Source organism: Staurois parvus, unplaced genomic scaffold (genome assembly GCF_062004578.1).
Source record: "Staurois parvus isolate SC_StPar_1 unplaced genomic scaffold, SC_StPar_1.0 ptg000149l, whole genome shotgun sequence".
Classification (NCBI taxonomy): domain Eukaryota; kingdom Metazoa; phylum Chordata; class Amphibia; order Anura; family Ranidae; genus Staurois; species Staurois parvus.
This window is the reverse complement of record NW_028317945.1, coordinates 7,426,431-7,570,609: the sequence shown is the minus strand read 5'-3', so window position 1 is coordinate 7,570,609 and position 144,179 is coordinate 7,426,431. Positions and strand designations below refer to the sequence as shown.

The window sequence follows — 144,179 nt, the reverse complement described above, 5'->3', positions numbered from 1 at the left end:
TAGTCAGTTGTGTCAGGAACTGGTGGTTTGAAATCCAGACTAATCCACGCCTGATTCATTTTCACAAACGTGAGTCTCTCCACACTTTGAGTGGACAGTCGTGTCCTCCGCGGAGTTGCAATACCTCCTGCCGCACTAAACACGCGCTCCGATGCCACGCTACTGGCCGGGCATGACAGCCTTTCAAGGGCAAATTCAGCTAGTTGGGGCCAAAGGTCAAGTTTCGTTGCCCAGTAGTCAAGGGGATTGTCTACCTCGGTTGGCAGGGTGCTGTCCAAGCAGGCCTAAGCCTGTTGTTTGAGGTCCTGCTCCAGGTCCACCTGATGCTGCTGCTGCTGCTGCTGCGGCTGGTTAGTAGTTTCCTCACTGCGCTGGTGAAGAAAGCTACTCATCATCGACTGCAGACTGAGGCAGCCGCTGCTGGTGGAGCTGCCACTGCTCCTACCACCCCACCCCTCCCCTGCTGCCATGGCAGCGGAACGCGAGCGCACAGGGCCCACAGTGTCTGAGGATGGACGTTGACGCAGACAGGCAGAGACCAGCTGACTACATAGGTGGTTTTTATAGTACGTTATTTTGGCCTCCCTCTCAGCAGGTGTGAAAAAGGCCACCATTTTTGAACGGTAGCGAGGGTCCAACAAGGTGGACAGCCAAAAGTCATCCCTCTGTCTGATGGTTATTATTCGGCTGTCGCTACGCAAGCAAGCGAGCATGCTATGGGCCATTTGTGCCAAGGAATGCGAGGGACTCCCTGCCTCCATCTCCACAGCATACTGCCACGGTGCGTCTGGGTCCTCTGTCTCCTCTTCCTCCTCCTCTACCAGATGCTCCTGCTCCTCCACTCCTGTCCGCTGAGTGGAAAAACCACCCATTTCACTCAATAATTCCTGAGCACCAATGTCCTCCTCTACCTCCTCCTCTTCTTCCTGTCCTGCCCCCACAGGGGTCATGTGGCGTTGAGATCTGTGCGCCACGTCTACCGCACCCTGACCAGCCATTGTTAACAGCATTTGTTCCAGGACGTGCAACAGAGGAATGACGTCGTTCATCCCATAGTCCTGCCGACTCACGAATAGCGTGGCCTCCTCAAAGGGCCTGAGCAAGCGCAGGTGTCACGCATGAGCTGCCAATGGCTGACATCTAAGTTACACAGGGAGTACCTTTATCCGCTTTTAACATCAGGAAATCTGTGATGGCCTTTTGCTGTTCGTAAAGGCGGTCTAACATATGTAGGGTTGAATTCCACCTTGTTGCAACGTCACAGCATGAGGAGTCGGTACGGGGGCCCATGGCAGATTACGGGCCTGGCAGCAGCTATGGGAGGCCCGTAATCTGCCAGCACCCTATGTCAAGAAATTCAACACACCAGCAGTGTGTGAGGAGACCTGAAAGTGGCACATGGCAGAGTGTGGCGATGGAGACAGCAGCAATGGGAGGCCGTACAGGGACCCATGAGAGACTCTGGACCTGGCAGCAGCATGAGGAGGCGGTATATAGGGGCCTATGGCAGATTAGGGGCCTGGCAGCAGCTATAGGAGGCCCGTAAACTGCCAGCACCCTATGTCAAAAAATTCAACACACCAGCAGTGTGAAGAGACCTGAAAGTGGCACATGGCAGAGTGTGGCGATGGAGACAGCAGCAATGGGAGGCCGTACAGGGACCCATGACAGACTCTGGACTTGGCAGCAGCATGAGGAGGCGGTATATAGGGGCCTATGGCAGATTAGGGGCCTGGCAGCAGCTATAGGAGGCCCGTAATCTGCCAGCACCCTATGTCAAAAAATTCAACACACCAGCAGTGTGAGGAGACCTGAAAGTGGCACATGGCAGAGTGTGGCGATGGAGACAGCAGCAATGGGAGGCCGTACAGGGACCCATGACAGACTCTGGACTTGGCAGCAGCATGAGGAGGCGGTATATAGGGGCCTATGGCAGATTAGGGGCCTGGCAGCAGCTATAGGAGGCCCGTAATCTGCCAGCACCCTATGTCAAAAAATTGAACACACCAGCAGTGTGTGAGGAGACCTGAAAGTGGCACATGGCAGAGTGTGGCGATGGAGACAGCAGCAATGGGAGGCCGTACAGGGACCCATGAGAGACTCTGGACTTGGTAGCAGCATGAGGAGGCGGTATAGGGGCCCATGGCAGATTAGGGGCCTGGCAGCAGCTATGGGAGGCCCGTAATCTGCCAGCACCCTATGTCAAAAAATTCAACACACCAGCAGTGGGAGGAGACCTGAAAGTGGCACATGGCAGAGTGTGGCGATGGAGACAGCAGCAATGGGAGGCCGTACAGGGACCCATGACAGACTCTGGACTTGGCAGCAGCATGAGGAGGCGGTATATAGGGGCCTATGGCAGATTAGGGGCCTGGCAGCAGCTATAGGAGGCCCGTAATCTGCCAGCACCCTATGTCAAAAAATTCAACACACCAGCAGTGTAAGGAGACCTGAAAGTGGCACATGGCAGAGTGTGGCGATGGAGACAGCAGCAATGGGAGGCCGTACAGGGACCCATGAGAGACTCTGGACCTGGCAGCAGCATGAGGAGGCGGTATATAGGGGCCTATGGCAGATTAGGGGCCTGGCAGCAGCTATGGGAGGCCCGTAATCTGCCAGCACCCTATGTCAAAAAATTGAACACACCAGCAGTGTGTGAGGAGACCTGAAAGTGGCACATGGCAGAGTGTGGCGATGGAGACAGCAGCAATGGGAGGCCGTACAGGGACCCATGACAGACTCTGGACTTGGCAGCAGCATGAGGAGGCGGTATATAGGGGCCTATGGCAGATTAGGGGCCTGGCAGCAGCTATAGGAGGCCCGTAATCTGCCAGCACCCTATGTCAAAAAATTCAACACACCAGCAGTGTGAGGAGACCTGAAAGTGGCACATGGCAGAGTGTGGCGATGGAGACAGCAGCAATGGGAGGCCGTACAGGGACCCATGACAGACTCTGGACTTGGCAGCAGCATGAGGAGGCGGTATATAGGGGCCTATGGCAGATTAGGGGCCTGGCAGCAGCTATGGGAGGCCCGTAATCTGCCAGCACCCTATGTCAAAAAATTCAACACACCAGCAGTGTGTGAGGAGACCTGAAAGTGGCACATGGCAGAGTGTGGCGATGGAGACAGCAGCAATGGGAGGCCGTACAGGGACCCATGAGAGACTCTGGACTTGGCAGCAGCATGAGGAGGCGGTATAGGGGCCCATGGCAGATTAGGGGCCTGGCAGCAGCTATGGGAGGCCCGTAATCTGCCAGCACCCTATGTCAAAAAATTCAACACACCAGCAGTGTGAGGAGACCTGAAAGTGGCACATGGCAGAGTGTGGCGATGGAGACAGCAGCAATGGGAGGCCGTACAGGGACCCATGACAGACTCTGGACTTGGCAGCAGCATGAGGAGGCGGTATATAGGGGCCTATGGCAGATTAGGGGCCTGGCAGCAGCTATGGGAGGCCCGTAATCTGCCAGCACCCTATGACAAAAAATGGAACACACCAGCAGTGTGTGAGGAAACCTGAAAGTGGCACATGTTTGAGGCATGATTCATGGCGGATTTAGTCAGTTGTGTCAGGAACTGGTAGTTTGAAATCCAGACTAATCCACGCTTGATTCATTTTCACAAACGTGAGTCTCTCCACACTTTGGGTGGACAGTCGTGTCCTCCGCGGAGTTGCAATACCTCCTGCCGCACTAAACACGCGCTCCGATGCCACGCTACTGGCCGGGCATGACAGCCTTTCAAGGGCAAATTCAGCTAGTTGGGGCCAAAGGTCAAGTTTCGTTGCCCAGTAGTCAAGGGGATTGTCTACCTCGGTTGGCAGGGTGCTGTCCAAGTAGGCCTAAGCCTGTTGTTTGAGGTCCTGCTCCAGGTCCACCTGATGCTGCTGCTGCTGCTGCGGCTGGTTAGTAGTTTCCTCACTGCGCTGGTGAAGAAAGCTACTCATCATCGACTGCAGTCTGAGGCAGCCGCTGCTGGTGGAGCTGCCACTGCTCCTACCACCCCACCCCTCCCCTGCTGCCATGGCAGCGGAACGCGAGCGCACAGGGCCCACAGTGTCTGAGGATGGACGTTGGCGCAGACAGGCAGAGACCAGCTGACTACATAGGTGGTTTTTATAGTACGTTATTTTGGCCTCCCTCTCAGCAGGTGTGAAAAAGGCCACCATTTTTGAACGGTAGCGAGGGTCCAACAAGGTGGACAGCCAAAAGTCATCCCTCTGTCTGATGGTTATTATTCGGCTGTCGCTACACAAGCAAGCGAGCATGCTATGGGCCATTTGTGCCAAGGAATGCGAGGGACTCCCTGCCTCCATCTCCACAGCATACTGCCACGGTGCGTCTGGGTCCTCTGTCTCCTCCTCCTCCTCCTCTACCAGATGCTCCTGCTCCTCCACTCCTGTCCGCTGAGTGGAAAAACCACCCATTTCACTCAATAATTCCTGAGCACAAATGTCCTCCTCTACCTCCTCCTCTTCTTCCTGTCCTGCCCCCACAGGGGTCATGTGGCGTTGAGATCTGTGCGCCACGTCTACCGCACCCTGACCAGCCATTGTTAACAGCATTTGTTCCAGGACGTGCAACAGAGGAATGACGTCATTCATCCCATAGTTCTGCCGACTCACGAATAGCGTGGCCTCCTCAAAGGGCCTGAGCAAGCGCAGGTGTCACGCATGAGCTGCCAATGGCTGACATCTAAGTTACACAGGGAGTACCTTTATCCGCTTGTAACATCAGGAAATCGGTGATGGCCTTTCGCTGTTCGTAAAGGCGGTCTAACATGTGTAGGGTTGAATTCCACCTTGTTGCAACGTCGCAGATCAGGCGATGCTGTGCAATTCCGTTCTGCCGCTGCAGCTCAAGGAGGGTGTGCTTTGCGGTGTAGGAATGGCTGAAATGCATGCAAAGTTTACGTGAAATTTTAAGGATGTCTTGCAGTGGGATGGTGGATTTTAGGAACCGCTTGACAACCAGATTGAACACGTGAGCCATGCATGGCGCATGGCACAACCTTACTTGACGCAGAGCAGACACCATGTTCTTTCCGTTGTCGGTCAACATGGTTCCGATTTTCAGTTTGCGCGGAGACAGCCATCTGTCGATTTCTCTGTTCATTACACTGAGAATTTCCTCCCCTGTGTGACTACGTTCGCCTGGACCTGGCAGCAGCATGAGGAGGCGGTATATAAGGGCCTATGGCAGATTAGGGGCCTGGCAGCAGCTATGGGAGGCCCGTAATCTGCCAGCACCCTATGTCAAAAAATTCAACACACCAGCAGTGTGTGAGGAGACCTGAAAGTGGCACATGGCAGAGTGTGGCGATGGAGACAGCAGCAATGGGAGGCCGTACAGGGACCCATGACAGACTCTGGACCTGGCAGCAGCATGAGGAGGCGGTATATAGGGGCCTATGGCAGATTAGGGGCCTGGCAGCAGCTATGGGAGGCCCGTAATCTGCCAGCACCCTATGTCAAAAAACTGAACACACCAGCAGTGTGTGAGGAGACCTGAAAGTGGCACATGGCAGAGTGTGGCGATGGAGACAGCAGCAATGGGAGGCCGTACAGGGACCCATGACAGACTCTGGACCTGGCAGCAGCATGAGGAGGCGGTATATAGGGGCCTATGGCAGATTAGGGGCCTGGCAGCAGCTATGGGAGGCCCGTAATCTGCCAGCACCCTATGTCAAAAAACTGAACACACCAGCAGTGTGTGAGGAGACCTGAAAGTGGCACATGGCAGAGTGTGGCGATGGAGACAGCAGCAATGGGAGGCCGTACAGGGACCCATGACAGACTCTGGACCTGGCAGCAGCATGAGGAGGCGGTATATAGGGGCCTATGGCAGATTAGGGGCCTGGCAGCAGCTATGGGAGGCCCGTAATCTGCCAGCACCCTATGTCAAAAAACTGAACACACCAGCAGTGTGTGAGGAGACCTGAAAGTGGCACATGGCAGAGTGTGGCGATGGAGACAGCAGCAATGGGAGGCCGTACAGGGACCCATGACAGACTCTGGACCTGGCAGCAACATGAGGAGGCGGTATATAGGGGCCTATGGCAGATTAGGGGCCTGGCAGCAGCTATGGGAGGCCCGTAATCTGCCAGCACCCTATGTCAAAAAACTGAACACACCAGCAGTGTGTGAGGAGACCTGAAAGTGGCACATGGCAGAGTGTGGCGATGGAGACAGCAGCAATGGGAGGCCGTACAGGGACCCATGACAGACTCTGGACCTGGCAGCAGCATGAGGAGGCGGTATATAGGGGCCTATGGCAGATTAGGGACCTGGCAGCAGCTATAGGAGGCCCGTAATCTGCCAGCACCCTATGTCAAAAAACTGAACACACCAGCAGTGTGTGAGGAGACCTGAAAGTGGCACATGGCAGAGTGTGGCGATGGAGACAGCAGCAATGGGAGGCCGTACAGGGACCCATGAGAGACTCTGGACTTGGCAGCAGCATGAGGAGGCGGTATATAGGGGCCCATGGCAGATTAGGGGCCTGGTATCAGCTATGGGAGGCCCGTAATCTGCCAGCACCCTATGTCAAAAAATTCAACACACCAGCAGTGTGTGAGGAGACCTGAAAGTGGCACATGGCAGAGTGTGGCGATGGAGACAACCCACCGACTGTTTTGCTCGCTGCCAAGCTGCCACCCTCTTCTCCTGATGATGCGGAAGCAATAGCCTGATGACGACGAGGCTGCCAAGTGCGATCAGCCTCATCATCATCAATTAGGGTCTCCGCCTCACTACTCGCCCCCTCGGCTGCGTGTGGGTCAGGAGACAGACCTGTCTCTAGACCGGCTACCGAGCCACTCTCCTCGCCACTACTTCTTCGCCTGGCTGCTGAAGAGGCGGATGTCTCCCCCCGTTCCTGACCGCCCTCTGTTAGCTCTTCCTCACTGTACTGGATGACACCGGGAGCACTAGCCTCTGGCTGCGAATAGTGCTGCCTCGACCCCTTCCTCTGCTGCCACGTCTGCTCGCTCCTAAAACATTGCCTCCTCTGCCACTCCTCTGCATGTTGTCTGACATACTCTTTAATTAAACGATTCTGTGTCCCTGAGTAACAATTCTGTGTCCCTGAGTAACGTTTCTGTGGCCCTAAGTAACAGTTCTGTGGCCCTAAGTAACAGTTCTGTGGCCCTCAGTAACAATTCTGTGTCTGTCCCTGAGTAACAATTCTGTGTCCCTCAGTAACAATTCTGTGTCCCTGAGTAACAATTCTGTGTCCCTGAGTAACAATTCTGTGTCCCTGAGTAACAATTCTGTGGCCCTCAGTAACAATTCTGTGTCCCTCAGTAACAATTCTGTGTCCCTGAGTAACAATTCTGTGTCTGTCCCTGAGTAACAATTCTGTGTCTGTCCCTGAGTAACGTTTCTGTGGCCCTAAGTAAAGGTTCTGTGGCCCTCAGTAACAATTCTGTGTCCCTGAGTAACAATTCTGTGTCTGTCCCTGAGTAACAATTCTGTGGCCCTAAGTAACGGTTCTGTGGACCTCAGTAACAATTCTGTGTCCCTGAGTAACAATTCTGTGTCCCTCAGTAACAATTCTGTGTCCCTCACTAACAATTCTGTGTCCCTCAGTAACAATTCTGTGTCTGTCCCTGAGTAACAATTCTGTGTCTGTCCCTGAGTAACGTTTCTGTGGCCCTAAGTAACGGTTCTGTGGCCCTCAGTAACAATTCTGTGTCCCTCAGTAACAATTCTGTGTCTGTCCCTGAGTAACAATTCTGTGTCTGTCCCTGAGTAACAATTCTGTGTCCCTGAGTAACGTTTCTGTGGCCCTAAGTAACAATTCTGTAGCCCTCAGTAACAATTCTGTGTCTGTCCCTGAGTAACAATTCCGTGTCCCTGAGTAACGTTTCTGTGGCCCTAAGTAACAATTCTGTGGCCCTCAGTAACAATTCTGTGTCTGTCCCTGAGTAACAATTCTGTGTCTGTCCCTGAGTAACATTTCTGTGGCCCTAAGTAACGGTTCTGTGGCCCTCAGTAACAATTCTGTGTCTGTCCCTGAGTAACAATTCTGTGTCTGTCCCTGAGTAACGTTTCTGTGGCCCTAAGTAACGGTTCTGTGGCCCTCAGTAACAATTCTGTGTCCCTCAGTAACAATTCTGTGTCTGTCCCTGAGTAACAATTCTGTGTCTGTCCCTGAGTAACGTTTCTGTGGCCCTAAGTAACGGTTCTGTGGCCCTCAGTAACAATTCTGTGTCCCTCAGTAACAATTCTGTGTCTGTCCCTGAGTAACAATTCTGTGTCCCTGAGTAACGTTTCTGTGGCCCTAAGTAACAATTCTGTGGCCCTCAGTAACAATTCTGTGTCTGTCCCTGAGTAACAATTCTGTGTCTGTCCCTGAGTAACAATTCTGTGTCCCTGAGTAACGTTTCTGTGGCCCTAAGTAACAATTCTGTGGCCCTCAGTAACAATTCTGTGTCTGTCCCTGAGTAACAATTCTGTGGCCCTAAGTAACGGTTCTGTGGCCCTCAGTAACAATTCTGTGTCCCTGAGTAACAATTCTGTGGCCCTAAGTAACGGTTCTGTGGCCCTGAGTAACAATTCTGTGTCCCTGAGTAACAATTATGTGGCCCTAAGTAACAGTTCTGTGTCCCTCAGTAACAATTCTGTGTCCCTCAGTAACAATTCTGTGTCTGTCCCTGAGTAACAATTCTGTGGCCCTAAGTAACGGTTCTGTGGCCCTCAGTAACAATTCTGTGTCCCTGAGTAACGTTTCTGTGTCCCTAAGTAACAGTTCTGTGGCCCTCAGTAACAATTCTGTGTCCCTGAGTAACGTTTCTGTGGCCCTAAGTAACAATTCTGTGTCCCTGAGTAACAATTCTGTGGCCCTAAGTAACGGTTCTGTGGCCCTCAGTAACAATTCTGTGTCCCTGAGTAACAATTATGTGGCCCTAAGTAACAGTTCTGTGTCCCTCAGTAACAATTCTGTGTCCCTCAGTAACAATTCTGTGTCTGTCCCTGAGTAACAATTCTGTGGCCCTAAGTAACGGTTCTGTGGCCCTCAGTAACAATTCTGTGGCCCTCAGTAACAATTCTGTGTCTGTCCGAGTAACAATTCTGTGGCCCTAACTAACGTTTCTGTGGCCCTAAGTAACAGTTCTGTGGCCCTCAGTAACAATTCTGTGTCCCTGAGTAACGTTTCTGTGGCCCTAAGTAACAATTCTGTGTCTGTCCCTGAGTAACAATTCTGTGGCCCTAACTAACGTTTCTGTGGCCCTAAGTAACAATTCTCTGGCACTCAGTAACAATTCTGTCTGTCCCTGAGTAACAATTCTGTGGCCCTAACTAATGTTTCTGTGGCCCTAAGTAACAGTTCTGTGGCCCTCAATAACAATTCTGTGTCTGTCCCTGAGTAACAATTCTGTGGCCCTAACTAACGTTTCTGTGGCCCTAAGTAACAATTCTCTGGCACTCAGTAACAATTCTGTCTGTCCCTGAGTAACAATTCTGTGGCCCTAATAACGTTTCTGTGGCCCTAAGTAACAGTTCTGTGGCCCTCAGTAACAATTCTGTGTCTGTCCCTGAGTAACAATTCTGTGGCCCTAACTAACGTTTCTGTGGCCCCAAGTAACAATTCTCTGGTACTCAGTAACAATTCTGTCTGTCCCTGAGTAACAATTCTGTGGCCCTAACTAGCGTTTCTTTGGCCCTAAGTAACGATTCTGTGGCCCTCATTAACAATTCTGTGTCCCTGAGTAATGCTTCTCTGTCCCTAAGTAACGTTTCTCTGTCCCCAAGTAACGTTTCTGTGGCCCTAACTCTGTCCCTAATACAGAGCGGTCTGCCTCTCTTGAATGACTGGAGGCAAATGAAGAATTCTAAAATGGCCGCTATTTATAGCTCGACCATTACACAGTGCTGGCTGCCTGGCTGCTGATTGGCTAATGCGATCACATGTCATTAAGGAATGCATTATGGGTCAGCGCGCCTTGTCTGCGCGCCTTCCCAGACATCCCCGCTCCGTCGCCGCACATGTCCGCCGCCATTTTAGGAAAAATTTCGATTCGCGCGTCCGAAGTAGGCTATTTTTCGGATTCGGCGCGATACGAAAATTTTCCAATATTCGACTCGAATTCCACTTCGCCTACTTCGATTCGCTCATCTCTACTGACAATAACACCCCCATATACTATCAATCCACAAAGTCAAAGGCATTTTCCAGATCTAAAAATACAAGAACACCCCCACTGGATATTTTCTTGAAAATGTGTGAAGACCCTGCAGGGGTTAATATCTATGGCCTTACGAGGTATAAAGACAGTTTGGTCTGAAGAGATGACATGGTGAATTGCTGACATAAGCCAACTAGCTAAAATTTTCGTAAGGACCTTAAGGTCCATAATCAGCAAAGAAATGGGACTGTAGGATGCACACTGGGAGGGGTCTTTTCCCAGCACAATATGGGCCTCGTAAAAGGAGGGGGGAAGGCAACCACACTGAAGGCAATCTTGATATAACCAAAAAAGTTGTGGTCAGAGGAGTTCAACATGTTTTTACCATTCACCAGGAAGTCCATCTGGGCTATGCTTGGCATTTGGAAAGGAGCCTATAGCTGTGGCTATCTCCATCTCCTTAAAGGAGGCATCTAACTGATCACGGGCATCTACTGGCAAAGTAGACAGGTTGAGCTGCTCTATTAAGGTTAATAAATCTTCCTTAGGATAATTTGGTAAACAGGAATAAAGATCCGCATAGAAGGAGACAAAAGTCTGGAGGATGCCATGCTGTGAGGTTATGAGATCACCATAAGGAAAGGAAATACAGGGAATGACAGCTAGGGGCTGGGCATCAACCACCAGGAAAGCCAGTAACTTCCCATTTTTGTCTCCTTGTCCAAAAACATGTTTTATCATTTTACACATAGCAGTATAAGTAAGCTTCTGGTAATGTATATAGAGCTCCCACCTAATCAACCAACGAATCAAGAAAGTTTTTCTTGCAGGAGATTCGGCAAACTCATTTAAAAAAATCCACTACAGCCAAACATAGCACTGAACCCACTGAAGTATATGGAAACCAAATCTTATTTTTTTTCTGGCCTCTTTCAAGGCAAAATTTACAAGCTTTTGGTAAAATAAGGTACTGCCATAGGGAATATGAATCAATGCAAAAAATAGTTTTATATAGCATTAAAGATACATAACTACCTCCAGGGGCGGACTGACAACTTATTGGGCCCCTGGGCAATAGGGGATCATGGGGCCCCTGTGTCCTTGCCCACACTCAAAAAAAGCCTATAGAAAGGTACCAGGGGCATTTCATGGGGACCCCTACTGACCCCGGGCCCTCGGGCAGTCTGCCCCTGAATATCCCTTAAAGTGGTGGTAAACTCTTGTGTGCCATTTTTACCTACTGTACAGATGGCCGAAGCTCATGAATCCGGAACGGAGACCAGGTGAAGATGGAAGCCCTGTCAGCGGTGCCACTGGAGGGCTTCATATGATAAGTATTCATAATGTACTAGCATGCGATGCATACTAGCACATTATGATATACCTTGCAGAGATACCTTGCAGAGGAAAATCTTTTTTTTTTTTAAATGTGTAGACTTTACTACCACTTTAAAGTGGTTGTAAACCCTTACCTATACCCAGTGAAGTGACTGGCCTCAGGAAACACACAGAGATGAAACAAATACTCCTACATAAATTGTACCTGTTTACCTGCAACCTCTACTCTTCTCTACAGCTATTCAAAGTTGAGAATTTAGGATGCTTTCACTTTGATCAGTTTTTGTTCTGTTTTTGCATTACAAAAAAGGAAGAAAACCGCATGACCATTAAATCTAATGGAACTCTTCACACTGGTCAGTTGTGAGTTTGTTGCGTTTTTCTCCAAGCTGCATTTTCAATGCATGTTTGGTATGGTAAAAAAAACGCAGCAAAAACGCTGCACCCTATTGAAATGAACACAAGGCATAAACGCATCAAAAATGCACCTATGGTTGCATTTTTGGTGCTTTTTTTGAGTCACACCTTCTATCACAGGTGCAAAATGCGGTAAAAATGCAGCAAAAATGCATCTGCAGTTTTTCTGCGTTTTTGCAATGGAGTAGTGTGAAGGTACCCTAAGGCCCCTTGCACACTGCAGCTTGAAAAAGCTCGGTACAGCTTTTTTTTTTTTTTACTTATCTAAAATCCAGCCCATTGTTTACAATTGGGTTTGCCTTATGTAGAGATGTGCTGGTTGCTTTAAATCTTAAACAGCAGTTGCAAAGCTTTTTTTTTTTCTCTTTGTGAGTGACAGACAGGAAAAGCAGGACTGTGCTCTAACTGGTTGTTGCTACAGCGGAGAAGGATCCACCCATAGCAGCACCGTTGCAGCTGAACGTATGATTGGCTGTGGGGGAAAGGAGAGAGAAAAAAAAGGAAGAAGAAGCACATGTGGATAGGCAGACATTTTCAGGGGACCGCGTGGAGCAAGAGCTCCTGGTGTAAAGTCCCAGAGTCTCACTCTCTGTGCTGCTAGAGCCCATGGGCTGGGCTGGGAGTGAGTAGCAGAGGAGTTGTTGCAGGAGGACAGTGTGCAAATCAAGGATTGTCCTGCCTGACACTCAGGATTACAGCCACTTAAGCGCATGTGTCTCTCAAAGTCTGGAGCTGCTGAAAGAGAGAGGATTTCTACTGCTGTCTAATGCTATCTAGAGGACAATCCAGAAACAGTGAGTACTCTGTGATGAAAGGGGATTTTGATATTGCAGCATTTGCTGTTCATCTCTGGAGAAAGGTCATGAGAAAGCCTGCTCTCTAATTCTCAGAGTGACACAGATCTTGGAAAGCCCAAGCTGCTCAGAATTAGCTATTCCTGCTGCTGATTGATGAGAGAACTCTGTCTCTGTATATTACTGGTTTGTCTCCTCAAGACTTGTGCTGTGGTTGAAGAGTGTGTTTAGTTCCAAGTCCCCACAGAAGCTTGCTGCTCTGAATATACTGAGCAAGTGTCAGTATATCAGGATTTCACCTGTATGGTGAAGACTTTGTTGAAGTGTTATTCTTTTCTATTGCAATGTTCACTGGAAGATTTTGTTTAAAGGAGACTGTGCTATCCTGCTACCCCTGGATTACAAATACTCTCCCATGCAGAGAGTGAGCGCTCTTCCATTGATTAAAGGGCCCCAACGTTGAGAGACTTTAAGTTTCATCCCACTGGCCAGTGGTTAGGTAGGACATTTCTGCTCTAGATAGTACTGCTATAGCAAATGTCAATAAGCTGCTAAATCTCATTAACAGTTATTGTTTCATGTGTCAATGTCAACCTAGTCAGTGTGATACTAATCAGTTTTGGAGTCTTTGGCGAGTGAATTGTGACTTCTTACTAACTGTGTTATGCAAAGTGGTATCTGTGTTTTATGTACATTACCTGTGTTTAAATCAGCTAGTTCTTTTTCAGGGTTTGTTTTCTTCAATAAAACGCATATAAAAAATTTTCAAAGTGTCGGGGTATAATCGGAGGTGTCACCAGATTCAGGTGAGAGCTGAACCTATATATATGTAGCCAAGTTCCATCCAAGGGTGTGCTACACTTATACTAAAGGGGGCTTTCAGATTCCCATATGTTCTCCCATCCCCACAGACCCCCACTTACCCTTCCAATGTTGAGGCTATGTGGTCTGGTATCTTATGGCACAGTTCAAATCATTGCCCAGGCAACATGCTTGGATAAGAGTCTTGTATTTATTTTAAGGGGGGAGGAGCACCCATTTTTTTTCCTAAAGGGACAATATAATTTTTTTGTAAACAATGTGTATTGCTTCCTTAAGAACAAAACCTTAGTGATGCCTAGCGATCTGCCACCACAATGCTGCCCCACCAATACTCCCATCAAAACAACAGCTCTGTGGCTCAGATAGAATGTAAACAAAGTGGCGGGGATCCTAGGTGACTCCCTTGACCAAATATTGTCTTGAAGGCAGAAATGTTATAATTGGTAGTGATACAGTTGCTAAATGACAGACTTACGATTACATCAACTGGAGGTTCAGATTGATGAACTGGTCAGATTAGGCCAGCTTGTTAACCTGTTCACTGAATTGCAAATAGACTGGGTTCAGGTTGAACTCATGTTCAACCCCAACCTGAAGTCTATCCTTAAAAGATACAAAAGTTTTGGGAGATCCCTCCAAATCATTGAATTCAGGTGTTCCAATCACCTCCATGGCCACAGGTGTATAAAATCAAGCACCTAGGCATGCAGATTGCATCTACAAACATTTGTGAAAGAATGGGTTGCTCTCAGTGAATTCAGGTGTGGTACTGTGATAGGTTGCCACCTGTGCAATAAGTCCATCTGTGGAATTTCCTTACTACTAAATATTCCACAGTCAACTGTTAGTGGTATTATAACAAAGTGGAAGCAACTGGGAACAACAGCAACTCAGCCACAAAGTGGTAGGCCACGTAAAATGACAGAGCGGGGTCAGCGCATGCTAAAGCACACAGTGCACAGAAGTCACCAACTGTCTGCAGAGTCAATAGCTAAAGACCTCCAAACTTCATGTGGCCTTTAGATTTGCACAACAACAGTGCATAGAGAGCTTCATAGAATGGGTTTCCATGGCCGAGCAGCTGCATCCAAGCCTTACATCACCAAGTGCAATGCAAAGTGTCGGATGCAGTTGTGTAAAGCACGCCGCCACTGGACTCTAGAGCAGTGGAGATATGTTCTCTGGAGTGATGAATCATTTCTCTGTCTAGTAATCCAGTGGACGTGTCTAGGTTTGGCGGTTGCCAGGAGAATGGTACTGTTATGATCCGCCAGGTGGTGCCTCCGGCTGCCCACTTGATAGACCTACCCAGAGCGTGGAGTCTAAGTCCCGGTTTGTGCTTTCACCAGGGCCCTTGATGGTGGGGATGGACTTGTAACAGACCAGGGCCAGGTCACGACCTCTGAGCAGGCCCACCAGTGGCAGAGGGAACCTCGGGGGATGTATGTAGGTACCGGGAGAGCCAGATGTGAGGAGGACGGCGGGACCTAGCAGGATGGGTCACGAGCAGTGGTCCCGTGGGGTAAGCGGGGTACAGAATCGGCAGGCGAAGAGTAGTCAGGTCACACGCAGGGTCAGCAGGATAAGTCAATCCGCAGATTGGTCAAAACAAGCCGGGGGTCAGGAGAGGAGAAGGCAGAGTAGTCAGGGCAATCCAGGTCAAACACAGGAGAAGGCAGCGTAGTCAGGACAATCCGGGTCAAAGCACAGGAGAAGGCAGCGTAGTCAGGACAATCCGGGTCAAAGCACAGGAGAAGGAAGCGTAGTCAGGGCAATCAGGGTCAATATGCAGGTACAGGAACTCAGGATCACAGATAGACCGTGTGGCAATCTGTGACAGTGCAGGGCATCTTTAAATATTACGCCCTGCACTGTCATTGGCCGTCCAGGACGCGCCCGCGGGCTGTCATTGGCCGCCCGAGGCGTGCCCGCGGCTCCTACTGCGCATGCGCATCATCCTGTCAGCTGCGGCCTGCCGGGATCTGGTGCTTGTGTCCCGGCGTGAGCCGCCGCTAGTGCGCGTGCGCCAGGGGAGGCGCCGCACTGATCCCTGACAGGTACTTGCCTGACTGCATTGTGCCAAGTGTAAAGTTTGGTGGTGGGGGGTAATCCCCCACCACCAAACTTTACACTTGACACAATGCAGAGCTTGTTTTTCAGGGGTTGGGCTTGGCTCCTTAGTTCCAGTGAAGGGAACTCTTAAGGCGTCAGCATACCAAGACATTTTGGACTATTTCATGCTCCCAACTTTGTGTGAACAGTTTTGGAATGGCCCCTTCCTGTTTTAAAATGACTGCGCACCAGTGCACAAAGCAAAGGCCATAAAGACATGGATGAGCAAGTTTGGGGTGAAGGACCTTGATTTGCTTGCACAGAGTCCTGACCTCAACCTGATAGAACACCTTTGGGATGAATTAGAGTGGGAACTGCAAGCCAGGCCTTTTCGTCTGACATCAGTGGCTGACCTCCCAAATGCGCTTCTGGAAGAATGGTAAAACGTCCCTTTAGACACATTCCTAAACCTTGTGGACAGCCTTCCCAGAAGAACTGAAGCTGCTATAGCTACAAAGGGTGGGCTAATTCAATATTGAACCCCACAGACTAAGACTGGGATGCCATTAAAGTTGTGCGTGTAAAGGCAGGTGTCCCAATACTTTTGGCAATATAGTGTACAAGAGAATGTGTCACAAAACATTACTGCTATGACCCTTACTCTGGCCACACACTGATTAAAATTTGGTCAGTCCGAATTTCAATCAATGTCTGACTCCATCACACGTTGGAAAAATTTCCAGCAATCAGTCACTGATCAGTGTATTTTGATAGAAGCAGGTGCCTGTGTCAGAATACAATGTCATCTCCTAGATTGTAAGCTCGAAAGAGCAGGGCCCTCGAACCCCTCGTGTATCACATTGTATTGGTATTGTTCTGTCACATGTTCTGTCCCCCTTTGTAATGACAGCGCTGAGCGAACTATTGGCGCTTTATAAATACTGTATAATAATAATAATAATAATAATAAGGAAGGGGGAATCTGGGATCTGAGTAAGGGTGTGTAACGCCCTTTAGTTTAGCTAGATAGGTTTTATTCTTTTTTTTTTTTTAGCATAGAGTAGCAGTCTGTGAGTGAGGCAGGAGTTCACCTCAGGACAGACTAAGGAGGTTCTAAGATCAGAGCCCTCCCACTTCTCCAGAAACCGGAGAGCTTTCTGGACTAGGGATGGAGGATGGGAGGAAGCTTGGATTTGCATGCTTAATGGACCATGGCCAATTCCCTGGCAGGTGGCTGGACATGGTAAGCAAGGTAATCTTTAAGAATCACAGAGCCTGGGAGTGGAAAGGAGCAGTGTTGGGTGAAAGATGGAGTAAGAGTCTGGGAAGGGACCCAGGGAAGGGGCCTACCTACAGGCAGATGCTGGAGAAGAGGATCTCCACTGTACCACCATCTTCAAGGGAGGGTATCCTGAGTAGCAAGGAAGGAGACAGCCTAGAGAAAGGCCTGAAGGCACCGACCCATTAAGCTATTAGGAAGGACAGTGTTTGTACTCCTATACCCCTGGGTCACATAAGGGGAGAGGGCAGTCAGATGGAAAACTCAACTAGCTTCTCATCTGGGGCTGCTGTGCTAAATTGGCAGTTTTTGGGCCCCCTTGCCCAGGGAATACACTCAGTACAGCTGCGTGAAGAGGAAGATTCAACTGGGGTCTGAGGAGGTACACCAGAGAGCTGGAATGCTCTCAGAGGACAGACTATTTTGTCCATATCTGTACATAGTTGCTAAGGAGTTTGTCCACAAGTTTGCAGTTCCCATGGGCATCTCATACAGCCCTCAACCCTGTCAGTTATCAACCCCTTAATAAAAATCACAAAACCAAGCTCAAGGACTATTTACTGACTCTGTATGCAATGTGTGAAAGAAAATGCATGTTGCCTGGCTCTGCAGAGCTGTACAGGGACCCAAAACTCATTGACTCCTAAAAGGAATAGTGGTAAAGGTGAAAAATCAACTAACCATGTATGGCCAGCCTTAGAAATAGGCTCCAGAGATGCAGGAAGAATGTACAGATAAACCAATAGATGGCAATATTTGTGTTCTATAGCACCAACCAAGGTTCTCAGCACACGTACCTTAGAGTGGAGTTTCTGAAAAGTTCAGTGAAGATTTCTGCTTGGCATAGCCTATTGGTATCAAAGTTTAAAATGTATTCAGATCATCAATATTGTATAATACGAAAAAGAACTAGAGTAATTCTTTTCTAATCATTAACAAATGAATTGATTGGAAGAATTTAAATTGTAAGGCAAAGGCAAACTTTTATTTTTCTTTAATAACCACTTGCCTACCGGGCACTTTTACCCCCTTTCTGCCCAGGCTAATTTTCAGTTTTCAGCGCTGTTGCATTCTGAATGACAATTGCGCAGTCATGCAACACTGTACCCAAACACAATTTTTATCTTTTTTTTAGACATATAGAGATTTCTTTTGGTGATATTTAATCATGACTGGGTTTTTTATTTTTTGCTAAACAAACTAAAAATCCCTGAAAATTTGGAATAAAAAACATTTTTTTCTTAGTTTGTGTTATAAGATTTTGTAAATAAGTAATTTTTCTTCTTCACTGATGTGTGCTAATGAGGCTGCAGTGATGGGCACTGATAGGCTGCACTGATGGACACTGATAGGAGGCACTGATGAGGAGGCACTGATGGGCATTGACAGGCATCACTGGTGGGCATTGATAGGCATCACTGATGGGCACTGAAAGGCAGCACTCGTATATGGCACTGATAGGTGGCACTGACTGGTACTGATAGGCGGCACTGATTGGAACTGTTAGGTGGCACTGATGGCCACTGATAGGCAGCACTGACAGGCCCTGATAGGCAGCACTGGCTGGCACTGATAGGTGCCACTGATTGGTGGCACTTATAGGTGTCACTGACTGGCACTGTAAGGCAGCTCTGATGGGCACTGATATGTGACATTGATGTGCACTGATAGGCACTGATATGTGGAATTGATGTGCACTGATGGGAACTGGTATGTGGCATTGATGGGCACTGACAGGTGGCATTGATGGGCACTGACAGGTGGCACTGATGGGGCTACACTGATCAGCAGGGCACTGATCATCAGTGCCCTTATGATCAGTGTAGATGTCCCCTTTGAGGAATGCCGCTTACCGGTTCTCTTCTTCTCATGTGCTGTCAGAGTGAGGAGAGGACTGCCAATAACTGGCATTTCCTGTTTAAATTTGATCAGCTGTGATTGGCAGATGTGATGTGATTGTGATGACAGAGCCTGTGTCATTGGCTCTTCACTGTGATCAGTGATCTGATGTGTCCCAGGGACACAGCGGGTCCCCAATTACCGTGGGCGCTCATGCACAGTTAGAGTGGGAGGACATCATATGACATCCTCCTAGAACACGAGAGCCGCCGCTCACCCATCATTTACTTATATGGCAAGTGGGAGACGGTTAAATAAAGTGGGGAAGGGTTAGACCCTCTGCTATTTATTTTTTTTGTCCGTGTCCCCACTGAGAAGTATTACCCCTCTATTTGTACCGTTGGCCACCGTCATCAAAACAAAAAAGTGAGGGAAAATCCTACATTTTAGTGTTGTCAAGTGAGCAAGCTCTGAGAGTAAATGAGGACAAATGTTCTGGTGACAACTAAGATGGGGATATCCCCAATTGGGGAGGTTTCCTCTCATTTCCTGTTATGTCTCCAAGACAGGAAGGTAAGGCAAATCTTAGAAGGAAACATATATCAAAAATATTCAGATAGGGGGGATAGAACCATTCAAAACGAGTAGAAAAAGTTTCGGATATTACATGCACTTTTATTCCCAACTCGAGACAATAGACACAAGAAACCCTCCACCTGCGATTCACTATTCTTTAAAACACTCCAAAGGAGTTTTTCACTTATCTGAATTTGTCATCGTATGACCCTTGGCAGCACCATTGCTGGGAATGAAAAACAGTAGTCCATTGTTGAAGTCCATCTGCACCAGTTTTATTGTCGTTTTTCTTTGTGTCATTATCATTGTGTTGTGGTCTTCAGGACCCTGAAAATTAACAGCCAATAGGAAGTGTCCTTGTCACCCAAAGAAATACCATGTACTTTATAACCCAGAAGACAGTTGATCTCAAAATTATAAATGTGCAAATATCATGGAGTATGAGATGTGACAATTTAAGCGCTTCGGTGCCACCCAAAAGCAGAAATACTGCTACAGGGCGGCACGGGTGCGCAAAATCACGTATATATACGTGAGTTTGCAGTTCCAGTGTTAGGGATCCGGGTATGACCAGAAATGTGTGGGAACACAGGCATAGTCAGGGCTGGAGAGGTGGAATGGTCAGGCAGGACGTTAGGTACTGTACAGGGCGCGGGGTCTAAGTCTTAATCTGCTTATTCACCAGGGCTCCTGATGGTGGGGACGGACTTGGAGCAGACTGAGAGCAGGTCGCGACCCCTGAGTACGTCCGGCAATGGTAAAGAGCGTCATCAAAGGAGCCTGACGTGAAGAGGCTGGCAGACCTGGTAACAGGGACAGATCCGTGTGGGATGGATGGATCGTCTGGGTAGCGTCAGGCGTACTCAGGCAGGCCAGGTCAGCAACGTGCGGGAAGCGAGGTACCGGAGGAGCAGGCAGAGAATAGTCAGGGTCACAAGCCGGGTTCAGTAACTCACGGGCAGCACGGTACAGAGGATCAGGCAGAAGGATGGTCAGGCAAGCCAGGGGTTAAACAGGAGTTGGTCAGCAGAGGTCAGGATCAAAGCAGGGTCAGCAACTAGGCAGATAGGCAGGAACACAGGATACCAAGTACAGGGGCTCATGGGAAACAATACACCAAGGCCCTGACTGCAGGTCTGGCCATTCCTTAAATAGACCTCCTGCTATCAGCCTCAGGTGATGGCTGACTGCAGGAGTGAGCTTCTGGTTGCTGAGAGCACCCGCTGGCCAGCCCTGGTACTGCAGCCCACACGGCAAGTGAGTCCCACCACCAGTGGTGAATCCATTCCTGACATCCAGGTAGGGGGCATGCGCACGCCCTACCTGCACCACCATTCGTGGCCTCGGCTGTCAATCACCGGGTCCCGGCCAGTGATTCCCCACCAGCACCCGGTGATCTCCAAGGATTTCTGCCGGGGGGAGAGACCTGTATGTAAACAATACAGATCTCTCCCCTGTCAGCTCCTGCACACTGCTGTGTATGGGTCTGCATAGCAGAGCCATACACAGCAGTGTGCTTACAGTGAAACACACACACGGCCCACATTATAAAACCGCATACAGCACACAGTTAACACTTTGATTGCCCCACATGTTAACCCCTTCCTGCCCAGTGCTATTAATACAGTGTCAGTGCTTTTTATTAGCACGGATCACTGTATTAGTGTCACTGGGGATGTCAGTGACACCAAGTTAGTTCCCCCCAGTGTCAGAATACCCACTGCAGTCCCGCTATAAGTCGCTGATCGCCGACATTGCTAGTAAAAAAAAAAATTAAAACAAATTCCAGTATATATACTGCCAGTTTTAAACAAAATAACTTTCACGTAAATCAAGTAATTTACACATATTGGGATTTTTTATAGCAAAGACATGTAGCAGAATACATTTTGGCCTAAATTTATGAAGAAATTTGATTTTTTTTATTTTTTTACTGGACATGCTTAATAGCAAAAAAGTAAAAAATAAAGAGTTTTTTTCAAAATTGTCAGTCTTTTTTTGTTTATACTGCAAAAAATAAAAACTGCACAGGCAATCAAATACCATTAAAAGAAAGTTCTATTTGTGGAGTAAAAAGGACGTAAATTTCATTTAGGTGAAGCGTTGCATGACCACACAATTGTCAGTTAAAGTAACGCAGCACAGTATCGCAAAAAATGGCCTGGTCAGGAAGGGGTGTAAATCCTCTGGAGGGCAAGTGGTTAATATAATGGACTGTAATAAAAAATGTTTTCTTACCTATATACTAGTGGCTGTTGTACCCTTCAAAGTAGTCCCCTTGTGTAGCAATGCACTTTTCTAAATATTTGTGCCACTGCAAGAAGCATTCCTGGAATATGTTTTCCGGAACGCTGCGCAATATCTTTGTGGCGGCAAGCTGAATATCCGGAATGTCATCAAATCTATGTCCTTTTAAGGCATTTTTTTATTTTGGAAGTGGCTAAATGTCACAGGTTTCTAAGTCAGGGAAATATGCATACGCATGGTGGAGAATCCACTTGTCAGCCCAGAATTCAGGTCTTTTCTTCTGAACAGATTCCCATAACCTTCTCAGAATTTCCAAGTAACAATGTTCGTTGACTGTTGTACCATGTGTTGCAAAAACTGCGCAAAACACAGTGAAGTAAGCAGTTCAACCATTTTGTAGGCACCTCCATCTTGGTACGGAGTATATATTGTGTCTCTCATTTCTCATTCTCCTTCCCCCTCCCTTCCTGAGAGGCACAGTGACAGATGTGTGTGTGTTAAAAGTGTCACTGGCAGGTAGAGCAGCAGGGGGCCCAGGGCTACAAAGCCCCCCAGGAGAGACAGAGACTAGCTGCCCAAGGACATGTGTAATTTCTCACTTCGTAACCTAGATAAGGCAGCTTTTCCCAGGAGTTGAGGAGATTGTAACCACATAAGACCTAGCAGCTTAGGTGTCAGGGACCATCGCGACGCATGGGTCTGCACATGCGTAGGTGTCTGTCAAGACATGCAGGCAGCAGGGCACTAGGACCCAGGCGCACCTGTCACCTGTGACGGTGCTGGGCAGGCACTAGGACCTAGGCTGCGCCTGTCAGGTGCAGGGCGGGCTACTTAAACCAGCCCTGCACAGACACAAGTTGCCGTATGGTCTGATTTTGTTCCTGTGTTCCTGTATTCCCGTTGTTTGAGTTTCGTTGCTGACCTGCCTGGACCTGACCCCTGCTGACTTCTCCTGCTCTGACCCCTGGCTAAGTTTGACCTCTCCTTTGGATATTCCTACCTGATCTGAACTACTGGTACCGACCCCGGCAAGTGACCTGACTATTCTTCTGCCTGCTGCCTTGTACTACGCTGACCCCTCTGTTACCGACCTGGCCTGTTTGACCACGCTATTGCTCAGCCATCCATCCGACCCGCACGGATTAACTGCTACTCTCCAGACCTGTCTGCCTCTTCACGTCAGGCTCTCTACCTGTCATTACCTCTGGTGATTCCTCTACCTCAGGTGGGTGTACTCAGGGGCCGCGACCTGGTCACTGTCTGCTCCAAGCCCATCCCCACCATCAGGGGCTCTGGTGAACTGGGGCTTAGACTCCGCATCCTGGGGAATCCTGTCCTGTGGACTGCTAGAGTACACCAGGTGGTCCTTAACATTAGGTGACAGAATTAAATGAGCATTCCTCAGGTCAGTTTGTCCCCTATGTTTCATATCATGGATTATGAAGATGTTGGTTCTAATTCAGAGTTCGCCCGACGATCCCTCCCTAAACAGAGTATTGGTCAGTTACTCAGAGCCACCCCCTTGCTGGGGGACTTTAAAACACAGGCTAGCAGGCCTAAAAAGTGAAGTTGAAGACTTCTTCCATTTTTTCCATCGTAACAGTGGGAGATCAAAGCACCATTCTGCTCTGCAACTTGGATCTGCTTACATCAAAGGCTTAAATGGCAAGTAACTTAACCCTTTAACTTCCTTCCTATTATCTCTCTGCTGTGCTATGGTTCTTTGTGTGTGTGTATATATATATATATATATATATATCTTAGTTACATATTTTTCTGTAAATATTTTATTGCATCTGTTTGACTCTTTTAGTAATAAATCTTTCTCTCTGAAAGTGTTAAACTGTTTCTAAAGCGTTTAATTGCAATTTATGAATTCCTGCCTCTAAAGAGACGCTACTGTGTTTACTTAATCCTCTGCCCAATTGGCCTGCGGTGACCGTATTGGACAGACGACTTTTCAACCATTACAGTGTATATGTGATAAAGAGAGTTTCCCCTTTCTCTGTCCAAAAAGGGGTGGTGGCAGTGAAGGGTTAGTTGCGTAATTAACCCGACCCAGTAACAATCGCTCAGGTTGATGGCACATGGATCGGTTGACCATTAGCTGGAAAATCACTGTGTAGGGTGCAGCTGGGTGTGGCATTGTTACGCACGTCACATCGCGGTTTTAGATCGGCCTGTCCTTCGGTCACGAATTTGGTGAGAAGGTCTGGGGTCTGACGCCGCGATCGTGACACCATGTTCTATGAACTCATAGTGAACTATACCTTTGGGATTAAAAAAAACACAACAGCATGGATTTGAACTGAAAATGAGGTATGCCTGCTTTCTTTGGGTAAGGTGTGTGACGATTGCGGCATCAGACCCCAGCCCTTCTCACCAAACTCGTGACCGAAGGACTAGCCAATCTAAAACCGCGCTGTCACGTGCGTAACAATGCCACGCCCAGCTGCACTCTGCACAAAGTTTTTCCAGCTAATGGATCACAATCTGTGTATCGGCAGCCTCGGAGCGATTGTTACTGGGTCAGGATAATTACGCAATTAACCCTTCACACTGCCACCACCTCCTTTTTGTACAGAGAAAGAGGAAACTCTGCAATATCAGCAATAACACTATGTTTGCATAAGCATCGGTATACCACTGTCACCGCAGGCAGAGATATACCGAAGTGTAAAACACACGCACAGTAGCGCTCTTCAGAGGCAGGGGTTCTTAGTTTGCATTAAAGAGCTTTAGAAACAGTTCAACACTTTCAGAAAGTAAGATTTATTACTAAAAGGTCAAACGGGTGCAATAAAAATATTTACAGAAAAAGATATAGCCTATATATATATACACAAAGAGCAATAGCACAGCAAAGAGATAACAGAAAGACGTTAAGAGGGATAAAGTACTTGCCGTCAGCCTTGGTTTAAGCGGATCAGGTTTCAGAGCCGAAAGGATGCCTTATCTCCCAAAGTTAGTTCTGATGTTAAAAAGGAGAATCTTCAACTTCGCTCAACTCAGCTTAGCTCAGCTTTTTCTTGGAACTCAGCAGGATGTCTCCTTAAAGCAGAGAACCAATCGCCTCATTTGGGGAGGGAGGTGTGTAGGCGGGGACCCAAGTAGATTAATACGTAGAATCATTGGCTGAATGTCTACATATGAAATATGACATACCTGTTGTGATGGTTAAGGAGATATCATTTTCTGCTTTCCTGTATATGACAGGGCGTGTCGACGACTATCAAGAGTCCAATGGCAGAGTGGCAGAGCAGAAGCATCTTCAATTGAAGGCCATACACAGGCCTAGGTTTAAAAGTCCCTCACAGTTAATTCCAATAACGAACTCTACTCCTCCGTGCAATCTACTTACGAGACCCTGGGCAGGTCTGGGTCCAATTTGTGGTAGAGACTGGTTTTGTTCAGCCATGCTTGAGCGAGTAATAACAGGTCTGTGCTGCCCTTTGGTGTCTGGCTTAATGCGCACAACACTGAACGTCCCAGCGTTTGTCAACGATTTGCCGTTAAGTGATGCAAACCCGCTGTACCACGTTCATGAGGAGCCGGTACAGGGGGCCATGAATCAGTATGGACCTGGCAGCAGCGTGAGCAGACAACAGAGGCACATGGCGCAGGGTGGCGGTGTAGGCAGCATTATTCTGAAGCCATACACAGGCCTCGGTTAAAAAGCGGAAGCCATCAGCAGCGTGAGCAGACGACAGAGACACATGGCGCAGGGTGGCGGTGGAGGCAGCAGCAATGGAAGGCCATACAGCACCCTATCACAAAATGGAACCCACCAACAGTGTAAGGAGACCTGAAAGTGGCACATGGCAGAGTCTGGCGATGAAGTCAGCAGCAATGGGAGGCCGTACAGGGACCCATGACACACTCTGGACCTGGCAGCAGCAAGAGGAGGCGGTACAGGGGCCCATGGCAGAGTGGCGAAGCGTAAGCAGCTTAAATTGAAGGCCATACAGAGGCCTATGTTAAAAAGTCCCCCCAGCAGCAGCGTGGGGAGACGACTATTAGTCATCTCCCCACGCTGCTGCTGGGGGGACTTTTTAACATAGGCCTCTATATGGCCTTCAATTTTAGCTGCTTACGCTCCGCCACTCTGCCATGGGCCCCTGTACCGCCTCCTCATGCTGCTGCCAGGCCCGTAATCTGCCATGGGCCCCCGTACCGACTCCTCATGCTGCTGCCAGGCCCGTAATCTGTCATGGGCCCCTGTACCGCCTCCTCATGCTGCTGCCAGGTCCAGAGTGTGTCATGGGTCCCTGTACGGCCTCCCATTGCTGCTGTCTCCATCGCCAAACTCTGCCATGTGCCACTTTCAGGTCTCCTCACACTGCTGGTGGGTTCCATTTTGTCATAGGGTGCTGTATGGCCTCCCATTGCTGCTGCCTCCACCGCCACCCTGCGCCATGTGCCTGTCGTCTGCTCACGCTGCTGACGGCTTCCGCTTTTTAACCGAGGCCTGTGTTTGGCTTCCGAATACTGCTGCATCCACCGCCACCCTGCGCCATGTGCCTCTGTCGTCTGCTCACGCTGCTGACGGCTTCCGCTTTTTAACCTAGTCCTGTGTATGTCTTCCGAATACTGCTGCCTCCACCGCCACCCTGCGCCATGTGCCACTTTCAGGTCTCCTTACACTGTTGGTGGGTTCCATTTTGTGATAGGGTGCTGTATGGCCTTCCATTGCTGCTGCCTCCACCGCCACCCTGCGCCATGTGCCTCTGTCGTCTGCTCACGCTGCTGACGGCTTCCGCTTTTTAAACGAGGCCTGTGTTTGGCTTCCGAATACTGCTGCATCCACCGCCACCCTGCGCCATGTGTCTCTGTCGTCTGCTCACGCTGCTGACGGCTTCCGCTTTTTAACCTAGGCCTGTGTATGGCTTCCGAATACTGCTGCCTCCACCGCCACCCTGCGCCATGTGCCTCTGTCGTCTGCTCACGCTGCTGACGGCTTCCGCTTTTTAAACTAGTCCTGTGTATGTCTTCCGAATACTGTTGCCTCCACCGCCACCCTGCGCCATGTGCCACTTTCAGGTCTCCTTACACTGTTGGTGGGTTCCATTTTGTGATAGGGTGCTGTATGGCCTTCCATTGCTGCTGCCTCCACCGCCACCCTGCGCCATGTGCCTCTGTCGTCTGCTCACGCTGCTGACGGCTGCCGCTCTTTAACCGAGGCCTGTGTTTGGCTTCCGAATACTGCTGCATCCACCGCCACCCTGTGCCATGTGTCTCTGTTGCCTGCTCACGCTGCTGACGGCTTCCGCTTTTTAACCTAGGCCTGTGTATGGCTTCCGAATACTGCTGCCTCCACCGCCACCCTGCGCCATGTGTCTCTGTCGTCTGCTCACGCTGCTGACGGCTTCCGCTTTTTAACCTAGGCCTGTGTATGGCTTCCGAATACTGCTGCCTCCACCGCCACCCTGCGCCATGTGCCTCTGTCGTCTGCTCACGCTGCTGACAGCTTCCGCTTTTTAAACTAGTCCTGTGTATGTCTTCCGAATACTGCTGCCTCCACCGCCACCCTGCGCCATGTGCCACTTTCAGGTCTCCTTACACTGTTGGTGGGTTCCATTTTGTGATAGGGTGCTGTATGGCCTTCCATTGCTGCGGCCTCCACCGCCACCCTGCGCCATGTGCCTCTGTCGTCTGCTCACGCTGCTGACGGCTTCCGCTCTTTAACCGAGGCCTGTGTTTGGCTTCCGAATACTGCTGCCTCCACCGCCACCCTGCGCCATGTGTCTCTGTCGTCTGCTCACGCTGCTGACGGCTTCCGCTTTTTAACCTAGGCCTGTGTATGGCTTACGAATACTGCTGCCTCCACCGCCACCCTGCGCCATGTGCCTCTGTCGTCTGCTCACGCTGCTGACAGCTTCCGCTTTTTAAACTAGTCCTGTGTATGTCTTCCGAATACTGCTGCCTCCACCGCCACCCTGCGCCATGTGCCACTTTCAGGTCTCCTCACACTGTTGGTGGGTTCCATTTTGTGATAGGGTGCTGTATGGCCTTCCATTGCTGCTGCCTCCACCGCCACCCTGCGCCATGTGCCTCTGTCGTCTGCTCACGCTGCTGACGGCTTCCGCTTTTTAACCGAGGCCTGTGTTTGGCTTCCGAATAGTGCTGCATCCACCGCCACCCTGCGCCATGTGTCTCTGTCGTCTGCTCACGCTGCTGACGGCTTCCGCTTTTTAACCGAGGCCTGTGTTTGGCTTCCGAATACTGCTGCATCCACCGCCCGCCCACTGCTGCTGCCAGGCCCGTAATCTGTCATGGGCCCCTGTACCGCCTCCTCATGCTGCTGCCAGGTCCAGAGTGTGTCATGGGTCCCTGTACGGCCTCCCATTGCTGCTGTCTCCATCGCCACACTCTGCCATGTGCCACTTTCAGGTCTCCTCACACTGCTGGTGGGTTCCATTTTGTCATAGGGTGCTGTATGGCCTCCCATTGCTGCTGCCTCCACCGCCACACTGTGGCTCCACACTCTGGTTTTGGCCCCGTGACTGCCCAAATGAGTGAAGTGTGCGGTGATTCTAAGATCGACGGCACTCATCTGCATGTCATACTGACTGACAGTATTAGTTCTCTTCCCCAGCAGACTCCAAGGGCATTTAAATTAAAGGTACAGTGTTCTGCACTAATATAAAGGCTCTCTGAAGCCTAGAAACACCCTTTTTATAAGTTAAATTCGCAGCGAATATATTCGCCTCGAATCAAATTTATTCCGCGAATTCGGCGAATCAGCCGAATCGAATTTTTGAATAATTCGCTCATCTCTAGTGATAATATTACTTCTTTATTAACATAGCAGGCAAGTATGCTACTTATTAGGCTAATCGTTTTAGTAGGGAATTTAATCACATTCCACATTGTCCTACAACATTAAAGTACCTCCTGTAACCTCCAAGATTGACTCACTGTCCAATGACATTGGACTTATCCGTCATGATCTGGAGAAATATTGCTCTTGGCTTACTGAGGCAGAATCTCGTCTATCCCAGATGGAGAATACGGCCCAGACAGACTCTAGAGAGACCAAAGCTCTTCAGCGGCATGAAAAGGTGCTCCAAGAAAAAACTATTGGTATGGAAAATAGGTTTTGCCAGAACAACCTTATAGGCCTTTCAGAGAGGGCTGAGGGCACAAAACCTGTGGAGTTTGCTGAGCAATTTCTACCCAAACTACTAAGCCTCAAAGATCTCCCATCTACATTTGTGGTGGAGCAGGCCCACTGGGTCCCCCCTTCCCCACCACCTCCTGGTGCTCCCCGGAGGCTCTTTCTGATTAAACTCCTAAACTACTGGACTGGGATATACTGCTGTCGGCCACAAGGAATTCATCAGATCTATTATTTGAAATGCCTAGATCTCTCTATATCCCAATTACTCTTCTGAAGTACAGCAGCGTCAGTGCTCCTTTACTGAGATTCGCAAGTGCCTCCATGAGCATGACCTGAAGTACAGCCTCCTACACCCAAGCAGGCTCTGGATCCTAGATGGTGGTACCATCTGTTACTTTGACACACTTGCCATAGTGGACACCTGGATGGTAGCCTAAAGCTAGAGAGAAAGAGACCCTGACTTTACAGTCAGTCAATACTTCTGCAGTGTTCAGCTAAGAGGTCAGCTAGATGTCCTCATTGTGAATAGTTTTGATTTTTGGAGTATTCTACTAAATTCCCCATCCCTATCCCCAGTTCTACAATAAACTCCAAAAACAAACATCACCTAGACTGGTCATTGAAAACAACGAGCTGAAGTGTGTGTGAGTGCATTTAGCTGTGGAAATACACTGTGTCTGGCTGCAGAGTGAAGAAAGGGGAAATCAGGGCAACAAACAAGCGGCTCCTGCAGGTAGTAGGGGCAACACCTACTTGCCACTGCCCAGTCATATTGCTCCCTTATATTTGTTGTTAGAGAAGTTAATTTGAAAAAAACTGTTCATGGGAGACATTGATGCCATCCTCTCACAATCCCTGGATAGGCTGGTCCCTCCAGCAACATTTAACTTGGACCTGGTCACCTTGGTGCAGGCAGCTAATTTTACTGAGGTATGGCATTGGCTTCATCCCCATGACAGAGCCTACTCCTCTTATTCTTCAACCTTTAAAACTGCCTCTCGTACAGATCTAACATTGATAAATCCTGCTCTCATGAGTGATATACAGGAAGCTTGTTATCTCCCTGCTGGAATGTCAGACCATAGTCCCCTTAAATTGACAATTTGTGCACTGCGGCCCTGTAATGGCTCCCTTTGGAGGCGTCAGCCCAAGTGGATCCACCATACTGTCTCTCAAGACCATATTCCTTCTAGCCTACAAAAATATTGGGAAATTAATGCTGTGTCAGCTTCTCTTGCTGTGGTCTAGGATGCCTTTAAGGCCAATAGTAGAGAGCTACTGTATATATCTCTGTTATCTCTGCCATTAAGTCAGATCAATCCGCTCTCACATTTGAGTTGCAGACCAAAATAATAGATGTTAATATTCAATACTCCTCCTCTCCCACTACTGATAATTTTGATTCCCACTCCTTGGCTCGCCTAGATTCCTTTCCCAATTCTCCCATCTAAATTTAATTTGCTGCCACATTATTACTACAGATACCTTCAGGTTTTCCATGCCTTCAGAAGTAAATTTCCAGGTCAACGAGTATCCATTTCTTATTTCGAGTTAGAGGCTATCCTTCAAGTACCAGATCTGGAGAAACCTACATCGACACTGTATCGTTACCTCTTAGTGGCGGGAAACCCTCTTTACAACAGAAAAGAGCTTCTCCCTTTTCTCCATTAGTCTCTGCCAGAGATAAATTAATGCAATTTAAAATTTTTAAAATTTTAAATTTTGGCTTATTTTTCTCCATACTGGCTTCACAAGATGAACCCCTCACTCCCTTCAGCCTGCTTGCGCTGTTCGTATTACACAGGTGAATTCTGATATATTTTTTGGTCCTGCTCTACTATTGTGCCGTATTGGCTGTAGGTGCTACAAATTATTGGAAATACAGGGCAAATTAGTACCCCTTGACCCGAAATATTGTTTGCGGCCGATGGAAATATTGGATCACGCAGTGGCTGTTTTTTTATGCCCATAAAGCAATTACAGTATGCTGGAAGCAAGCCTCTCCTCCCATGACAAGTTTCTGGAAGCGCTTGGTAAACTCCAACCTGTCTTTATACCAAACCACCTACACTAATAAAGGTGCCCCCATAAATTAAAAAAAATATGATCTAGCTGGCTAGACAACGCCTTCACCGCTACCATGGTGGACGATAGAGTGGCTTAGAAGTGTATGTAGTCTTTTTGCTGTGTCTTCTTCTACTTATAAATAGTCCCTTCATTTGTTCTGAATTTAATTGTGACTACTGAAGTCAAGTGATTTCCCCTTCCTCCTGGGGTTTAGTTTTAGTTTGTATTTACTTGTGTTCTGTTGGGCCAATGCCCTTCCCCTGCATGGGCATTATTTGCACTTTTTTGTGTGTATTATTTTTTTTAAATCAATAAAACAATAAAAAAAAAATAGACAACGTTGTCTAATTCACATGGCCAACTTCTGTTGGACAGGGAGCTGTACGCTGGGCCAAAAGTTGATTTTCAGCCCATGTGTACTCAGCTTTAAGCTCTATTAGATGCATGCTGATTTTTGGCTATATATGGCTATTGTTTGTCTTTTCACAGTCTGTTTATACACTGCTCCAAAAAAAAATTAAAGGAACACTTTTTAATCAGAGTATAGCATCACGTCAATTACTCCTGGGATATTGATCTGGTCAGTTAAGTAGCAGAGGGGGTTGGTAATCAGTTTCATCTGCTTTGGTGTTAATGAAATTACCAACAGGTGCACTACATGGGCAACAATGAGATGACCCCCAAAACAAAAATGGTTTTACGGGTGGAGGTCACTGACATTTTTTCCCTACTTGCTGATTGTTTTTCACTAGTTTTGCTTTTGGCTAGGGTCAGTGTCACTACTGGTAGCATGGGGCGATACCTGGACCCTATAGAGGTTGCACAAGCAGTCTAACTCTTCCAGCATGACACATCAATACATGCCATTGCCAGAAGGTTTGCTGTCTCCCAGCAAAGTCTCAAGAGCATGGAGGAGATTCCAGGAGACAGGCAGTTACTCTAGGAGAGCTGGAAAGGGTCGTAGAAGGTCCTAAACCCATCAGCAGGACCGGTATCTGTGTAAGGGATCTGGGTATGACCAGAAATGTGTGGACTGACACAGGGAAGTAGCAGGCTTCAGGAACACAGGCGTAGTCAGGCTGGAGAGGTGGAATGGTCAGGCAGGCCGTAAGGTACTGTCAGGCACTGCCTGGCGGGATCTCTAGTGACCCACAGAACAGGATTCCCCAGGGCGCGGAGTCTAAGCCCTAGTCTGCCTTTTCACCAGAGCCCCTGATGGTGGGGATGGACTTGGCGCAGGACTGAGACCAGGTCACGGCCCCTGAGTTCACCCAACTGTGGTAGAGGGGTCCGCCGAGGGTATGTACCGGGGGAAAGCCTGATGTGAAGGGGCTGGCAGGTTTGGACAGTACTGACTGGATCCGTGTGGGATGGATGGATCGTCTGGGTAGCGTCAGGCATAGTCAGGCAGGCCAGGTCAGCAACGTGCGGGCAGTGAGGTACCGGAGGAGCAGGCAGGGAATAGTCATGGTCACGAGCTGGGTTCAGTAACTCACGGGCAGCACAGTACAGAGGATCAGGCAGAAGGATGGTTAGGCAAGCCAGGGGTTCAACAGGAGACGGTCAGCAGAGGTCAGCATCAAAGCAGGGTCAGCAACTAGGCAGGAACACAGGATACCAGGTACAGGGGCTCATGGGAAACATACATCAAGGCACTGATCACAGGCCTGGTCATTCCTTAAATACACCTCCTGCAATCAGCCCCAGGTGTTGGCTGACTGCAGGAGTGAGCTTCTGGCTGCTTAGAGCACCCGCTGGTCAGCCCTGGTACTGCAGCCCACACGGCAGGTGAGTCCCACCACCAGTGCTGAGTCCATTCCTGACAGTACCCCCCCTCAAGGAGCGGCCTCAGGACGCTCCAAACAGTCCTTAGTGGGCAAAATGTTCCACCGCCTGGGTCAGGTAACTGGCTGGATATCTTACTGCCGGAGTCAACCGGCTGGCTGGGTTTCCTGCTGGCAGACTTCTCTTTATGTAGGGGAACCCAGGAAGGCAGGTCGCTGGACACAGGATTTCCCGTAGCAGGCTGGGAATCAGTTATTGGCCAGTTTAGCTGGACATCAGGGGCTGGCACATCAGGCTGCGCAGCAGACAGAGGCACATCGGGCTGCGCAACGGGCAGAGGCACGTCAGGCTGGGCAGCGGGCAGAGGCACGACAGCGGGCACCGAGTCATCTGGCACGACAGCGGGCACCGAGTCATCTGGCACGACAGCGGGCACCGAGTCATCTAGCAGAACCACGGGCACCGGGTAACCAAGCTCGACAGCGGGCACCGAGTCATCTGGCACGACAGCGGGCACCTAGTCACCGGGCAAGTCAGCGGGCACCGAGTCACCGGGCAAGTCAGCGGGCACCGGGTCACCAAGCTCAACAGCAGGCACCGAGTCATCTTGCAGAACAGCGGGCACCGAGTCATCTGGCAGAACAGCGGGCAATGAGTCATCTGGCAGAACAGCGGGCAATGAGTCATCTGGCAGAACAGCGGGAACGAGTCATCTGGCAGAACAGCGGGCACCGAGTCATCTGGCAGAACAGCGGGCAATGAGTCATCTGGCAGAACAGCGGGCACCGAGTCATCTGGCAGAACAGCGGGCACCGAGTCATCTGGCAGAACAGCGGGCACAGAGTCATCTGGCAGAACAGCGGGCAATGAGTCATCTGGCAGAACAGTGGGCAACGAGTCATCTGGTAGAACAGTGGGCAACGAGTCATCTGGCAGAACAGCGGGCAACGAGTCATCTGGTAGAACAGTGGGCACCGGATCACCAAGCTCAACAGCGGGCAACGAGTCATCTGGCAGAACAGCGGGCAACGAGTCATCTGGCAGAACAGCGGGCACCGGGTCACCAAGCTCAACAGCGGGCAACGAGTCATCTAGCAGAACAGCGGGCAAGGAGTCATCTGGCAGAACAGCGGGCACCGAGTCATCTGGCAGAACAGCGGGCACCGAGTCATCTGACAGAACAGCGGGCACCGAGTCATCTGGCACGACAGCGGGCACTGAGTCGTCTGGCATGACAGTGGGCACCGGGTCACCAAGCTCAACAGCGGGCACCGAGTCATCTGGCAGAACAGCGGGCACCGAGTCATCTGGCAGAACAGTGGGGAACGAGTCATCTGGCAGAACAGTGGGCAACGAGTCATCTGGCAGAACAGCGGGCAACGAGTCATCTGGCAGAACAGCGGGCACCGAGTCATCTGGCAGAACAGCGGGCACCGAGTCATCTGGCAGAACAGCGGGCACCGAGTCATCTGGCAGAACAGCGGGCAACGAGTCATCTGGCAGAACAGCGGGCACCGAGTCATCTGCCAGAACAGCGGGCACCGGGTCACCAAGCTCAACACTTGGCAACGAGTCATCCAACAGAACAGCGGGCAACGAGTCATCTGGCAGAACAGGGGGCACCGGGTCACCAAGCTCAACAGCGGGCAACGAGTCATCTGGCAGAACAGTGGGCAACGAGTCAGCTGGCAGAACAGCGGGCACCGAGTCATCTGGCAGAACAGCGGGCACCGAGTCATCCGGCAGAACAGCGGGCACCGGGTCACCAAGCTCAACAGCGGGCAACGAGTCATCTGGCAGAACAGCGGGCAACGAGTCATCTGGCAGAACAGCGGGCAACGAGTCATCTGGCACGACAGCGGGCACCGAGTCATCTGGCACGACAGCGGGCACCGAGTCATCTGGCACGACAGCGGGCACCGAGTCATCGGGCTGGATCGGGTCATCAGGCCGGGTAGGATCATCCGGCTGGGTAGCGTACACTGGGTCATCGGGCATCCGTGCATCAGGCTGAACAGAAGGCAGGTTCTCAGACCGCAGGCTGACTGGTTTGGATACTGGCAGGATGGTACTGGTTGGAAAGAATTTTCGCTTCTTCCTGGTTTTAGTTACTGAAGCACTGTAAGTAAACGCAGGTCTGTAAACAGATGGAGCAGCTGCAGACAGAGAAGAGCTGGAGGATGGAACAGAGGAAGGAGCAGTTGCTACAGAGGGCTTCTTTACAAGATTAAATGCAGGATAGGTGCAGCGAGTGGGAACAGGGTACTGACATGTGGTTGATAGCAGGGTATACTGGGCTGGAACTGGAGGTGCTGTCGGGAATGCAGGAATAGAGCTTTGCAGAAATAGATTAGAAGCAGGACTGGGTTGTTGCAAGCTGACTGAGGCTGGGGGTAACAAACCTGACCATATCTGTAATACCGGTTGAACAAAACTCAGCTTACACATAGCCTGTCTGACCAAAGACTGCACTGCGTTTATGCAATCCACAAGCACATGTGATGGACAAGCTGCATAATGCTCATGGAAGCAATCTGGATCATCCTCCAACAACCATACCAGTGATTCCACTTGATCTGCACTAAATGGGGGAAAAAAGTCATCCCTGCTTTCAGGAGTACTGGATAGAGCCAACTCAGCACAAACCTGGATCAATGGTTGTACCTCAGAAAACTCCATGCCCCGATCCACTAGTGAATGAGCAACCCGCATGCACTCTAGCAGCTGATCCCTGGCATACTTCTTCAGAATCTGATAGCCGTATACTCTGTCTTCCAAGACTAGCAGAGACAAGTACTCAACCTCCTTAGGATGTATCCTCCACAAACAACAAGCTAAGATGGCTTCCCTGTGTGGCCACTTCTGGTCAGGATTGGCCTTGGTGTTCTGTTAGGGATCCGGGTATGACCAGAAATGTGTGGACTGACACAGGGAAGTAGCAGGCTTCAGGAACACAGGCGTAGTCAGGCTGGAGAGGTGGAATGGTCAGGCAGGCCGTAAGGTACTGTCAGGCACAGCCCGGCGGGATCTCTAGTGACCCACAGAACAGGATTCCCCAGGGCGCGGAGTCTAAGCCCTAGTCTGCCTTTTCACCAGAGCCCCTGATGGTGGGGATGGACTTGGCGCAGGACTGAGACCAGGTCACGGCCCCTGAGTGCACCCAACTGTGGTAGAGGGGTCCGCCGAGGGTATGTACCGGGGGAAAGCCTGATGTGAAGGGGCTGGCAGGTTTGGACAGTAGTGACTGGATCCGTGTGGGATGGATGGATCGTCTGGGTAGCGTCAAGCGTAGTCAGGCAGGCCAGGTCAGCAACGTGCGGACAGTGAGGTACCGGAGGAGCAGGCATAGAATAGTCAGGGTCACAAGCTGGGTTCAGTAACTCACGGGCAGCACGGTACAGAGGATCAGGCAGAAGGATGGTCAGGCAAGCCAGGGGTTCAACAGGAGACGGTCAGCAGAGGTCAGCATCAAAGCAGGGTCAGCAACTAGGCAGGAACACAGGATACCAGGTACAGGGGCTCATGGGAAACATACACCAAGGCACTGATCACAGGCCTGGTCATTCCTTAAATACACCTCCTGCAATCAGCCCCAGGTGTTGGCTGACTGCAGGAGTGAGCTTCTGGCTGCTGAGAGCACCCACTGCTCAGCCCAGGTACTGCAGCCCACACGGCAGGTGAGTCCCACCACCAGTGCTGAGTCCATTCCTGACAATCTGCTCCTTTGTGCAAGGAGGAACAGGATGAGCACTGCCAGAGCCCTACATAATGACCTCCAGCAGGCCACTGGTGTGAATGTCTCTGACCAAACAATCGGAAACAGACTTCATGAGGGTGACCTGAGGGCCCGACGTCTTCTAGTGGGCCCTGTGCTCACTGCCCGGCACCATAGAGCTCGATTGGCATTTGCTATTGAATACCAGAATTAGCAGGTCTGCCACTGGCGCCCTGTGCTTTTCACAGATGAGATCAGGTTCACCATGTGACAGACGTGAAAGGGTCTGGAGAAGCCATGGAGAATGTTATGCTGCCTGTAACATTGTTCATTGTTTGGTGATGGGTCAGTGATGGTCTGGGGAGGCATATCCATGGAGGGACACACAGACCTCAACAGGCTAGACAATGGAACCCTGACTGCCATTAGGTATCGGGATAAAATCCTTGGACCCATTGTCAGACTTTACACTGGTGCAGTGGGTCCTGGGTTCCTCCTGGTGCATGATAATGTCCAGCCTCGTGGCGAGTGTATGCAGGTAGTTCCTGGAGGATGAAGGAAGTGATACCATTGAATGGCCCCAAGCTCACCTGACCTAAATTGAATAGAACACCTCTGGGATATCATGTCTCGGTCCATCCAACGCTGCCAGGTTGCACCTCAGACTGTCCAGGAGCTCAGTGATGCCCTGTTCTAGATATGGGGGCAAACACCTCAGGACACCATCCATCGCCTCACTAGGTGTATGCCCTGACGTTGTCAGGCGTGCATACAAACACCAGCAAACACAAATGCTCCTGTGCTTGGGGATGGACTCGATGCAGGCTACAACCACATTAAGAATGTCCTGGAACATGCACACCTTGCTGCCCTCAAATGGACCGGGGAAATCCAAATATACTGAATGAGGAAAGACAAAACAGAGGGCGCACAGGCCTAGTGCATTACCATAAAAAATGTTTACTAAAAAATAAAGTATGTGTTGTACTCACAAACGACAATATAGTCAAGGCACATCATAAAGAACAGCTGGGTCAACACCGCGCTGAGTAACAGTCCGCAATAGGGAGTTTAGACATCCAAAAGGCTAACGCATTTCAAGGACTTGCCTCTTCCTCAGAGGGCTCTGAGGAAGAGGCAAGTTCTTGAAACGTGTCAGCCTTTTGGATGTCCAAACTCCCTATTGCGGACTGTTACTCAGCGCGGTGTTGACCCAGCTGTTCTTTATGATGTGCCTTGACTATATTGTCGTTTGTGAGTACAACACATACTTTATTTTTTATTAAACATTTTTTATGGTAATGCACTAGGCCTGTGCGCCCTCTGTTTTGTCTTTCCTCATTATGTGCATACAAACATGTGGGGGCCATGCAAACTACTGAGTACCATTTTGAGTTGCTGCAATGAAATTTCAGCAAAATGGACTAGCCTGCTGCATAATTTGTTCACTTTGATTTTCGGGTGTCTTTGAATTCAGTCCTCTGTAGGTTGATAATTTTAATTTCCATCAAATGATGGGGCATTCTTACGTTCCTAATACATTACCCAGTTCATATCAGTATAGATATCCAGCATGATATTTTTCCTTATTGAGATCTTATGTGTTTTCAAAGAGTTGCTTTAATTTTTTTGAGTAGTGTATATGTTAATGTGCAGTTTATATAACTGGGTGGTTACATCAAGGTGGTGACTACAAGAGTATAGCACAGTGAATAATTCAAAGCCATCTTTAGGCTCGTATAGTAAGGCAATTGATTATATACTAAGACCTCTGTAGCGTCACTGTGACTTCTGGACACATGTCCATGTGAATTAGACAATGTTGTCTATTTTTAATGGTGTGGTGAAGGGTATTGATTCTGTTTTTTTCAGTGTGTACTATATTTTGATACTTTGAATACTTTGTAAAATTGAAATAAACATTTTTGATGTTTTTGCATTAAAAGTCACATGTGTCACTTTGAGCAACTTCTTTTATGAACAAAGTTGTCTATACCTTGGTCTGCTGTAAATGTTTTCAATCCCAATAATACCTTACAGCAGAAGCAGCAGCAACAGAATACTAACTGCTGATAACTGTAGCACCCTCTAGTGTGCTACTAAAATAGTGTAGTGTATTGTAGGTAAAATCATTGTGTATGACTCATGGTAACTGTGTGAGTCTGTGATTGAGGTCAGATTATTGCAGGTCAGATAGATGACTTAACAGGCTGTGATTCTATCCTCCTCCTGACTCTGGAGGTCAGTAAGCAGGAAGGGATGGAGACCTAGTCTTCATGTGTATGGGAGTGTGGCCAATCCCAGATTTGGAGGCCCTGGTAGAGTGGTGGACTGGCCTAAATATATGGGAGAGTAAGGCTGACAGAGGAATTGGGTGGAAGATGGAGTACTGAGGAGGATGTTGGTGCCTGGGAGGGGTCCCCTAGGTCTAGGGGGATGGCCTCCATGCTGGGCTCAGTAGGATACATTCAGCAGTGAGGTGTGAATGGGATCAAGACCCGGCACAGCAGGGAGCAAAGACGACAGAGTGAGTACAGAACTCTCTGGGATCTACAAAACTGCGTAGCAAGCTTTTTTAAGGTCAGTGCTGGGCTCAATTCTTTATCCTTCTCCCAGAAGATTTTCTGAGCAGCCAGGAGGGCTGGTGGTTGCAGCAGGCTGTGGAACTGGGAGCAACTCTGCAGGGGAAGAGAAGATATCTCTGCATGTAGTTCTGAGAAGCTAAGCTGATTTTTGAGGGGCTGCTAGTTCCTCGTGTAACGACTGACGGCTTTCAAGAAAAGAACAGTCCAGGATCTGCCTTTATACATTGGAAGGAAGTTGTCCCCCCCTCCCGTTCATTGATTCAAGCCAACTGGGCATACCATAATCCCTATTTTCCTATCCAAGTTATTTCCCATAATAACATAACAAAACCAAGCCCACGGACTGGTCACTGTCTCTTGCATGCAAGTTTGTGTGAGAAATAACTATTGCCTGGCTGTGCAGAGAGAGTTTAGGGATACCCACAACATAGCAGCTGTACTGTAAGGTAATCCCAGTGAGACGATTGGCGAATAGAAGTGCGCATAAACAAAAAAATGTGCGATCGCGCACACACACTCACACGTGCACACGCACGGCTAGGTTTGGCGTCAGACGGACTATTTAAAAGGTGCCTCTGCCTTTGCTGAGTGCTGACTGGTCTTCAGCTGTCCCCCATTTCCTGCTCGTTCCTCTGTGATTTCCTTGTTGCTAACCTGGCTTATTCCTGACCTGACCCTTTTTTTTTTTTTTAATTTAAATATTTATTGGTTTTTCATGTTATTACAAAAAATTTCATAAAAAGAAACACAATACATTTAAGTAGTCTTAACATTTCTATTTTACCCCTTCTAATAACTCTTTTCTTTCCCTCCCCTCCCCCCCCCCCCCATTCCCCTCCTCCCTCTCCCTCCCTCCCCTCTGCAAGTTTTCCAGTCTCACGAGGCCCAATCACTTTAAATAACTTCCTAATTTAAGATTTTCTATATTTCTCTTTCACTTTTGATTTTTCCCATTTTTCCCATCTCGAATAGTATGTTCCCAGCCTATCTTCCTGCATATAGTAAGATTTTTCCATTTTACTGATCTGATTTACTCTATTGATCCAGTCTTCCTCCTTCGGCACCTCTGTTTTCTGCCAGAACTTGGGTATCAACCCTTTTGCAGCATTTAAATAATACCATACGCCTGATTCTTTATATTTATTTACTGTTATCTCAACATTATGTAGAAGACACATCGTTGGGTCTAACCCTATGTCATTTCCAGTTATTATTTCTATCAATTTAACTATTGTTTTCCAAAAAGCCTGAATTTTCGGACATTGCCACCACATGTGAAACACCGTGCCTATCTCTCCACATCCTCTCCAACACATTTTTGAATTCTCCCCACTCATCCTGTGCTCAATACTCGGTGTAATGTGCCATCGTGTCAAACATTTATAATTAACCTCCACTTCTCTCATACTAACGTTCTCATGTGTCAATCTAAATATCTTTTTCTGTTGATCCTCATCTAACACCACCTCCATATCTCTTTCCCACTTCGTTATAAAAATTAACTTTGTGTCTGTGTCTAATTCTGTGAGTATTCTATAAATTTTAGCAATACCATGTTTCCCATCTCTACGTGTTTCTAACAACCTTTCAAACATATTCCACTCCTTCTTTAATCTCAAGGGTTTTGGTAATTTCCCAATAAAGCATTTTAGTTGGTGATATTTCCACTCATCTATTCTAATAAAAATATCTCCCTTCTTCTCTTTAAGTTCTTTAAATGATCTCAATTTCCCCTCTACCAGTACATCTCTCAGTTGGACATCTTCCCTCTCAAACCATCTCCTTGATATCTCATCCTTTCCTGGAGGGAAATAATCAGTATTTGCAAGAGGCATATAGAGTTGAATTCCCATTTCATATTTTTGTGTAGATTATCCCATACCCTTAGAACATTTAAAGTGTAATTACTTGTGTTTTCATTAATTTTTCTAAAATGTGCTGGAATCCATATCATATTACTCAAACTAATCCCACTCAGTGCATTTTCAATTTTTACCCAACTCTTCCCCTTCTGGTTAAATGTCCAATCATAAATTCTTGCTAAAATTACTGCTTTATAATATCTCTTGACGTCGGGTAGTCCCATTCCCCCTTTTTCTTTAGTCCTGCTCAGTATTTCATATGATATTCTTGGTTTTTTATTCCTCCAAATATATCTTGTTAACATTTTTTTTATTATCTTAAAAAAAGCCTCTGGGAGTTTGATCGGAACCATTTGGAATCTATACAGTATTTTAGGTATAATTACCATTTTAACTAGGTTTATACGTCCTATCCATGATGGGTTTCCTCCTAATATTTTCAATTCTTCCTTGATCTCATTTATTAAGGAAATATAGTTTAATCTATACAGTTGTTTGTAAGAGATAGCAAGTTTTATCCCTAGGTATTTTAAATCTTTTTCTCTCCATATAAAGGGGAATTCTTTTTGTAACTTTTCCTTTTCACTCTTTAATATATTGATGTTCAGGATCTCTGTTTTTGTTGGATTAATTTTTAAGTTTGATAGTTCCCCATACTCCTTCAAAAATTTCATTATATTTGGTAATGTTATTCGGGGGTTACCTACATAGAATAATAGGTCATCTGCATAGGCCGCTACTTTGTGTTCTATATTTTCGATCTGGATTCCCTTTACCGCACCACTATTCCTTATCATTGACAACAAAGGTTCCAATGACAAAACATATAGCAGGGGGGACAGAGGACAGCCCTGTCTTGTTCCATTGAACATCCCTATGGATTCTGATCTCTCTCCATTTACCGTAATAATTGCGGTGGGCTCCCTGTATAATTTACCTATCCACTCACGCATTCTCTCTCCAATCCCCAGCACTTCTAAGTTGTCCATCATGAAGCCCCAATCCACTCTATCGAACGCCTTTTCGGCATCAATCGACAGCAGCACCACCAGGGCTTTTCCTTTTCTACTTTTCTGGATTAGCATCAGAGTTCTCAACCCGTTGTCCCTACCCTCTCTCCCTGGGACAAAGCCCACCTGATCTCCATGGATCCATTCTGGCATTAGATCTTTCAGCCTATTTGCTAGCACCTTTGCGTACAGCTTAGTATCGATGTTCAATAATGAAATTGGTCTATAACTAGAGCACTGAGAGGGGTCTTTTCCTTCCTTATGAATGAGTACAACATGGGCCTGAAGAGATTCTCTTCTACTCTCCATCCCTCCTCCCAGATCGTTCATATACTTCTTTAGCTTAGGTAACAATATTTCACTATATTTTTTATAGTAATTAACTGTGTACCCATCCGGTCCTGGACTTTTTCCACCCCCCGTACTTCTTATTGCTGCTTTTATTTCATCTTGGGAAATTTCCACATCTAGGGAGTTCAGTTGTATTTCACTTAACTTTGGTAATCCTGCGTTTTTTAAATAGGTCTTCCTTTTCTCTTTGATATCCTCTCCATTTTCTTTTGACGAGCTTTGGGGGCTAATATTATATAACTTTCTATAGTACTCCGTAAATACTTTAATAATCTCTTTGGTTGAATATACCAACTCCCCCTTCGGATTTTTTATCTTTTCTATATAATTTCTATTTTTCTTTTTATTCAAAGCTCTCATTAAATATTTTCCTGGTCTATCTCCCCATCTATATTTTTCACTTAGTACCTTATTATATACTCTTTTCCTCTCCTCTTCCATCAGTCGCTCTAGCTCATCTTTTTTATCTATTAACTTCTGTTTTGTTTCTCTTGTTATTTTCTTCTTTTGTATCTGCTCCAAATCCATGATTTCTTTTAGGAGCCCACTGACCCTCTCTCTTCTTTCTCTTTTTTTCCTTGCTCCCATCGCAATCAGGATTCCTCTTATATATACCTTGTGACTTTCCCATACTGTAGCTGTCGATACTTCCCCTGTCTCATTCTCTTTAAAATATACTTTAATCTCTTCCCCAATCTTCTGAGCTATATCCTCGTAAAAAGAAGGGCCTCATTTAATCTCCATCCTAGGCCTCCCGTCCACCGTTTCCCCCATCCCATTTTCATTATGACAGGGGTATGATCTGAGAATGTACTCATCTCTATTTCTATTTTAACCAACGGTTCTATAAGTTGATGATCTATTAGGATATAGTCCAGTCTCGAGTATGTCTCATGTGCATTGGAGAAGAAGGTATAGTCTCTGTCTTTCATATGCATTATTCTCCAGGTGTCCACCAGTTGGTACTCGTGGATCGCTTTTTTCAAAGCTCTCAGAGACCTATCACCTTCTCTCTGTACAGGGGAGGTTGTATCTTTTTGTGGGTCCATGCAGAGATTAAAATCTCCTGCTACTATCAAACGCCCTCTTTTAAAGTCCATCAATTTTTTCAGCAGACCCTTCAAATAGCTCTCCGGTTTTTTATTAGGGCAATATATATTGGCTAACGTACACTCTATTCCCTGTAATTTACCCTTCAAGAACAGGAATCTCCCCTCCGGATCGGTCTTTCTATCTTCCACCTCAAATCTGATGTTCTTTGCCAACCCTATTGCCACCCCTTTTGCTCTTTTAATTGGAGAGTCACCATAATACCATGTTGGATAATATTTAGATTTTAATTTCACATTTGACTTTATCTCGAAATGTGTTTCCTGTAAAAATACCACTGATGCTGCCCTATGGTGTAACTCTTTAAACAACTTAAATCTTTTCCCAGGGCAGTTCAACCCATTCACATTATATGTTATAACCTGAATTTCTTCCATCCTTCTTAATTCTGTCTATCTCTCCTCTAACTCGCCTCCTCCTTGTGCAGAGTGTTGACCCTAAAACCCCTCCCCCCGCCGTCTTCTTTCTAACGATGTCCCTCCTCCCCTCTCCCGATAAACCCCTTACCCCCTCTCCCTTCCCTCCCCATGTCCCCCCCTCCCCCCCCTCCCCAGCTCCACCCCGCAGAATATTAACCCCCCTACCCTTCCCCCCCATCCCTTCCTCCCTTCCCCACCCTTTTTTAGGCTTAAAATTTGCCTACTAATCATTTGTGGACTAGAACCCACTTTTTATTTGATACCTTGGGGTTGAGCTCTGTCCACATACAACTCCTCTTCACCCACCTACCCTCCTCCCTCTATGCATCTAATTCAAAATTTTTCTAAAGACCCCTTGTGGCAAAAACTGTGTTCCTAAAAAACAACCATAAAGAAAATGACGTAGAGAAGCACAAGAGGACAAAGAGGGGCATGGGAGGAGAGAGAGAGAGAGGGGAGAGAAATCAAAAGAACTCTCCCTCCCTCCCCCAACTACCACTCCCCTCCCCCTATGTCCCCCATATCTCCCCTCTCCTCATCCCACCCTGGGGTCTGTATTCTTTGTAATTCAAGTCTATCGCAAAAATCCCTTAAATCCTCAGGAGATTTCAGCATGGCTGTGAGTCCATTTTTCCATCCAATTAAGCTCGCCTGAGCTCCCCATCTGTATCGCACATTCTGTTTTTTCATCTGTTCTGTCAGGGGTTTTAAGGTTCTCTTTTTCCATAATGTCTCTGGTGCTAAATCTGCAAAAATCTGGACATTTATTTCTTCATATTTAATACTTGTTCTTCCCTTTATTTTTTTCCATATCTCTTCTTTGTCGTTCAGCCTATGAAATTGGACGATTAAATCTCTTGGTCTTTTTCCACCATTGTTTTGCTGAGTTTTTCCTGCTCTAAATATCCCGTCCAGTTTATACGTTTCTGACATAGGTCTGTCCATTATGGAATTTAAGATTTTACTCACTAACCCTTTCAAATCCTCCCTCTGTGAACTCTCTGGGATTCCTCGTAACCTGAGATTTTTCCTTCTATCCCTATTTTCTAGAGCCTCCATTTTATGGCGCAGTTTTTTTTGGTCTTTTTTAATTTCCAATGTCCATTTCTTAAGGTCTAAAATATCCTGAGCATGATTTTTAAGTTTGCCCTCTGTTTCCTCCACTCTGCATAATAATTGCCCAAGATCGTTCCTTATTGCTGTTATTTCATGCTTTATTGAGTTTTCCAGACTTTTAAACATTTCTCCCATTTCTTTCTTATTCGGCACTTGTAATTCTCTTTCCATTTTTCTCTCTTCCATGTTTCCTGATATATATTGACTACTACTGTTGATTCCTAAGGATAGTCTAGGACTTTTTTCCAGGTTAGCCTCCCATTCACTCTTTTCACTTGTTCCCAGGGGTCTTTCTGGGGTCATGTTTCCCTGAAGCGTATACTTTTTAATTGAGCCAGACTGGGCTCCCTTAGCCCCACTTCCTTTTACACTTTTATTCTTCATATCTTCTGGCCCTTTTCAGGATTCCATTGAAGAACTTCGCTATTCAAACTGGGGGACCAGATTTAAAATGTCCTCTTGAATTTTAATTTACATTTCTAGGTGCCCTTAGTTTTAAATTAATCTTCCGCTTTGTTGTTTTAATCTTCCTAGAAGCCCCCCTTGGAACCCCCTTTCTCCACTTCACTCGATGCTCCTTAATATCCAGCCCAGCATTATACTCTTTTTCAGAGTCGCACTCACTCACCCTCCTCTCTCTGTATTTTTCCTGTCAGACTCTCCAGCTGCTGTCATCCATCTCTCCAGATTTTTTCTTCTTTCTTTGGGGGGGTTCCTCTGTGTATCTCCTGTAAGCTGTTTTTTCTCTGCTACCAAGAACCTTTGCATCACAAAGCACCAAAGTGGGATTCATTATTTCACTGCTTCAGAATGAACCCCAATCCTGGGCACACCACCTTCGTGAGCAACATGATTCGGCTCTAACTTCTGTGGACTCTTTTTTTTCTCAGCGATGTCACAACTTTACGCTGATCCCTTCCGTCATCAGACTGCAGAATCTATGCTTAGCAAGCTACAGCAGGGCCAAAGGCCTATAGAGGAATATGTCACTGAGTCCCGTATATGGAGTTCTGACACTCAATGGAACGAGTCTGCTCTCCGCCATCAGTTTCGCCTTGGTCTCTCTAACATCTTGAAAGATGAGCTTGCCCGAGTTGGGGTACCAACCAGGCTTGAGGACCGGATTAACCTTGCCATTCAAATCGACCAACGGATCCGGGAAAGGCGGGATGAAATAACTAGCAGGGGTGTCTTGATCTGCTCAGAAATGGAGACTCCTGTCTCCTCACCCACTGCTGCCACATTAGACATACTCCCCAGCAAAAGAGGGCATCGTAATTCTCCTAGAAGGAGCTTTTGTAGACCACCGTTATCCACTGCTGAACGTCTTCGATGACAAAACTCCAACCTTTGCCTCTACTGTGGTGATGCGGGTCACTATGTACTGACATGTCCAGTGAGACCTCATAAGCCTTCTCCTTATGATGCACCCCCAAGGAAGGAGTCAAACGCACCTCTCCTTCCATCTTCACTTACAACTTGCTGAAAGAACTATTACTGTTCTAGCAATTATAGACTCTGGTGCCTGTAGCTGCTTCATGGATTCGACCTTCGCTAATCAAAACAATATCCCTCTCCGTAATAAGACACAAAGATTTTTGGTTCATCTGGCTGATGGCTCTGGTATCAGTTCCAGCCCAGTGACACAAGAGACTATGCCAATTTTCTGCCACTCCTCCTCAGGACATCAGGAATTTCTATGTCTGGATGTCATAACCTCACCAATGTTTCCAGTCATTCTTGGCATGCCCTGGCTAACGGCACACAACTCATCCATTGATTGGCTTTCCGGGGCGATCTTCTTCCCTTCCGAATACTGTCAGAACCATTGCATCCCAAAGGAATCACGCGCAGTGTCTCCTCTTCTTAGTATCCATCCTAATTCAGAGATGATGAAACTTGTCCCTGCCGTTTACCATGACTACTTGAATGTATTCAACAAGAGTGACAATGCTCTTCCCCCGCACCGGCCCTACGATTGTCCTATTGAACTTCTGCCCGGTGCTGAAATTCCTTTTGGGCGAATTTACCCCCTCTCTGAATTGGAACTAGAGGTCCTCCGGAGTTATATAGATGAAAGCCTAGAAAAAAGGTTTATTCGGCCCTCTACATCACCAGCGGGAGCTGGCATCTTCTTTGTCGAAAAGAAAGATCATACTCTTAGACCATGTGTGGACTATTGTGATCTGAATAAGATAACAGTCAAGAACCGCTATCCTCTTCCCCTGATTCCCGAATTGTTCCAAAGGCTACAAGGGGCATGTGTCTTTTCAAAATTAGATCTGAGAGGTGCATACAATTTAGTCAGAATTCGTGAAGGGGATGAATGGAAGATGACCTTTCAGCATTTTGAATACCTGGTGATGCCATTTGGCTTCTGTAATGCCCCAGCAACATTCCAACATTTCATTAACGATATATTCCGGGACTATCTTGATCTATTTATCATCGTTTACTTGGATGACATCCTAGTCTTTTCCAGCTCAATTGAACGACACTGGAATCATGTAAAGAAGATACTGGGTAGATTACTCCAACATCACCTCTATGCAAAAGCTGAAAAGTGTGAATTTGAGAAACAGACTATTCAGTTCTTCGGACTTGTGATTACTCCCGATGGCATTGCTATGGATCCCCAAAAGGTGACCTCTGTATTAGAATGGCCCATTCCAAGAGACAGGAAAGTGGTACAACGCTTCGTGGGATTTGCCAATTTCTATAGGAAATTCATTAAGAACTTTTCAGAATCATTGCACTAGTCACGCAGTTAACCAGGCAACATGTTGCTTTCAAATGGACTCCCGAGGCTCAAGCGTTTGAACAATTAAAGACCTTATTCACCTCTGCTCCTATCCTGAAGCACCTAGATCCTGCCTTAGCTTATGTCCTTGAAGTAGACGCTTCTGAAGATGCTGTTGGAGCTATATTGTCGCAATGACAGGGACTCAAATCCCTCCTTCACCCTATTGCCTTCTTCTCTAGAAAGTTAAGCTTCCCTGAATGGAACTAAGATGTGGGAGACAGAGAGCTGTTAGCCATCAAGGTGACCTTTGTGGAATGGCACTACTTGCTGGAGGGAGCCTCCCACCCTATCCTCATCTTTACGGATCCAAGAACCTAGAGTACTTGAGAACTTCAAAATGCCTAAGGCCATGGCAGGCAAGATGGGCACTGTTCTTCTCCCGCTTTGTGTTTCACTTGACATACCGTCCAGGATCAAAGAACGGCAAGCCCGATGCGCTCTAATGCATGTTTCATGACCCAATTGTACCATCCAAACCTGACATGATCCTGCCAGCTAAAAAGTTTTTACTCCTACAAACAGATCTTGTACACAAACAAAAGAAGTAGTTGATGATCATCCACCCCCCTTGGAAATGCATCTTCAGCTAAGAGATGGTCTGTATCTTCACAAAGAACAGATTTATATACCAGAACAACTCAGAACTCTCATTTTTAAAAGATGTCATGATCATCCTTTAGCTGGTCACTTCGGGATCCACAAGACCTCAGATTTGGTCTCCCGTTCCTTCTGTTGGCCAAACTTAATGAAGGATTGTAAGAACTACGTTAGATCTTGCTCAGTATGTCTCCGAAACAAGTCTGATAAAGCCAAAACCTGGGGCCTGTTGGAATCTCTGCCAGTACCTGAAAAGCCATGGAGTATGATTTCTCTGGATTTTATTGTAGAGCTTCCCCCATCTGACGGGTTCACCACCATGAATAAAAAGAAACAGCAGTGAGCGCTAATCCTGAAAGCGGCTAGGCACTCTAAGCAACCAATATACTTAAAAGCAATAACATAAAAATAGTGCAGCGCTGAAAATAATGACAAAATGACAAAAAGGTAGTCCACTAAAAGTCTATGACATATAAACGTATCCAGTGTCTGATGTGGATTCAGAATAGGTGATCCGTGTGGAAATGGCTGGAAAACGCACTCACCAGAAGTAAGACACATAAACGCAGTGTGTATATAAGACTCAAGGATCTTCAATCCAGAGGGAAGTAAAGCTGATCCAGTTACAGGAATGGTGAATCCCTCCTCCGCAGATGCAGCAACCGATCTTCCTTAACACGATTAGATGTAGAATTCCAAGACCAAGGTTCTGCAAGCAAAAGCTCCTCATGGGAGTTTTAGGGAAGGACACCCATAGTGAAGTAGGTAATAAAAGGCAGCTTTATTCACAATAATGATATCCAATTCAAAGCAGGCAGGTATCATACAGATGTGTCAGCACGACAACTAACCCTGATACTTTGAATAGTGGCCGCCGGGCCTCCACGTGGCACCGGCGGCGTAGCGTCTCGACGTCCAGGCTCCTCCTTACGCGTTACGTGCGCACGCACATCTTCAGAGGTATGGAACCATTGACGTGTGGACGCGAATGGGCGCATATATATAGGCATAATGACGCATGCGCAGTAGCGTGTACGCAATGCGCAAAACCCAAGGCGCATGCGCGTGGCTCCGTCTTCCATTGTAATGGAGCTCGGAGACGCCAGGTGGAAGGGCGAAATGCCCTATTGTTGACAGATAAATGTCAAACAGAAGTCAAGTCCAACACCGGTGTAAATACACCTAATAAAACAATCCGATAGGATCTATGTAAAATATGCAAAGAGGCGCGATAGCGCCAATGTGTTGAACTATTCCCAATTAGATATTATCTAGGTAAATGCATACATGCGTCATTATAACTTAAAATTAATCAACGTTCAGTAAAAACATCATATACATAAAAATCAAGGAAGAAGTTCCTAAAACATAAAATAAAATAACAATGAGAAGGCTGCAGAACTAAATCTGCACCAACCTGAGTAAAAAATGCAAATCATTAAGAAATCATGAAAAGTGCTAAAGTGGAAACGCATGTGAAACGGTCAAGCCATGCGTCCATAACCATGCGTCTAAAACATGGAAAAATGGGGTGAAATTACATCATCCATTGGCAATAAAGCAGTTAAGATCTAGATCTATATTAAGCCCCGCTGGGTGGGAAGTCCCCAATTCGAAAATATGCTTCGTCTCCAGCTGGGAAACTGCTCTCACTCTGTGTGTACCTCTCCAGTGAGGGGTGACTGAGTCGATCCCCACAAACTTGAGTGATGTGGGATCTCTATGGTGAAAGCGTCTATAATGTAGAGACAGAGAATGGTCTCTATAACCTTTTCTGATATTGGCAATGTGTTCCCGAAGGCGATCTCTGAGCCTCCTGGTGGTCCGGCCAATATATTGCTTGGAGCACGGGCATTCAAGTAGGTATACTACAAATTTGCTGTCACAACTAATAAATTTGTCTATTTCATATGTCTTGTGTGTTTGACTGGAATTGTAAGAAAAGATTTTCTTCTTTCTAATTCCATTGCACTTACAAGCAATGCACCTATTACAGGGGTAAAAACCCTTCATGTTAAATAATGTGAGTGGTTGGGCAGGGGGGTTAATAATATTAGGAGATATTCTATCTCTGAGAGTGGCTGGTCTCCGAAAAATTACTTCAGGTGTCTCAGGAAGTATGTCCTTCAGAACTGGATCTGATTTTAATATATTCCAATTCCTCCTGATGATATGTTTAACCGCTCTATGTTGGACAGAGAAGGTAGTGATGAACGGACAAAAAATGTCATTCATTTTCTTGGAATTGGTACCCAGGAGTTCTTCCTGGTTAATATGGGTAATATCTAAGATGGTGTTATCAATCGATACCCCATTGTAGCCCTTCTCCAAAAAACGTTTTTTTAAAATGTCGGCTTGTACCTGAAAGTCTGAGGTATTAGTACAATTCCTTCTCAATCTTAGCAATTGTCCTTTAGGGATGTTAGCAAGCCAGCTGGGGTGGTGGCAACTGTCCAAAGGAATATAACTATTCCGATCGGATGACTTGAAAAATGTTTTGGTGATAATTTTATTATCTACCCTCATCAGGGTGAGGTCTAAAAAACTAACTTCTTCGTGACTGAAGTTGTAAGTGAGTCTAATGTTTTGATTGTTGTAATTCAGGGTTGTGAAGAAGTTATTTAGTGATTGTGTATCCCCGTTCCACAACAAGAGAATATCATCAATGTATCTCCTATAGAAGGCCAATTCTGGCCAGTCCCTGGAATATATAATCTCTTCCTCCCAAAAGGACATAAATAAATTGGCGAGACTGGGGGCGAATTTCGCCCCCATAGCCACACCCTTTATTTGTAAATAATATCTGCCATCAAACCACATGTAGTTCTTAACCATTGCAAATTCAAGTAGTTCTATGATGAAATCTATATGGGTGGAACTGAGAGGGCTCTGCTGTCTTAGGTAGCATTCTGCAGCTCGCATTCCATCTGCATGGTTAATGTTACTATACAGTGACTCAACGTCTGCCGTAACCAATATAGTAGATGGAGTGATGACTGCGTCTTTAATGGCATTTAGGACCTGTTTAGTGTCCTTGAGATATGAGGGGGTGTGGACTACTAGCGGCTGTAAGTAGTGGTCTATATATTGCCCGATCTTAGAGCAAAGGGAATTGATCCCGCTGACAATTGGCCTTCCTGGGGGTCTCAGAGGGTCCTTATGAATCTTTGGTAAGATATATAGGATTGGTATCTTAGGTGCCTTGGGACAAAGAAAGTCCCTTTCTTTTTTGTCAATAATATCTCTCTCAAAGCCTGTCTTAATGATAGTTTTCAGAGCATTCTTAAAGGCCGTTGTAGGGTTATAATTAAGGGGAAGGTATGTGGAGGTATCTTTCAAGATGTTATATACTTCCTCCATGTAATCCTGTTTATTAAGGACTACTATTCCTCCACCCTTATCCGCAGGGCGGATGACCAAGTCATTTTTCTCTAGCAATGATTTAGTTGCACATTTGAGGCTTGCATCTGCATAAACTTTTTTAATCTGTAGTTTCTGTAAGTCTCTTAGGGTTTGATCTCTAAAGAGACCCACTGCAGAATTAGTTTGTGGTGGAGGGTTAAATGTGGATGCATTACTGAGGTTAGAGGAATTAATATTTCTAATCCTAGTCACGTCCTTAGCAATGGGATTAGTTTGGAAATGTCTCTTTATGGACAATTTCCTGGCGAACTTGTGTACGTCTATAAACGTCTCAAATTTGTTAAGGGATCTAGCCGGTGCGTACTTTAGTCCTTTATCAAGGAGCTTCAGTTCATTATCTGAAAGGGTTATGGTACTAAGGTTAAAGATACCTTTCCCGATTAGACCTTCCTCCTTTTTTGCGGATCTATGTACTCTTCTTCCTCCTCTCTTTCCTCTTGGTCTGCACTCCTTTTTCTTATCCTGCCTGATCCTAAAAAACGTTGTTCCTGGTTATTATAGTAGTGGTAATCATTAGTATCGTGGACCCTAGGAGTTACTGGAGGGTAGTAGTTAGGAGCAGGGTTTCTTGGGGGATTATAAGGTTTTTTGTATGGTTTTTTAGAATTCTTTTTGTGATTTCTAGGGGAGGGGTAATATCCTCTATCGTTGGATTGTATCTCAGGTCCCTTACGGTAATATCCCCCTTGTTGAGATGGTCTAGCGGGGCTATATTGGTAATTCCTTTCTGGAGGATATGGTTGGTTATAATTTTGCGGCGTCCGGTAGTTATTAGGGTGCCACCTAGAGTCTCTGAAACCCACATTCATGTCAGGTAGGGTGGATAATGGTTCAAACCTATTAGAGGTTTTGATCTGATAATCATTCCTATTGTTATTAACATTCCTATTCTTGTTTTTGTTAGAATTTTTCCCTTTTGGAAAAGATGGTTTAGGAATGGGGGGTTTTGGGGACCTAGGTGCAGGTGCTGTGACTGGTATCTGCATGGCTTCTTGGGGGTCCTCTTGCCATTTAAAAATCATGTTAGACTGGTAATCATTTAGATCACGTTGATACTTTTTTCTCTTTTTATTCTTTTGTTCATTTTCAATATACTCCAGGTGTTTCTTTAATTTGTTAGACTCAGAGGTATATTCCTCATTATTTTTATAGGGGATTAACCTTTCCCTGACTAAGTTAATTTCTTTGTCTAACATGGCCAGTTTCTTTTTCTTCCTGGCAATGATGAACTTCAGCAGATCAATACCAGCTAGATTAAAATACTGGTGCCATTCTGCCACTGCTGCAGTATCATCAGAATCAGGAGTAATATTCCATCTAAGGGCTCTCGGGACCATTTGCTCTCCAATGTATCTTTCTAAGAAGGAGACGTCCCATAGAGTTTTGACCTCAGTGGTGGTAAGATTATTAAGATGTAAAAAAATACCCTTAAGGTCATTTGATACATGAGTATGGGTGAAAAAATCAATAGGTATGGCCGCTCTTGAGGCTCTGACATCAAAGATGTCACCCATCCTTATAAGGAAAGCAGCTACAAACTAAAAAAGGTAATAAGCAATGAATAAAAAGAAACAGCAGTGAGCGCTAATCCTGAAAGCGGCTAGGCACTCTAAGCAACCAATATACTTAAAAGCAATAACATAAAAATAGTGCAGCGCTGAAAATAATGACAAAATGACAAAAAGGTAGTCCACTAAAAGTCTATGACATATAAACGTATCCAGTGTCTGATGTGGATTCAGAATAGGTGATCCGTGTGGAAATGGCTGGAAAACGCACTCACCAGAAGTAAGACACATAAACGCAGTGTGTATATAAGACTCAAGGATCTTCAATCCAGAGGGAAGTAAAGCTGATCCAGTTACAGGAATGGTGAATCCCTCCTCCGCAGATGCAGCAACCGATCTTCCTTAACACGATTAGATGTAGAATTCCAAGACCAAGGTTCTGCAAGCAAAAGCTCCTCATGGGAGTTTTAGGGAAGGACACCCATAGTGAAGTAGGTAATAAAAGGCAGCTTTATTCACAATAATGATATCCAATTCAAAGCAGGCAGGTATCATACAGATGTGTCAGCACGACAACTAACCCTGATACTTTGAATAGTGGCCGCCGGGCCTCCACGTGGCACCGGCGGCGTAGCGTCTCGACGTCCTGGAGGAGCCTGGACGTCGAGACGCTACGCCGCCGGTGCCACGTGGAGGCCCGGCGGCCACTATTCAAAGTATCAGGGTTAGTTGTCGTGCTGACACATCTGTATGATACCTGCCTGCTTTGAATTGGATATCATTATTGTGAATAAAGCTGCCTTTTATTACCTACTTCACTATGGGTGTCCTTCCCTAAAACTCCCATGAGGAGCTTTTGCTTGCAGAACCTTGGTCTTGGAATTCTACATCTAATCGTGTTAAGGAAGATCGGTTGCTGCATCTGCGGAGGAGGGATTCACCATTCCTGTAACTGGATCAGCTTTACTTCCCTCTGGATTGAAGATCCTTGAGTCTTATATACACACTGCGTTTATGTGTCTTACTTCTGGTGAGTGCGTTTTCCAGCCATTTCCACACGGATCACCTATTCTGAATCCACATCAGACACTGGATACGTTTATATGTCATAGACTTTTAGTGGACTACCTTTTTGTCATTTTGTCATTATTTTCAGCGCTGCACTATTTTTATGTTATTGCTTTTAAGTATATTGGTTGCTTAGAGTGCCTAGCCGCTTTCAGGATTAGCGCTCACTGCTGTTTCTTTTTATTCATTGCTTATTACCTTTTTTAGTTTGTAGCTGCTTTCCTTATAAGGATGGGTGACATCTTTGATGTCAGAGCCTCAAGAGCGGCCATACCTATTGATTTTTTCACCCATACTCATGTATCAAATGACCTTAAGGGTATTTTTTTACATCTTAATAATCTTACCACCACTGAGGTCAAAACTCTATGGGACGTCTCCTTCTTAGAAAGATACATTGGAGAGCAAATGGTCCCGAGAGCCCTTAGATGGAATATTACTCCTGATTCTGATGATACTGCAGCAGTGGCAGAATGGCACCAGTATTTTAATCTAGCTGGTATTGATCTGCTGAAGTTCATCATTGCCAGGAAGAAAAAGAAACTGGCCATGTTAGACAAAGAAATTAACTTAGTCAGGGAAAGGTTAATCCCCTATAAAAATAATGAGGAATATACCTCTGAGTCTAACAAATTAAAGAAACACCTGGAGTATATTGAAAATGAACAAAAGAATAAAAAGAGAAAAAAGTATCAACGTGATCTAAATGATTACCAGTCTAACATGATTTTTAAATGGCAAGAGGACCCCCAAGAAGCCATGCAGATACCAGTCACAGCACCTGCACCTAGGTCCCCAAAACCCCCCATTCCTAAACCATCTTTTCCAAAAGGGAAAAATTCTAACAAAAACAAGAATAGGAATGTTAATAACAATAGGAATGATTATCAGATCAAAACCTCTAATAGGTTTGAACCATTATCCACCCTACCTGACATGAATGTGGGTTTCAGAGACTCTAGGTGGCACCCTAATAACTACCGGACGCCGCAAAATTATAACCAACCATATCCTCCAGAAAGGAATTACCAATATAGCCCCGCTAGACCATCTCAACAAGGGGGATATTACCGTAAGGGACCTGAGATACAATCCAACGATAGAGGATATTACCCCTCCCCTAGAAATCACAAAAAGAATTCTAAAAAACCATACAAAAAACCTTATAATCCCCCAAGAAACCCTGCTCCTAACTACTACCCTCCAGTAACTCCTAGGGTCCACGATACTAATGATTACCACTACTATAATAACCAGGAACAACGTTTTTTAGGATCAGGCAGGATAAGAAAAAGGAGTGCAGACCAAGAGGAAAGAGAGGAGGAAGAAGAGTACATAGATCCGCAAAAAAGGAGGAAGGTCTAATCGGGAAAGGTATCTTTAACCTTAGTACCATAACCCTTTCAGATAATGAACTGAAGCTCCTTGATAAAGGACTAAAGTACGCACCGGCTAGATCCCTTAACAAATTTGAGACGTTTATAGACGTACACAAGTTCGCCAGGAAATTGTCCATAAAGAGACATTTCCAAACTAATCCCATTGCTAAGGACGTGACTAGGATTAGAAATATTAATTCCTCTAACCTCAGTAATGCATCCACATTTAACCCTCCACCACAAACTAATTCTGCAGTGGGTCTCTTTAGAGATCAAACCCTAAGAGACTTACAGAAACTACAGATTAAAAAAGTTTATGCAGATGCAAGCCTCAAATGTGCAACTAAATCATTGCTAGAGAAAAATGACTTGGTCATCCGCCCTGCGGATAAGGGTGGAGGAATAGTAGTCCTTAATAAACAGGATTACATGGAGGAAGTATATAACATCTTGAAAGATACCTCCACATACCTTCCCCTTAATTATAACCCTACAACGGCCTTTAAGAATGCTCTGAAAACTATCATTAAGACAGGCTTTGAGAGAGATATTATTGACAAAAAAGAAAGGGACTTTCTTTGTCCCAAGGCACCTAAGATACCAATCCTATATATCTTACCAAAGATTCATAAGGACCCTCTGAGACCCCCAGGAAGGCCAATTGTCAGCGGGATCAATTCCCTTTGCTCTAAGATCGGGCAATATATAGACCACTACTTACAGCCGCTAGTAGTCCACACCCCCTCATATCTCAAGGACACTAAACAGGTCCTAAATGCCATTAAAGACGCAGTCATCACTCCATCTACTATATTGGTTACGGCAGACGTTGAGTCACTGTATAGTAACATTAACCATGCAGATGGAATGCGAGCTGCAGAATGCTACCTAAGACAGCAGAGCCCTCTCAGTTCCACCCATATAGATTTCATCATAGAACTACTTGAATTTGCAATGGTTAAGAACTACATGTGGTTTGATGGCAGATATTATTTACAAATAAAGGGTGTGGCTATGGGGGCGAAATTCGCCCCCAGTCTCGCCAATTTATTTATGTCCTTTTGGGAGGAAGAGATTATATATTCCAGGGACTGGCCAGAATTGGCCTTCTATAGGAGATACATTGATGATATTCTCTTGTTGTGGAACGGGGATACACAATCACTAAATAACTTCTTCACAACCCTGAATTACAACAATCAAAACATTAGACTCACTTACAACTTCAGTCACGAAGAAGTTAGTTTTTTAGACCTCACCCTGATGAGGGTAGATAATAAAATTATCACCAAAACATTTTTCAAGTCATCCGATCGGAATAGTTATATTCCTTTGGACAGTTGCCACCACCCCAGCTGGCTTGCTAACATCCCTAAAGGACAATTGCTAAGATTGAGAAGGAATTGTACTAATACCTCAGACTTTCAGGTACAAGCCGACATTTTAAAAAAACGTTTTTTGGAGAAGGGCTACAATGGGGTATCGATTGATAACACCATCTTAGATATTACCCATATTAACCGGGAAGAACTCCTGGGTACCAATTCCAAGAAAATGAATGACATTTTTTGTCCGTTCATCACTACCTTCTCTGTCCAACATAGAGCGGTTAAACATATCATCAGGAGGAATTGGAATATATTAAAATCAGATCCAGTTCTGAAGGACATACTTCCTGAGACACCTGAAGTAATTTTTCGGAGACCAGCCACTCTCAGAGATAGAATATCTCCTAATATTATTAACCCCCCTGCCCAACCACTCACATTATTTAACATGAAGGGTTTTTACCCCTGTAATAGGTGCATTGCTTGTAAGTGCAATGGAATTAGAAAGAAGAAAATCTTTTCTTACAATTCCAGTCAAACACACAAGACATATGAAATAGACAAATTTATTAGTTGTGACAGCAAATTTGTAGTATACCTACTTGAATGCCCGTGCTCCAAGCAATATATTGGCCGGACCACCAGGAGGCTCAGAGATCGCCTTCGGGAACACATTGCCAATATCAGAAAAGGTTATAGAGACCATTCTCTGTCTCTACATTATAGACGCTTTCACCATAGAGATCCCACATCACTCAAGTTTGTGGGGATCGACTCAGTCACCCCTCACTGGAGAGGTACACACAGAGTGAGAGCAGTTTCCCAGCTGGAGACGAAGCATATTTTCGAATTGGGGACTTCCCACCCAGCGGGGCTTAATATAGATCTAGATCTTAACTGCTTTATTGCCAATGGATGATGTAATTTCACCCCATTTTTCCATGTTTTAGACGCATGGTTATGGACGCATGGCTTGACCGTTTCACATGCGTTTCCACTTTAGCACTTTTCATGATTTCTTAATGATTTGCATTTTTTACTCAGGTTGGTGCAGATTTAGTTCTGCAGCCTTCTCATTGTTATTTTATTTTATGTTTTAGGAACTTCTTCCTTGATTTTTATGTATATGATGTTTTTACTGAACGTTGATTAATTTTAAGTTATAATGACGCATGTATGCATTTACCTAGTTAATATCTAATTGGGAATAGTTCAACACATTGGCGCTATCGCGCCTCTTTGCATATTTTACATAGATCCTATCGGATTGTTTTATTAGGTGTATTTACACCGGTGTTGGACTTGACTTCTGTTTGACATTTATCTGTCAACAATAGGGCATTTCGCCCTTCCACCTGGCGTCTCCGAGCTCCATTACAATGGAAGACGGAGCCACGCGCATGCGCCTTGGGTTTTGCGCATTGCGTACACGCTACTGCGCATGCGTCATTATGCCTATATATATGCGCCCATTCGCGTCCACACGTCAATGGTTCCATACCTCTGAAGATGTGCGTGCGCACGTAACGCGTAAGGAGGAGCCTGGACGTCGAGACGCTACGCCGCCGGTGCCACGTGGAGGCCCGGCGGCCACTATTCAAAGTATCAGGGTTAGTTGTCGTGCTGACACATCTGTATGATACCTGCCTGCTTTGAATTGGATATCATTATTGTGAATAAAGCTGCCTTTTATTACCTACTTCACTATGGGTGTCCTTCCCTAAAACTCCCATGAGGAGCTTTTGCTTGCAGAACCTTGGTCTTGGAATTCTACATCTAATCGTGTTAAGGAAGATCGGTTGCTGCATCTGCGGAGGAGGGATTCACCATTCCTGTAACTGGATCAGCTTTACTTCCCTCTGGATTGAAGATCCTTGAGTCTTATATACACACTGCGTTTATGTGTCTTACTTCTGGTGAGTGCGTTTTCCAGCCATTTCCACACGGATCACCTATTCTGAATCCACATCAGACACTGGGTTCACCACCATCTTTGTTGTGATTAATCATCTGTCAAAAATGGCCCACTTCATTCCCCTGAGAGGGACTCCTTCTGCTGCTGAGACTGCTTCTGCTTTTATTAATGAAATAGTGAGATTACATGGTGTTCCTAGCAATATCATTTCCGATCGGGGAGCGCAGTTCACTTCTAAGTTCTGGAAAGCTCTGTGTGAGGCACTAGAGAATGAACTTCACTTTTCTTATGCGTATCATCCGCAAACAAATGGACAAACTGAGAGGACAAACCAGACACTTGAACAATACTTATGATGTTTCTCATTTTATTCACAGGATGACTGGGTGTCTCTCCTTCCATTAGCTGAATTTGCATACAACAATTTCATCCACTCTGCTACCAAACAGTCCCCTTTTTACTGCAACTATGGATACCATCCTTCCTTCCTCCCTGAAATGCTGGTGGAACCCACTGTCCTGGCAGTACAAGAAAGGTTGGATTTCCTCAGTAGGAATGGCCAAATGCTACAAAAAACTATTTTAGAGGTTCCAGCAAGTAAAAAAAAAAATTTTCACAGAAAAAGCAGGGGGAATCTAAATCTGAAACCAGGAGATAAAGTCTGGTTATCTACTACAAATCTGAAATTGAGCTGTCCTTCAAAGAAGCTTGGTCCGAGGTACCTGGGACCATTTACAATTAAGAGAAGGATTAACCCTGTGGCTTTTGAATTAATGCTACCAAAGAATATGAAGATCCTTCCGGTATTCCATGTCTCCCTATTAAAACCAACAATACCAAGTTTATTTCCGGGTCGAGATCCGGAAACTCCTGCTCCACTGCTGGTCGAATGTAATGAAGAATATGAGGTGGAGGCTATCCTGGATTGTAGAAAGAGGGGTGGTCAGACCCAGTTCCTCATCAAGTGGAAAGGCTATGGTCCAGAGGATAATTCCTGGGAACCATCTGCTAATGTTCATGCTTCATGATTAGTTCGAGCTTACCTTCATCGTCATCCTGAAAAACAAGCTTTAGTAGGCATCCGGAGGCTGCCCCTAAGGGGGGGCAATGTAAGGGAATCCTGGTGAGACGATTGGCGACTAGAAGTGCGCATGCACACTGAAATGCGCGATCGCGCACACGCTAGGTGAAGATTGGCACCAGACAGACTATTTAAAAGGTGCCTCTGCCTGTGCTGAGTGCTGACTGGTCGTCAGCTGTTCCCTGTTTCCTGCTCGCTCCTGTGTGATTTCCTTGTTGCTGACCAGGCTTGTTCCTGACCTGACTTGATTACTCTGCTGCTTGATACTTGTTCCTGACCTCGGCTCTGCTCCTGACTTTGGCTTGCTTATGATTTGGTACCTCGCTGTCTGCCCGTTGATGACCCCGGCTATTCCTATGACATTGCTCCTGTCTCCCCATCCCAGCTTCCTGCCTTGCTCTGGTGCACACCTGGTGAACTACCATACCAGCTCTGCATATCACTACTGTTCCTGAATCAGAGGTTCATCAGTCTTCCAAAGTCTCCAGCTGCCAGAGCTGCAATCAGGTACGTTACAGCTACACTGAGAACACATCATCAGAAATAGGCATACAAGATAATAAATTGAAAAATAGAGAAAAGACAGCCTAGAAGGAGCAAGGCAGACATGAGACAGAGACTGAGTGCCAACCACCTAAGCAAGACTACATAATATCATAGACTAATCAACAAGGAAAAATTCTGGCAATGAAAATCCTTAGATTTTAATACTAAAGGTAATGTTTTACTAGCGTCTGGAGAGCTAAGTAAGGGTGATATCAAAAAGACCTTATGTTTGTTCTTGTACTCAGTCTAATGCTTTAGAATTCAATCTCACTCCTAAAATATTCAACCATGCACTGTTGAAAAATCTGGATTCCGGAAATACACATACACAAATTACACACATGTATATGTGTAACTTTGTATAATATTTACATTTAAGATACATGCATTGATACTCATAATTATTAGCTATATTTTGTAAATGTACTTATGTACTTGTATGTAGCACCAGCCACATGGGAATGCGATTATAATTGAGCCTGTAACACAAGTAATGACCACAAGGGGGCTCCTCCCTTTTTTCACACTAGCTTATTTGTTCACATACATATCATACATTGCAGATAACATATAATAAAAGTACTCCTCGCATAAAAAATCTTGCAAATCAGGACATTTTTACATCTGTGAAAACATTGCTTTTAATGTATGACTGAAATTGTCAGCATAATTCAATATTTATAATATAACATTGGCTATAGATGCAAAAAATGTTGGACTGGCATCATATAGTATTTTATGACCATCTGCAAATACATTGTAACAAAGAAATACAAACAAGAAAACTGTCCAATTTGTAAAAAAAAAGTATGCATGAGAGATAGTAATAAGCCAAGTCGCCAAAGCAGTGTCTTCATTGTATAGGCTAATGTAGCACCCTCTAAGTTAGGCTGTTAGGTAAATCTCATTTTTGGCTCCTTTGTAATGGGTGGAGTGGTTGTTGAAAGTTTTGGTCTGATCAGGGTTACAAGACTAAGAGTTTGATTGCTTCCCCCTGCCTCTGAAAGAAGCTTCCAGAGCATAGGGATGAAGATTCAAATAATCAGCTGAATATTTATCATGCTATGGCCAATCCCTGAAAGGGAGTACCCAGAAGGTGGCTGGGAAAGTGATAAATAGACAGAAGGCTTGAGCAGATGGTTCTTCCTCATCAGGGAGAGTTCTAGTACTCCCGGGGCTGCCCCTAGGAAAAGAATCATTGCGGCAAGAGGCCACTGTTTGAGCCTCAGCAGTTGCTGGGCTGAGGGCCTGAGGAGAATTACTGAAAAAGTATACCTGCTGAAGCACACTGTTTCAGAGTCCTGGTCAGGAGAGAGATTTGTTACCTCCCTCACTAAGAATCTACCTGTGGAGCCTGGGTGGCAGACAGCTCCTAGGACACTGTGAGTAAAGATCTTACTGGGGACTGATAGTTGAGCAAAAGCAGAAGGGACTCAGCAGGCAGAGATTACCCTTTGGCCTGTAGCTGTGGGGCCCTAGATCCAACAACCATTCCCTACTACCTCCAGAAAAGCTGCTATTGAGAGACTAGAGAAGTTTGCCTACCTGTTGCTGTTGCTAATTGTTTTGGAGTATCCCATGACCCTAAACCCCTCTCCTGTTTATTGTTTCCTCAGCAGTAAATCCTGAAAAGACAGCCCCTAGATCAAGCTTCAATTGTGCGTGTGCTGGTGTGATTGGTGGCCTCTGTACCACTTTGGAAGAACCTGTCTGTTTCCAGTGGCCCCTTCAGAGGTAAGCACTACATTTACATTTACCCAGAATTTATATTTTTTAAAACTATATTGTTCAAAAGAAAAACAAGGCAGTGTATCATGGTACGCATACAGTGTCATGCTGTCAATTCAACAGATGCCTGATTAACCCCATGATCTGTTCAACAGCAATAAAATATTGTTCTTTACCATCTATAACAAAATATTTAAAATTTAGCACATGTTATGTAGACATATTTAGTAGACACGTATGTAGGCATATTTTCTTTTTAAAAGGTAAAGGCGTTCCCTGTGCTCTTGTGTAAACTGAAGTATACAATCAAACAACCTACAATAATAACAAAGAACAAGCACACCCATAAATTTGTTCATACTAATTTTATATTGAAGCCAGAAAGAGATTTTATATATATATATACACGGGTCAGGCGTTAGTTTATGCCCTCCCACCTAATACTGAGTGGGGATGTGCACAACTGAAAAATTCGTGTCATTTCATTTTGGATTAGTTTGTTAATAATTATGTTTTGTCATATTCTGTTAGAATGATTCGTTTTCAGAATTGTGTACATTATGTTAGAATTATTCATTTTCAGAATTCGTTTTGTATATTCAGATTTGTTTCATATTTGCATTATTTTCAAATCGAATCAAAATTCAAATTTGAAATTCAAAATTTGACTTTTGAAAGACAGCTATATTCGTTCTATTCTACTCTATTCTAGTCTTTTATTTATTATTCTATTTTTTTATTTTCAATTCTATTCTATTATTTTATTTTCTATTCTGTTATATTCTAGTCTGTTCTTTTTTATTCTATTCTATTAAATTCTATTCAGTTTTATTATATTATATTCTATTCCATTCTTTTTTATTCTATTCTATACTGTTTTATTCCATTGTATTCTATTTTTTTTATAAAGCAAGTAAGAGTCATCATCTTATTTCACTTTTCTACCTTACTGTATTTATTGCAATATGTTTTCATTTCGAATTCTAATTCATTTGTTAATTCAAATTCATTTTCAAATTTGAATTCGGATCATTCATTTCATTGTAAGTTATTTCAGATTTGTTGAAAATCTTAACTATTGTGATTCAGAAACTCAGATATATCCGAATCTCCCAATAACAAAAATTTTATTTAAATTTTGAATTGGACATTGATATTGAGTAGGTCCTAATTTTTCCACCAAAACAGTCCTGACCCATCAAGGCTTGGATACCATGACACCTCTGAAGGTATGCTGTTGTATATGCCACGTCATATGCGTCCTCACATGCCCGTGTAAGCTCCTATATGCAAACGCATAGGGGAGCATAGAAGACTTATAAGAGATGGATGCGATAAGCATAGTGTCCCCAGGCACTTTTTGCAATCCCATCAAAATATCTTCTGTCTTCTTGAGGTCTTAGCAATCGAACATATTCCAAAAGGTACATTCACTGACAATGAAAGACTAGCCCGTTTATGTAAGAGATGTTCTGGATCTACAAATTAGGTTCTATGACCCCCAATGGTCTCAATGAGGATCTTGAAATCCATAGCATTATTTAACAAGTATGACTTCTAGTCCCCGGAACTGGGATCCTCCAGTAGGTTTTTTTTTTTTTTTATGGTTATGTACCGACTTTTTTTTTATACAGTATTGTCTTCTTTTAACACTTGTTTTTTAATCTTCACTGTTACCATGTATATATTCTGTTTACTCAATTACGAATACATGTTATTACGCATCTATTGCATTTATTTGATTACGAACATATGAGCTACCTAATTTGATACCTGTATTGATTTTACTATATTCCTTTTAGCCATACCTTTTATACAGTCATTTTCATATGCCAAGCTTTCACTTCTCCCCACCCCCTTCTTTGTCCATATACCCATAATTACCTCACTATACACGCAATTTTTGACATAGCTTCCATGAACCAGTGATGTCATTTTTAACTTAGAGTTCTTCCACAAGAATAGTCTTTTTTTCTTTTTTTTTATTGTTGTATTACCCTTATTCTGCCAAAGATAAAAGTATATCATGCTTTCCAATATTGTTCTTATACATATCACTTTTTATAATTTGCAATTTGTACCTTTAAATTTGTATTCAGCATTGCTTCAGGACGAGCCGTCCGCTCTGATTGGCGCCCCATCCCCTGCTAATTACACTCAGCCAGCCTTCCCTTTAATGGTCTTCTATATAATGGCATCCAGACAGGGTTACCAGAGACTTGACAAAGCGCAACTGTGCGAAACATGTCGTCTTGGCAACACTACATATGCTCCCAGCTGAAGCCAATGCCGGACACTGCCTTCGCTTGCCATGGTGACACCACCCAGGACGCTGGTACGCTGACACCATGTGATTTGAAGCCGACAGGAGCATTCTCTGATCTCAGCTCCCCTCAGAGTGGACGGGCCGTCCATTGGAGTCACACTGTCCACTTCAGGCTGGTCAATTTTATTATATTTGTTACTTTGTCTCACCCAATAAAGATGCACCTTCACTAAGGTGCTTGTCTGAGAGCATTTTCCACAGTGCCTATTTTTTCCAGTTCTGTTGTATATGGCACAAGACCACCAATAGCAGATCTTTTAAGTCCTGTAAGCTGTGAGGTGGGGCCTCCATGGATTGGACTTGTGTTTCCAGCACATTCCATAGATGCACGATTGGATAGAGATCTGGAGAATTTGTAGACCAAGGCAACACCTCAAACTCATTGTTATGTTCCTTAAACCATTCTTGAGTCACCTGTTCTATGCTCCAGCACCTGGTCTTCCCCTCCATGTGTGGCTGCTTGCTTCTGGATTTTGCCAGTACTGCAGCCAATCACAGAGGGTGCGCTGTCTTAAAGAGCTAGCTGACGTGCAAGCATGCGTTTGACCTGTGAGCATGCGAGCAACAAAGCCAAACACTACCCAGCTGGACCCATGTGAACACTAGTGACTTCTTTGTGATCAAGTGTCTCCAAGCACTGTCACAGTAACCCTAACATTCACTAGTGCCATTTGTTTCTCTTTAAGTTTATTACTTTTTAAGCTGTTATTTTATATTTAGATTGTATTTCACATTGTACTATATACATGCAACTTTCTCTTTTACAAATAAAATAAGAATTCTCAGAGCACTGTGGATGGGCCAAAGAGACAATAGAGCAGACACCTTCTGCTTTGAGGTCCCTTTTGATTGAAACCTCATGCTGTCATACAGCATAAAGCATGAGTTACTGCAATGTGCCATCATTTTGTGTGTAAATGTTAGCTTTGAGTTCTGTAAACAACAGGCTTTTTTAACCACTTGACCTCCAGAAGGTTTTACTCCCGTCATGATCAGGGCTTTTTTTGCTACTTTAACTGGCAATTGCTTAGTCATGCATCACTGTACCCAAATTAAATTTATATAATTTTTTTTCACACAAATAGAGCTTTCTCTTGGTGGTGTTAGATCACCACAGTGTTTTCTAATTTTTTATTATATAAATGAAAAAAAACAATACTTTCTACTTTCTGTTATAAAATATCCAATAAAAAAATAATTTCTTCAAAAATGTATGCCAAAATGTATTCTTCTACATGTCCTTGGTAAAAAAGAATCCCAATAAGTGTATGATTATTGGTCTTTGTGAAAGCATCTTCAAGCTATGTCATAAAAACTCGAATTTAAGCAACTTTGATGGTATATTGATAATGGCGGTGATTAGCGACTTATAGTGGGACTGTGATAGAGTGGCGGGCAATCTGGCACTAACAGACCCTCTCTGGGAGGTACAATAACTGACACTGACATCAATGGTGACACTAATACAGAAATCAGATATAATACTGTACACTATCACTGTACTAATGACACTGGGTTGGAAGGAGTTAACATTAAGGGGCAATAAAGGGGTTAACTACTTTGCAGGTAGATGAAACAGCCAGCTCGCTGCTCTGTGTTTGTAGACACAGGAACTCTGTGCTGTGCTGTGATTGGACACAGCTGACCAGCAGGTCTTAGCCATAAATCATTGGCTGATGCCTGCTGACAAATTACGCTGTGTCCAACGACAGCCGGGTCATCTGGGGGCATGTGCATGTGCACCCTAAACCTGGAAGCATGATGGAAACCTTTAATGACAAAAGGAGAAAAATGATCTGTACAAAGCTTTGCTGCAGGTGGAAAACTTAGAAGCTATGGGAATGCAAAAGCCAATCACCACACATTTGAGTAGTGTGGTGATACTGGAAGAAAGCAAAGAAGGGGCACACTCTCCTCGTGCATTACCGTGATAAAAAGGAATTTGTTTAAAAAAGTGTATACTCACAAACTAAGATTCATAAAATAATCTAGGAACCAATGTGACAGTCCGAGCAACTGGTAGTCTGGCAACAAGGTATGCTAACGCGTTTCGGGAGACGTACTCCCTTCTTCAGAGCTAGTGGTACTTTAAAGTGAAACTTATTTGTATCTGAGCACCACAAACTGACAACACTATTTGAATCCATTTTAAATTTCAAAACAAACTCAATCATCCATTCATGTCTCCATGCTTTATTTTTTGGGAAATCACTTTAAAAAACACCACCCTAGTATTTCTATCTACAGCCATCTTGAGTAAGGGCAGATGATTCATGTAGCATTCACTTCCTGAAATCCACTTACCCTTAGCTCAGAGATAAAGGCAGAAGGGTGTGCTCACTTGAGAAAGCTCCTTCTTCCCTCCTCCATTGAAAGGAACAAAATAGTTCATGAAGATTCCTGGGATGTATGACATCATTTTGACCTAAGCCAAAAATCAAGAAGCAACAGAAGAAATGTAAAAAAAATGAAAACAAGTAAATATAATATACATTCCCCCCGGGGGGGGGGGATATTTGTACCAGATCTGAAGGGTCTAACATGGACTTTGGGGGCTCTCATGCTATATATTTTGCATGGTGTTCCAACTCAAAATGTATACCAGATCCAAGGTATATAGTATTGATTTTGTAAGGAATCTCATGTATTTTTTATTTTTTTTGCATGGGGCACCCAAGACTCTATACTAGATTCACAGAGTCTGGTAATGACTTTGGGGGGACCTCATGCCATTTTTTGTTGTGGTTCCCCGTTCCCTTCACTGCCTAACTAATTTCAGCTCCCTGTCATCATCCTAAACATTGAAGGACCCGCAGTCCTGCATGTACACGGACTGCCTACAACCCAGCAATGTTGAACAGTGAAGGAAAGAGAAGACTGCCAGGGGAGTGAGGAAAAAGTTAAGTACATTACCTTAATTATCATCACCTAGGCAACATGAGCAGGTAACCCTTGAATAGGTAGGAGGACACACTATAATGTTTAATGTTTTTCAGTTCAGCTTTAAGATCAACCCAAATGCTCCACCTGCTAGCTAGAAAACAAAGATTATTATTCAATATTTCAATGTATATTGCTACATTTTTTATGTCCTTATATGTCCTTACCATAATAATTTAAGAAAATATGTATATTCAGAACCACTATACAATACTTTTACGATTGCCCAGTGGTGCCCCAAATCTTTTGTAATCCTAGCACAGCCCCAACTGTCAGATTGCAAAAACAAATTTTCATAACATAATGTTATTGTTACTCTTGACTGCCTAATGTTTCCAATTATATAAAGATAATCAGCCCAATGACTAGCAAATATAAATACAGACCAGAGAACATCTGATCTGTAAGGGCTTGTCTGTATAGAGAATAAATCCACATAATTAAGATTCTATTTGATAAGCATAGCTGCCCTAGTATATGAAAAGATATTGAGCAACCTGTGAATAAGTTATTGAGCCCAGCCCAGGCGTCCTCTTTCACCTGTTTATTTGCCAGTGAATAAAGATCCTAGAAATGATAATGAACATAATTATTGTGACTGGAATAAACTGTATATATGTAAAAGCACTGAACTAACAGACTCATGTGTGTCTTTTCCTCTCTTATAAGTTTGATAGATAAGTTTGGTGGGTCAGTGAATGTTTAGTAACCACATAGTTAGAGTTATCATTATATTTTTTTCCTACAAATCAATATTTATTGAGGCTTTTACAAATCATGCATACTTGCTCTTCTATATTGTATTAAATGCAGAGCTTTGTAGATTATCTATTTAACCAATTCCCATCCGCCCTTAAGCAGAAATACTGCTACAGGGTGGCACAGGTGCGCAAAATCACATATATATACGTGATTTTGCATTTCTGGGTAAGGGGCACTGCTTGTGCGCCCTAACCGTGCCACCATTCGTGGCCACGGCTGTTAATCACCGGGTCCCAGCCGGTAATTACTCACCAACGCCCAGTGATTTCCAACGATCACCGACAGGGAGGAGGACTGTTTTGTTTACTAACAGTCTTCCTCCCTGTCGGCTCGGGCACGCTGCTCTGGATGGCTGTGCACAGCACAGCCATCCAGAGCAGTGTGCTTACAGTGAAGTACCAACACACCGCCCCCTAGTAAAACACTCCCTTAACATAGTTAACCCTTTGATCGCCCCTCATGTTAATCCCTTCCTGCCCAGTGCCATTAGCACAGTGTCAGTGCTTTTTTTTACACTGATCACTGTATTGGTGTCACTGGGGATGTCAGTGACAACAAGTCAGTTCCCCCTCCAGTGTCAGACTGTCTTCCACAGTCCCACTATAAGTCACTGATCGCCACCATTACTAGTAGAAAAAAATAAGCAAAAAAAATTCCAGTATCAATACTACCATTTGTAAATGCTATAACTTTTATGTAAACCAATTAATTTACATGTGTTGGGATTTTTTTTTAGCAAAGACGTAGCAGAATACATTTTGGCCTAAATTTATGATGAAATGTTATTTGTAAAAATTTTTTACTTGACATGTTTAATAGCAAAAAGTCAAAAACATAGTTTTTTTTCTCAAAACTGTTGGTCTATTTTTTTTATAGCGCAAAAAATAAAAAACGCACAGGCAATCAAATACCACCAAAAGAAAGCTAAGTTCGTGTGAAAAAAAGGACATAAATTTTATTTGGGTGCAACGTTGCATGACTGCGCAATTGTCAGTTAAAATAAAGCAGCGCTGTAATGCAAAAAATGACCTGGTCTGGATGGGGGGTAAATCCTCTGGAGGGCAAGTGGTTAAAAGAGAATTTGGGAATACCAAAAAAACAGTCATACTTACCTAGGTGGATGCAGCATCAGTCCGAAGCTGCATTAGTCCCCTGCCACCTCAAAGACCTAGAACTGATCGATAAAAGACCATTGATTACTCGGTCTTCAGTGAGCATCAAGCTGGTGAATGTGTCACCAGCTCTCTGTTCTGCCCTTTAAGCTCTTACTGGAATGCCAGACTGTGGAGGGAGACGCAGACTCATGCTGGCTGAGCCACCTGCCAGTCATGACATCTCAGTGGAGTCCATCACAGATAATGTCCAGGTTCTGGACACTCTCTGTGACATCAACCAACAGCTATATGCTGGGTGTCCAGTGCGCCCCTGTGCCTTTAAGGAGGAGTGGGTTCCCTCCAGATTCACCTGCCCTCAGTCTATCCATTATTATGCATGTGCTCCTACTATGGAGGCTCTCAAAATGTATAGAGTCAGGACTGCAGAAAATACCGGAGTGCAATGAAAGATGCTCTGCAGATTACGCATGTATTTGCAAATGTGTGCAAACTAAATCCCTGTTTTTAACGTAAACTGTTAGACAAGATAATGTGGTTGGTTGCAGGCTGGTTGGTAAGTTGAGCTGGGAATTTTTCTTTGTGTTGTTTGACAGTGGACTTTAGCCCGCTGTCAGCAGAGAATGGGTCACAGGAGTGCAGAATGAAGTGTACGCCTGTGACCAGCAGTGCACGCCTGTGACCTACTTATACCTACAGTATCAGTAGGGTCAAAAGAACTTTGGCCCTGCTTCTCCTTTAGCTGAGCAAACACTCATTTTGCAGTTACACTGTCTACCTTCTCAATAACTGTTGAGATATCAGCCACACAAGGAGTGCATTGTTTCCAAATGTAAGCCAGTTTATAGCGTTGCAATGTGAGAAGGAGCAGTAAGTACAATCATTGTGGGAGTTTAGGTTTCCCCTGAAGAGATGATTTTTCAGGGATCACCTAAAGGTGGATAGAGTAGGATATAGCCAGAGAGATTAAGGTAGGGGGTTCCAGAGAGAGGTCCTGCAGATGGGAGGAGGTGACAAGGGAGTTTTGGGAGGAGTGATGAGGACAGCTTTTAAGATCCACTGATCTTGAAAGAAGAAGATTGAAACAAGATTGGTGTTGTAGCTTGGGGCAGAGTTACAGATGGCTTTGTATGTTTGTATTTTGAATTTTCATTAAATCGCTCTATTTAATTTCTTAAAGGCCTGAACTGCTGGATACATTACTCCTAATCACCGAGTTCAAAGTAGAATAGCCTTCTATGCACTTACAATGATATTTTCAGAAGCTCAAGAGGTTTTGTAAAGATATTGGTTCCAGTTCATCATTTTAAACTGTTAGGAAACTTGATACATTTTTCAGATAGTACATCCACGATTCCTCCTTTTCAAACTCAAGCCGTTAGCTCCTTATAGGTCTAATATTTTAAAAACAGAGATCCTTTGAAGACAGTTGAATGATTTTGAGATTAACTGCTTAGGGTACATTTTTTTTTGCCATTTGTTTAATCCTCAGTAATTAACACAGGGACAGAATCTGCTTGTACATGCTCATGATTTTTATTGCTTTCATTTATTCTTACAAGGTCAGGGTTTTGGGGACAGCAGTATCTCCTGCAGCTGTATTAGTGCACTTGTAACAAAAAAAATTGATTACTATCTGTATTTTTTTATTTTGTTTGAACTAAAAGAGCAGTATTAAACTCAAAAATAAATTTTTATTTTAGGTTCTTTTTCTCCACATTGCATTTACCTCCTCCTTTACCCTAAGTTCACAGCTAAGCGTTTTCTGCAGTGTTTTGCAGAAACGCAGTCCATTTTACAGTCCATTTAACATAATTTCCTATAGGACATGTTCACATCTGCGCATTTTCACCGGTGCGTTTTTTAGAAAGGGTCAGGGACTTTTTTTAACGCAAAAAGTTGCGTTTTTGTTTCTATAGACTTCAATGGAAGCAAGACATATTTTTAAAAAAAATGTAAAAAAAAAACCTCCAAAAAAATGCATCAAAAATGTAGGTGCAAAAACGCAATGCAGAAATGGCTCAAAGGCAACCTGCATAGGTGCGAACCTAGCCTTAGTACATAATGACATTACTGTTTGGAACTCGTCACTATACGTTTTGTCACTGGTTGACTTTTTCAGGAATCAAGGAGGAGTGAATTTAAGCAATTTTTGACCAACTTTAGTTAACCCCTAAGGGTAAAACAAATCTGAGGTAAAACAAAACAAATGCACAATTCTGCAATGTTGATATGTGTTAGTAAAACCGTACATATCATCACAACCACTTTGTACATCCAGGTGAATTATACCTTGTTTTTTCAGGACAAATTGGGCTTTCATTTGGTGGTAAATGGTAATGGATAGCTCATGATTTTTTTTTTTTATTATCAAATTAAAACTGGTAAAAATAGTAAAAAAAAAATCATTGTTTTTATTTAGCTGTGTGTTTCTTGTTACAACCATAACCTACCACCAAAGAACAACCCAAAATAAATTCTCCAGCTCTTGACGATCGCAGTGATACCATATATGTGTATGTTATTTGTTGTTTGTACCCGTAGTATAGCCCAGAAACAATAGTGCGCATTTTGTTTTTGTCTCAGAAAACATGGCCGCCGCGGGACATTGAATGTCCTGTATGATATCCGCTGTGTTCTGGTCGATGCCGTATCAGTAGATTTGTGTTGCTGGTCCGTCTGAGTGTTCGGTTTGGATCGAAGAAGTCAGTGTCTGTGTGAGTGAGGGGTGAACCCTTCAGGATTCTATCACGTGGTCCTGGAAGGCGGGCACTGCTGTGTGTATGGTACCCGGACACTGGCAGCATGGCTCCGAGGTGAGAAAGTGGATGAAAGAGACTTCTTTAGAGTCTGTGCTCCTGGTAAAGGGGACAGTCATAGCCTGCCCTTCTAGTCAGGAGAATCCTAGTCATGTTTAACCTCCCTAGCGGTATGATTATTTCATATTTTTGGTGCTGAAAGCGGTACAATTATTTTGCATGGAAATATGTAGTTTTTTTATTGTAGGCTGTAATTTTTAGGAATAACTCACTGAAATCTGTCTGAACAAGATTCTAAATCATACATTTAATTCAATAATATAATCAAACCAAAAACACTGAAATGTGAAATAGAGCGCCAAGTTCGCACATTACTGAGCAAAGTCGCAGAATCGTTTTCAGTGTTTGATGACGAATTTCTCCACGAATCATTATCACTCCATTCTGCAAGTGGTTCTAATTTACTATCGCTGTTCTCTAGCCGGTCTAAAACCGCTTTTGACCTAAAGGGACACTTTTTGGACGCCATGGACTTTTCTAAGTTTCCAGGCAGAAAGAACAATCAAAATGCAGACAGGGGACAGGACAAAGCACTAGGGACAAAATGTATGTAAAATAGGTTGAAACAGCAATGTTTTACCATGTAAAATCATTTTGAAAAAAATTAAATTTTTTTAAAATTTTCAAATCTCCCGCCGCCAGCGGCGGCGCCTGTACGTCCCGACGTCACAGGGACCGGAACACAGGAGGCGGATGCCGGCATCAGCCGGAGGAGATGGCCGGGGACACTGCAGGGGACACATCGTGGGAGCGAAGGACAAGGTAAGTGCTGCAGGGACTCCCTATACAGCGCTGTATGGTAAGCCCGAGTGTAGCTCGGGGTTACCGCTTTTGGTACTGACATTTTACCCCGAGCTACACTCGGGAATACCGTTAGGGAGGTTAAGGAGGACAGAGCCATGCTTAATGAATGAGTGAGCAGAGTACGGGAACAGGGGTAAGAGGGGTTATCTCTTACATGTGCATATTGATTTTGCATCTGGTGAGTGCGCAGTCTATTATTGGTTTGGATATCACCACCTTTTGAATTTACTATAGAGATCTCTGCGATTCTCTCAGCACTCAACCCACTGGGATATTGTGGACTGGGCACTCACAACCATTATTGATTAGTCACGACACAGTGACTTGTGTGGACTATATCTGTTGCACTTTATTGTATTTTGCGCCATAGTATGTTATATATTACATTAATTGTGCACATTGAGACACTGGTTTTAAGCATTCCAGCACTTTATTCATTGATGTTTGTTTTATGCATTATTTATGATTCCCCAGCGCTGCACCCTCTGCATATATATTTGATTTGAGGTTGTTTGGTACCTTTTGGTGTACAGCGGCTATAACGACTTTTAGCGCTCACTTACCCATTACCTGATTATCACAGCCATCATGTGACCCGGAATCGGGAGACCTGGGTCCCGATCGTTAGAACGGGACCCGGGGCTCTCAGTGACACCACGATCTTTGTGCTGGGAGCGCGCCGAGCGGTGCGCTCCCAGCACAAAGACAGGTACGCAAATATGCGGCCCCACGGAAAAAAGCCCAGTTCCGGGAGGCCACATAATTGTGTGATATCGGCGTCAAGGGGTTAAAGCAGAACTAAACCCTCCTAGCACAAGCAAATGTGACAGTTATCAATAATTGTGTGCCTTGACTGTAACTGTATTGAGAAAATGTTAAATTGATGGGTTTCGTCCTGCTTTAACTGCTCACATGAGTCTGGTGAGTTTGTTTCTGTTGGCGGAAAGGTTCCATTTGCCTATAAATTACTGTATAGTATCTGAATTGCATTGTGCTATTTTGTAAGTTTTAACTATCTCTTATTATTTTAGGATATTTTCACAACTGCTAGTATGATAATTTGAAAAAGTGTTTTATTTACTCACAGTGCAAATTGGGTTTTAATTTAGTGCAGATGAAACAGTCAACCTTCCAGCAAAATTGTTTGTCTGTAAAGCTATGGATCACTAAGGCTCATATACGTCAGCATGTCACAGAAAATATAGCTGTATGTGATGTGTAAAATGCTAAGATTTTCTTGATAAAATTTTGGATTTTCTGCTAAAAATATTTTAACATATTAAACGCTGCTGAGTCTTATAGTGGTCTGTTCGTAATGCTTCATGAGAAAATAATATAATAATGTTGTAATGTCACACCTTTATAATTAGCTGTTGTAATTTGTATTTTCAAGTTCAACAGTCAGCAAATTATTCCAGCCATCTCCCTGTGAAGTTTTTTACAGTTGTTCCAATTCCTGCCTATGCCATCAGCCTGTATTCTCTGAACAAAGACCTCTTTTAAACCCCAAGGATGTTCACTCACTTATGGCACTGTATTGTCACTTCCTCCTCACATTGTTTGTCTGGTGTCAGTAGAACACACTTGTGAAGTAGGCAGGGTACACATACAGAATGTTTTATAAATGTATAGCACTACCCCCTTAATAATAGCTGAGTTTTTTGGTCCCCTTATAGTCCTGCACAGCCAGGCAACACGCATTTTTCTTCCACAATTGCACTCAGAGTCAGTAAACAGTCCTTGATATTGGTGTAATATTTTATTAAGGGGTAATGAACTTGGATGGAGTAAGGGGTGTATGGGATGTCCAAGGAACAGTGAATTGTGGACAAACTCCTTAGCAACTATGTACAAGTTTTTACAAGCTCTTGTCAGAGAGCTCTCCAGCCTTTCCTGGTGTACCACCCCAGACCCCAGATAATCTTCTTATCCAGCTGCCTGAGGGAATCCCTGGGCAAGGAAATCCAGTGCCTGCACTTTAAGATGAAATAGTCCCAGGTAAGGAGCTAATCAGGTTTCCCACCAGGTAGCTCTTTTTGTCTTAACAGGCCCAGGGGGGTGTATGAGTACTCACTCTCTGCCTCTGTCCTGTAAGCTGATTTAGGTAGGTGGCTGCCTTGACGTCTTCCACTGGGCTGGCTCCTTTCTTGGCTCTACAGGTGGTCCTCACTCTGGGGGCCGGTGAGGCTGAGCAATGCTCCTTTCCAGATTCCTGTGTGTAGGCAGGCCTTATCCCACTGTGCCCCCTCCCAGGCTCCTGCATCTCAGCTTTCCTCACATTTTCCACCCAAACTTTCCTGCTGCTGAGCAGGCTCAGTCATACCTAAAGGCTGCTCTGGTCCCATGCCATGGAGATTGACCAGAGTCCCTTGAGTATGCAGACCAGCCCCTCCTCACCCCTGCCCACTGCTTCTAGAATCTTCTCTAAGATTCTAGAGCGGGGGGGGGGGTATCAAGGAACTGATCTGCAGAGCCTCTGCAGAGCTTGCTCAGGAATGGCAGCAGGCAGGTGTGAGTGCATCTACATGCACAGTGAGGCAAATACTTTTGGAGGATGGCCTGGTGTCAAGAAGGGCAGCAAAGAAGCGCACTACTTTCCAGGAAAAACATCAGGGCCAGACTGAAATTCTACAAAAGTTACAGGATTGGACTGCTGAAGACTGGAGTAAAGTCATATTTCTGATGGATATTGAATCCCCTTTGTGATTGTTTGGGGCATCCAGAAAAACCTTGTCAGGAGTAGAGAAGGTGAGCACTACCATCAGTCCTGTGTCATGCCAACAGTAAACCATCGTGAGACCATTCATGTGTGGGGTTGCTTCTGCTCATTCACAATTATTTTTAAGAACACAGCCATGAATAAAGAATGGTACAGCAACATCCTTTGACCATCCAAGAACAGTTTGTTGATGAACAATGCCTTTTCCAGCTTGATGGAGCACCTAGCAATAAGGCAAAAGTGATAACTAAGTGGCTTGGGGAACAAATCATTGAAATTTTGGGTCTATGGCCAGGAAACTCCCCTAGTCCTTAATCCCATTGAGAACGTGTGGTGAATTTTCAAGAGGCGGGTGAACAGACTCCCCCCTCCCAAATTCTGACAAACTCCAAGTATTGATTATACAAGAATGGGCTGCTATCAGTCAGGATGTGGCCCAGAAGTTGATTAACAGCATGCCAGGGCAAATTGCACAGATCTTGAAAAAGAAGGTTCAACACTGCAAACATTGACTCTTTGCATAAATTTAATGTGATTGTCAATAAAAGCCTTTGACACTTATGAAATGCAGGTAATTAATTATACTTCAGTATACCATAGTAACAACTGACAAAAAGATCTAAAACACTGAAGCAGCAGACTTTGTGAAATTTAATATTTGTGTCATTCTCAAAAGTTTTGGCCAGGGCTGTAAAGATGAACTTAGGCTTAAAGTATTATAATGGTTAAAGCAATATTAACCCCAAAACAAAAATATTATATATTGCAGTTTACCAATCACTTCCCGCCAGCTGTATGCATATATACTTACTCTCAGCGGGTTGGCTTTAACTCTGAGTGGTTGCATATACTGTATGTTTCCTTATGTAAGCACATTACAGTCCATACCTCCGGAGACAAACCCCTGTGAAAAGGGCCTGAAATTGACCAATTCATTCAAGCCGGGGGGGGGGGGGGGGAGTAGCATGCAAATAGAAAGGTATGGAGAAATAAGCTTACATCATGAGCCACTTTTCTGTCCATGTATCCTGCCCACTTGGTGCTTTGTTATCCTGTTTTATACTGCATATGATGCTGCATTAATACCATATTTAGAGAATGTATATCCTCCATTACTCTGTATACTTGATACCTCTCAAGTCTGTGTCATTTTTGGCTTTAATTCCTGTATAATTCTTTGCACAGCTTATTGTATGCATGTTTTATATAATGTAAATTGGTGATGGGCATGGCTTGTTTTTTTGCTGCCTCTCTGGCTGAGGGATCAGTTGGGTTTCAAACCCGGGTGCCTGGGTCCTTTTTTGGCACCCGGCACGCAGGGGCTGCACCATGGGGTCTTCTCTTGCCCTGTGAGTGCAGCTGTGCATGGCCACCATGTCCTGGGGTTCTGGCTTTTGCCATTCTCCTTTGGTTTGGTGGCCGTACTCATTTCCTCAGCATATCGACAGTTCGCTGATGCGTGATGTCACTCCACATGACATGGCGTGGTGATGCCACGCACTGACACACCGGGGGGTGGAGTCCTGCATTACTCCTTGATGAGGCAGCGTGGGATCAGCATTTGGGCATCATTTTCCCTCTTTGGCTTCCTCATTTGCAGGCTAATTATCACTATTGTGTCATTGGATGGACCTCTCAATGAGGTTCCTATATATTTGAGGTCCCGCTCACCCGTTTTGATACTCCTTGTCCATAGGCACCAGTGTGGACTCTCCCAGACTGTGGTATGGTGCTGTTTTCCATGGTGAGCAGTAGGTAGACTTTGATACCCAATAGGAGGCTTTTTTTCCCCGTGGAAGTTAGAATTCTATTTAATCTTACTCTCTTTTGGTTTAATGGTACAGGTACTGATTGGCTTCTTCATTAATGTTGCCTTTAAAGACTTATATGGTCTGACTTGGATACATATTTGTGGAAACCCATGTCTGCACATCCCTTGACTCTTCTGTGTAGATGCAAATATTTTCTTATTGGGGAACACCGAGATGCTGGCAAATACAATGGTGGGTGTATCCCAGGCAGGGGCATATCTACTGTGAGTCAAACAAGGCTTTTGCCTAGGGTGGCAATTTTTAGGGGGGCGGCACTGCCCCCCTGGAAGAAGGGACCTTTTGGGCAGTGGCGGGCAGGGCCACCAGCAGAGGTGTCGCACCGGTACCCTTGCAGTGGCCCGGACAGCAGGAGGATCGATGCGGGAGAGGGCAGTTGCAGAGTGATGCTCCTGTACCTCTCCCTACAGCAGCTGACGAGCCGGGACCAGAGGACAGCCTGGAGCAGTGAGAGGAGAAGTGTCGGAGAGGAATAAGCCTGGAGGAGGTGAGCTGTGCTGTGTTCTGTGGGATCTCCCTGCCTCCCTTCCCACATTCCCACAGTGACAGATCATATGGGACTGCACACACCTCCTCTGCCCGGAGATCAGCAGCCCTTGGAGAAGGTGTGTGTGCAGCCCCATACGATGTGAGAAATTATGAAATTGTGAGAGAAAGGGAAGAGACAGAGAAGAGAGATAGAGAAGTGTAAGAGAGAGAGAGGGAAGTGAGAGAGAGAGAAAGAGAGGGGGGACAGATGAGGGAGAGAGAGAAGAGAGAGGGGGAAGAGAGAGAGAGGGGCGAGAGAGAGAGAGGGAAGAGTGAGAGAGGGAAGAGAGAGAGAGGCAGGGGGAAGAGAGACAGAGAGGGAAGAGACAGAGGGAAGAGATATAGAGAGGGAAGGAAGAGACAGAGAGGGAAGAGAGACAGAGAGGGAAGAGACAGAGGGAAGAGAGAGGGGGGAAGAGAGAGAGAGAGAGGGGGGGAGAGAGAGGGAGAGGGGGGAAGAAGGGAGAGAGAGGGAGAGGGAGAGAGGGGGGAGGGAGGGGGAAGGGGGGGAGAGGGAGGGAAGAGAGAGGGAAGGAAGATAGAGAGGGGAGAGGAAGAGAGAGAGAGAGAGGGAGAGAGAGGGGGGAGAGACAGAGGGAAGAGAGAGAGAGGGACGAGAGACAGACAGGGAAGAGAGACAGAAGAGAGAGAGAGGGAAGGGAGATAGAGAGGGGAGAGACAGAGAGTGAAGAGAGACAGAGGTGTTCTGTTAGTCGATCCTGCTCAGATGCTCACACACTGTAGTTAACAGGAGACATTTTATTAGGTGCTTCTAGCTGCCATTATACATGTGTCTGCCCTAGAACTACAACCAAAGAGAGGCAATAACACAGTTGTACCAGTATCTAAGTAGTGAGACCCCTAGAGGCCATACACAGCATATAACATATTGCTACATCCTTTCTCTTTTAAATAAAAGAACAATGAAATATAACAAACACAAAATGGTGAAGTAGAACATAGCTATAAATTAGATATAATCCTTGAGGTGAGCCGGCTTTCTGATTGTTCTGCCAGCTCGCGTAACATATGAGGTTTCTTCTGATTCTGGCAATCTATTTTCTGGGACTGTCTCTCTCTGCCTAGAGACCTCCCTATGCTCCTCAGCAGTTCCTGTTTCTTTGTTGCTGGTATTCATAGTCTCATCGCTTTGAGTGTCCATATACTGTTCCCAGGGCCCTGTATCATCTCCTTCTTGTGTTTTTCTCAGATGTCTCCGATTTCTCCTCCATCTTCTTCCTTCCTCTGTTATAATTTCATAGGACAGTGGTCCCAATTTCTGTACAACCTTCGCTTTTTTCCAGTGTTTGTCATATTTCCCTATTGGCTGAATCCGTACATTGTCATTGCTCTGGAGAACAGGCAGATCTTTTGCAGATTTATTATAATAGAAAGCTTGCCTATCTTGATTCTTCGTTAGTTTGGCTTTAACATTGCCCACAAGCTTTGGCTTTAGTAGTTGACCTGCAGTTGGTAGGAGAGTCCTTGTACGTCTACTCATAAGCCGCTGTGCTGGACTGGTGTCTAGGCCTTGTGTGGGTGTGTTTCTGTGGTCCAGTATAGACAGGTATATCTCTGTACCTGCCTGTTTCGCCTTTTGCATGAGTCTTTTGGCTGTTTTTACTGCTGACTCGGCTTTACCATTACTCTGCAGATATCCAGGAGATGATGTCTGGTGCTCAAATTCCCACCTCTCCCTGAATTTTTTGAATTCTTCCGATGTAAATTGAGCGGCGTTGTCAGAGAACACAATATCCGGAATGCCATATCTGGCAAAATGGGCCTTGAGTTTTTTAATTACTGTTTTGGCCCTTGTGTCCTGTAAGTAGTCTATCTCCCAGAAGTTGGAAAAATAGTCCACAGTTACCAGATATTCCTTGTCGTTCCACGTGAACAGATCTGTTCCTACTTTTGACCATGGTCTGTTTGGAATTGTATGTGGTTGCAATGTCTCTTTCGGTTGCTTATCATTGCACGATGCACATATTTCACACTGTGCTATAAAGTTTTTTATGTGGTCATTCATTCCAGGCCAATAAACATATTCTCGTGCACGACGTAGACATCCTTCTACACCTAAGTGAGTCGAGTGCAATCTTTCTATAATGTCTCTTCTAAGTGATTGTGGTATGACAGCTCTTTCTCCTTTAAAGATGATTCCATGCTGCACAGAGAGTTCATCTCTTATGTGAAAAAATGGAGAAACCTCCATTGGAGCATGCTGCTTGTGTTTTGGCCATCCCTTCAAGATGACAGTCGATAGGATCTGTAGAGTTTTATCTTCCGCTGTGCAGGTCTGTATTTGTTTCAGTCTGTCTTTTGAGACAGACAGATATTCACACATATTGATGCTTTCAATGTCTTTTTCTTCTTCATTTGTGATGGGTAAGTAAGCTCTGCTTAGGGCATCTGCAATCAGTAAATCCTTCCCTGGACAGTAACAAATGTTAAAATCATATTTCTGAAGCCTTAACAGCATACGCTGCAGTCTTTTTGGGGCATTCAGTAGTGGCTTCTTTGTAATACTTTCTAAAGGCTTGTGATCAGAATGCACCACCACTTGTTGACCGTAGGTGTACTGGTGAAATTTCTCTAACCCAAATACTACCGCTAGTAGTTCCTTCTCGATTTGAGCATATCCTTGCTCTGTTAGAGTTAACGCTCTGCTTGCATATGTGATTGGCTGTTTATCCTGCATTAGTGTGGCTCCAAGGCCGGTTTCTGAGGCATCACATTGTACTACCACTGCTTGATCTGGATCAAAATATTTTAGCGTTGCTGCGTCTGCAATAGCATTTTTCACTGACTGAAAAGCAGTTTCATGGCTTTCTGTCCATTCCCAGAGTACGTCTTTGTGAGTTAGCTGTCTCAGTGGCTCACACATGTCTGATAAATGCTTGCAAAATTTGGAAAGATAATTCACCATGCCCAGGAATCGTTGTACTCCACGTATATCTGTAGGTGTCGGCATGTCCTGTATCGCCCTCACCTTCTCTGGATCGACTTTAACACCATTTGAGGTAAGAAGATGTCCAATATATGGTACTTCTGTCATTTTTAGTTTGAATTTTTCCAGGTTCAGTTTGATTTGTTTTTTTCTACATCTGTCTAAGAATTGTATCATCTTTTTATCGTGATCCTTTGTTGCGGATTCTAGATCATCACCTTCCCCAACTATTAGTATATCGTCTGCTATTATTTTTACTCCAGACAGTCCTTCCAAAGCTTGCATCAATTTTTGTTGGAACACTTCTGGAGCTGGGCTTACTCCCATTGGCATTCTAAGCCACTTATAGCGTCCAAATGGGGAAGAAAATGCTGTTAATAAACTTGATTCTTTATCCAGTTCCACGTGCCAGAACCCATTTTTCACATCACATACCGAAAATATTTTAGCCTTTGATAGCTCTGGTAGAATATCTTCTATTGTTGGCATTGGATAGTGATTTCTTTTAAGGGCCTTGTTCAGTGGCTTAGGATCAATGCATATTCTTAACTTGCCTGATGGTTTTTTCACTATCACCAAACTGCTTATCCAGTCTGTGCTTTCCTGTACTGGTGCTATCATACCTCTGCTGTGCAAATCCTGCAGTTCCTCTTTAAGCGGTTGCATTAAGGCTACAGGTACTCTTCTTGTAGGCAGTCTGGTAGGCTGTATTGTGTGATCAATTTCTAGTTTGTATTTACCTTCCAGGCACCCATCACCTTCAAATAAATCAGCATACTCTGTTTTTATGTGGTGAAAATCCAAAATGTATTCTGCCTTTTGTGTTGGATTTTGAGTATTGTCAGAAACTTCCAGAGCCATGATGTTATGGGACTGCACCTTTATTAAGTCCATAGCCTAAACTGCTTTAACTCCCAGCAAAGGAATGTAATCGTCCTCCTGCAACACAGTAAACTCCACTCTGTAGCTCTTTCTGTTACGTGGATTTCTTAATTTTAGCTTGCATGTTCCCATGGGTTTCAGAACACTTTTGTTGTACATGACCAGTACCTTATCAGTGGGCTCAATGGGAACCTGTTTGTTAAGCAGAGTAAATGGAATGACATTGCAACTTGCTCCACAATCCAGCTGAAATCTTATGGGCTGTTCATCCACCATAAATATGGCAAAGAGCTGCTTTGCATCATTGGCTACTGGCTGTTTGACTACATTGACGTTCTCTGTTGCAGACTGCAGCTGCAGCCATGTGATGCCCTCTGTGCTGTCCTCGTCTGTGTCCTGGGTCACTGCGTGGACTTGTCTGTACTGTTTGCTGGTTTTGAATCTGCACACAGCTGAAAAGTGGTTCATCTTGCCACAAGTCCTGCAGGACTCCCCATACGCTGGACATTTCTCTTTGTCTCTTTCATGTCTTTTGCCACAGTATTTACACTGGACTGAGCTCACAGGGAGCCTGGACCTTGCTCTGCCTTTCACAGATACTGCATGTACTGAGGCATCACTGGTGCCCTCCATCATCTTCAGCCTGTCTTTAGTCAGCTCTGCAGCCCTGCAGATTTGTATACATTTCTCCAGCGCCAGCTCTTCCTCCCTCAGTAATCTTTCTCTGAGGTGAGAGTCTCTGATGCCACACACTATCCTGTCTCGGATAAGGGAGTCCCTGATGTCCCCAAATCCACAGGTTGCAGCCAGTCTCCTCAGCTCTGTCACATATCTGTCCACACTGTCCCCAATCTCCTGATTCCTTGAGAAGAACTTGTATCTCTCCACCGTCTCATTCTTTTTGGGGTCACAGTGCTTATCAAATGCTTGCAGTATGTCTGTCAGTGCCATGCTGTCTGTGAGCAGGGTCTCGGCTAGTTCTCTGCCTTTTTCCCCAATCAAGTAATAAAACAGCTTTACTTCCCTCTGCTCATCTCTGGGTGCCACTGTCAGGTCCACATACAGAGTAAACTCTTCCTTCCAGTGTCTCCATGTCTGTGAGAGATTGGAAGAAGTGACATCCAGTCTCTGAGGGGGTTTCAGGCCACTCTCCATAGTGCAGTCTGATAGGGACTCTGTACTTACAGTTGCTGATTCTCTGTACAGTTCCAGTGTCACACAATCTGTATTTGTAGACAGAAGACTTGCTATTCAGAGGTTCAGTGCCCAGCTGCCACCATGTTCTGTTAGTCGATCCTGCTCAGATGCTCACACACTGTAGTTAACAGGAGACATTTTATTAGGTGCTTCTAGCTGCCATTATACATGTGTCTGCCCTAGAACTACAACCAAAGAGAGGCAATAACACAGTTGTACCAGTATCTAAGTAGTGAGACCCCTAGAGGCCATACACAGCATATAACATATTGCTACAAGAGGGAAGAGAGACAGAGAGGGAAGGAAGAGACAGAGAGGGAAGAGAGAGAGAGGGAAGAGAGACAGAGGGAAGAGATATAGAGAGGGAAGGAAGAGACAGAGAGGGAAGAGAGACAGAGGGAAGAGAGACAGAGGGAAGAGATATAGAGAGGGAAGGAAGAGACAGAGAGGGCAGAGAGACAGAGAGGGCAGAGAGACAGAGAGGGAAGAGAGAGATAGGGGAAGAGGGAGAGAGAGGGAACAGAGGGAGAGATAGGGAAAAAGAGAGATAGAGGGAGAGCGAGAAGGAGAAAGAAAGAGGGAGGGGAGAGAGAGAGAATCATATATACATACACACTTTTATCTTGCTCTCTCATTGAGGGGGGGGGCTCTAAATTTTTGTGTTGCCTATGGCAGCACAAAATTTAAATACACCACTGACCCTAGGGGTCATGTCTTATGGCCTTTTTTCTCCACTATGTATATTTTTTTTCTATGGAGATGTTTTTCACTACTCAGTTCCTCTTTTGCAGTGATCTGGGTGGCCCTTGTATTCCATTGAGGGTGGTCACCTTTGTACAGAGTTTTGTTATTCCTGAGGAAGGAGTAAAACTACTCTGAAATGCGTTGGATCTTTGCAAAATTATCTCTGTAACCAATCAGGATTATTGTCAAGCTATTTCTGTATCCCAATGTAATCCCAATCATTCTTTGCAAATGGTGTGCTATGCCATAAATTTTGTATGTGTAGAAATATTGATGAAAAGAAAGATTTCACCATTTTAGTGTATACATTCATCCCATTTCAGGGGGTCCCCCTCATATTCTTAGGCAATTTTTTAGGGATGTTGGCTATTTATCAGGAACTCCATTTTTCTCCTTTTTATTTCTTTAATTTCACCTGGTGATCCATCCAGTACCACACTTTGTATCTTACAGTGTCCCACTCCACTGGAAGAGCAAAGGAGACACCTTTGGACAGCAGTATTGTCAGTTCAGGCGGAGGGTAGTGTAAGTCGAACTAACAAAATTTAGATGGACTTGGCTAACAAATAAAGCTGAACTTTATAAGTAGTTATAGCAATAGTTTTTTTCATTTTGGGATAATGGTTTTACATAAATAAAAGCTAACCATTGTAAGCACTGCGAACTTCTAACTGCCACTTTTGCTGAACAGTTTGGTCTGGTAAGTTGAAAACTAATAAAAGCTATGGTCAGATCACGAGGTAAAAATAAGGGAAAATACTGTATGTTAAAAAAGGAAACAAATGCAGCTACCGGATGTAAGAATTGGTAAGCTGCAATATAATACATTTTCGGTTTTGGATTTAATACATCTTTAAATGTATTCTTATGAAAGTTGTTCACCAGTAAGCACACAAAGTAATTCTTGTTATAAAGAAATTGTGCCATCTGACAAAAGAACATGACAGCCAATTCCACTTACTCAGCAGTTTAGAGATAATATTATTATTATTATTAATATAATATAAAAATATTCATAGCCGTTAAGTAGCTAGGAACAGCTTGTACCAAATTAACTCGTCTCCACCTCCCTGCACCCTCCTTGCTTGCTCAACACCTTAGCAATGTAGTTCATCATCATTTCCACCTACTATATCTCAAATAAATATCCAAAAAGAAAAGAGAGTTCACTGAGTCCCTAGTTTGTATTAACAATGACCAAATGTTTGTAGAAAAAATTCCAAATGTAAATACAATATAATCATTTCAAAATGATATACAAACTGGATATATTGCTATGATATACAAAGTAACTTGACACCACTGGACGTCTTTTGCCCTATTCCTGGGCAGATAAAAAAATAATTGGGGTTTATTTACTAAAGACAAATAGGCTGTTTACTTTGCAAGGGAATTTTCCTCAAAGCTTAGTGAATGAGGTGAAGCACTTCCAATCAGTTGCAGTCAAAATGCCTTTTTTTTTTCCTTGCATGTGATTGGATATTCATTGCAAAGTGAAAGTTCACCGCAATCACTGAGCTCTTCGTAAAGTTCCCTTACAAAGTGAGCAGCCTTTTTTCCTTTAGTAAATCAACTCCATAGATAAGGAAAATGTACTTATGGTAGGAAATGACTATGTACCCCTCAGGTGGCCATGTGTAACACAGATGTGTACAAGAATATTTTATGGGGTGTCAAAGGATAAACTTCCTTCTTCCCATGAACAAGTTCTTTGACATTTGGGATTTGTAGTTGTTACACAGAGATTACATATGTGAATAGTTGTTATTGCAGATCTTATAGTTTAGGATGCAACCCAAGAACTAGACATTAGTCGTAACACAAAAGAGCAGTTTATTTCCTAGCACTGGAGAAAAACAATATAAAAGGACCTAAAGATATAGGGGTAATTCGTTAAAGCCCTAATGACATTTTTCTGACAGTATGGACCCTTTAAAAGGTTTTGTGCTATTTTTAAAAAGCCCTGTCACCCATTTTGGTAGCTTTACTGACACATGCTGCAGATCCAGGTAGTTCTAAATAATGCCACTTTTACAAAGTAAACCTATCACTGTACTAAGTTAAAATATAATCACCTCCAGTTCTTAGATAGCTAAACTAGGGGCAATTAAATTGGCCATAAAGGTAACACATTTTTAACCTTAATAGTTTCCCTGCATTAAGGTAAAAAAAAGTCCCAATAGGGCTATTGCCCCTCACCTCCCTAAACACTTACCTGAGTCCTGTATCGACCCAGTTGTGTGCCCATATTCACCAGTGCTGGTTGTGTCTCCCCACCCTCACAGGCACAGAGACAGCAGATGGAACCATTGGTTCCTGCTGCTGTCAATCAATTTCTGTGAGGAGGGAGTGGGAGCAGAGGTGGGGTTGAGTTGCGTTGTGTGCGTGTTTGTGGACGCACGCAGCATGTCTCAGGAGCAAGCCCCCAGATGTGCAACCATAGGAAGCAAATTCTTATGGTGGCACACAGAGAAGAGGCGGAGCCAAGAACACTGGCAGGAACCCCAGAAGTGGAGGTTCGGGGCTATTCTGTTCAATACCATTGTGCAAAGCAGATACGTATAACATGTTTAGTATTTTAATTAAAAAAAAAAAAAGTTATTCCATTAAAACCACCTTCAGACCAACAATTAAAGGGCATACAGAGACAGACAGAGGGCCCTTCTCTGTATTATGTGTAGCAGGTGGCATGTTTGATATATATCCTCCCCATCTGTCACTGGTTGTTAAGGATGCAGTTGGCTTTAGGGCCAGTTCACACCACAAAAACACACTACAGATGCATTCCAGATGCATTTTGCTGTGTTCCAATACAGTTCTGTGCAGAAAATAACACAGCACGTTCTATTTTTTTTTGCACGGGAATGGCAGGGTCTTTTGCAGGACCCACATGGGATTGCAAAGAGGGCTAAGTATCTCTCTCGCCTCTTCCCACTCTTTTGCAGGTTGCTATTGGCAATTTAAGAAATGAATCTGCATGGCAACAGGAACTGATTGGCCATTTTTGGCTGTCTGCAGCCCGTGCTTTTTGCCCCTATAAAAGCCGCCACTCACACACTGCTGCAGCTGCAGAAGGACAGGACTGTGGCTTAAACCCACCCTCCCATCCCACATCATTGATATTGTCATGGTGCCTATTTAGATGGGATTTAGCCATCCAGTTTATCTGGATGAACGTTGTGCCTGAATTTTGGTTTATTGCTGATGGTTTATCCAAAGAGGGCTATATATATACAGTAACTATACGTTAGCTGATTTGTTTAATTGAGGTCATCCTTTAACCAGCTGCCGACCGCAGATAGCCGAATGACAGCTTCACTGCGGCCGGCCAGTTCTGGGTGGACATCATATGACGTCCTCCCAGAACGCGCTCTCCTGCGCGCCCCAGGGGGCGCGCACCTGGCGATCTCCGTGATCGCTGTGTCCTACAGACACAGCTGATCACGTGATGTGGTAAAAGGCCAATCACAGCGGCCTTTTACCACGTGATCAGCGGTGTTCAATGACACGCTGATCAGAGGGAAATGCAAGTGCCGGTTCTCGGCTGCACTTTCCTCACGCTGTCAGATCGTGAGGAAAGTACTGCCGAGAACCGGCAGTTGTCAGAGCGAGGATCGGCACCGATCATCAGGGCACTGATGATCAGTGCCCTGATGATCGGTGCCCAGCAGTGCCACCCGCAAGTTCCGCCCAGCAGTGCGCCCACTAGCTCCACCCACCCGTGCCCAGCAGTGCACCCACCTGTGCCCAGCAGTGCACCCACCTGTGCCACTCTGCAGTGCCACCTACCTGTGCCCAGAAGTGCCACCTACATGTGCCCAGCAGTGCCACCCACCTGTGCCCACCCACCAGTGCTGCCCAGCAGTGCCACCCACCAGTGCAGCCCAGCAGTGCTGCCAGTCAGTGCCCAGGGGTTGTGCCAGTCAGTGCCATCTATCAGTACCCATAATCAGTGTTACCTATCAGTGCCGCCTATCAGTGCTGCATATTAGTGCCGCCTATCCGTGACCCCTAATTAGTGCTGTCTACCAGTGCCGCCTATCCGTGCCACCTCATTAGTACTGCCTATCAGTGCCCTTTAGTGCTGCCTATCAGTGCCCATCAGTGCTGCCTCATCAACGCACATCAGTGAAGGAGAAAAAATGCCTGTTTGAAAAATTTTATAAAAGAAACAAATAAACTTTTTTTTTTTTCAAATTTTTTTATTTATAGCGCAAAAAGTATAGCGCCCAGTGGCGATTAAATACCACCAAAAGAAAGCTCTATTTGTGAGAAAAAAATGATCAAAATTTCATATGGGTACAATGTTGCATGACTGCGCAATTGTCAATCAAAGTGCGGCAGCGCTGGAAGCTGAAAATTGGCCTGGTAAAGAAGGGGGTATAAGTGCCTGGTAGGCAAGTGGTTAAAGAGCACAATGGTCAAATATTTTCCAATAAAGGTGTAATTTTGAAATTCTATTTGTATTGTGTCTTTACTGAAATTGACTGCAGTGGTGTGAACTAGGGCCAGTGGAATACATGGAAAACACAGTTCATGCATTTTTGATGCAGAAAAAAAAGCACTGGACTGCATCTGGTTTCAACCAAATCTTAAAGCGGAACCAAATCCATTGATTTAGTGGTTTCAAAAAACAGTTACATTCCCAGCATGCCGGGATTGCTGTCACATTTAAAACACAATATTAGTGGAGTGCTATACTATAAAGTCAATAAAAATAAACAAACATATTATTAAAGCGTTAATAAACATGAACGAGTGATGGATCCTTCAAGGATCTATGTAACGTGAAAACAAGTGATAAAGTGCAAATAATACCTGGTCCCAACAAAAGGGGACCTAAATATAGTGCCAAAACACACCGAATCCTAAATCAGGATAAATAAAGTGACACAGTGGGTGACAAACAAGAAATATCTGAAAAATGATTAGTGCTGAGACTCCCCATAAATATATTAAAAAAATAATAATAATAAAAATAATAAATGCATAAAAAACACCAACAATAAATTCATAAAGTCCAAAAATGAATGTGCAAAAAATATTTTTGTGCAACAATGCAAGAAAATGTGCTTCAAACTTCCACTTCTGGTGCTTGTAGTGCTTGTGCAACACTCAGGAGTTTAATGTACAGGAGTTTACCCATAGCATGGTGGCATCTCCAACACAAATCAGAAATGTTGGAATCGAAGCGGTGAAGCAGGGACGGAACCCTATACCATGTAGAGTATATTTTAAAGTTATTTTCTTGTGTGGATACACATATAGACCCTTTGTGAATGTTTTCATATATGTGGTTCCAGTCTTCAGGTGAAAGTTGGACTTGTAGGTCAGCGCTCCAGGCCTTGCAAGCTTTCCTAGTTGAGAGGTCACTGGTGTGTGCGAGACATGTATAAAGCAGGGATATAACATGTCTCTGGGGAGAGCCCGTTGAGCAAAGTTTCTCAAAGGGGGTAAGATGTCTAGTATATTCTTTTAGATGGGGTGAGCTGTGGATAAAGTGGTGGAGTTGTCTGTACATCCACGGCATTAAGGTTAGGGTAGGCCATTTATTCATAAGGAGGTCTCTGGATAAGAGCAATTCGTCTTTGAAAAGGTGGTGCAGACTCACGCCTTCTGTGAGGCCAGATCCCGCAAGAAAGGCATGTGACATACCAGGGGGGAAGTCTGGGTTCAATCTGACAGGAGTGAGTGGGCCAGGGGTAGATGAGAACGTTGTATGCTTGCTGATCTGATGGAAACAGGACAAAGTAGGGCCTATGAGGATGTGTTCCTTGAGTTCAGATGGAAGGTGCGAGTTTAGCAGCCAAGGGGAGGTGGCGAACGGGGTCTCCGAAAAAGCAGCCTCCAATTCCACTCAGGCTTTGCGAGCATGGTTCGTGGACCAATCCACTATTCGAGCCATTTGACAAGCTTTGTAATATCGGGAGATGTCAGGTAGCCCTATACCTTCACACGTTTTGGGCATGGTTAGTTGGTCAAAACCAATTCTGGGGCGTTTATTACTCCATAGAAACGAGGTACATAATGTTTTGTAGGACTTGAAGGAGTTCGGCAATTTGATTGGAATGGTTTGTAGGAGGTATAAAAGTCTTGGGAGTACATTCATCTTTATGATAGCTGCTCTGCCAAACCAAGAGAAAAATGGCTTATCCCATGTTTGCAGATCTTTGGTAATGTTACGCAGAATGGGTAGAAAGTTTTTTGCGTAAAGTTCTGCGAGATGGGTAGGCAATTGAATTCCTAAATAGGTGATGGCTTCTGACTGCCACATGAAGGGGAAGTTAGATTTCGCTTGTCTAATCGCATCCTGGGATAGGGAAACATTGAGTGCTTGGGACTTATTGAAGTTTATTTTAAAATTGGCCAGATACTGAAACAGCTTGAAATCTTGTAATAGGTTAGGTAGTGTAATGTGTGGATGCGTCAAGAAGAGTAGGATGTCATCAGCGAAGGCTGCTATTTTGTGTGTTTTGTCATTTATAGAAATCCCTTTAATATTGTCATTCTGTTTAATGCAATTCATGAATGGTTCCAAGGTAGGAATAAATAGGAGGGGGGATAATGGACAGCCCTGTCTGGTCCCATTACTTATGGAAAAAGCTTCTGAGAGAAGGTCATTGACTTTCACTTTAGCAGTCGGCGCCGTGTATAGCGACATGATAAAGTTCAGAAGACGGGGGGGTATCCGGAGGCCAACCAGAACTGCTTCCATGTAGTCCCATGCCAATCTGTTAAAGTCCTTTTTGGCGTCTAAAGAAAGGAAGAAACCAGGTTGTTTCTTCTGAGTTAACCAATGGTGTATGTTGATCGCCCTGATCGTGTTACCTCTAGCCTCTCTACCGGGGACGAACCCCACCTGGTCAGTTGAGATAATAAGATCTATGATATTCAGTAAGTGATTGGCCAATATCTTGGCGAAGATCTTTAGATCGACGTTCAGTAGGGATATCGGGCGGTAGTTTGCTGGTAATGTCTGGTCTTTATTTTCTTTAGGGATTAATGTGATATGGGCTTCAGAGAGAAAGCGCATGGGTTGTCCTGGAGTGTCTAGTAAGTTGAAAGCTCTTAGAAATGGGTGTGCTAGGATGTCAATGAACGATTTGTAGTATGTGGTAGTAAGTCCATCAGGTCCCGGGCTTTTGCCAGGTTTTAATTGTGCAATGGCCTGTTGCAATTCTTCCAGCGTCAAAACACCATCTAACTCTTTTGCTTGTGATTGGGAAATAGGTTCAGGGAGGAATTGAGCAAGAAAAGATTGGATAATGATCTTACGTGGTCTATCATCCCCTGATGGTTTGGGCGGTAAAGGTAGGTTATACAGGGAGGTATAAAATTTTTCGAATTCAGCTGCGATATCCATGGAGGTGGTAAGTGAGTGACCTTCTTTAGAGTGAAGTTGAGAGATGGTACGCAACGCTTTTTTAGATTGCAAGGCCCGGGCTAAAAACTTGCCACACTTATTTCCATGCTAGTAAAAAAGTTTTTGCGTTAAGATGTAGTTCCGGTTTGTCTTCATTTCCACTATGTCTCGGAGTTGTTTGCGGGCTAGGTCAAGTTTGTTTGCAGAATCGGCCTCCTTGGAGTGCTTATGCAAACACTCCAGTGTACGAACTTTATGGAGTATGGATATAAAAGACACTTGAGCCATATGTTTCCGAGAGGCAGATATGGAAAGCAAGAGTCCACAAATCACACATTTGTGTGCTTCCCATTGAGTGAGGGGGGATGTTTCCGGGGACGAATTTTCCTTAAAGTAATTGGTTAGGGATTTGCACATTTGAGTAATAACGGATGAATCAGTAAGGAGAAAAGAATCTAATCTCCGTGTTTTAGATGTAGGAGGGGCATCAGGAAGTTGTAAAGTCATCGTAATCAAGTGGTGGTCAGAAAGAATCATTGGTTCGATGGAGGCAGATTTCAAGGAGTGTAAGTCTTTTTGCGAAAGAAAGAGATAGTCAATTCTGGAATGATATTTGTGTGGTGCTGAGAAAAAGGTGTAATCTTTATCAGAGGGATGTAGGATACGCCATGTATCATGGAGGAGAAGATCATTCAATTCAATTTTAATCTGTTTAAGCGCTCGGTATGGTTGTGATGAGGCGCCTGTCGATGTATCTACTAAAGGATTCAGTGCTACATTAAAATCACCCCCAAGTATCAAGAGACCAGATTGGAATGCTGCTAGAGTTTTGGAGATTTTACGAAAAAAACTCACTTGAGCTGTATTTGGACTATAGATGTTTGCCAAAGTGAGTGGTTTATTGTGTAGAGTGCCTTTAAGGAAAAGGAATCTTCCCTCCGGATCCTCGAGAGATTTGGTAACCATGAGCGGGAGTGTTTTGAAGATCAAGGTGGATACTCCTTTTGCTTTTACCTCAGTGTTAACTGAATGATAAGCTGTTGGATAATTGGCGTTGGCAAACCTAGGGATGTGATCAGCACGAAAATGAGTTTCTTGGATGAAAAGCACGTCTGCACGTAAACTTAAACGTAAAGGTGATGTGGAGTAGAGACTGAGGGGAAGGGGGAAGGGCAGTAGTGCATTATAACTGCGTTATCCCATTTGTAGATACATACATCTGGATGCGTGTGAGTGAATAGGGGGGGACAATATAGTCCAGAAAAGGGTCCAAAGATCACATAGGTAATTAAGACTTGTGGATAAACCTAATGGGCAAAGTATGTGCTTAGGCACGGCATAATGCTATCTCAGCCATATCACAGAACCGTGATGTCAAACATAAACTCACAGATATCAGGCTCCATCCAGAATTGTCCGTGGGTCATCAAATGTCCCTGGTGGGCAATTCAGGAAGGCCTCAGTATACCAAGACAAAAGGTCACAATTGCCTGACCTGTCCTATCTGAGAAAATCATCTGCAAAGTTTGTTAAGATTCAGTGACGCATACATAAAATCAGGAAAATAAGCATTCTGTAGCCCTGGATCTCACCATCGCAGCATGCTCTGGTCTTGGTCGAGGTCACCAGCATGGTGCGAGAGGTCACCAACGATCGATCCCACAGACTTAAAAGTCAGAGAGAATTAACTACGGCTCTGTGGACACCGCTACCACGCAGCCCGCAAAAAGCAAAAGCCATCATAATCCCGGTGTCCACAAACAGAATCGGTGTACACATGTAATGAGTAGATATTGTATCTGAGAGTGAGGACAGTCTAATATAATACACATACAGTGATGCCTTGTCTCAAGTTGGTTAGAATTACCTTCGGAGGTGAAAATGAATCAGGATTCGAAGAGGAAGTATTTGAAATAGAAGCTCAGCTTTAAGGGTAGCCATTAAATGAATAAGCGGAAACGCACTGCTGAGAAAAGAGGGGGGAACAAAAAAGTGTCAGTCATGACGTGCCTTACGGTGCGCAGGAGAGACTGGAGGATTGTCCCCAATGTAGAGCCGTCGGCTTGCGGGAGAGGATGAGTTGCGATGGGACAATCTACGTCACCTGGTTCCTCCATTGTGACCCGCTGAGTGTGCCTCCATTGGTTCTTCTTCTTCCTGGGATGTTAGGTGGGGTTCAGCTGACCAATTGGGTATGTCCACTCTAGGAATGTCAAGGGCCTCACAAAACAACACCACATCCCCTGGGAATCTCAGGAGCGCTGATCTCCCCATGTGTGTTGCTGAGAGGCCAAATGGGAATCTCCAGCGGTAAGCAATACCCCTTGAGCGTAGTAGATCCAATAAAGGATGCAAGTCCTTTCTACGTTGCAAGGTAAGGTGTGATAAATCTTGAAAAAATTTAATGTCTGCTCCATTAAAGAACACACGATTGCACTCCCTTGCTCTACGCAGTATTTCTTCTTTAAGACGGAAATCGACTAAGCAGCAAATTATGTCTCTTGGGGAATCAGTCTACCTCTAGGGTGTAACGCCCTATGGAGGCGCTCAAACTCAATAGGAGACTCTTGCGGCCTTTCCAGCAGATCATTGAAGATGGTTAAGAGCGTTTGGGTGAATTAGCCTGATTCGATTGTTTCAGGGACACCGCGTACCCTTAAGTTGTGACGTCGCCCCCTGTTGTCCAGTTCTTCCACAATCCAACTCTCTTAGATGCATAGTATGCATATCTACCAGTGTGCGTATATCGTGAATGGCAAAGTCATGTGTGATTACTTTATCCTCCACCTCTTCAAGCCTTTGGGCTACCGCCTGCATGTCGATGTGCAAATCTGCTATCGCAGCAGAGAGGGTCTCTTTAATATCTGATGCAACCGCTTTCAAGTCCTCTATAGTAAGAGGTGAGGTGGCAAGATGACAGGCTGTGGTTGTTGTGGATGGATTTCCGGATTGCGAATGAGGCGTTTTGTTAAGCGACTGTGTCGGAGAAACAGGAGCAGAGGTCTCAGCGTGTTCAGGTGTCTGAGAACGGAATAACTCTGGAATGCTGCGATTTGTGGGACTGTCTGGCCGAAGTGGGGATCTGGAGCGTGGGGTAGCAGGTCTCCTATCTGTTTTCCCCATAGTAGCTGTGTCTCTCCTTGATAGCATCAAAACATTCACCTCCTTGCGTCAGGGCTCCCATAACTAAGCCATCATGTTTTCGGACCCAGGCTGGGCCCCTCAGTACTTATAAACTTATGCGTAACTCTGTAGGACAATCGGGGGCTGTAATGAAGGCCTCAGATTGCATGTTTAGGTCAGAGAGGGTAGAATCTGGTATTCGAGCAGATCCCTTAAAGAATTGCTTCCCTGGACTCTCAGGGTGGATGCAGGGGGCCCTTCTGTACTCTCCAGGTGAAGGGCTGCAGGGATTAATGACGTTGTGTGCCCTCCGGAGGCTCAGTGAGGCCTATATTAACATGGGCACCACGAGGCCCTTAGTATGTATTATGTCCCTTGGCCCAATGGAGGCTTAGTGAGGCCTATGAATGTATGGGTGCCTCAAGGCCTTTATGACAGGCCTAATCCCCTACTCTGACTGGAGGGGTTCAGAATTCTCAACAGATTCCGCCCATTCAGTTTCAGAAATCCTCGGCTGCTGTGCTCTGTATGACAGCTGCAGTAGCAGGAGGGAACTCAACTTCACTAAGGATGGAAGGTCCATATGGACATTTTAGCCTCATTGTGCTTTCACACAAGGTGCCTGCCCCAAATACATGTAATTGTAGCCTGCAATAATAATTATCGTGCAGAGGCAAGTCAGAATTTAGAGCATAGTAGACATTATTTATGAATTTCCCTTAGTCACCGGTCACACGGCTGTGAATTAAAATCATGTGATTTGTGTGCAATTTCTGAAGACTTTATTGCTACTTGTGAAGATTTTTTATTTATTTCATGTACTTATATATTGCTGTCACTTTATTCAGTGCTTTACATATACACTGTACATTCACATCAGTCCCTTACTCACATTCATACAGGTGAAACTCGAAAAATTAGAATATCGTTCAAAAGTTCATTTATTTCCGTAATGCAACTTAAAAGGTGAAACTAATATATGAGATAGACTCATTACATGCAAAGCAAGATAGTTCAAGCCGTGATTTGTCATAAGTGTGATGATTATGGCTTACAGCTCATGTAAACCCCAAATCCACAATCTCAGAAAATTAGAATATTACATGCAATCAATAAAACAAGGATTGTACATAGAACAATATCGGACCTCTGAAAAGTATAGGCACGCATATGTACTCAGTACTTGGTTTGGGCCCCTTTTTCAGCAATTACTGCCTCAATGCGGCGTGGCATGGAAGCTATCAGCCTGTGGCACTGCTGAGGTGTTATGGAAGACCAGGATGCTTCAATAGCAGCCTTCAACTCTTCTGCATTGTTCGGTCTCATGTCTCTCATCTTTCTCTTGGCAATGCCCCATAGATTATCTATGGGGTTCAGGTCAGGCGAGTTTGTTGGCCAATCAAGCACAGTAATCCCACGGTCATTGAACCAGGTTTTGGTGCTTTTGGCAGTGTGGGCAGGTGCCAAGTCCTTCTGGAAAATGAAGTCAGCATCCCCATAAAGCTCGTCTGCAGAAGGAAGCAAGAAGTGCTCCAAAATCTCCTGGTAGACGGCTGCATTAACCCTGGACTTAATGAAGCACAGTGGACCAACACTGAGCAACAGACCAGGTCTGTTTTTCTTTAGCCCAGGTAAGACACTTCTGACGTTGTTTGTTGTTCAGGAGCGGCTTGACGAGAGGAATACGACATTTGAAGCCCATGTCCAGGATCCATCTGTGTGTGGTGGCTCCTGACTCCAGCCTCAGTCCACTCCTTGTTAAAGTCCCCAACACTTTTGAAAGGCCTTTTCCTGACAATCCTCTCTAGGCTGCGCTCATCCCTGTTGCTTGTGCCCCTTATTCTTCCACACTTTTCCCTTCCACATAACTTTCTATTAATGTGCTTTGATACAGCACATCAAGGGAAGCCTTACTGTGTGGGAGCCGTTATGCCAGAGCTATTGAGCTTTTTTTTAAATCTTCCTTCATCTGACTACACTTTCAAGTCTAAAAGTTCCCAGCACCTCTTTGAGTATGTTGTTCTGGAGTCCATTTAGTTTATTAAAGCACTGTCTATCATAAACAATTGCCATATTTTTTCTCGCAGAAATACAGTTTGCATCTTAGTGCTGCTGGTCTCTTTCAGACTACTTAATGGTTAAGTTTGCCTTTACATAATTAATTAGAAATGCACATATTTTTGCACTCACATTGCCTACAGCTCTGCTGCCCATACTTCTGTATGGGCTGTCATTTTCAGAGCTGTAGGCAATGTGGATGAACTATGAGCGTGCTGATGAGCGTGCTGATTAGCGTGCCCACAGTTCATTCTACAAATCTGTCTGCTATGGTGGCGGGGAGTGGGGGGGCTTGTAATATTTTAATTTACAGGAATCTGTGAATGAATGAAGTGGCTATGTGGGCAGAGCCTTGCACAGCCGTACTATTATTAATAAGTTACAGCTGATGCAGCAAGAAGAACCCCCGCCAGCTGTCATACTGAGGGGGGGATTGTTGGGAGGGGGTAGAAGCTGGAACATGTTCCATGTTGCAAAGGTGAACTTATCCTTTAAAGTGCTTGTAAAGGCTCCAAGTGTTTTACCTTCATGCATAGAAGAAAACCTATGTGCAGCAGCCCCCCCCCCAGTCCCCTAATACTTACCTGAGCCTGATCCAGATCCCGATCCAGCAGTGTACATGAGAGCAGCGGCTCTTTGGTGTCTCTCCCTCCTCATTGCCATCTCACAGCCATTGGCTCCTGCTACTGTCATTCACAGCCAGTGAGCCAATGTGGAGAGAGCGGGGAGCAGGGCCGAGCCATGCTCTCTGTCTGAATGGACAGACAGAGCAGTGGCTCAGAAACAAGCCTGCTCGATTACCCCCCTAGCACTCTGCTTGCTGTGGAGGCACTAGGCAGGAAGGGGGGGGCCAGGAGTGCCATCGGGGGATTGAAGAAGAGGAGGATCCAGGCTGTTCTTTGCCAAATAACTGCATAGAGCAGGTAAGTATGACATGTTTGTTATTGTAAAAAAAATATGCCTTTAATATCACACTCTCTGACCACATGTATTCACTCCAGAAATGACTGCACATCATTTATCTGGCTGGTTTCCCGATAGTGACAATAGTCGAACAGTAGTAGCACAATGTGTGTTAGAATAGCCTCCCATAACAAGGTGACATTGCAGAAACACATTTCAAAGATGGGACCAGAGCACTGCCACCCTATAACAAGAAGTACATTAACAATGACCTTCATGGTAGGATCAGCAGGTATTCTTTTAATGAAAGCTACAGGTTTGAAAAGATTAATTAAACTATATTATCATTATTATACGATATTTTAGCAACTGGGAAAAAATTACTTTAAGGGTACAATTAAAGTGGTGTTAAACTCAAAACAAAAATGTATTATTCTGAAGCTTACCAATTCTTAGAGGTGGGGGCTGCATTAGTTTTCTTAAGGCTTTTTTTTTCTTTTTCACCTAGTGATCTGGTCAGTAAGTCTGTTAGTTTTCAAGTTCCTTAGCATGACCAAACTGTCCAGTAGTCAGAGGGTTACACTAGCCCTGAAGAAGCCACTAATTAACATGGGTCCTCTCTTGCTGGCCTCGACCTTCCCAAATACCTCAGCCATTCTGGCACACCAGGCTGAATACTCGAACACACAATTTCACAGAGAAATCACTGACAGTGACATTAATACCCAGATATAATGCTATTTTTAAAAAATGCAAGCACCAGACCACTTAGTAAAACAAACTAGAGTAAATATATTGTCAAAAAATAAAGTACAATAGGTAAAGGCAGACAGAAATAAGGGGTGAAATGAATAACAATAGTAGTGATGCACTTAAATTACAGGATAATTACAAGTAACAGGGCATAGGTTTTCCCAATCAGCTTAAACTGTAACAGTGTCATAAGAGCAGCCAGAAATGGATAGTAGAAACTCTGGAGTGACTTTGCTAGGCTCAAATCTGCCTGCAGGGCTTCAGTGTTCCCGGAAGATGAAAAATTGCTAAAGTCTATGTAAATACTATGAACAAAAATCTTCATTAACAAGGAAAAAATAGTTATTTCTGCCAGCGTGGTTGGGGCCCTTTCAGTGGTGAACTTATAGTGATGCTAAATGGCTTCCAGATACTCCCAGTTCAAGAAGGTGAGAACTTGAGGAAGAACTTGAACAAAGATTAACAGTAATGGAAAGGGCAAGCAACAAGTGCAGGGAGGGGTTAAGTGGACCTGAGATAATAGGTAATCCAGGACACGTGATGTGGCACTGTTTAGTGGTAAGCAACATGGGTACAGTATTGTCTAAGGAATTGGATGGCTAGAGCCTTGCTTTATTTTTTGATGCAGAGTGTTTAGTGGGTTGGCAACCCTCTCACCAATCCTGCACTTCAGCTATGGGTATGGATGGTGGAAGGGTCCCTTATGGATTGATGGCTTGACTCCGTTCTTTATGGCTGTAGATGCAGGTGAAGACTGGCAAACCTGCTCTGTGTGGCTGATGATGATGCTGCTCTGGCCGCACTGCAAGGCAAGTGCCTGGGGACTCAGCCCTCTAGCCTGGATGTGCACTTCCTTCCCCGGTATGGCACCAAGTTCCCCCCTCTAACTGGATCTTGGCTGAGAGGATCATACTGGCAGAAGTACTTACTCCTGGGTGCAAGAGCCACAAAATTTCCCTGTCAGTACAGTAAAAATAAACTACTTTCATCCTCCTGAGTCTCAGAGTCTATGTAGATTTTTAGTTCACAAAGTCAATTCCTGCATTATAGAGATGCCATTTTGGATTCCAATGATCCCTAATGTTCTGCATTACAGAGATCGCTTTTGCTAGCACTCCTGCTCCCTGTTTGGTCCTTTGCTCTGCTGCCAGAAAGGGAAGGGTGAGCTGGGGGAAGAAGCCATAGCACAGCCAACATGAGAAGCAGATTTTACACAGGCTGCCTCGGCTCCAAGCATAAGAATGTATAGAGTGGAGTAGGGGAAAGCAAGAACTGTCTGATTTTTATGTTTGTCTGTAACCCTGTTGAAGATTTCCTCTTACGTCCTTTATGGTAAAACCATTGTCATAAAGATGTGAAATAAGGATCAATCTCCTAAACGGAGACCCAGATAGCAGTAAAAATAAGACAGGGGTTCTAATCATTTCCCACTCTGTCTGAATCTAGAGAAACTGTGTTTGCTTGAAAATTTTTAATGGAAGAAAACCAGTTGTTCTTTTAAATGTTTAAAGGACACATTCAGGTTTTATTAATATAATCATAATCCATCTTCCTAGCCCTACTAAACTAAACTGTACTTTGAGCTGGCCAGTTCAGCCATTCCTCTAGGAAAGGTACTATTTCTACCAAATATGGTTTCCTCAATGGGACGTTTTCCATTGATGAAAGCATTTCAGTGATTCAATGGGAATCTGATTACGGTGAGAAAGAAAGCGAGGACTTGCTAGAGATGCTCTCTAACATGCATAAGAGTACCAGATCTGTAGCTATTAAGAAAATTTTAGTAAACTTGCATACAAGATGGTATTAACCCGTCAGACTTCACACTATTTTTCCAGAGGTGATTGAGCTATGCTTCCAGGGTTGTCCAGATAGAGGTTCCTATATACATATATTTTGGAGTCGACTATTTTTCCAGAGGTGATTGAGCTATGCTTCCAGGGTTGTCCAGATAGAGGTTCCTATATACATATATTTTGGAGTCGACCTATTTGGAAGAGGGCGGCCAGTAAGGTCCTGCAAATTACTGGAGCACAAGTTATCCTAATAGCTTCTATGTGTTTCCTTTTTACAACTATACCTGAGGTCTCTAACCCTTCCCTAAGACTCACTCACACTTTGCTTAGTGCTATACTCTGGGCTATTGCTCTCAATTGGTGCTCTCCTTCGGTCTCTTGGTCTCAAGTAATTCAAAGGATGGAGGCCATTAAGCTGATGGAGAATATTCATTATAAGCTATATGGCACTATGCATATATTTGAAATCAAATGGGAAAACTGGTCATCTTACTGATTCTACTGGTTAAATTAGTCCAGATTATTCTGGTAACTTCATTCTCTTTGGTTTCTGCTCTTTTACTTTTATTCATATGTCTTCTGAGTTAAATTTGAATTCATTATCTGTGCTATGTATTTTCTTGTTCAATAGGATGTAGCACCCCTCTAGTTAGCCAGGGGGAGCTAACTAATTTTTTTTCTAGAGAGGAAGGCTGGATAGCAGCCTGGGCATGAGTCAGCCTGGGTGTAAGTCAGCCAGGATATTTTAGGTCAGGGCTGAGGGCTTTGCAGATCAGTTCCCTGATACTTACCCCTGCTCTAGAGGCTTGAGAAGTTTCTAGAAGGCAGTGGGTGGGGGTGAGTAGGGACTGATCTGCATACTTAAGGGATCTTGACCAATCTCCAGGAGGGAGGTTTTGCATGGGGTCAGGACAGGACCACCTGTAGAGCCAGGGAAGGAGCCAGCCCAGCAGAAGGCCTGAAGGCAGCCACCAACCCGACAAGCCTGCAGGCAAGGAACAGTGAGTAATCCTACACCCCTTGGGCCAGATAAGGGGAGAGGGCATTCTGGTGGGAAACCTGACTAGCCCCCATTTAGGACTGTGCACTTAAAGCAACAGATTCTGGGACCCCTTGCTCAAAGATTCCCTCAGAACAGTTGGATGAGAAGAGGATTCATCTGGGGTCTGGGATGGTACACCAGAAGAGGCTGGAGAACTCTCCAAGAAAAAATCTACTGTATAGACTTTTGTAGCCCCCTAGTCCTAAACTGGGACTACTATGTAAATCTAGTTTGTGGCTGGGCTGTAGTTGGCTCAGGCTGATTATACAGTTTTCTTATCTGGCTTTCCCCTAATCTTGGTTTGGTTGTGCATTTCTCACTGTCTCCAGTTGGTGTCACTGGTACCACAGGTCATAGTATGAGAGTGCAAACATAAACTGAGTTATGAATATTTATATTTCTTTCAGACAGCCCAGTAGGGGGTTCTATGGCCAGTGGCGCATTCTGGGAGAGGATATAGAGTATACTTGGGGCTGGCCATGTGCTTGCTCTCTTGCCTCAGGCTCAGGCCTGAGGAGGTGCTGATGGAGAGAGCTCTGTGCTAGACCCAGGAGCCTGTCTGGGCATACCTGCTTTGAAGTGGTCCTGAGGCGGTCCTGCCTGGTGTGCAGGAAGCCGAGCCAAGGTAAAAAGATGATCCAGGGGAGGCCCCTTGCTGGAGAGAGCCAGGATGAAGGTCTCTCAGAGGGTCCTGGTGACTCGGAGGATGCAGTAAACTCTGAAAACGTGCTTGCAGTGTTGCCAGATCGGCTTAAAGGTTCTGACACTGTGAAGCTGGACTGTATTCTGGGATCCAAAGAGTCTGTAAGTGATCTGTGTGGAATCTGAAACCACTAACCCTCCACTCCCACTCCTTTTCAAGTTCAACATGAAAGCTTTCAAAAAGACCTAAAGTGACTGGTGCTCAATTTCAGTTCTAATCTCTCCCCTTTTAGCCATGGACCCTGGGGTAAATGCTAAATGCTAGCTCACTCCCTGCCCTTTAGAGGTTCTATCCTGCATGCAGGGGAGTCAGGGCTCTACACTTGTACATACTGTAGTTATTTAGGTGTTGTCCTCAGTTACAGTTCCCTTGGGCATCCCTCAACCCCATGCAAGTTTTTTACCCCTTAATAAAATCACAGAAACAAGCCTAAGGACTGGTTACTGTCTCCCGTGTGCAAGTTTGAAGAAAGAAAATGTGTATTGCCTGGCTGTGTTGGACTATAGGGGGACCAAAAACTCCTAAGGTAGTTGTGCTACAAGATATTCTGCGACTGGCAACTTTTTGATATTCTATTATTCTTGATTATTTATATTGACTCAATACTGATGAGTCTTATTACCAGACATGTGAAACATTGCAACTCAGTTTTATTGTAAACTTTCTGCTTTACTGAAATTATGTCTGTACCTTGTGTTCCAATAAAACAAAGTATGAAAAACAAAAGCTGGCCAGTTCAGAATTTTAATTCATCTGTGGGCAGACTGGTTGTACAGAAGTCAATTTTGTGATTAATTTCTGTACAACCAGCTTGTTGGAAAATTTTTGCTGGATCAGTGCTGTCAACTATAGCTAGCAGTGCTGATGAGTTTATTCTGACTCCCTGTTGTCAGAATATACCCATCAGCATCGCTAACTATAAACTGAAACTGGAAGGTCTTAGGCTACAGATCCTCATTGTACAGTTCAATTCAATCAACGGGGCCTTAGAATGCTGGCATGGCCAGTGCCACTGAGGATTTCAGCATCAAGGTTTTAAGCACTGAACCAGGCCATAGCATCAGCAGAGGTATGAAAACAGCTAGGGTGTAGGCGTTAGTGAAGATTACCTTAGGGAGGCTGGGTGGATTAGGGTCAGGTTAGCAAAACCTGAAGTTCTTCTTTAAAAAGTTAGTCAGCAGCAGATGACTCAGAAATAAATTACTACTTGTCATTTTTAACTACTCAGCAGGTTTAAGGGGTGGCAAATAAGAAAAGTCAAGACACAGCCTTAATATCTGGGTGTATAAAAGGAGTCACCATAGTACTAATAGTTTAGTGTTTATTCAGAAGGTTCCTTGGTAAGTTACATTATTTTATAACAAGTTAAAGTGAATGTATATTGGCCCTGTACATTTTTTACTTAATTTGTTGTGGTCAGACAAAACAAATATAAAAATATAAAATATGTAAAATGTAAAATATGTAATGTAAAAATATTTTTAGTTTGGTAAATATGAAATATTGCATTCAAATATTATATAGTCCTTTATACAGTGAACAGGTGGATTTAAAGGTTTCTTTTTACACCTTTATCTCTATCAATTTGTAGCCTGTAACTTGTTACTTTGCATATATATATATATATATATATATATATATATATTGTAAAACCTATAAACCTAAATAAAAAACAGTGCTTCAGTAGTAGCAGAGAATGTACAGTATTTTGTGTAGTGTAAAGTAATTGTAATTTTTGTTGTCATGTTTTGTTATGAAGAAAATATAAAGGCTGCTATTGCTGACTACCTTCTGGAAGTGCTAAATGCCTGGCTGCCTGTGGGCTCAATCCTTTCTGAGTAACAAACAGGCATCTAGTGAAGTCAGTTGAGCTGATTTACTCAAGTAGAGGCTATTCACATAACAAAATCAATATTTCCTTGTAAAGTTTATGTTCATTATAGAGGGTGAATGTTGGTGAATCAGGTTAATAATTTGTTAGAGAAATTAAAAACACAGTATCTTTTTTAACACATGATTGGTTATTCAAAATGAGGAGCTTCAACTCTTTCAGCTAATCAACCCTTCTAAGTTAAAATAGGACCAAAAGGAAAACTTTTTTTAATTTTGGATAGAGGAGAGAGGGATTAGAACCTGTAAATTTTTATTGCTGTCTTTGCCCCCTTTAAGGAGATTCACCCTCTCTATTTTCTCTTTTCACCATTATCATTGAAAGTGAAATTAAAAGAAAATCCCAAATTTTCAGTTGTCCCCAGAAAAGTAATGGAGGGGAAACCTTCCAACGGGGACACTAGTTATGATGACCTGGGGGTCCTCAAGAGATTCCCTTAAGTTGCAAGGATTTCCTCCCACTTCCTGCTTTGGCTTTTGGACAGGAACTGAAAATAAATCTCCCCAATGGGACAAAGAGGGCAAAAATAAACCTTACAGGGGTTATAAACCTCCCTTACTCTAAACTGAAAAAAAAAAGTTTTGCCTATAATTCTACGTTAAAGTGCTGAAGCATGAAATGTTGGTGCTTAATAAATTATTAGTAATGTTCTTGGAATGGCATCCTCACATATCTTATATAAAATAGGGATGAAAAAATTTCAGTTTATTCATTAACCACTTCCTGGCCATGCTATAGCAGTTTTACTACTACAGGGCGGCCCCTCTCAAGAAAATCATGTATATATCCGTGATTTTGCATTTCCGTGTAGGGACGCACACACGCACCATCCTACCCACACTGTCATTGGCTCCCGTAGGTGTCAGTCACCAGGTCCCAGCCAGAGATTTATGGCCAGAACTCGGTGATCGGTGGAGCAGCTGGCAGGAGAGAAATCTGTGAGTGTAAACAACAAAGTGGAGAGATAAAAGCCAGCACGTCCCCTAGTAAAACACTAAATAGTGCACTGTTTAAAGCGATACTAAAGGTTAATTTTTTCTTTTTGTAAAATAACATGTTATACTTACCTGCTCTGTGCAGTGGTTTGCACAGAGCAGCCTGATTCCTCTTCTTCCTGGGTCCCCTTCCGGTGCTCCTACCTCCTCCATTCTGTTGCTATTGGCGCACCCAAGCAGGCATGTTCCCAAGCTGCTACTCCATGTGTCCATTCACACAGAGCCATGGCTTCACCCCGCCCCTCCCCTCTCTCTCCTGATTGGCTGACTGGCTGTGACTGACAGCAGAGGGAGCCAATGGCTACCGCTTGCTGTCTCTGGCAATGAGGAGGTAGGGACCCGGGACAGCTGAGACTGTTGTGTACATCTCTGGATCGCGATGGGGCTTAGGTAAATATTGAGAGGGCTGGGGGCACTGCTGCACACAGAAGGTTTTTTACCTTCATGCATAGAATGCATAAAGGTAAAAAAAAACCTTAAGCTTTTACAACCACTTTAATCACTCTCTAGCACATAGTTAACCCTTTGATCATCCCAGATATTAACCCTTTCCGGCCCAGTGTCATTAGTACAGTGTCAGTGCTTTTTATTAGCACTGATCACTGTATTAGTGTCATTGGAGATGTCATTGGCAGTTAGTCAAGTCACACCCAGTGTCAGTTAGTGTCAGAATGCCTGCCATACTATCACAGTCCTGCTATAAGTTGCTGATCACTGCCATTACTAGTAAATAAATTAAAAAAGTAAATAAAAATTATATATACCGCCATTTATAGACAATATAATTTTCACGCAAACCAATTGGGATTTTCTTTTTACCAAAGACATGTAGCAGAATACATTTTGACCTAAATTTTTGAAGAAATGTTTTGTTCAATTGGATATGTTTTATAGCAAAAAGAACTTTTTTTTAATGCTTGTTCTTTTTTCATGCATATCACAAAAAATAAAAAAAACTCAGTGATGACCAAATACCACCAAACGAAAGCTCTACTGGTTTGAAAAAAAAATGATATTCATTTCATTTGTGTACAGTGTTGCATGACCGCACAATTGTCAGTTAAATTAGTGCAGTGCCGTATAGTAAAAAAATGGGCTGGTCATAGGATAAATCTTCTGGGGGGCAAGTTGTTAAAAGAACATTGTTTTACTACAACCTTATTTTGTTGACATTGAAATTGATATCATGCAGATTTCGTTGATGGAATGAGCTAAGAATTTCATCATGTACAATTCTTATTATCCTTTACAGAAACATCAATATCTTTCCATGGCTTTTACAGATTATCACTATTATTATTATTATACAGGATTTATATAATGCCAACAGTTTGCACAGTGCTTTAGGATATAAATGAGTGAATCAATCTATAGACTAGGTAGATTAAAGTGTATGTTTAGTCAACCTTTTTTGCTTATACATACACTTAAAAGCTAAAGTTTAGGTTTGGCAATTTTTACGGTTACGTTGGTCCAGTCTGAACCAATGAGAATCAATCCTGTGGGATCCCTGTGAAAGCTGGAAATCACTGTAGTAGCACTACTACTACAGTGCTCCCCTCTAGTTATTAGGTCCTGTGCTGATTGGCAACCCTGCTGCATTGTGAATACAAGAGGTTGCCCACTCAGCACAGCCACCATTTAGAGAACACTTTGCATTTTCTGAATGAATGCAAAGTGTTCTCTAATTGGATGAGGTGCAAATTTCAACATCACAATCCTGCTTCTCCACCTTGTCCAATCATATAACACTTTGTAGATTCATGCAGTAAGACTACAGGCGGCTATGCTGGCTCACAATGTGTGTCTGTAAGTCTCTATATGGCCTATTGCTAAAGACTAAAAGGCAGGCCAAAGAAGTCATTTATTCTCCACTCTCCTAACAAGAGCATAATCATAGTCTGGAGCTTAATTGGCCTCTATGTTTAAACTCCATTGAGGAGTGAAACGCATTGGGGTTGATTGCACCTTGTGGACTTGTCTGCACATTCCTTTGGTTCAATAAAATTAACCTTGGCTTTGCAAGCGAGCAGTTTTTCACCCTTTTCTCTAACAAATGAGGTGTTGGAAGTGGAGTGGTTCGTGACCGGGGAAAGCCTGCTCCTAATGCAAGGTGACTGGAGAGATGAATCTGCAGTGGAACTTTTCTGTCTCTCCAATTTAAACATTGATAGTGTGATCTCTGTAACTTACAGTTGCGATGAGATAGCGATAACTTCAACCTCAGTTGGATACCACAGTCAGTGACTCAATCAATAAGACATCTTGTAGATCTTGTGAAGTTTATTTCATAAACTGAGAGAATCTTACAACAATGAACAGTCAATAGGTCAAAAGATCATAATGTTTTTGCTCCATGCCATGAGGCTTGCTGCAATGGGGTGGGATATCTATACATTAACTAAACCAAAGGAAAGGGAGGAGCAGAGACAAGATATAGCAAACACTTAAAGGCATAAGACAGTCAATATGACAGTCATGTGAAACCTGACAGGAACATTATTCTCTTTACACATTTAGTGACAGATGACTTATTGGACATGTTACCGACCCCCTATTCCTAAGGAGTATTTGTTTGCCACATTTCCCCTACACTTATGCTTTATAGCAACTTAGGCACTTATCAGCGCTGATCAGCTTCTTCATTAGCTTGTGGCTGCCTCACTAAGTGAATCCCCAATTTCTCTAATTCCCAGATATCCCCGAATCGGCATATCCCATGCTTTGTGTTGAAGTCTTCTTTCATGCAGGTTATGCCCTCTTGCTCCATGGTCCCTGTCAGTTGTTTTCACCTAGTGATTGATGGAGAACTTCATTGTACGTTTATTTGTTCATCATCTTTTACTTTTGTCTGCCTGGTCCTGCTTAATGTGTACCCTGTGGATCCTGTTCGGCCTTGTACATCCTCTTCCTATTTCCTTAGCCCTTGCACCTCCAGGGCACCTTTATGTTGCTGATGGTTTTTTTTTCTGGGGTTTCCCCTTTTGTAGGGTCCACATATACGCAGATCCCTCTGCCTTTTTTTCCCACCAGCAGCAGTACTTATCTTAATAGTCTTCTCTTTTCTTTGGCTTGCGAGTAGCATGGAAGCATGATTTTCCCCTACTTTCCTGCAGTTTATCTTAGCTTAGGAACTTCTATTTCCACACTAATCCTGCTGCACAGCACAACATCTCCTCCTTTGGATCTCCCTGGGGGCTAGGGGTCAGGCAGTATGTCTGTGGCTACATTACTTGCTTCCTTTGCAACCTTCCCTACTTTCCTTGCTCCATTCAGGATGGTCGCTCCTGGGGTTTTCTCAATTTGTTTCTACCATGCTGGGTGATTGTTTTTTTGCTCCCCTTTTTAGGGGCTTCTGCCTTCTGAGTACAGGTATTCTTTTCCCTACTTGAACCCATTCTCCCCCGGAGGTGGGGTTCTAGGATCTCTATGGCCCTAGAGTTTATGCTCCTCCTTGTGTGGAGCTTCCAACTGTATTGGTTTATGTTCTCTCACATCGTAGTTACAGGGTGGCTATTAGGCCTCTGCTGTGTGCTCCAGCAACAAGGTGATTCTACTGTTGACAGTTTCTTTGGGTCTATTGACTCTGCTTGTATTCCTGTGCACCTGTTGCTACTGTTTAGCTGTTTTGTTGCCCATGCATTAATTATTGCTTGTGGACGTCCCATGTGAATTGATTCCTGTGTCCTGTACCATATGATAAAGATAAGAAGAATTTTGAAGTAGCTGTATGTTTCGCATGTCGAAATTTAATACGGGACATAGGTCCCTCTCCTCTCTTCTCTGTGATCTCTCTATTGCTTGCTAACAAAACTAAAGCCTTACGGAGTGGACAAGGTTATAACGGCCAGGGAGACCCAGCAAAGCTTTTGCCAGTGTCTAATCACCTGAAGATAGCAGCATATAACCGATGGTCTATGAAATCAATTTTTGTCTTGTACTGTACTCCAAGCTATAGAATTAACAGGTACTTCATAATCCCCCCCCCCCCCCCCCGCAAGTGACAGAAGGGATCTTTAGCATTCTACAACAATTTAATTTAAAATGCCAAATTGTATTCTTAACCTATGCTATCTGAACCGAGTAAGCCACTTGACTGGATGATGAAGCATCTTCAACATTACAGAAAGGGTTCAGTTAAATGTGAATACTACTAGTTATGCAATGACTTGGATAAATTGAAATTATTACAGTGTTTTGTGTGTATATTTTTTCATTTGAGAAATGGCAAGAACGTTAGTGAGTTTATCTCATTATGCAAAATACACCATGAATATATATGAGATCTTAATGTTTCAGTGTAATATCTTTTATATTGCAGGATTGCCAAATCACAGCTCCACAATGGACACAACTATCTTGTCATCTTTAAAATGTGTTTATCAAGTATTCCTTGATAATTGTGATTCAGATAAAAAATTATCAGGAGAGAAAGTAAATAAAATAATTCAGGACAATTTTGGCAAAATTATAAAAGTGAGTACCTTCCAGAGTCATGAAACCGTTTATCTCTCTCTTAAGTATAAAGACAGAATTTTACAGTATTTATTCTCCACTATTTAGAAGGTGGTAAATTGTTAGACTACATTCGCATAGCTCTGTAACAAAAATGTGGGCATTTTAGATGTGTTTCCAGTATGTTTTCTGCTTGCCTGCACCTGTGAAAAATGGACACTTGAGATAAAATGAACCAAAAAGGCAAATGCTGTGCATTTTTGGTGTGTTTTCCATTAATCCCCTTCACGCCTAAGGGTAAAACAAATCTTAACACCTAACCACAATATTGCAACTTTGGCCTTTCATTTGGTGGTAAATGGTAATTGATATCTCCTGATTTTTTTTCATTATCAAAAGAAAACTGGCCCAAAATAGTAAAAAAAAAAAAACTTTTTTTTAAATTTAGCTGTATATTTCTTGCTACTACCATAACCTACCACCAAAGAACAACCCCAAATAATTTTGTCTGCTCCTGATGATCGCAGCAATACCACATATGTGTATGTTAGTTGTTGTTTGTACCTGTGGTATGGCCCAGAAGCAATAGTGCACATTTTGCTTTTTTTTTGTCCTGCCACTAACGGACACTGATACCAATTTAAAAGTAAAAAAAAAATCCTGACCAAAAAAAAATACTGACCCAAACACTAACCCTGGTACATACCTAGATCAAACCTTGATCTAGACATTTTTACATTTTTATTATTATTATATTTATTTATATATTTTACACACACTTTTTTTCTCTCTGAAAAGGACAGAGAGAGAAACAATGTATCTCTTTCCTCCATTCAGGTAGAGAAAACACAGGGGCGGGCTTCACAGTGACTGATCAAAGTCTCTCGTTGGCAGGTGACCCAGAATCTGGAGTTCTGGGTCCCAATCATTAGAATGGGACCCAGGGCTTTCAGTGAGACCCAGTCTCTGTGCTGGGAGTGTCCTGTGCGGCGCACTCCAAGCAAAAAGACAGGTACGCAAATTAGCGGCCGCATGGAAAAAATCCCAGTCCAGCTGGACTGTTAATTTGTGTACCTATCTTTCTGTTGGCGTGTAGGGGTTAATTTCAATGGGGAGCTGGGTCTTTGATACAGTTTTGAAAACTGCACCAAAGACACAGCATGGAGGACAAACTACACCCGGAGCGCAGTGGTGTGAAGAGTCAAATAGGACTTAAAGAGAAACATTTTTCTTACAAGATTGAAAAGCAGGAAAAATCATCAGTGTGAAAGCAGCCTTAGATAAGCAGGCACAATTACAAGCTTATGAAAATGTCACTGTTTTATTTATTTCTGTTAGCAGAAACCCATCATGTTACATTCACAATTTATTAAAATATACTGTTTTATTTCTCCTCTGTGTGTCTAAATGTATCACCAATAATAGCTATCCTATATGAAAAAGCAAACCTTAATTTCAAGCTTTTCCATTCCACCATATTACATTCAAATTTCATCTGTGTGCTATCCTGTTAGTTGGAGGGATTTGTTGATTACATTTTTGGCTAAATAGTCAAGGCTGCACAAATTATGCAAAAGTTGAGCTGGAAATAACTACAAGAAAGTGCATTTTTCTAGTCAAATATAAGCACAGAGTGCAGAGGTCAAGAGTGGGTAACACACAGAGTGCAGGGGTAAGAATTGCATTATGCACAGAATGCAGGGGTCAGCAGTGCATAAAGTGCAGAGTGCAGAGGTCAGGAATACATACCGCACAGAATGCTGAGATCAAGAATAAGTAGCAGAAGAAAGGAGTAGTTGAGTGCAGAGGTCAAACGTAAGTGTAGCACAAAGCATCCCACAAGCAAACATGCAACAGTGCAGAAAAGGCTAGAGCTGAGAACAGTATTTGCTTTTTTCATATACCCAAGTACTTGTGACCCCTGAAATGCTCAGGAAAGGAGTTAGCCCTGGTTCACACCGTTGCAGTGCGGAATTCACAGCGGTTTCAGTGCGAATTCTGGACCGCATCAGAATCGCACCCCGTTCATGTGAACCGCTGCGGGTGTGTATGTTAAGTTAACAACATCCCGAAATCGGTCGGCAAAACGCAGTGCAATGTGCAGAATCAAATCGCATAGGTGTGAATACCTATGTGATCCGACTCTAGTGCGGACCCAAAAAAGGGTCCTGTACATTTTTGGTGCGGGTGCAGAGTGAATAGAGACATACAAAATTTATGGCTCCAATTGCACCGCACACCAATCGCATGTGATTTGCACAGGAATGCGGTGCAGTTCCTGTGCGAATCACATGCGATATACCGTACCGCACATATGTGAACCCACGCTCAAGAGAAAATTTGTCCAACTGAATTCAATTGAATTGAATTAAGAACACGTGTTCCACTCACTACCCGTGATAAAAAATATGCACAGCAGAACAACATAAAATAATTTGATTTAATGTCTACTGTTGGAAACCAACCTCATCAATAAGAATAACCTGCATGGAAGACTTTCTTATTGCAAGCTGACAAACTTGAATAAATGCCTACTTGTTGCAAAAGCCTAGGGTTTCCATCTTAAACTGAGCTGTCAGATTTAATATGAGCCATGAACTATTGCACTAGGTTACCAAGACTCTAGGCCAACCTACTAATTCAATCAGCACAGGGACTGCTTAATTGCAATGTATTATCAATGGCAATGCTGCATGCATACCTAGTGGGTGCAACAACTGAGCATTTATATGTTCTGTTTGGAATGAACACGGTGGGGCTGATTTACTAAAACTGGAGCACTCAGAATCTGGTGCAGCTGTGCATGGTATCCAATCAGCTTCTAAATTCAGCTGTTGAATTAAGCTTTGACAGTAATCCCTGGTTCACAGTAATGTGACTTGTCATGCGATTTGACCATTCAAATTGCATGATAAATTGCATCAAATGATCTGCAATGATACCGTTCTAGTTGCACTACCATCTGACTTTGAAATCGTGCAACTTAAAGTGAAGTTGCACGATTTCTACATCAAATCTAGTGTGAACTGGGGCTAAAACCTGGAAGCTGATTTCTCTGCAGAGCTGCACCAGATTGTGCACACACTATAGCTTTAATAAATCTCTCCCAGTGTCTGATTGACAACCACATCACATATACTTGATCATGTTTATGCATTTATTTGATCTCAAGTATACTATATTGCCAAAAGTATTGAGACACCCTACTTTAAACATACATACATATATATACATATATACATGCATACAGTATACTGTAATATATATATATATATATATACATACACACACACTGTATCTGATAAACCCACTAATGGCAATAATTGATTTAGTACTTGGTTGCAGAGTCACGTTTGGTATCATACAGGATGTTTTATTTCCTGATATAAGTTATGTACTAGTCTTAAGTAGAAGCTTTTGGACATACATTGTACTGGAATATGATGAATGCTTACATGGGTTTCCTGTAAGATAATGGAGTATTATTGAATGCAATGCAAATAATCCCAATATTTGTGCATTTTGTGATTGGAAGAAGTGCATAGGAGGGAACTTGGGCTGTATGCTGGTTTGTTGGTTGTATCATTAGATATATACAGTATATTGTGGCAATAATTGATTTGGTACTTGCTGTAAACTTTGACTATACCTGTTCCTTGATCTGACATTTTAAAGGTATTAAAGGATAAATTCACCTTTTTGGACAAAAATAATAATAATGCACACATTTTTGCAGGTAAAATAAAAATGTACATTTATTGCTTTTGTCCAAACGAGCCTGGAAAGCATTGCACCAGCGATCAGTAGATCACTGATGCCATGCAGGTCTCCTGCAGACCTGTCAGAATATCAGCTTGCCATACAGATTTTGCTGAAACTTCTCCCACTACTATCTGTCAGAGAGAGGGGGGCACGGCTGCAGCTATGGGCATATGTTGCACGTTCCACTCTAAAAACAGGAGGAACATTAAACATGTTCCAAAAGGTTAAATAATCCTATAATTACTTATTAAAAGTTACCTTTTGGTATTTACACTTAGTAGAGATTTACACTTTTGTATTGGTGAAAATAATATTAACTATCTCCAGGTAATATTGCAGTTTGAGGAGTGTCTTGTTATTCAATAAGGGGTGTACAGATGCAAGAGTGAAAGAGCTTAATCAAGTCATCACCCTTTTTATATATATATATATATATATATATATATATATATAGTAACAGCATGATTGCTGCTGGAAAATAGTATGTATAGTATGCTGCACCTCCACCAGCATTGTCAGAAGTGGCAGTGCTAGTAGCCACTTTATTCTGCAAGGCTTCATATTCTTCTGTATTCTATATTACTCTGCCATGGCCTCAGACAAATATAGTGGACCAGAACTATTGGGGGCATTATAAATAGGATGGTTAGAGCTTATCTTGACAGCTCCATTGTCAAATATAGCAGATGACCCAGATGTGGAGTCCAGTTTGCCATAGAGGTCTTTTCTGGCCCATCTTTCAGCTCCCTTTCCCAGAGAGTAGTTGGTGGGTAGCAAAGACACCAAAAAAAACCCACAAAAGACTGTTAACCACAAGCAATGAGAGGTTGATATTCAAAAAAATTAACAAGGACTGGACAGTTTGTGCTTTTTTGCTGCTGCCACTAATACTACAGGTAACTTCTAAGTAAGAGACTCCATCGTCCATAGCCACCATCCCCTGTAGCTGCTCTGTTTCCCCCAACTGTTGCCACTTGCTCTCACTTAACGTGTCAACAGCAAAAAACTTTCAACCAGAACTTGCAACTGGCCAAATAATTACAAAAAATAAATTAGTGATGCCCCACTAGCAAAAACCCATATCCCTCTATATTCATCACCTGCGTTCTTCAGCATTTTCTAAGAGAACGCACTATGTTGAGACATAGCTAAAAAGTCTTCCCCATACATAAATATATTATTATTACAGGTACTTATATAGCGCTGTAAATTTTTACGCATATATATATTGTACAGTCACCTCAGTTCCTAACCCTCTAAGGAGCTTACAACCTAAGGTCCCTAACTCATTTTCTAGGGCAAATTTTTAGACAGGTGCCAATTAGCCTACCTAGTATTCTGAGTGTTGGAGGAAACCCACGCAGACACAGGGAGAACATGAAAACTCCAGGCGAGTAGTGCCATGGTTGGGATTCAAACCAACACCCCTAGTGCTGCTAGGTGGAAGTGCTAACCACTGCCGCTGTGCTGCTCATATACATATATATACATTATATTGCCAAAAAGTATTGGGACGCCTGCCTTTACATGGACATGAACTTTAATGGCATCCCAGTCTATAACAGCTTCAACTCTTCTGGGAAGGCTGTTCACAAGGTTTAGGAGTGTGTCTGTGGGAATGTTTGACCATTCTTCCAGAAACACATTTTTGAGGTCAGGCACTGATGTCAGATGAGGAGGCCTGGCTTGCAGTCTCCGCTCTAATTCATCCCAAAGGTGTTCTATCAGGTTGAGGTCAGGACTCTGTACAGGCCAGTCAAGTTCCCCCCCCCCCCCCAAATTCGCTCATCCATGTTTTTATGGACCTTGCTTTGTACACTGTTGTGCAGTCATGTTGGAACAGGAAGGGGCCATCCCCAAACTGTTTCCACAAAGTTGGGAGCATGAAATTGTCCAAAATGTCTTGGTATGCTGACGCCTTAAGAGTTCCAACTGGAACTAATGGCCAAGCCCAACCCCTAAAGATCAACCCTACACCATAATCCCCCCTCCACCACACTTTACATTTGGCAAAATTCAGTCAGGCAAGTACTGTTCTCCTGGCAACCACCAAAACCAGATATGTCCATCAGATTGCCAGACAGAGAAGCGTTAGTCATCAGAGAACACGTCTCCACCCCTCTAGAATCCAGTGGCAGCATGCTTTACACCACTGCATCTGATGCTTTGCAATACACTTGGTGATGTAAGGTTTGGAAGCAGCTACTCGGCTATGGAAACCTATTCCATGAAGCCCTCTACGCACTGTTGTGCTAATCTGAAGATCATATGAAGTTTGGGGGCAGTTTGTTGTTCCCAGTTGCTTTAGTTATTGACTCTGCAGACAGTTGACAACTTTTGCACATTGTGCGTTTCAACATACGCTGACCCCTCTCTGTCATTTTATGTGGCCTATCACTTCATGGCTGAGTTTCTGTTGTTCCTAGTTGCTTCCACTCTGTTATAATACCACTAACAGTTGACTGTGGAATATTTAGTAGCAAGAAAATTTCACGGATGAACTTATTGTCACGGTACCACGTTTGAATTCACTGAGCACCTGAGAGCAACCCATTCTTTTACAAATATTTGTAGAAGTCTGCATGCGTAAGTGCCTGATTCTATACACCTGTGGCCATGAAGGTGATTGGAGCAACTGAATACAATGATTTGGAGAGGTGTCACAATACTTTTGGCAATATAGTGTATATATATATATATATATATATATATACATACATACATACACACACACATACATACACATACACTTGCACTTATGTATCTAACGTTATCAAATATAGAGTTTAGCTTAGGTTGAAATACTGCATTCCTATAGGAATAGTTGACAATATTCATGCAGAAAAAAACAGTATTTTCTGTAATTTTTTAGAAGTGTTTTTGCAACAATAGTTAAAAATATTTTTTCTCTGCAGGAAAATAAAAATCCAAAAGCAATTCAAACCCTGCTGGAAAAAGCACAGCCTGCCATAAAAAATGGATGCAACCAGGAAGAATATGTATCATTAATATGCCTTGTGTTTCAAAGTTTGGTTAAAGACTTTGACATCTTAACAAAGTAATACGTTTTCGTTACTTATGAGCAGATCTTCATAGTTTACTATGTATTGCCAATTATATGTTAACTGCTTCCATGCTTAATAAATTCTATACAATGATTGGCCTTACTGTTTTCATTCAACATAAATATTATATTCTACTAATAATAAAATAAAATGATTTCAAGAAAATGTACAAGTGATGATGAACAGATACAATGTATAAAAAGGAAACTGTGTATTTAAATTGAGTATGTTATTTACAGCAGAACTACACTGCATTTGAGCACTACAAACCAAAAATGCCAATTCATTTTTAGGCCTCATGTGCACAGGGAGTTTTTGCAGCCACTTTTGGGGGTGTCAGGTCTTTTTTTTTATTGCTTACAAATGCTCCTCCTATTATCCCATGTGTCCATGCACACAGACTTTTAAAAGCTTTGAGTGGGAGGGACTTTTAGAGGTAGGGAAAAACCCCATTGCCAGGGTGTCCAAGAGCAGCAGAGTTTGGACAGAAAAAAACTTTTGACACTGCTGAAAGCTACCAAACATGCCTAAATGCACCTAAACGCTAAGTTCTTTTAGTGCTTGAGAATTAATTTCAATGGCCAGAATAAGTTATCAATTCTGGTCAATGAAATGAATTAATGCCCAAGAGCTTGATGCCTGTAAAAGCTACTAAAAGCTTGAAAAAACTTTAGACACTTTTACAAGCGTCAGGCACTTTTTCTGCAAAAACGCTGCTAGCTTTTGGGACAGTTATACTGTATAAACGTCCTATGTGCATGAGGCCTAAATACTCAAAGAAAATTCACCCATCCATCAATGTCTCCATTCTTTATTCTGCTGAGAAATCATTTTGAAATACACCCCAACATTTCTGGTCATGGCTATATTGAGCAAGGGCAGATGATTAATGCATAGAGTGTGGTGGTAGATTGCAGACCAAAGGATCCTGAGGAGCTGTCTAGGGATATCTGCTAAAGCTCAAAGTTTCTACCAAAAAAGAAATAAGAGGGAGGAGAAGAGCCTTTAGAGTGTAGTAGATTAATTCAGAAATAAGGATACAGTGCTTCCACAATAAAAGGAAAAAAAGGTCAAAATGGACTTACAACTGTTGAAGTTGTGGTCACCCAGTTAGGGAGGAACTCTGTGCTCCCATGGACATCCAGTATATGTGTATATGTATATGTACTTGAAGGGTATTTATTTTTGGAAATGTATAAATATATATATCACTACCTGACGTATTTATTTCACCTCTACTTCTATCAACTTTAACTTCACCTATAACTACACCACTATCCATGACATCATGTTTTACTGCATATGCATATGCTCATTTTATTTTCCACATGTTATACCAATTATTTATTTGACCATTACATCTCATATTCATCTTTTAGCCTCCTGTTCATCATTCCTGACTATGAATTTTACTCTTTTACAGTGCATCCAGAAAGTATTCACAGCGCTTAACTTTTTTTTTCATATTTTGTTATGTTACAGCCTTATTCCAAAATGGATTAAATTCATTTTTTTCCTCAACATTCTACAAACAGTAGCCCATAATGACAACATGAAAGACGTTCATTTATAAATCTTTGCAATTTATTAAAAATAAAAAATGGAAAAACCCACATCTACATAAGTATTCAGCCTTTGCCATGACACTCAAAATTGAGCTCTGGTGCATCCTGTTCCCACTGATCATCCTTGAGATGTTTCTGTAACTTGACTGAGTCCACCTGTGGGAATTTCAGATGATTGGACATGATTAGGAAAGGCATAAACCTGTCTATATAAGATCCCACAGTTAACAGTGCATATCAGAGCACAAACCAAGCCATGAAGTCCAAGGAATTGTCTGTAGACCTCTGAGACAGCATTGTATCATTGTGTCAAGGCACAGATCTGGGGAAGGGTACAGAAAAATTTCTGCAGCATTGAAGGTCCCAATGAGCACAGTGGCCTCCATCATCCGTAAATGGAAGACATTTGGAATCACCAGGAATTTTCCTAGAGCGGGCTGCCTGGCCGAAATGGCTCCAGCATTTCTCTGTGGGGAGAAGAGAACCTTCCAGAAGAACAACCATCTCTGCAGCACTCCACCAATCAGGGCTGTATGGTAGTGTGGCCAGACAGAAGCCACTCCTCAGTAAAAGGCAAATGACAGCTCACCTAGAGTTTGCCAAAAGGCACCTGAGGGACTCTCAGACCATGAGAAACAAAACTCTGGTCTGATGAAACAAAGATTGAACTATTTGAACTGAATGCCAAGCATCATGTCTGGAGGAAATCAGGCACCGCTCACCACCTGGTCAATACCATCCCTACAGTGAAGCATGGTGGTGGCAGCATCATGCTGTGGGGATGTTTTTCAGCGGCCGGAACTGGGAGACTAGTCAGGATCGAAGGAAAGATGAATGCAGCAATGTACAGAGATATCCTTGATGAAAACCTGTTTCAGAGCACTCTGGACCTTAGACTGGGGCGACGGTTCATCTTTCAATAGGACAAAAACCCTAAGTACACGAAAAACCCACATAACAAATGAGTGGCTACGGGCCAACTCTGTGAATGTCCTGGAGTGTCCCAGCCAGAGTCCAGACTTGAACCCGATTTAACATCTCTGGAGAGATCTGAAAATGTGTGTGCACTGATGCTCCCAATCCAATCAGATGGAGCTTGAGAGGTACTGCAAAGAAGAATGGGAGAAATTGCCCAAAAATAGGTGTGCCAAGCTTGTAGCATCATACTCAAAACGACTTGAGGCTGTAATTGGTGCTAAAGGTGCTTCAACAAAGTATTGAGCAAAGGCAGTGAATACTTATGTGCATGTGGTTTTTTTTATTTTTAATAAATTGCAAAGATTTCAAAACGAACTTCTTTCACATTGTCATTATGGGGTATTGTCTGTAGAATGTTGAGAAAAAAAATAAATTTAATCCATTTTGGAATAAGGCTGTAACATAACAAAATGTGGCAAAAGTTCAGTGCTGTGAATACTTTCTAGATGCACTGTATACCCAATAATTTGAATTAATCACTGTTTATATATTTTAAAGTCCATTATCATCGCTTTTTATGTGATATTCATATTTTTTCATCAACCCATTTTAATGATTACTATTTATGATCATTGTTTATTTTATATACTGCAGTATTGTCTAGTTTTATTTCATAATTGACACTCACTTTATTGATTATTATTACAAAATATTTGTTTGCATCCTTCCATTAAGATCAAATATCATGATCCAACTACAGTTGCAAGAAAAAGTATGTGAACCCCTTGAGATTACGTGGAGTTTTGCATGAATTGGGCATAAAATGTGCTCTGAACGTCAACGGTGTGGTGTGTAGCCACTACTGTCTGGGACACAGATTTGCAGGAGAATGAAGAAAAATGCATCCCTGGGATATTTTGGATGTAGGCTAGGGGTGGGTGAGCTGTATTTTAGTGGGGAGGGTTGAGACCAGTGTAAAGGAGAGAAATAGAAAATGAGATACAGTTGCAAGAAAAAGTATGTGAACCCCTTGGGATTACGTGGAGTTTTGCAGGAATTGGGCATAAAATGTGCTCTGAACGTCATCTAAGTCACAACAATAGAAGAACACAGTCTGCTGAACATAATACTACACAAACATTAGATGTTGCCATGGTTTAATTGCACATAACATGTAAACATTCACAGTGCAGGGAGGAAAAAGTATGTGAACCTTTGGACTTAATAACTGGTTGACCCTCCTTTGGCAGCAATAACCTCAACCAAACGTTTCCTGTAGTTGCAGATCAGACCTGCACAACGATCTGGAGTAATTTTGGGCCACTGCTCTTCACAAAACTGTTTCAGTGTAGCAATATTCTTGCGATGTCTGGTGTGAATCGCTCTCTTAAGGTCATGCCACAGCATTTCAATCGGGTTGAGGTCAGGACTCTGACTGGGCCACTCTAGAAGGCGTATTCTGTGCTGTTGCAGCCATTGTTTTGTTGAATTACTTGTATGCTTTGAGTCATTGTCCTGTTGCATCATACATCCTCTGCGGAGCTTCAGTTGGCGGACAGATGGTCGTACGTTATCCTGCAAAATGTCTTGATAAACTCTGGAATTCATTTTCCCATCAATGACAACAATCCGTCCAGGCCCTGAGGCAACAAAGCAGCCCCAAACCGTGATGCTCCCTCCGCCATGTTTTACAGTGGGGATGAGGTTTTGATGTTGGTGTGCTGTGCCTTTTTTTCTCCACACATAGTGTTGTGTGTTCTTCCCAAACAACTCAATCTTGGTTTCATCTGTCCACAGTATATTTTGCCAGTAGTGCTGTGGAACATCCAGGGGCTCTTTTGCAAACTTCAAACGTGCTGCAATATTCTTTTTGGACAGCAATGGCTTCCTCTGTGGTGTCCTCCCAAGTACTCCATTCTTGTTTAATGTTTTCCTTATTGTAGATGTGTCATCAAAAATGTTAGCATGTGCCAGAGATTTCTGTAGGTCTTTAGCTGACACTCTGGGATTCTTCTTTACCTCATGCAGCATTCTGCGCTGTGCTCTTGCAGTCATTTTTACAGGACGACCACGCCTAGGGAGAGTAGCAACAGTGCTAAACTTTCTCCATTTGTAGACAGTCTGTCTTACCGTGGACACATGAACATCAAGACTTTTGGAGATACTTTTGTAACCCTTTCCAGCTTCATGCAAGTCAACCATTCTTGATCGTAGGTCTTCTGAGAGCTCTTTTCTGCGAGGCATGGTTCACATCAGACAGTGCTTCTTGAAACCAGTAAACCCAAAACAGGTGTGTGTTTTTTAAGGGCAGGACAGCTGTCAGCAACACATCCAATATCATCACACTGATTGGAGTCAAGGTTGGCTCACTCCTGGCTCCAATTAGCTCTGGGAGAAGTTATTAAGCTAAGGCCTCAAATACTTTTTGCTCCCTGCACTGTGAATGTTTACATGTTATGTGCAATTAAACCATGGCAACATCAAATGTTTGTGTAGTATTATGTTCAGCAGACTGTGTTCTTCTATTGTTGTGACTTAGTTGACGTTCAGAGCACATTTTATGCCCAATTCCTGCAAAACTCCACGTAATCCCAAGGGGTTCACACACTTTTTCTTGCAACTGTATCTCATTTTCTATTTCTCTCCTTCACACTGGTCTCAACCCTCCCCACTAAAATACAGCTCACCCACCCCTAGCCTACATCCAAAATATCCCAGGGATGCATTTTTCTTCATTCTCCTGCAAATCTGTGTCCCAGACAGTAGTGGCTACACACCACACCGAGGCTGTGAAGCTCCATTACCCCTCCACAGTAAGTGCAGCTGTGGAACATACTCTACTTATAAGCAGCACAAACAGCCACCCGCCCAGCTAGTTGTGATGCACCTAGATGACATCACTGCCATAAACTCTGTAAGTCCCATCTGTGAATTCCAATTTCTGATAGTAACTCCACCCACACTCTGCTTGACCTACACATGTACTCTCCTGGTCATTGATTATTCCTGATTCTTATGATTACTTCTTTGACATTTCCCAATACTAAACTTTTCCTTGAAAGGCAATCCATCTATTGGCCAATAAAGAATATGTTCCAAGTGGAGCTCAATACAACTCATACTAGGTGTGACAGACTGCCTGGTACACAGCCTGGATTCTTCCGTCAGAGACCTGCTTCCTCACCGCTGAAACACAGGAACAAGGTATTATAGCTGGGCATTGCACCCAAAAACTAAACGACACTAGCTTAGGTGCAAACAGGAAATCTCATTACTGTCAATTCACACAAAAAAATATACTACTCAGAATCAGGTAAGAGCTTGATAACATTATCTTAAACAATGCAAACTGTAAACAGGAATATCATCAGTACATCTTAGAAACAGCCAACAACTAACAGTGATCTAATTAACAGTAAGCTAATCAACAGACACGCACCCAGACAATGCTGTGATTAATCAGGGAGTCCACTGCAGACATTCTGGCAACAAGCCCACCCCTGAGTACACAAAGTACATTACACATGAAAAGTTATCATAAGAAAAAGTGAAATTAACTTTTCTTCAAAGATTTCTTGAGGGAGATTGTTAATATTTCTGTCGCAAGTGGAGGAGCTTCTCCAACCCAGGAGGGCCACCACATTTCCTCTAACCTGTAAAAAATTTATATTACACCTTTCTATACATTCCACACAGGAAGGTTTATTGTCTTTTTTCACACAATTAATCCAACCCTTGCTCTCAGTGTTTATCACACTGTTGTCCATCATTAGAGAATGATCTGCTCTCTCCATGGGATCAGAGGCTGAACTGTGCTCTTTACCATGCTCTGACCAGGAGAAGCAGACAAAATCCCTGGTCTCTTCCATGGGCTATAATCAGTGTGTAGAAGGCTAGTTCCCTCCAAAAGCCCCTGCCCTGGTTTGGTCTGTCACATTTCTCCCTTATCAAAAAGTAGACTAACCAGATCTCAGTGGGCAGAGTTAACCCACATAGTCGATCTACATGATTTTCATTCGTGGCTGAAGGGAAGAGTTCTCATCGGTAGGTGAGGGGCAGAGGTTGTGGATCCTCTGTTTGGCTGCCAGCACTTCAGCTGGGAGGTCTTTACCGTTCTGGGGCTTGGTCTGCTGCTGGGTAGAGGGGCCGACTGCCCTAACACCCTGGAGCTGTACAGACACAGTAGGTGCTAGACAGAGGCAAGTGGTGCTCTGCCCTGTTGCCAGTGCTTTAGCTGGGGACCCCACACCTTCCCCCCTGGCTAACTGTTGGGGAGGGAGGACAGTCTCCTCCTCTCCCAGCTGTGGATCTGCCACTGGGAAGATGAGCCGGTGGCTCCATGTCCTGGACTTCCAGACTCCTACTGTGGAGCGAGGATGACTTCCTATGCTCCCAAGTCCCTACACTGTTGCTAGGGAGGGAGGATGACCACCTTCTCTCCTAGACTGTGTAGCTGCTGTTGCAGAGAAAAAACGCTGACTACTTCTCCCTGTGTCGCTGTAGGTGTTAGGCGGAGGTAGTAGACCCGCTGTGTATGGTCAGAGACTTACACTACTCTGCCCCGCTGCCAGTGCTTCAGCTGGGGGTTAGGATTTCCACTATATCAGCCTGCTGTTGAGGAGAAGGACTGCCTGCCCTGCCTCCCTGGAGCTTCGGAAGTGCTGTTGGTACTGGGCAGAGGTCATTGGTGCTCTGCCCTGATGCCAGCTCTTCCTCTGGGAAATAAATTGAAAATTTGTTGGCCTCCAGAGCCACCCATTGCAGTAGGCAGAGGTCAGCAGCGCTCTGCCTTGATGCCAACTCTTCTGCTGGAGGCTCACTGGGTTGTTCCTCTTAAGCAGAAAAGTCTATGAAATCTCCAGTTCCTGGAGCTGATGGCAGTGAATAGAGGTTTACAATCTCCTCTCCCTGGATCCACAGAGCCACTGAAGGTGCTGGGCAGAGGTTGTCAACCGATGCCAGCGCTTCTGCTGGGGACCTCCCATCTTCCGCTCTGGCTGGCTGTTGAGGTGGGAGGACATCTTCCACTTCTCCCTGCTGCTTCAGAATTGCTGAAAATCCAGGGCATGGGCTGGTGGCACTTAGGTCCAGTGACTCATAATCGATAACATCTATTGGTGCTGGGTCATACTGTTGAGCTTCGTCAAGCAGTCTTTTATACGCTTGTTCCAGCTCCTGATTGGCTAGAAACTCCAAATCTTCCTGTGCCCAAAGCACTTCGAAAATGTTTAGCATCTGGTCTTTGTAATCCATGATTTCATCCAAACGCTGCTCCAGATCACTCCTGAAATTAGGGCCCCTCTTACAGTCTCCAGTACAACAGGCCCAAGCCACCGTCTGTTGTCCAAGGGTACACGGGCTACATGCCAGCGGAGGGCTCCATGGCTCTCACCCAGCTGCATCTCTGCCTGCTTCACTTAGCTGTTCCTTCCTCATGTGGTTGTTCCCCCAACAACAACACTCACACTTTGTACTGCAACCAGTTCCTTTCCTGGATGGAGGGGGGAATTTTTCCCTGACAGTGCTGCTCTCGGTCTAACACTTCCTTCCACAGTTGCTGGCAGATGAAGTCATACCATCCCAGCAGGGCCTGCATTGGCACTAGTCTTCTGTGCTGCACCTGCATCTTTTACAGCCTCCTTACGAATTCCTCTTCCATGGCGGCTGGTATCTGTACCTCTCCTCTTCTGCTAACCGGACCCTGGATCCCTGTGGTGGTTTGGATGTCCCAGACTGCAGGAAGCATCCCACTGATAACAGCAAATGTGATGGACCACCTGGCACCCAGCCTGGGTGCTTCCATCAGAGAGCTGCTTCCTCACAGCTGGAACACAGGAACAAGATATTATAACTGAGCATTGCACCCAAGATATAGATGACACTAGCTTAGGTGCAAAAAGGAACTCTTTACTGTCAATTCACACAGAACTTATACCACACAGAATCAGGTAAGAGCATGATCACAATATCCTAAACAATACAAACTGTAAGCAGTAATATCATCAGCACATCTAATAATCAGCTAACAGTGATCTAATTAACAGTAAGTTAATCAACAGCCAAGCACCCAGACAACGCTAATCAGGGAGTCCACGGAAGACTGTCTGGCAACAAGCCAACCCCTGAATACACAAAGTACATTACACATGCTGTCTTTCATGTGCAATCCGTCCACTAGAACAGTTACCATAAGAAAAAGAGATAATAATTTATCTTCATAGATTTCTTGAATGAGATTGTTGATAGATGTTTCTGTCACAATTGGAGAAGCTTCTCCAACCCAGTCTGCAGGAGAGCCACCATATTTCCTCTGACCAATAACCTGTACAAGATTGTGACACCTTTACATACACTCCAGAATGGAAGCTATATTGTCTTTATTCAGAGACTGTATCCAAGCCTTGCTCTTAGCATTCATCATGTTGTTGTCCATCATTAGAGAATGATCTGCTTTTTCCATGGGATCACAGGCTGAACTGCGCTCTTTACCTTGCTCTGACCGGGAGAAGCAGACAAAATCCCCGGTCTCCTCCCTGGGCCATAGTCAGTGGGTAGAAGGCTAGCTGCTAGTCCCCTCCAAAAGCCCCTACCCCGGTTGGGTTGGGAGGTAATCTTCCTTTACTCTACCACAAAATTATTTTTACATAATCTTCCACTATTTATAATATGTTTTAGATTTTGGAGACCTCCTTACCACTACATCTATTACCTTATTTATAGATTATATTAAGCCATCTTTGGTATGGTTGATAATCTGGAGAAGTCCTTTCTGCTACATTATATTATTTTTATATATTACTTTTTGCCATCTTTAATAGGCTGAATATTTTTGGAGACCCCCTTATGGCTACATTTATTATAATATTTATATCTTATTTCTCTGATATGTTTGATATTTTAAAGACTCCATTACTGCAACATTTATTACATTATTTATATGTCAATCTTATGCTGTCTCTGATACATTTAATATATTAGGAACTTCCTGATTGCTAGTTCTCCCTCGCAAACTTTACTGTTTTATATGTTTTAATTTTTTTGCCAGTTTTATAGACTGTTTTTGAGTTATATTAAATACCTCTTGTACCCTAGGATGTTTTACCTACAGACACCAATTTTATAGCCTTGATCTGAGGAAGGGGCAATTTAAAGCTACAAAAATGCATTTTTAACAGTGAAATAAAGTAATTGGATATTTTAATAAAGCTGACGACTCATGCCTATCCTTTGAACAACCACAGTGGGCACCGCTGCCAGTCGAACTACCTAAGGGCCCTTTTTGCACTGACTCTTTCTACTATAGATGATTCATGTAGCATTTACTTCCTGGAATCCATCTGCCCTTAGCTCAGGCATGCAGTCAGAAAAGAGTATTTAGCTAAGAAAACCTCTCCTCCCTTCCTGAAGACTCCTGGGATTTATGACATCATTTGCCAAGGCATGGAAGTAACTAAATAAATGTAAAAAAGCTTAAAACAAATATATATATATATATATATATATATATATATATATATATACAGTCATGGCCGAAATTGTTGGCACCCTTGATATTTTTCCTGAAAATCAAGTATTTCACACAAAAAAGGTATTGCATTAACACATGTTTTGCTATACACATGTTTATTCCCTTTGTATGTATTGGAACAAATATAAAACAGAGGCAGAAAAGCAAATATGACATAATGTCACACAAAACCCCAAAAATGGGCTGGACAAAAGTATTGGCACCCTTAACTTAATATTTGGTTGCACACCCTTTGGAAAACATAACTGAAATCAGTCGCTTCCTATAACCATCAATAAGCTTCTGACACCTCTCACCCGGAATTTTGGACCACTCTTCCTTTGCAAACAGCTCCAGGTCTCTCTTATTGGAAGGACACCTTTTCCCAACAGCAATTTTAAGATCTCTCCACAGGTGTTCAATGGGATTTAGATCTGGGCTCATTGCTGGCCACTTCAGAACTCTCCAGCGCTTCTTTGCCATCCATTTCTGAGTGCTTTTTGACGTATGTTTGGGGTCATTGTCCTGCTGGAAGACCCAGGATCTTGGACGCAAACCCAGCTTTCTGACACTGGGCCCTACAGTGCGACCCAAAATCCTTTGGTAATCCTCAGATTTCATGATGCCTTGCACACAGTCAAGGCACCCAGTGCCAGAGGCAGCAAAACAACCCCAAAACATCATTGAACCTCCACCATATTTTACCGTAGGTACTGTGTTTTGTTCTTTGTAGGCCTCATTCCGTTTTCGGTAAACAGTAGAATGATGTGCTTTACCGAAAAGCTCTATCTTGGTCTCATCTGTCCACAAGACGTTTTCCCAGAAGGCTTTTGGCTTACTCAAGTACATTTTGGCAAACTGTAGTCTTGCTTTTTTATGTCTCTGTGTCAGCAGTGGGGTCCTCCTGGGTCTCCTGCCATAGCGTTTCATTTCATTTAAATGTCGACGGATAGTTCGCGCTGACACTGATGCTCCCTGAGCCTGCAGGACAGCTTGAATGTCTTTGGAACATGTTTGGGGCTGCTTATCCACCATCCGGACTATTCTGCGTTGCAATCTTTCATCAATTTTCCTCATCCGTCCACGACCAGGGAGATTAGCTACAGTGCCATGGGTTGCAAACTTCTTGATAATGTTGCGCACTGTGGACAAAGGCAAATCTAGTTCTCTGGAGATGGACTTGTAACCTTGAGATTGTTGATATTTTGCCACAATTTTGGTTCTCAGGTCCTCAGACAGTTCTCGTCTCCTCTTTCTGTTGTCCATGCTTAGTGTGGCACAGACAGACACACAATGCAAAGGTTAAGTGAACGTCTCTCCTTTTTATCTGCTTTCAGGTGTGATTTCTATATTGCCCACACCTGTTACTTGCCCCAGGTGAGTTTACAGGAGCATCACATGCTTGTAACATTCTTATTTATCCGCAGTTGTGAAAGGGTGCCAATACTTTTGTCCAGCCCATTTTTGGAGGTTTGTGTGACATTATGTCGAATTTGCTTTCTTTCCTCCCTTTTTTTGTTTTGTCCCAATACACACAAAGGGAATAAACATGTGTATAGCAAAACATGTGTTAATGCAATACGTTTCGTGAGAAATACATGATTTCCTGGAGAAATATCAAGGGTGCCAACAATTTCGGCCATGACTGTATTATGCTAGCACCATGAGGATTAAAAATAATCAGTATTGATGGAGTGAGTGAAGATCCACTTTAACCACTTATGGTCTGGGTCAATTTTGACATTTTTCTCAAACAAGTTATAAATCTGCATATTTTTAAGTAGCAGAAAACTTCTTAGGTCTTACTTAGGAACCCTAAACGATATATATTTTCTGAAAACAGAGGTCTTGGAGAATCAAATAGTGGTTGTTGCAATTTTTAATGTCAGAGGATATTTGCTCGGCCATTTATCAAGCGCAAATTCAGGAAAAAATATGCCTAAATGAATTACTTTAAAAACACAATATCATACTAATTTTTTGTTCTGGTAAAATATAAAAAATTACGTTGTTTCAAGTAAATAGATACCACACATGTCAAGATTTCAAATTTTGCATTGCTGTGAAATGGAGACAAGCTTCAATGCTTTAAATTATCCATAGGCGATGCCTTAAAAGCCTTTACAGGTTATCAGTTTAGAGTTAAATGAGAACTCTGGTTTTAGAAATATTGTTCTCACTCTGATATTCAAGGCAATACCTGATATGTGTGGTGTAATCATTGTTTACACATGCATGCTGAACTTACATGCACATGAGCACAGGGGGACAAGGGTGCTTTAAAATTGTATTATTTATTTTAGTTAATTTTACACTGTTTTAACCACCTCCCGCCCGCCATATAGTTCAATGACGGGTGCAAGGTGGTTCTCTCATTCTGATAGGACGTCATATGACGTCCTTCTATTCTCACCGCGCAAGCGCGGCTAAGGGAGCGTGCAGCGCGGCAATCAGTGGTGCGCTGTGTCCCTCGGACACAGCAGATCACCGATCCACGGAAGGAGCCGAAGATGTCAGCTCGATCATGTGATCAGCTGTGTCCAATCACAACTGATCACATGTAAACAGGGAAATGCCGGTTATCAGCATTTCTCTCCTCTCGAGCTGTCACGCTGACAGCTTGAGAGGAGAGCCAGTAATCGGCATTCCGCGGAGGGGACAGGTACACTGATCATCAGGGCACTGATGATCAGTGTGCCCTGATGATCAGTGTGGCCCCAGAAGTGCCACCTGTCAGTGTCCATCAGTGCCAGCTGTCAGTGCTGAACAGTGCCACCTGCCAGTGCCCATCAGTGCCACATCAATGCCACATATCAGTGCCCATCTGAGCTGCCTTTCAGTGTCACCCATCAGTGGCAGTCAGTGCCACCTATCAATGCCAATCAGTGCTGCCAATCAGTGCCACCTATCAGTGCCAGTCAGTGCCACCTATCAGTGCACGTCAGTGCCACCTATCAGTGCCAGTCAGTGACACCTATCAGTGCCAGTCAGTGCCGCCTATCAGTGCCATATATCAGTGCTGTCTTTCAGTGCCTATCAGTGATGACTGTCAATGCCCATCAGTGCCACCTACCAGTGCCTCCTCATCAGTGCCCATCAGTGCCACCTACTAGTGCCTCCTCATCAGTGCCCAACATTGCCACCTATCAGTGTCCATCAGTGCATCTTATCAGTGGCCATCACTACAGCCTCATTAGTGCACATCAGTGAAGGAGAAAAATCACTTATTTACAAAAGTTTATAACAAAAACTAAGAAAAAAGGTTTTTTTTTTCAAAATTTTCAGTGGTTTTTGGTTTGTTTAAGAAAAAATAAAAAACCCTGAGGTGATTAAATACCACTAAAATAAAGCTCTATCTGTCACAAAAAATGATAAAAATTTCATATGGGTACAGTGTTGCATGACCACGCAATTGTCATGCAAAGTGTGACAGCGCTGAGAGCTGGAAATTGGCCTGGGCAGGAAGGGGGTATAAGTGCCCTGTAGGCTAGTGGTTAAAATTGTTTTTTTTCCATTCAACTTTATTGCTATCACAAGGGGTGAACAAAACCCTTTATGACAGCTTTGGACAGTGACAGGTCCTCTTTAGTGAGAGATCAGGAGCCTATTAAGCCCCGATCCTTCCTCTGCCCTCAAAGACAGTTGAACAAATAGAGATTATTAAGTGTTCTTGCATGGCAAGACCACTTACTGTTATCTCACATATATATTTTTATTATTATAGCCAAATTTACCACGCTAACTCCTCCCACGGTGTTTACATTACATAGACAGTAATATACCGAAATGTGCGGATTGTTCCCAATTGGTTTGCTATTACTTTGTGGAACGTTTCGCCGAATGGTTCACAAAATATTGGCGTTTATGTGGTGAAATTGGTCCCATAGGAATGAATGGCGGAATGTTCAAAACTAGAGTGGGAGCTGACAAAAGCTAGAGTGTAAGCTGAAAAATCAGGACATGATTTCTAAACTGCCATCACTCCCTCATTTTCAAGCCCACCTACACAAATCTTCTATCAAAACGTTCAGCTATCCCTGCTGCCACTAAAAATGTCCACGACTAAGCCATAGTCCTGATAGTTTTCACAATATGACCATTTGTTTGCAACTCACACCGCCCATTGACATTCATTGAAACTCCACTGTAGCCACCTCAATTGAAGGGCAATTTCTAAACTGCGACTGTGCCTTCATTTTTAATATTTCTGAGACATACTATGCATCAAAATGTAGGTCTGGGTCTTGTGATTCTCACAATATAAAGCACTTCGGTGTAGGATTCATAATTTTTAAACTACAACCGTTTGAAGATGGCAACCGCCAGTGAAGTGAGCAAGTTGGAGCAGTTTGTTTTTAACCGCTCTTTTCTGCCCTTGCTGTAGAGTGAGTTGCCATAGGAACCCAGGTGTATGAGCAGGCAGCAGAGTTACAAAAGCTAGAGTGTGAGTTGTAGACTACTGGTGGAGGCAAGAACACTTCACACAATTTCCCCAGAACTTGTAGCCTTTCTAGTTATTATTCTTATTAATAATAATAATAATAATAATATACAGGATTTAAATAGCGCCAATAGTTTGCACAGTGCTTTATAACATGAGGGCAGACAGTACAGTTACAATACAATTCAATACAGGAGGAATCAGGGGGCCCTGCTCGTTAGAGCTTACAATATAGGAGGCATCTGTTTGATCAGCTCCTTCCATGGCTGCACCAGCTGTACCATCACTGAAAATAGAAATCCAGTGAAGGAGAAAGCCTGGGAACAGACGTGGCTGGCAATGGGAGGGGGGGGGCTCTTCCAAGCCCTATAAAAGTGATCAGGAAGCTTTAAGCTGTAAGCTGTGCACGATCTTCTCAGGAAAAACATACCAGCAGACATGAAGGCACTTCTGGATGGCGTCCTGTGCATAGGCACAGGTTAATAAAAATATGGGACTTTGTGAATTTTTTTTTACAGTTTGCTGGGAGGCCTTTCCTTTAGGGGAGGTGCTCCATTTGAAAAAAATTGCATATTTATAGTATATAAATTGCCTTTACATACATTCCCTGCCCACTTTATTAGGTACACCAGTTCAATTGCTTGGTAACTCAAGTTGCTAATCAACCAATCACATGGCAGTAACTGAATGCATTTAGGCATGTAGACGTGGTGAAGACTGAGACGCGCAGCATCAGACCCCAGCCCTTCTCACCAACTTGTGACCGAAGGACCAGCCAATCTAAAACCGCACTGCCACTTGCGTAACAATGCCACTCTCAGCTGCACCCTGCACAAAGATTTTCCAGCTCACTGGACAACAATCTATGTGCCAGCAGCCTGAGAGTGATTGTTACTGGGTCAGGTTAATTACGCAATTAACCCTTCACACTGTTACCACCACCTTTTTACAGAGAAGGAGGAAACTCACAAATCTTAGCAGTAACACTATTATGTTTGAATAAGCATCTGTATACACACTGCCACCGCAGACAGAAGTATGCAGAAGTTTTAAAAACACACTGTAGCACTCTTCAGAGACAGGGATTCTTAGTTTGCATTAAAGAGCTTTAGAAACAGTTCAACACTTTTCAGAAAATAGGATTTATTACTAAAAAGGTCAAAATGGTGCAATAAAAATATTTACAGAAAAGATGTAGCCTATATATATATATATATATATATATATATATATATATATATATATATATAAACAGAGAGAGCAATAACTCAACAGAGAGATAAAGGAAAGAAGTTTAAGAAGGTAGGATACTTGCAGAAGTCCTTGGTTTAAGCAGTGCTCAAGTGTCCTGAACAAAAGGGTACGTTTTCTTCCAAAGTTCCTGATGTTAAACGGGAGAATCTCTTCATACCTCTCTCCAGGCATGACAGCCGTTTCTAGTGTCCCAGCAGGGGGTGTCTACTGAAGCCAAGGGCCAATCGCCTCATTTGGGGAGGGGTGTTAGGCAGAGACCCAGGCTGTGACCCAAATCCCTTGCGAGTTTATACCATGGTCAATAACCTTCCATAGGTGCATGTAGAAGCCTAGCCACTAGTAGATTAATATGCAGAATCATATTCTGAACGTCCAGACACTAAATATGATATATCCGACTGTGACAGATAAAAAGATATTGCTTTCTACTCTCTGGTAGACGTTACCTAGGGGTGTAAAGTATCAGGTGACTTGTATTAAAATGACATATCTGAATATATGCTTTGTTTTAATGTACCTTGTTCCTGTCGGGATTTAATGAATTTGTATGAAAAAGTGATTCAAGTGGGATGTACGTTTTACAGCCACTCTGAGATAAGGTTTCATGTCAAGTGAAGGACTGAGTTATAGTTTTACGACCGGCCAGATGAAAGGGTGTATAGACATCCTGGAACCAGGCTTAATTGGGGTTACAACCATGAAACTATCCAGCTGTGCCTTATGCACTTGTGACCCCAGCACACACACAGACTACATTCCTGCAAGGGGAGGGGGACAGGAGGGAGAGAGAATGATATTTGCAGAGTCTGATACAAAATATGGTTGTCATTGTCCATATCTGTATGTACAATTATCACATAGACAACTTGCTGAAGTTCAAACCATATACACAAGAAAGTATGGTAGAGGTGCAAAATGTGGGACTTTTAGTGTAAGGAATTAAGGACTGGATGATGGAGAGGGTAATGAAAGTTCAGGGTGTAAATCCATTAATCCATATATGTGGAGGGTGGTAACTACATCCAGTGCGGCAACCGTTCCTCAGAGTATGCAAGCTTTGTGTGGAAAGAAAAGAAAGGGGACAAGGGAGGTGCCACTAAGTGTAGTATTGATATGGAGTTTATTCAGCAGGATAAGTAACACTCACAAGAGAGTTGATGAAAGATCGCTTGTCATCATACAGTAACACCAAAGATTCTATGTAGCCCAGAGTCCAGGAGGGAATCCTGCTAGCCACGGATGTGAGGAGCACAATCACAGCATCTGCTGATGAACCGGAGGTGAAGGAACCAGCGTGGAACACATCTGTGGTTCAAAGTGACATCAAGGCAAGGACAGGTGCAAACAGGCTATGTGCTCAGAGCTCTTCAACTCCTTGTACAGGCCTGTAGAAGGAGCTGGAGAGCTCCAAGTGCATAGCTTGTTTGCACCTCTGCACACCCAGTGATGGCTGAGTTGCTGAGCGACCCATTCTTTCACAAATGTATTTATTTATTACAGGTACTTATATAGTGCCATCAATTTACACAGCACTTTACATATATATTGTACATTCACATCAGTCCCTAACCCTCAAGGAGCATATAATCTGACAGCATCCTCCCCCTGTCCTGCCCCGACTTGGCTACGACCGCCTACAACAACACGCTCTCAACAGCCCTTGACTCACTAGCGCCTTTAACCACACGCAACATCAGACCCCGACCGCTCCAGCCTTGGCAGACTGATCACACCAAAACCCTCAAACGACACAGTCGTGCCCTGGAGCGACTATGGCGCAAAACCAAATCCCAACAAGCCTTCACCCGCTACAAATCTGCCTTCCACACCTACACCTCCTCCCTCCATGCTGCCAAACAGGCCTACTTCTTGACCCTCATCAAGGCCCTCTCCTCCAATCCTCGCCGACCCTTCTCCGCCTTCAACACTCTACTCTCTCCACCCCCACCTCCACCCAGCACCTCACTCACTGCCCTTGAGATTGCCAATCACTTCAAAAACAAGATTGACACAATCCGCAAGGACACTGCCACAACTCACACGCCCTCTCAACCCGTCCCCTCTCAGACAGCTACCCCCTTATGCCCCCTTCCCCTCGACATAACCCGCAGGGACTTCGTCGCTGCTCAAACTCTCTCCAACCCCCTTCACCCTCACTCAGCTACCCCCTCATCACCCCTCTCCCACGGCCCCACCACTGCTCTGACCTCCTCTTCCACCCCACCCTACATTCCTCATACTGAAGCTCCCCCAACACTCCGCACCTTTGACCTTACTACCATCGAGGAAGTCTCCAAGATCCTCTCTGATGCCCACCTCACCACCTGCCCCCTCGACCCTATCCCCTCACAACTCCTACGACCTCCTTCCCCCTCCATCCTACGCTCCCTCACCCACATCTTCAATCTCTCCCTCTCCTCCGGCACTTTCCCCTCCCCTCTGAAACATGCACACATCACCCCCATACTTAAAAAGCCCTCCCTGGACCCTAATGACCCGAACAACCTCAGACCCATCTCCCTGCTCCCATTTACATCTAAACTCCTCGAGCGCCTAGTCTACACCCGCCTATGCTCCCACCTCAATTACAACAACCTCCTTGATCCCCTACAGTCCGGCTTCCGTCCCCTACACTCCACCGAAACTGCCTTACTCAAACTCTCCAACGACCTGCTAACCGCCAAAGCTAATGGCCACTATTCAGTGCTCCTACTCCTTGACCTCTCTGCGGCCTTCGACACAGTCGACCACCCCCTCCTCCTCAAAAAACTACACTCCCTCGGCCTCAGAGATTCTGCTCTCTCCTGGCTCTCATCCTACCTGTCACAACGCTCTTTCAGCGTTACCTATAATGCTACCACCTCCCCCTCACTCCCCCTCTCTGTTGGGGTCCCTCAAGGCTCTGTCCTTGGGCCCCTTCTCTTCTCCATCTATACCTCCTCCCTTGGCCAACTCATACACTCTCACGGCTTCAACTACCACCTCTATGCCGACGACACACAAATCTATCTCTCAACCCCCCACCTCACCCCCTTGGTCTCAGCCCGAATCACACACCTACTGAGCGACATATCAGACTGGATGTCACTCCATTTCCTTAAATTGAACCTCTCCAAAACCGAGTTTCTTGTCTTCCCCCCAGCCCGGCCACCACCCCCCATTGACTTCTCCGTCACATCCAACAACGCTACCATCAAACCCGCCCTGCAGGCCCGACTACTTGGTGTCATTCTGGACTCCAACCTATCCTTTCAACCCCAAGTCCAAGCTTTAACAAACTCGTGCAGACTCCACCTCCGCAACATCGCCAAAATCCGCACGTTCCTAACCCCAGAAACCACTAAACAGCTCATCCACTCCCTCATCATATCACGACTCGACTACTGCAACTCCCTCCTCACTGGCCTGCCTCGCCGCTGGCTATCCCCGCTTCAGTCGATCCTGAATACGGCTGCCAGACTCATTCACCTTTCCAACCACTCTGTATCCGCCACCCCCCTCTGCCAATCCCTCCACTGGCTTCGATTGCGCAACGGATCAAATTCAAAATCCTAACGCTAACGTACAAAGCTGTCCACCATACTGCCCCGAACTACATCACTGACCTAATATCCAAGTACCGCCCAGCACGCACACTCCGCTCCTCACAAGACCTCCTTCTCTCTAGTTCCCTGGTCTCCTCCTCCCATGCCCGCCTCCAGGACTTCTCCAGGGTGTCACTCATCCTCTGGAACTCCCTGCCCCAACCCATCAGATTATCACCTACTCTCCTCTCCTTTAGGCGCACCCTGAAAACCCATCTCTTCAGGGAAGCCTACCCCACCCCCTGCTAACTTGCCGACCTCCTCCACTCTTTCTACCACTCCATCCCCCACAGCTTTCTCCTCCTGTGCCACCATCCCCTCCCTCCTAGATTGTAAGCTCGATCCCCTCATGTTTTGCATTGTATTGGTATTGTTCTGTCACATGTTCTGTCCCCCTTTGTAATGTACAGCGCTGAGCGAACTATTGGCGCTTTATAAATACTGTATAATAATAATAATCTAAGGCCCCTAACTCACATTCATATACTAGGGTCAATTTAGACAGGAACCAATTAACCTACCAGCATGTCTTTAGAATGTGGTAGGAAACTGGAGTACCTGGAGGAAACCCATGCAGGCACAGGGAGAACATACAAACTCCAGGCAGGTGGTGCCAGGATTGGGATTCAAACAACCCTGGCACTGCCTGGTGGAAGTGCTAACCATTTAACCACTGTGCTGCATGTCTAGGTGCTTGATTTTATACACCTGTGGCCATGGAGGAGATTGGAACACCTGAATCCAATGATTTGGAGGGGTGTCCCAATATGTTTGACAATATAGTGTGTATATAATATACTGTTTGTTATTATATTTGCTAGTTGCAGGGAACTGCGTGTCATGCCTTCAGCATATGCTTATACCATGTTCATTGTTAGTTTATTATGCTATGGAATGTAAGGTAAATTGTAATATCACCATCTAGTGGCTCTTTTGTATAACTACAGTTTTTTATAAATTATTTTCTGTAGTTACACATACTGTTGCTTAAAAGCCAACATAGTTTTCCCATCATACTATGGTCTTCACCATGAGGTCTTAGAGACATTTCCTAGCAGCCATCTTACATCTCCTCCAGAGGACTCCCCACTTATTCAGCTGCAGTTCTGTTGTCAGCCTATCGGAAACATCGCCGGTATGTTTAAAACCATTTCTCTAGTTAGACTAATGTGTCAGGACCGTATATTTTGCATATTGTATACACTGATTGAATGTTATTTCTTTCATTTGTAGTTTTACTCTAACTCCCTTGCAGTAAAAGTTGAAAAGAGGACCTAGCGCCTGCATCAATGAGTTGTTAAGGGAGGAGGGTTATCTGTCTGTCTAATTATACCTCAGCCACATATAGTAAGGGCAGAACAGTAAAACGGCAGCTCCAAACAGGCTTGTAGACAGAAGGCCAACAAAACAGTGACTCCAAACAGGCTTACACACTGAAAGCCAGTGAAGCAACAGCCTTTAACAGGCTTCCACATTGCAAGACATCATGTCAGAAAAGAAAGACAGAGCCAATAAAGACAAGGTCCCAAGTCTCGGTTAGCTCCAGGAGCTCAAAGAGGTCACTGAGCAGTGACATGGTCACTATTGTCCGCACAAAAGCAGAAGCTGCAAAGGTAAAGGCTGCCTTTGCTGGAAAAGAGATGCAAATGAAACTAGAGAAGCTACGCATAAAAGCTGTGTTAGAGAAATTGGCTGCAGAGAAGGAAGCAGCAGCAGCAGTAGCTGAGGCAGACATCTTAGAAGAACTTGCAAACCCCACCAGTGAGAGACTCAGAAACATACTTGAGATTAAACCTGATCATTATGACAATTTGCAGCATACTACAGACTATGTGCTGCAACATGCCAAACCAAATGATTGCCTGCATTCAGCTCCAAGAGCAGAGTCACCTCCTGCAGTCCATACACCCTACATCAAACTAGAAAATAATCCCATACTGGGTGAGCCTTCAGTGAAACCTGCATCCAAGCTATCTGTCAGGAATCCCGATATGACTAGAGATGTGTGGACTTACACAGGGAATATCAGGCTTCAGGAGTGATGTGGATAATATAATTTATTGAGAGCTACACCAGTACACAAAAACGCACAGTGCCAACAAAAACCAAACCTTCAACTAACATATATATGTTCTGAAATAAAAGCATAGTCAGGGCTGGAGAAGTAGAATGGTCAGACAGGCCGGGTCAGGATCAATCGGGCGGATCAGGTACAGAGGAGTAGGCAAACGGATAGTCAAAAGGAGAGCTGGGTCGGTTCAGGCAGAGTTCAATCATAGTCAGAATCAAGCAGGAGAATCAAGGCAGGTAGATGACAGGATACAGATACAGGACAACAGGGAATCATGGGGAAACAACACCAAGGCACTGATTGCAGGCCTGGTTACTGTTTAAATACACCTCCTGAAATCAGCCTCAGGTGATGGCTTGATTGCAGGAGGTGAGATCCTGGCTGCTGAAAGGCACCTGCTGGTAAGTCCCAGTACTGCAACCATAGAGCAGGTGAGCCACAGCACCACCAACGGTGAGTCCTTTCCTGACACTATCAAACCCCTATGATACAGTTGCCCACTTCAGAAAGGAAGGCTTGTGGGGTAGAAATCACAGCGACAGCATTTCTGATGACTACAAATACCCACCAAGTCCTCCTCACAGCAGAACACCTCCAGACTACTCACACAAAGATGAAGGTATGTTGGATTTCCTCAAGTTCTTTGCACGCTGTGAGCTGTTGACAAAAGGACTAACAAGATTTAATGACCAACCTGAAGGCTAAAGAGCATGGCGATTGTCCTTCAGAAATGCAATAAAAGATCTAGATCTATCTGCAAGTGAGGAGGCTGATCTCTTAGTCAAATGGCTGGGCAATGAGTCAGCAGAACAAGCAATAAAAATCAGAGACATCAATGTTAACTTCCCAAGTAGAGGACTGAGCATGATATGGGAGAGAATTGAGGAGTGTTATGGTTCCCCAGAAGCCATAGAAAATTCACTCTTCAAAAGAATAGAGAACTTCCCTAAGATTCCTAACAAAGGCTTCCAGAAGCTGAGAGAGTTTAGCAGGGGCGGACTGACAACTTATGGGGCCCCCGGGCAAAAGGGGATCATGGGGCCCCTGTGTCCTTGCCCACACTCAAAGCACACCCAAAAAAGCCTATAAAAAGGTACCACAGGCTTTTTATGGGGCCCCCTACTGACCCCAGGCCCTCGGGCAGTGCCCGAGTCCCTTAATGGTCAGTCTGCCCCTGGAGTTGAGCGAGCTGGTGTCAGAGCTCCAAGTAGCCAAGGAAGAAGGAGATTTGCCAGGCCTTGCCTTTCTAGATACAGCCCAAGGTGTTAATCGCATCATGCAAAAACTGCCTTACAGCCTTCAAGAAATGTGGGTTACACGAGGCTCCAACTACAAGCAAAAACATAGCGTCCCTTTCCCACCATTCTCTGTCTTTACAGAGTTTATTCGCCAACAAGCAAAGATTAAAAATGATCCCAGTTTTGACTTCTCATCATATGACTCTACTTACCCTAGGACAGGTAAGCCTACTTCAATTTGCAACTTCAAAGACATATCTGTTGCAGTACACAAAACAAGCGTATCAACAACAGAGAACCCAAGCAAAGAGTGTCCCTTTCACAAGAAGCTCCACCCGTTGGTAATTGCAGAGGTTTCAGAGAAAAAACTCTCCAAGATCGCAAAACCTTCCTCAAAGAAAACAGAATTTGCTACAGGTGCTGTGCTTCAACTTCGCACCCTGCAAAGAAGGCATAAACTGTTTAGAGTGTGACAGCACAGAGCACAATATGGCTCTACATCCAGGGCCAGTGCCATGGACTCTTACCCCCTCAAACCAGGCTAAAGAGCATGGCGGGGAGCAGCGGGACACAGTACCTCCTGTAGTGACACCCCAGTGCACCCAAGTCTGCTTAGAAAGTCTCTTTAGCAAATCCTCCAAGATTTGTCTTGTCACAGTTTACCCCATAGGTCACAGACAAAAAGCAGTAAAGCTGTACGCAATCTTGGACGATCAAAGCAACAGATTACTTGCTAGTTCAGCCTTCTTCAACACCTTTAAAATTGAGGGAGCCAGCTCTTCATACTCACTCAAGACTTGTACGGGCACAAGTGAAGAAACTGGGAGAAGGGCCATTGGTTACCAGATCGAATCTATAGAAGGCCAAACATCCCTGCCTTTACCAATCTTAATCGAGTGCAATCAGTTCCCAGCTGAAAGAGGGGAGATCCCTACGCCTGAGGTGACATTTCACCACAGACATCTTAAGAGCATAGCACATCTCATCCATAAGCTTGATCCCCAGGCTCAGATAGCGTTCCTGCTTGGGAGAGATATCATCAGAGTTCACAAGGTGAGAAAACAAATCAATGGCCCCCACAACTCCCCTTACGCTCAGAAGCTGGGTCATTATAGGCGATGTTTGCCTAGGAAATTCTCACAAACCAACCAGCGTGAACTCTCTTTTTACAAAGACATTGGAGAATGGGCGTCCATCCCTTTTCCAACCTTGCCACAACAGATTCCTTGTAAAAGAGAAACCTGCATGTCACGTACCTGATGGGAGACTGAAATGACGAGGTCGGCCTCACTTGTGTCACTAGCCCTGACCCCGCTAGAGTTGGAACAGAGGGAGTCTGGGACCCAGGGGAACAAGAGTGCCAGTAGTTGTTTGCAGCTCTCGCAGATGATGACCTTGGAAGGCTGATGATCCTCTAAATTTTGGCACAGTAGTAGTAGGCAGAGCAGGTTTTGTAGATTGCCAGGCGTGCATCAGAGCAAGGCAGGTAGTGAGGACAAGGGACAGGAGCAGTGTCATGGAATAGCCAGGGTCATCAACAGTCGGTCAGCACGGTACAGAATCAGAAGGAAAAGCCAAAGTCAGGAACCAGTATCAGGAGAGCAATCAGAGTCAGGTAAGGAACAAGCCGGGTCAGCAACAAAGGAATCACACAGGAACAAACAGGACACAGGGGAGCTGAAGACCAGTCAGCACTGAACATGAGCAGAGGCATTCCTTAAATAGGTCGTCTGGCGCCAATCTTCACCGTGCGTGTGCACATATGCGTACGCGATCGCGCATTCCTGCGTGTATGCGCACAACCGGCAATTTTCCTGCAGGAATTCCTATGCGAAGCGCGATTCTTCTTGCCGGAAATCCCTTACCCTGCAAGTGTCATACATTCCAACCTCTACACTAGCAATTTTCCCTGCGATGAAGACAACGATCAGTTAGGATGCTCAGTTTTGCAAAAGACAAAAGAAGACCACAAAATTGCCCCATCTATTGAGGATCAGATCTTCTTGAAGATAATGGAACAAGGATTCTACAAAAATTACACAAACAGCTTGGTAGCTCCCCTGCCTTTCAAAATACAGAGACCATGCCTTCCTAACAACAGACTACAGGCTTAAAACGCTTTTCTGCTCTCAGGCACAATTTTCAAAGGAAACCAGAAATGAAAGAGCATTTCTTCTCGTTCATGAACAAGATGTTTGAAGACAGCCATGCAGAGGTGGCCCCACCTTTGAAAGAGAAAGAAGAGTGCTGGTACCTACCTATTTTCGGTGTTTACCACCCCAAGAAGCCAGGGAAAATCCAAGTAGTATTTGACTCCAGCTGCCAGTATGAAGGAATCTCTCTCAACGACGTCCTCTTAAGGACCAGATCTCAACAACACACTTCTTGGTGTTCTTATCAGATTCTGCAAGGAATCTCCATAGTTGCTGACATAGTTGCTGACATACAACAAATGTTTCACAGTTTTCAAGTCAAGGAAGAACACAGGAACTTTCTGAGATTCTTCTGGTTTAGGGATAGCAACCCCACTAAAGACATTATAGAATACCGCATAAAAGTGCACATGTTTGGCAACAGCCCATCGCCTGCTGTTGCAATCTATGGACTTAAGCTATCTGGCCAGGACGGTGAAAAAGACTATGGGCAAGATGTTAGACAGTTCATTGAAAGAGACGCTTATGTAGATGATGGCCTGAAGTCACTTCCATCGCCTAAGGCTGCAATCAGTCTATTTAAGAGGACCCAGAGCACACTTGCCTGTTCAAACCTTAGGTTGCATAAGATAGCAAGGCTGTTATGGAGGCCTTCCTTTCTCAAGATCATGCTAGTGATTTGAAAGACCTAGACTTGGCAACAGACTTGCTACCCATGCAGCACAGCCTAGGACTCAATTGGGATCTCAAGTCTGACACCCTCACCTTCCAGGTTGACCAGGAGCCAAAGCCTTTCACACTGCGAGGTGTCTTGTCTACCATAAACAGTCTGTATGACCCACTCGGGTTTGCAGCACCTGTGACCGTCCAAGGTAAGATTCTGCTCAGAGAGCTTGCTGCAGACACATGTGATTGGGATTCTCCACTTCCTCCAGAGAAAGAGACATTATGGGTAGCATGGAGAGACTCTTTAAAGGCATTATTTAGCCTACACATACATAGGCCATGTGCTCACATTTTCCCTGCAGAAGTTCAATCTTGAAAACTATGTGTATTCTGTGAAAACATTACAAACAGCGCAAATAATTAAATCATAAAAATTCATTAAAAATTATATAAATAGCCCCACTCCAAAAACATGAAGAATTGTGAAAAAACAAATTATTTCTGTAAATAAACACAAGTGCCAAAATAAAAGTCCTTTTTCCAATGAATTGTGCTTCCACCAGAGATGTGCTTTAAACCAACATATACCGCACTCACCAGATTCTGGTGAAATAAATGCCTTTTAGGTATTTTTGGGATCCTAGACCCTTAAGATAAGCCTCCAGAACTCCACTCCAGCACAAGAGAACTTGCTCCACCTTCCCACAACTCCAAGCTTCTCTTCCCAGCCAGACTCAAAGTGATGTAGGAAAGAAAAACACATATTGTAATACTGCAACACCCGGCTTACAACACTTAAAACACCAGGCCACTCACATTGTATAGGATATAAAACAGCATGTTTTTATTTCCTCCACAAGCGTTCAAAAAGCTTCAGTAAATCCAGACCAGAAGTCCTACAGCTTAGCAGTAGATGACAGTGTACTATTCAGACCACAAGATGGCTGCCTGGAACGCAGCACTGCGTTACACTCACCGGAAGTGACGTAAGACGGTAGAACGGATTTCGCCCCTCCCACTGGGCGTTTTCAGAGACGTTAACGCCACGCTAAAATTTAAAAAAAATGGTGAAATGGTGTGGGGTCCCCCCCAAAATCCATACCAGACCCTTATCCGAGCATGCAGCCCGGCAGGTCAGGAAAGGGGGGATGAGCGAGTGCCCCCCCTCCTGAACCATACCAGGCCACATGCCCTCAACATGGGGGGTGCTTTGGGGCGGGGGGGCTCCCCACCCCCAAAGCACCTTGTCCCCATGTTGATGGGTACAAGGGCCTCTTCTCCACAACCCTGGCCGGTGGTTGTAGGGGTCTGCGGGTGGGGGGCTTATCAGAATCTGGAAGCCACCTTTAACAAGGGGGTCCCCAGATCCCGGCCCCCCCCACTATGTGAATGAGTATGGGGTATATGTTATCACTAATAATTCACAAAAAAACAAAAAGTGTAGTGTAAAAAAAGACAGGACACGGTCTTTGACAAGTCCTTTAATAAAAGAAAAATCTCACAGAATTTCCCCCAAAGTAGATCCAATGTCAAACATGAAGCCCGCCGCCGGCGCCCCGAAAAAGAAAAAAAAAAGGTTCCGTTCCCAATGATGGCTGCTTAACCTTCTGCTGTGAGCCTGGTTGACAGTTCTTAAATATGTAAGGGGCAGAGCCAGCCAGGGACATCCCTCATGTGATCCCACCCCATGTGACATCAATGATTGCAAGACATCAATGATGGCATGGCATCAGCAATAGGGCTCCACCCAATGCGTTTCATGTACCAACACATCCTCAGGGGTACACCAAAAGGACTTGTTGGTACACGAAACGCATTGGGTAGAGCCCTACTGCTGATGCCACGCCGCCGCCATTGAGGATCGGTGGCTATCTTGATACTCACTTTGCTATTATTTTTATTACTCCACGTGGATATTTTAAATTGTTACTCGTGACCATTATAATAAAGTACTACACTATTAAGCACCTTTCTGGCTCCTGTGGCTGAGCTAATTCCTCCCCAGGACCATTTTAGCACCCACCCTGATGGATGGATGGAGCTGGATGACTAACCCATAGCTGCCAGCATACCACTGCACCCCCAGAAGTGTGATGTGTATAACCCATGCGCATTAATACTTTTGTTCTGGTGAGTGTACACCCGTCCCAAGGGTGGATTACCTTTCATGCACTACTGTTCGTCACGGATAAACCACACGTGCCATTCATAAGCACTCTCTGAGTTGGTACTCTCACACAAAGGACGTTCCATTATTCAGGAATGAACTTTTTTTAGCACAGTTTACCAGTTTATATCATTATTGCACTTATTTGCTTTTTGTTGACTTTACATGTGTTTATGATTGTCAACATGCATTTATAGCGCTGCACTATTATTTTAACATATTACTTTAACATTATTCAGGAATGATTATATGAACATTTTTTAGCACCATTTACTAGTTTACATCATTATTGCACTTATTTGCACTTTTTTGATTTTACATGCGTTTATGATTGATAACATGCATTTATAGCGCTGCACTATTACTTTAACATAACATAGTTACGTGATTAAAGAAAATGAAGATATATAATTATATTGGGAAATTAGAACTAGACATTCCCAATTATTTGAGATATAAGTGTGAAAATGTTTGACATTTGAATAGAATGTATGACATTCATTAGGAAATGCATTAGTTGTCCGATCATTTTTGGAGAAACAGCAACCAAAAAAAAAAAAATTTAATATAGGTGTGCTTTTTATTTTAAATTATAAGTATTCTGATATGCAAACAGAGAAATGCCAATGGGACAAAGCCCGCGGTTGTGCACCAGCTAGAGAACATATCCGGCGTTGCATCTAGAAATGTGCCAGACGTGATTCCAGATTTACTAACAGGAAAGAGTCTACAAAGTAGACTCTTTTCAATGAGCTTGCTAGACGCCTTTCTGATGACTGACAGGTCTAGATTGATTGAGTTGAGTCTGCCTGAATGTTCAGCGTCTGCTGGTAGACTCAATTCTTAGTAAATCAGGGCCAAAGGGTCAAGTCCATATTGGATTTGTAATGGGTAAGACCAAGCTAGCACCATGTCCGGAAACCACCATTCCCAGATTAGAACTTTGTGCTGCTGTTTTAGCAGTGGAGCTAACAGAACAGATTATGTCTGAAGTAGATGTAGAACTTGAAGACACAGAGTTTTATACAGACAGCAAGGTAATGCTGGGATACATTTACAATGAGAGTAGGCGATTCTATGTCTATG

The 144,179-nt window shown here is 44.2% G+C and overlaps 1 long non-coding RNA gene across 3 annotated transcripts; it reads left to right on the top strand.

The window, feature by feature from the left end:
- Positions 1-61,998: 61,998 nt before the first annotated feature.
- On the top strand, positions 61,999-115,622 carry LOC149464690 (uncharacterized). Of its 3 annotated transcripts, none has more exons than XR_016312345.1 (3): positions 61,999-62,017; positions 108,569-108,723; positions 115,380-115,622. It is a non-coding gene; the product is annotated as an uncharacterized LOC149464690 (long non-coding RNA). The 3 variants fall into 3 exon arrangements; XR_016312343.1 differs by lacking the exon at positions 61,999-62,017 and adding an exon at positions 102,622-102,701; XR_016312344.1 differs by lacking the exon at positions 61,999-62,017 and adding an exon at positions 104,171-104,190.
- The last annotated feature ends 28,557 nt before the right edge of the window (positions 115,623-144,179 follow it).